This window comes from Hibiscus syriacus, unplaced genomic scaffold, assembly GCF_006381635.1.
Source record: "Hibiscus syriacus cultivar Baekdansim isolate YM2019G1 unplaced genomic scaffold, ASM638163v2 tig00110372_pilon, whole genome shotgun sequence".
NCBI classification, from domain to species: Eukaryota; Viridiplantae; Streptophyta; class Magnoliopsida; order Malvales; family Malvaceae; genus Hibiscus; species Hibiscus syriacus.
In genome coordinates, this window is record NW_024062709.1 from 1371363 (window position 1) to 1515541 (window position 144179).

At 32.1% G+C, this 144179-nt stretch overlaps 7 protein-coding genes and 2 pseudogenes across 10 annotated transcripts; 3 read left to right on the plus strand and 6 right to left on the minus strand.

Annotated features, from left to right (window-relative positions):
- Positions 1–21061: 21061 nt before the first annotated feature.
- Positions 21062–23024, minus strand: LOC120121387 (annotated as a pseudogene).
- An 11-nt stretch (positions 23025–23035) lies between these two features.
- LOC120121388 lies at positions 23036–48117 on the plus strand (annotated as a pseudogene).
- Positions 26166–27147, minus strand: LOC120121389. Its single transcript, XM_039140746.1, has 2 exons — positions 27025–27147; positions 26166–26796 (listed from the first exon to the last, which is right to left on the minus strand). Exon 2 carries the CDS (start codon positions 26715–26717, stop codon positions 26166–26168), a length of 552 nt encoding a protein of 183 aa, XP_038996677.1. The 5' UTR covers positions 26718–26796; positions 27025–27147.
- An 11486-nt stretch (positions 48118–59603) lies between the features above and the next one.
- Positions 59604–61950, plus strand: LOC120121471. Of its 2 annotated transcripts, XM_039140823.1 has the most exons (3): positions 59604–59760; positions 60479–60882; positions 60981–61043. In XM_039140823.1, exons 1-3 carry the CDS (start codon positions 59732–59734, stop codon positions 60989–60991), a joined length of 444 nt encoding a protein of 147 aa, XP_038996754.1. In that variant the 5' UTR covers positions 59604–59731; the 3' UTR covers positions 60992–61043. The 2 variants fall into 2 exon arrangements, with proteins under 2 accessions (XP_038996754.1, XP_038996753.1); XM_039140822.1 differs by having other exon boundaries at positions 60479–61950.
- A 2576-nt stretch (positions 61951–64526) lies between these two features.
- Positions 64527–65136, plus strand: LOC120121461. Its single transcript, XM_039140811.1, has 2 exons — positions 64527–64704; positions 64797–65136. Exons 1-2 carry the CDS (start codon positions 64548–64550, stop codon positions 64988–64990), a joined length of 351 nt encoding a protein of 116 aa, XP_038996742.1. The 5' UTR covers positions 64527–64547; the 3' UTR covers positions 64991–65136.
- A 142-nt stretch (positions 65137–65278) lies between these two features.
- LOC120121460 (DNA ligase 1-like) lies at positions 65279–68643 on the minus strand. Its single transcript, XM_039140810.1, has 8 exons — positions 68096–68643; positions 67080–67606; positions 66592–66642; positions 66407–66514; positions 65946–66041; positions 65713–65811; positions 65513–65572; positions 65279–65411 (listed from the first exon to the last, which is right to left on the minus strand). The coding sequence occupies exons 1-8, from the start codon at positions 68463–68465 to the stop codon at positions 65343–65345; spliced, it is 1380 nt and encodes a 459-aa protein (XP_038996741.1). The 5' UTR covers positions 68466–68643; the 3' UTR covers positions 65279–65342.
- A 1848-nt stretch (positions 68644–70491) lies between these two features.
- LOC120121437 (dual specificity protein kinase YAK1 homolog) lies at positions 70492–83852 on the minus strand. Of its 3 annotated transcripts, none has more exons than XM_039140787.1 (18): positions 83472–83852; positions 82296–82495; positions 81808–81961; positions 81610–81719; positions 81418–81487; positions 81218–81300; positions 81046–81124; positions 80926–80966; positions 79751–79873; positions 74791–74935; positions 74539–74653; positions 74362–74444; positions 74203–74277; positions 73633–73707; positions 72708–73531; positions 71695–71847; positions 71141–71427; positions 70492–70954 (listed from the first exon to the last, which is right to left on the minus strand). In XM_039140787.1, exons 1-18 carry the CDS (start codon positions 83634–83636, stop codon positions 70878–70880), a joined length of 2859 nt encoding a protein of 952 aa, XP_038996718.1. In that variant the 5' UTR covers positions 83637–83852; the 3' UTR covers positions 70492–70877. The 3 variants fall into 3 exon arrangements, with proteins under 3 accessions (XP_038996718.1, XP_038996719.1, XP_038996717.1); XM_039140788.1 differs by having other exon boundaries at positions 70492–70915; positions 81418–81526; XM_039140786.1 differs by having other exon boundaries at positions 81418–81526.
- A 28313-nt stretch (positions 83853–112165) lies between these two features.
- LOC120121390 lies at positions 112166–113557 on the minus strand. The gene is made up of 2 exons (XM_039140747.1): positions 113039–113557; positions 112166–112930 (listed from the first exon to the last, which is right to left on the minus strand). Exons 1-2 carry the CDS (start codon positions 113555–113557, stop codon positions 112166–112168), a joined length of 1284 nt encoding a protein of 427 aa, XP_038996678.1.
- A 93-nt stretch (positions 113558–113650) lies between these two features.
- On the minus strand, positions 113651–115645 carry LOC120121391. The gene is made up of 4 exons (XM_039140748.1): positions 115465–115645; positions 114836–115032; positions 114082–114402; positions 113651–114031 (listed from the first exon to the last, which is right to left on the minus strand). The coding sequence occupies exons 1-4, from the start codon at positions 115643–115645 to the stop codon at positions 113651–113653; spliced, it is 1080 nt and encodes a 359-aa protein (XP_038996679.1).
- Positions 115646–144179: the final 28534 nt, after the last annotated feature.

The following is a 144179-nucleotide window of genomic DNA, read 5'->3' on the forward strand; positions in this document are numbered from 1 at the left end:
ACGTCAATAACATCAAACGAGTTAGGTAATTAATTATTTATGTTTCTAAACATTTACATGTTCTGAAATGTATTTTATTTTGTTTTAACAGATGTGGACAACCAAGCGGTCAATGAAGATGACGATGAAGATGAAGATGATGATGATCCAAACAAGTATATCGTGTCTGCAACGCCGCCTGCAAGGAAACTAGTAATTTTTGATGTCAATGGTGTCCTTGCTTACATCCCAAGACATCCAGAAGGTTTCAATTATGTTAATTTGTATCCATTATTTTAACATATAAGCGTACAACTTTAATCTCATTTTCTTCATGTTGTAGATGTTATCCTCATAAATGGATTATGTGAATTTATACAATTTTGTACACATAATTTTGTTGTTGCCATTTGGTCATCCAAGATGAGGTTAGAACTATTGAACAATTCAAATTACTATAGCCAAAATCGTTAATATATAATTAAATGTTAACATTCAAACTTGATTATAATCTCAGGCATAACATGGATCGTGTACTTGATAAACTACGTTCATTCTCTGACCACTTTCTATTTGTTTGGGTAAGATGATTGTCATAACACTTTGGTAACTTTAATTTGTCTAAGATTCCTACATATTTTTGTTCGACTGTTTGTAAACAGGATTAATGAAAGTGCAAAACAGCAGATAAGTTTACATACTGTAAAGATCTCAATGATGTTTGGAATGAGTTTACTGATTTTAACGTCCTAAATACACTGTTGGTCGATGATTCACCGCGAAAAATGATTCATAATCCGGTAAGTTACAGTTATGCCATATTTTTCCAGTTAAACAGTTGTTCATAGAATGATTGATTAACAATTTATGTTTTTTATTAGATAAAAAATTACATATGTCCATATTCTTTCGACGCTACTTCCCATTCGGACGACAATGCTCTAAGTATGACACAAATTTATTCCTGATTATGCTCATTTAGTTTCTTGTTAGTAAAATTGCACCTGATTAGTTTGATTATTGAAATTATTTATATATGTCCTCAGAAAAAGGTGGTAACATACGCGAGTATTTGGAAAATTTGTTGAAGGCGCCTAATGTTTCGGACTTCGTTAGCTATAACCCTTTTCCATCGGATTAATTTCGTTGTAGGTACATTATTTGAACATTGTTATCCAGAAATTTGTTGTGTATGTATGTTATGGTGTGATTATATTGTGTGTATATTTTCATTCCATTCAAAAAAACTAAATCATATAACACAGTAACTGTGTCTTTTAATATGAATATTACATTATAACATGTGACTTATACAGTCTTAGCGAAACATACTTGATGTAGAAGCAAAATTGGAAATAACAGAAGAATTGATAAGCAAAACATATTTATAACTGGAGGCACATTCAAATCAACAAAAATGGATAATATTCGGAAGACATTCTTCGCCTATCCAGTCTGCCTGCTTGTTACTCAAAATTTGATGGTCGGGATTTCCTTCGTGTTTAATTTAGGTTGATTGCTCCGAATATATAACGACATTTGATCTTTAAATCGTTGTTGGTTGATTGGTTGGGCTCTTATATTCATATTTGCTTCTTTGTACACCGATACATTTAAGGATTGTTGAAATATCAACACTAATTATAATGTGCATAATGAATTTGCTTTATTCATTCGTGTCGATACATGTAGTCCAGAATGTATTTCCAAACCAAGTGCATGAACAAAGTGTCGATACATTTATAAAAAGTATCGATCCCAAAAACATCGAGACCCATAATTATAATGTAATAGGTAAAATAACAATGTAATCGGTCTAAATATACCGGTTTATGAGAAAAGAGGTATACATAAAGTATCGACACTTTATACATTTGTGTCGATACTTTTTGTCCATAATGTATTTTCCAACCAAAACAAGTTCACAAATAAGTGTTGATACATTTATATCAAGTGTCGATCCCAAAAACATCGAAACCTGTAACTATAACATAATAGGTCACTTTACAATGTAACCGATTTAAATTTACCGGTTTTATGAGAAAATAGGTCTACAATATGTATCGACACTTTATTCATTTGTGTCGATACATGTTGTCCAGAATGTATTTCCAAATCAAGTGCACGAAAAAAGTGTCGATACATTTATAACAAGCGTCGATCCCAAAAACATCGAAACACATAATTATAATGTAATAGGTAACATAACAATGTAACCGGTCTAAATATACCGGTTATTAAAAAAAAGGTATAAATAATGTATTGATACTTTATACATTTGTGTCGACACTTTATGTCCATAATAAATTTTCGAAAAAAGTTCACGAAAAAGTGTCGATACATTTAGAAAAAGTGTAGATCCTAAAAACATCGAAACCCGTAATTATAATGTAATAGGCCACTTTACAATGTAACCGGTTTAAATTTACCGGTTTTATGAGAAAATAGGTCTACATAATGTATCGACACTTTTTAAATTAGTGTCGATACTTTTTAAAATTACGCGTGTTTTTTTTTCTTTTATATACAAAACCCAAATCGAAAAACCCTAAAGGCAGAGAACTCTTCCACTCCGACGGTAATACTCTTCAAATGGAGTCCCAGTGTATCAACATTGAAGAAAATCGAAAGCGACCAGTAAGTATCAATGTATTCATGTAATTGTTCTTGAAATGGTAATTGGATTCAAGTGTTTAAGATTTTTTAATTGATTACAAATTTCAAATCTCTACAGTTGACTGAATGCAAAATGATAAAGGAAGCTCATAATCATGTTGACTGCATTGCCAATAAAACACCCTTTTAGGGTCCAAATGGTCAGCTACGAATTGGTAAGATAAGCTTTTTTTAGGGTTTAGGGATTGAATCCCTACAACGTAAGGAGTACATGATTGAACATTACATATAATAGTTGTATCCAGTTGTTGAAGAATTGTTTTTAATTTTATACTAATATAGTTGTAATGTTCAAACATGATTGAATGTTGTGGTTTATTTGCAATAACAATAGGTTGTTGTACATGTTTTGTTGAAAACATTTTGATATTTCAATATAACAAATTAAGTTAAATGAATTTTAAGATTTTCCAAATGATTTTCTAAGTATATTCGATATAACTATTCGAATATCAAAACATTACTCCAAATCTTTCATAAATCATTTTTAATCCTTAATCAAGTGTAAAATTAAGTTTTAATCTTAAAACAATTTCAAAATAATTTTACAAAGTATTTCGAACCATTTCAAAGCTAAAAATTTCAGATTGCTCAGAGGGAACCGATTCCCCCCCAAGGGGGTACCGATTCCCCCCTGAATGGTTTGGCTCCAAGAATTCCAGTATGCTCGGAGGAAACCAATTCCCCCCAAGGGGGTACCGATTTCCCCCTTGTATAACGGTCGAAATATTTGAATTTTACACTTAGGGAACCGATTCCCCATAGGGGGTACCGATTCCCCCACGCTCTAAGCTGTTTTATTAATTGTTTTCACACTAAAACGGCTATAATATCTTCTCTAATCATCCCCAATGTTCAAAAGTGATTCAAGGTGTATTTAAGCAAGCTTAGAAGCCATTGATCAATAACAAGAAATATCAAGAAACTATAATCAAAAGAGAATCAAAGAGAAAGCATCAAACCTCAAGTTTGAGCATTTCAAGCCTATTTTCATTCAATATTCATTTTGCTTTCAAGAACACTTATTGTGCTCAATTGTATTTATTCTTGAGTGTTCTTTCTTTGTTCTAGAATTGTACAAACATATTTGCCTTGTGAGGTTTTTCTTGTAAGTTTGCAAATTTGTAATCTTCTCTTTGAGAAAAGAGTGTTCTCAAGAATTGGGGTATATTCTTGAGGGAGTTGTAAGGTTATCTCTTTGGCCTCAAAAGAAAGAAAAAATTAGTGAATTTGTTGGAAAATCCTTAGTGTGGATAGCTAAGGTAGTGGATGTAAACTTTGGTTGATAAAGTCGAACCACTCTAAATCGTTGTGCAACTTCTTTCAATTTTCTGCAAAAGCTTCCACCAAAATTTTTATTGCCAATTCACCCCCTCTTGGTTGATTCTGTCAATCGATTAACTCAACAATTGGTATCAGAGCCTAACTCATTTGAAGGTTTAATCACCTCTTGAGTCGATTCGAGAAGAGTTATATCGATAATCAAAGTCATCAATGGCCTCCGCTTCAAACTTCAACTTCGGTCTCGATTCGATGCCCGTCAACAAGCCTCCTTTTTTCAATGGAGCTAACTATGCCTATTGGAAGAATAGAATGATGTACTTCTTTCAAACAAGTGACATGGGAGCATGGAATGTCATAGTAGAAGGATACATCAAGCCTCTCACTCATCCAAGATTGTGGAGTGAAGGAGAGACAAAAATGTTCCAGCTCAACTCCAAAGCCATCCATATCATTTTTTTTGCTCTTGGACCAGATGAATACGGAAGAGTTTCATCATGTACAACCGCCAAAGAAATATGGGACAAACTTCAAGTTACTCATGAAGGTACCGATGAGGTAAAGAAATCTAAAATTAGTATTCTAACGCATAGCTATGAAAATTTCAGGATGAAACCAAATGAAGATATCAAAGCTATGACAGATAGATTTTCAACAATTGTCAATGGTCTCAAATCATATGGAGAGATCATTTCAAATGAAAAGCTTGTGAGGAAGTTAGTCTACTCCCTCCCAAAATCGTGGCAATCAAAGAAGACGGCAATCATCGAGTCTAAGAGCTTAACGTCCTTAACTCTTGAAGAGCTTATTGGTTTACTCCTCACTCATTAAATGATGCTTGAAGATGAGGTGTACCTTGATAAGATTGAAGAGACACCAAAGGAGAAGGAGAAGGAGAAGAAGAAAAATATTAGAGTTGCTCTCAAATCCACAAAAGATGAGAGTGATTCGGATGAAGATGACGATGACGAAGAAATGGCATTGTTTGCCAAACGGTTCAGAAAAATGATGAGACCTTACCGAGGAAGAAAATTCAAACGAAATGAAGGCCTCAAAAATGAACCAAAAGAGAATGACCTGATCATTTGCTATAAATGCAAAAAGACGGGGCATGTCAAATATGATTGCCCACAATTGAAGAGAAAGGGTCAATCAAAGAATAAGCACAAGGCTCATGTGGCTACATGGAGCGATGAAGAAGGTTCCGATGAAGAGGAACAAGAAGTAGCAAACTTGTGCTTGATGGCATTCGGGGAAGATTCTAAGGTAACCTCTAACTCATCTGATTTTGATGATTTATCCTATGATGAGTTATTAGAAGAATATAATGGGTTGGCTTCGGATTATGAGAAATTGTTTTTAAAATATAAAAATGATATTTCAAAATTGAAAAATGAAAATAAGTTCATATCCAAAACCAATAACGATCTTGAACGTAAGATCAAAGATTTGCAAATCAAACTAGAAGAGTTTGAAAAGAAAAATTTAGATTTGCAAAATTTACTTTCAAAGGTCAATGATGATCATCAAAAGAAAATCGATGATCTTAAAGCTTCTTTTGATAAAATTGGAACAAAACGTTTTGAAAATGGAGAAAATTCAAAATACAACTTTGTTAGAAAAAGTTTTAAAAACTACACTCATAGAGGTCCCCAAAGAACCTCTAATGGAAAAATCGTTAGAAGTATATGGGTTCCTAAAGAACTCATTACTACTAAAGATAAGGATATCCTACACAAATGGATACCTAAGGGGACTAGGATTTTGGAAACTAATGATTATGGACCCAAAAAAATTTGGGTACCAAAAATTATAAATTAATCTATGATTGTAGGAAAATGAGCATTGCTACAAGGCACGGGAAACAAATTCAAACTCATGGTACCTTGATAGTGGATGCTCAAGACGCATGACCGGAGATAAAAGCTGGTTCATTAAGCGTAACGCTAAAAATGGAGGAGAAGTGACTTTTGGTGATGATTCAAAAGGTCACATTGAAGGTATTGGTACTATTGGTAATACCTCTTCCATACAAATTAAGAATGTTTTATATGTGAATGGATTAAAGCATAATCTATTAAGTATTAGTCAATTTTATGATAAGGGATTCAATTTCATGTTTGATATTAATGGTTGTAAAGTCATTGACATTGCATCTAATCAGATTATGCTTGTTGGTCATAGAATAGGAAACATATACATGGTGCATTTAGATTATATTGACATGACTAATTTGTGCCTAGTTGCTAAGGATGAACATGATAGTTGGTTATGGCATAGGAGACTAGGACATGCTAGTATGAGTGTTTTGCAACGGCTAATTCAAGGTGATTTAGTTCGAGGGTTGCCTAAGCTTAAATTTGATAATGATAAAATCTGTGATGCTTGTGCTAAAGGAAAATAAAAGCGAATTTCTTTTAAATCCATTAATGACGTATCAACTAGTAGAGTATTACAATTGATCCATATAGATCTTTTTGGGCCAACTAGGACTACTAGCTTGGGTGGAAAACAATATGCATTTGTCTTGGTAGATGACTATTCTAGATATACTTGGATTCTATTTTTAAGTACTAAAGATGAAGCATTAGAACAATTCATCACATTTTCAAAAATAATCCAAAATGAAAAAGGTTACTCTATAACTAGTGTTAGGAGTGATCATGGAACTGAATTTGAAAATCTTAGATTTACTGAATTTTGTAACTCTAACGGTATTAGCCATAATTTTTCAGCACCTAGAACCCCTCAACAAAATGGAGTTGTTGAGAGGAAAAATCGAACTTTAGAAGAAATGGCTAGAACCATGCTTTGTGAAAATAATTTGCCAAAATATTTTTTGGCGGAAGCCACAAATACCGCTTGTTATGTTATAAATCGAGTAATGATTAGGCCAATTTTAAAGAAAACTCCATATGAAATTTTCAAAAATAAAAAGCCTAACATTAGCTATTTTCATCCTTTTGGATGTAAATATTTTGTTTTAAACAACGGTAAAGAAAACCTTGGCAAATTTGACGCTAAAAGTGATGAAGGAATTTTTCTGGGTTATTCTTAAATTCTAAAGCTTATCGAGTATTTAATAAAAGAACTTTAGTTGTAGAAGAGTCTATACATGTTGTTTTCGATGATAATCCCCTTCCGAGGAAGGATTCTTGTGTGAATGATGATATATGTGTTATAAATACAAATGACGTTAGACATGACGTTGGAGAACCATCATCAAAGGAAGAAACAAAAAATGAGGAAACTCATGATCCTCTTGAGAATCCAACCATTGAAGAAAGGGAAATATCTTATCCAAGAGAGTGCAACTATGTCAAGGATGGTGAAATTATAGGTGATCCATCCAAAGGGGTGATAACTCGATCTTCTCTTAGAAATATTTGTAATTATGTTGCATTTATCTCATGCATAGAGCCTAAAAATATTAAAGAAGCATTAAATGATGAACATTAGATTATGGCTATGCAAGAAGAGTTAAATCAATTTGAGAGAAGTAAAGTATGGACATTAGTTGAAAGGCCTAGTAATAAATCTACTGTAGGTATTAGATGGGTATTTAGGAATAAGCTTGATGAAAGTGGCAATATAGTGAAAAACAAGGCTAGACTTGTTGCTCAAGGCTATACTCAAGAAGAAGGCATAGACTATGATGAAACATACGCTCCCGTAGCTAGGATGGAAGCAATTAGAATGTTGCTAGCATTTGCATGTTTTCATGAATTTAAATTATATCAAATGGATGTTAAAAGTGCACTTTTAAATGGTTTTATAAAAGAAGAAGTGTATGTGGAACAACCTCCAGGTTTTGAACATTCAAAATTTCCGGATCATGTTCTTAAATTGACAAAAGTACTTTATGGTTTAAAACAAGCTCCTAGAGCTTGGTATGAAAGATTGTCAAATTTTTTAATTGAAAAAGGTTTTTCAAAAGGGAAGGTTGACACTACATTGTTTTTAAAGCATAAAGGTAAAGATTTATTAGTAGTTTAAATTTATGTTGATGATATAATATTTGGTTCTACTAATGATGTTCTTTGCCAAGAATTTTCCAAGCTAATGCAAAGTGAATTCGAAATGAGCATAATGGGGGAGCTCTCATTTTTCTTGGGACTCCAAATCAAGCAAAGAAAAGATGGCATCTTCATCAATCAAGCTAAGTACGTCAAAGATATGCTCAAGAAGTTTGGACTGGAAAATGGGAAACCTTATGACACTCCAATGAGCTCTTCAACAAAGCTTGACTTAGATGAAGGAGGTAAATGGGTAGATGTTAAATTATATAGGTCAATGATTGGCTCTTTGCTTTATCTAACTGGAAGTAGACCGGACATTATGTTTAGTGTTTTCTTATGCGCTAGATTTCAATCATGTCCTAAGGAATCACATTTACTAGCTGTTAAGGACACTCCTAGTTTAGGACTTTGGTATCCTAGAGACTCTAGCTTTAGCTTGCATGCTTTTTCTGATGCGGATTATGGAGGATGCAAATTAGATAGAAAATCACCTCTGGTACTTGCCAATTCCTTGGAAATATGATGATTTCTTGGTTTTCAAAGAAACAAAATTGTGTTGCATTATCTACCACTGAAGCCGAATACATTTCAGCTGGTAGTTATTGTGCACAAGTTTTATGGATGAAACAACAACTTTTTGATTATGGAATTGAAGTAGGTACCATTCCTATCAAGTGTGACAATACTAGTGCTATATGTCTCACTAAATATCCCATCCAACACTCTAGAACTAAACACATTGAAATAAGACATCACTTCATTAGAGACCATGTCACTAAGGAAGATGTAGTTCTAGAATTTGTTGATACTTTGCATCAATTAGCGGATATCTTTACAAAACCTTTAGACAATGAAAGATTTTGGACACTTAGGAGAGAATTAGGTTTGACCAACCTATCTTCACTTAGTGTTTAAAAATAATTTTAACATTCTAATAAATGAAAAATGCTTATAATAGTAATTTTTGATTACATTCATTGCTATTAGTTATGGGGAGTTTATGATTCTTGATAAAAAAAATTAATTTTATGTTCAAATATAGTTCAAAGATTGATTTGATTGTTTGAACATGATTAATTTTCAATATATGAGTTGCCAATACCACTAGAGAAAATTAATTTAGCATTTTGTGTGTTTAAAATTGTATTTTAGCATTTTTGTGCAGAGGGAATCGATCCCCCCATGAGGGAACCGATTCCCCCTTTGAAGGGGAACCAATTCCCCCCACAGGGGAATCGATACCCCCTAGGGTTCTGGTTATACACGGGCAGAACCTTGATTTTGGCTAAAAAACTATCTTCTCTTCTTGCCGCCAAACTCTCTCCCTATCTCCTTTCTTGCCTCAAATCATCGTTTTTAATCGGAATTCACATCAAATATCATCTTCTAAACTTGCTATAATTATTAAAATCGTGCAAACAACATCAAAATCCACTCAATCTCATCCTTCAAGGTAAAATTTTCTAAACTCTCTATTTCATTGATTTTGATCATATGACTAGTTTTAATTAGTTCTAGGATAAACTTTAGATCGGGCATTGATTGTTTAGTGATTAGAAACTAGATATTACAACTAATTTCATCAAAAACACAAGAATTTTACAAAATATTTTAAATTTTCGAAATTAAAAAAAATTATTGATTTTCAAATTATTGTGTTTTGATTGAATTATGTTGTTATGAAAACTATATTGTTTCTCAAAACCGTATTTTTCAAAAATTTTCAAAAACTTTGCCCATTAGGATTGATTTAGAGAACCTTGAAATATTGAGGACTCAATTGAGTTTTGCGATTGATTGAATTGCATACATGTGTTTTCTAAATTGCAGGTTATACATTCTATTCCGATTTCCTAAACCATGTCCAATCCTAAACGTGCTAGGTCATCATCTAGTCACTCACACCATCAACCTAATCCACCTCCTATTCCAATTTCTAATCCTAATCCGATTGATCCTAACTTGACTATCCAAAACTCGTGCTTCAATCATCCTGGTCCTAGAAATCATCGGTTTTGATAAACTCTTTGACCTTAAACCCATCGTTTACCATCAATTTGTTCGTATTTTCTATTCTAATGCCGTTTGTGTTAAAAACCAAACAGAAACCGAAACCATAGGAATTCGTTCCTACCTCCTAGGACAATTCTTATATATTGACTCGGCTTACATAGCCAATACATTTGGATTAGATAACGATGGTATTTCAAATGAAAAACAGGTTTTAGGATCTCGTTATAAAAGAAGAGATAGTGCGAGTGTCTTAGACCTACATGAACGTTTTCTTCATCTAATGATTTCTTGGTGGTTTCGACCATCCTGAGGTCGTTATTCTACTCTTAGAGCTTTGGATCTTTGGTGGTTACATTGTTTCGAAAACCGTATTAAAATAAACCTACCTCAGATCATTTTTGTTGAAATTGTTGAAACCGTAAATCTTGTTCCTAATAAGAAACTCTGTTCATCTCTAGTTTACGGTTGCATTTTGAGTAATCTATTTTCCAAAGCTGGGCTTAGAGTCGGTCTAGATGACGTTTTTCCCCTTAAGAAACAAATTAATCTTCTTTCCTTAACGAGAGCGGGATGGATTAAGGATAAGGAAACCAGTGAATGGGTTCGATCTTCTGCACATACTCCGGGAGCTAGTTCTTCACAAGCTCCACCCGAAACTGACGAAGATCCCGAGCTTGAGCAATTAATGCGAGACATCGATGAAGCCGAAGATGAGCCTGATCAGCCCGAGGAGCAAGCACAAAAAACGCATCAAATGCCTCCATATTTTCAATCCTTTATGGAGACATTCGATTTCCGATACGCTACCATGGATTCGCGCTTTACTTCTATAGAGTCCTATTTGTCCTAAATGGGAGCTCAACAATTAGAAATTCTTCGGGAGATGCGTGCAAACAATGAAGCAACCAACGCACCTATTAATGAACTCACTCACGAAATAGCCGCTATGCGAGCTCGTTTTCCTCCTACTGATTCGGATATGTGATTTTGTGCTTAGCTTTAAAACTTTGAACTAAACAATTATAGCTTCAAACTTTTTGGATTGTTTGATTTTGTGACTTTGGATTTGTTTGAATTTATATATTTTCTTTTGTTGGTTCAATTTATTGCATCATTTACATCATTATAGCAATATGACCAATTTTTCCATATCACAATTATGAATATTGATTATGAAATTAATGGCTAACATTTCTCTTGCTTGTGATCTTAGCAGTTTAAACTATAATCAATTGTCTAATTTATTTCAAAACCTTGTTTAAGTTCTATGAAATATCTTTTTGATTTAACAAAAAGGGGGAGAAGTGTTTTATATGATAAATGGGAGAAGTGTTAAAGTAAGGGAGAGTAATTTTTCAAAAACGTCGTTTTTGATTTCAAAATCTTAAAATTACTAAAATGTTTTGTTATATCAAAAAGGGGGAGATTGTTGAAAACATTTTGATATTTCGATATAACAAATTAAGTTAAATGAATTTTAATATTTTCCAAATGATTTTCTAAGTATATTCGATATAACTATTCGAATATCAAAACATTACTCCAAATCTTTCATAAATCATTTTTAATCCTTACTCAAGTGTAAAATTAAGTTTTAATCTTAAAACAATTTCAAAATAATTTTACAAAGTATTTCGAACCATTTCAAAGCCAAAAATTTCAGATTGCTCAGAGGGAACCGATTCCCCCCCAGGGGTACCGATTCCCCCTGAATGGTTTGGCTCCGAAAATTCCAGTATGCTCGGAGAGAATCGATTCCCCCCAAGGGGGTACCGATTCCCCCTTGTATAACGGTCGAAATATTTGAATTTTACACTTAGGGAACCGATTCCCCATAGGGGATACCGATTCCCCCCACGCTCTAAGTTGTTTTATTAATTGTTTTCATACTAAAACGGCTATAATATCTTCTCTAATCATCCCCAACGTTCAGAAGTGATTCAAGGTGTATTTAAGCAAGCTTAAAAGTCATTGATCAATAACAAGAAATATCAAGAAACTAGAATCAAGAGAGAATCAAAGAGAAAGCATCAAACCTCAAGTTTGAGCATTTCAAGCCTATTTTCATTCAATATTCATTTTGCTTTCAAGAACACTTATTGTGCTCAATTATATTTATTCTTGAGTGTTCTTTCTTTGTTTTAGAATTGTGCAAACATATTTGCCTTGTGAGGTTTTTCTTGTAAGTTTGCAAATTTGTAATCTTCTCTTTGAGAAAAGAGTGTTCTCAAGAATTGGGGTATATTCTTGAGAGAGTTGTAAGGTTATCTCTTTGGCCTCAAAAGAAAGAATAAATTAGTGAATTTGTTGGAAAATCCTTAGTGTGGATAGCTAAGGTAGTGGACATAGACTTTGGTTGATAAAGTCGAACCACTCTAAATCGCTGTGCAACTTCTTTCAATTTTCTGCAAAAGCTTCCACCAAAATTTTTATTGCCAATTCACCCCCCTCTTGGCCGATTCCATCAATCGATTAACTCAACATGTTTCTTATACACAGTAGGAGTCATGTTTATACTTAGGATATATGGAGATCGTTGTCTGCATTATTCCAAATGTCTTTAACATCATGTGCGGGACTAATGACCAGTCCATTCCGTCTTCAAAAAAATCAGTTGAAGTAGGTTGCGTGCTTGTATTCAAACCCAGCTTGACTTGAAGACATGTTAGTTTGTTATGTCCCTCACCGTTGCAGAACCCACATCGCCTAATTTTCTTCGCGACCTTGTTCTTTGTTACTTCTTTTCGCTTGCGTTGTTTTCGTTGAGGGTCGCGAACGTTGTTTAATACACTATTCCGATTGACTGAATCATTCAAACCAAACGAGTTCTCAAATTCTTCTGTTAATCTTTTCATCTTATCTCTTGCGGTTTTGAAAGACGCATCTGTCTTTGATGCAGCATAGCATAACATACTTGTTGATGCACGTAGAGAAGCAAACATTGCCATTTGCATTATTTCTGGAGGCACATTCAAATCAACAAAACTGGGTGCAGAAGCCTTCGCATCCTTAGTCTACCTACTTTGAATCAAAGACCCGGGCAAATATGTGTAATCCAAGTGCTTCAAAACGTGAATTTGATGGCGACATGGAAGTCCAACTGTCTCGAATTTTCTGTATGAGCAATTTAGGGTTTTCATACGAGAATCAAAACTAATTCAAATGTCCTATTTTTTTCTTTGTACTTTTTTAAATAAAAATATTGACATTCATCTGATAAGGACTGAATCTCTTCTTGAATCCGGTACAATGTATCCCGTTGAAGTTCTTCTTGGAATGCACGAAAAGATTCGCGCGTATAAATCTCATAAGCATGACTTTCAAATTCAACCAGTTTTGTGATCTAGAAGGGCTTCGTTTGGGAACTTAAGTAATTCGCTTTCAACTCGTTCAGACGCATTCTACTAATTCCATCTTCAATTGCACAAACAATATCTAAATATGTCTTCTTGTTTCAGTGCAATTGCGAGTGAAGCTTTCATAGACTCGCACCTTTGTGTTGAGCAAATATTAGCAAAGAAATGACCGGTTAGATATGCTTGTGCCCATAAGTGCCGAGTATTTCCCTTCTCAATCACCCATGGATGCTTTTCGACGTTGAACTCTGAAACAACTGAACGCCATTGAATATTAAATTCGTCGGTTGTCCACCAAGAAACCATGCATTTTGAGAATGCTGCTGTAAATTTTGGGTCACCAATGTTAGCTTGTGCATTGCGAGAAAGATGCCAATAACATAATCTGTGCTTAGCATTAGGGATAACAGATTTGATAGCCCTATGCATTGCCCTATCCCCATCGGTGACAACTGAAATAGGCGATTTGTTCATCATGGCTTCTAAAAAATTCTGTAGCACCCACTCGAAAGATTGGGACGTCTCATCAGTGATTATGGCAATAGCAAACACAATTGTGTTATGGTGATGATTGACACCGACAATATGCATAACTAGTCGACCATACAAATTATCTTTGTACGTTGAATCGAACGCAATTACATCACCGAAGCATATGTAATTTGATCTCGATGTAGAATCCGACCAAATAATATTATGCAACGCCCCTGATTCGTCTACCGAGTATGTCACAAAAAACCCGGGATCATCATGTTTCTTATAATCAAAGTAAGCAATAAGCGCATTCACATCCCCATCGACGATTTCCTTTGCTTTGCCTCTCTGAAGTGCATTGTAGAGGTCTTTATGTGTAAATCCAACATTATGATAGCCCCCTGCCTGCTGCGTTAAATAGTTCATTACTTGTGACGTGCCAACACTGACCTCTTTCAATGCTGTTGACTCATCAATATCAGCCTTCTTACAGCTCTATTAGAACGCATAAATGGTGTCATAGCAGGTGTGCACAATGCATGATTATGTTTCTGATAAGACTTACTTATAAGCCATTGATCGTTTGTATTTGTTGTTGTAACTACGATTCTAGCCTTGCATCATGTTCTTGTGATTGGTGTATGAGCACGTTGATGATCAACGGTATTGACGTTTGATCCTCGAAACCCTTCTTTGGAACAACAAAATTCTTGTGTCTTCATATTCCCTTCCATGTCAAGCCGTGTTGTTCCCCGACGTACACTAAACTCATGTTCCCGTGCGAATTCCTTGTAAAAGTACCAAGCTTGATCACGTGAAGAGAAGAGCTTACCAACCAATATGCCAGATTCATCAACATTATGTACTTTATGACATTCCTCGGTTGGCTTAACATTGTCTGCATCAGTATGATCCATGGCAAAAATTTTGTTTTGCAATTTCAGTGGTCCAAACAGGAGTTGATGGAGATGTATGTAAGTAAAGGTTCATTGAACAACATGTTTCAGTGGTGCTTTCAATAGGATGTGGTATTGGTAGTGGTGGTAGTTGAAGGGTGGGTACAACATTAAATTTGCAGGACATATTAAGGTATGTACAATAACTACAGAATTCAATAACTTTAAAGTAATAGGTAAAATTACAATGTAGGTGGTAAAATTAGACTATTTTAATGACAAATAATTATAATTAATAGGTAAATTGACAATGTAACCAGTATACATATACCGTTTAATTATAAAACATGTTAACATAAAGTATCGACACTGTTAGATTTTGTGTTGATACATTTATAACAATTATCGATCCCAAAATCAAAGAGACCGATAATTATAATGTAATAGGTAAATTTTCAATGTAACCGATAGAAATATACCGGGTTCATGAGAGAATAGGTCAACATAAAGTATCGACACTTTTTTAATTTGTGTCGATACATTATGTATCGACACTCTTTAAATATGTGTCGATACTTTCCAAAATAAAGCACAAATGAGTTGCACGCATAAAGTGTCGATACATTTAAAATTGTATCGATACCGAAAACATCGAAACCTATATTTATAATGTAATATGTCAATTTATAATGTAACCGGTTTAAATTTACCGGTTTTATGAGAAAATAGGTCAATATAAGCGCTACCTAATTTGTTATTGTACTTGATAATATTTTTGGTTAAATGTCTATTTTATTATATAAACGCTACCTATTACATTATATAAGCGCTACCTAATATGTTATTGTGTTTGATAATATTTCTAGTTAAATGATATAACATAACCGGTCTAATTTTAACCGATCACTTATTTAACCGATCACGCCGTTTTTAGCCCCTTTTTACGCGCCGTACAGCAGAACTTCCGCAGGTTAATAGTATGCATCCAAGGTTCCGTTTACCAATCTAACCGTGTAGTGTACTATAAATATAATATTTTTTTATTAAAATTGAAGGTGTTCGATTAAAAAATATAATAATTTACATGATGTGGAATTTGATATGTTTATATTCCCCTCACTCGTACATATTCTGATTATCTTTATTTATCATTCCCAGATTTAAAACAAAATTTGTATAATAATTTTTTTAATATTTGTATTTGTTTGGATAGTTTAAGATAAATAAAAGATATTAATATCTGTCTAAAATATTTTAATTATTAATAACATGTATTTTACATACACAATTGTTCGAATTTTAACCATTTAAAAAATTATATTATTTCTCATCATTGAATTCATTCTATGATTTTAATTTCATTAAATTGTTTAAATACCAAATTAATTGTTTATTATAAAGATATAGGGTAAACTACACATTTAGTATCTAAAGTATCACTTTTTTCCGTTTTAGTATCTAAACTTTCAATTTTTTTAAAATCATATCTAACATTTACTTTTTGTTTCATTTTAGAACATAATTTTTTAACGAAAGTGTACTAAAATGAAATAAAAAGTAACGTTTAGGTATGATTTTGAAAATAATTAAAAGTTTAGGTGTTAAAATGGAATAAAAGTGATAGCTTAGGTATTTAACATGTAGTTTACCCAAAGATTAAAGGCCAGGAAGAATGGTGAGCTGTTTTGACGTGAGTGGTACAGAGTCACAGCATGAATAAGGTTTTGAGGGTGGGGGGAATGTCTGAAAAATGAAAACCCTAATGATTTGTTCCCTCACCCACTCGCTGTCACCCTTTCGCCTGACAACACGTACCTCACATCATGGGCTGGACCCTAGGCCCGTTATCACCAACCGGTTGCAGCCGGTTAATCATTCCTGAGTTCAGCAGTTGCGTGCCGGAAATTAGGTGACAAGATTCGATTCTCTCTACACGATTAAAATATTATATTATAAGATACTAAAAACAATTAAAATGCGACACAAATCATGACATAATAAAAAAATGAATTAATATTATTTTATTATTAGGGTCTCTGTTAATTAAAACGTTAAAGTTTATTTTTGTAGGTAAAAATGTTTTACGTTTATTTATGAGGTCATGTAATATATGTCGCGATCGTCTTTTGGTTGGGCACGAAATTAGGCTTCGACTTGAATAATTGGGTTAGAGTCACCACCGATCATTTTAACAAACATTTAGGCGGATCGGACACCATCTTACCTGATCTGCGTTTTACCATAAATATATCGGGTTCGAGAGTCGGTTACGATAAAGGAAGGATTAGCACCCTTGAACCGTCCTTTCGGTACCAATTAATTCATCGGTTGTCTTTAATTGTGAAAATTGAAAAATTGAAATTGAAATTTAAAAATTCAATTCGAATAATAACCTTTGATCGATTGAACGAAGTCCCTTAAAAAATAGAAATGTTAGATTTGTAATGAAGTGCGGGATCGAATTAAGATAGAATTGCATAAATATGAAAATAATAAATAAAAAAAGGAAAATAATGAAAATAAAAAACAAAATAAATAAAATGGTAAAATAAAAATAAATAATAAAAATAATAAAAATATGATAATAATAATAATAACTATAATAATAAGAAACCAAAACAGAAGAAAAAAGATAATAATAATAATAATAAACAATTATATTAATAATAAAAGGATTGAATTGAAATAAAATCAAATTTAAGGGTCAATTTAAGATGAATTCGGGACTAAATTGAATTCAATGGATCAAAATAAAATATTTAAAACGGGGGACCAAAACATAATTTCTCCCCTTTTCACTTGAAAACGCGCGGACCCTGGGGTTAGATGGGTCGCGCGCAGGTCGGGCCAGCGGGTTGTATAAAACCCAATTTTCCCCCCAAAAAATCCTTCATTTCTTCATTTTCTTCAAAACCAACTTCATTTTCCTCTCAAAATCCTCTCAAACAATCCCCATCCCTGGTTGAAACCCGGCCACCACTCGGGTAGCCAACCGCCACCCAAAAGCCACCGACCATCACCGTCGGAGGCCCAAAAAAACCCAAACTCTCCGAAAGCTTCCTATATACCCGTGACACCAAATTCGAAGCCCGATTTTCCAATGAAGCGTCGAATCGACGTAGATCTACAAAGATGTATTCGGTTTTTTACCTCTATTGACGAAACCCTTCGTTTTTTCTGATATGTTCCTGATGCATACTTTTTTTGTGTTTGTGTTTGGTATTTGGTTGTGGTGGTTTTGGTTACTTGCTGTTTTTTGTGAAGTTGTTTCGATGGTTGTTTTTTTTTGCTGGTCTTGTTGCGATGGTTCGATGATGGTATTGTTTGCTTGTGGCTCCCGGTTTACCCCCGTTCTTGTGGCTCCATTCGGTGGTATTTATATAGCCCCCCAACGGGGCTATTTTCGATGACAACGGGGTTGTTCCCGTATATTTCGGGGTCATTCAGTTGTGGATCGTTCGTGATTGACCGATCATCCCGGGATGAGTCAGTCCCGGGATTTCGGCCGACCGTTTCACCCTTTGACTGTTTGGCTCCCTGACTGTGCGACGCTGATGCTTGAGATAGTGGAAACCATAGTTTCCTTTTGAGCTGAGTCAGGCTAGGGATGGCAAACGGGCGGGTCGGGTACGGATACCCCCTCCCCCATCCCCATACCCACTCCCCCATCCCCATACCCACTTAATATTTTTCAATCCACCACCCGCCCACCACCCATGATGGGTACAAATTTTCAAATTCACACCCACCCACGCGGGTACATTTTCAAATCCATCCCCACACCCACTACCCACTAGTGACATACCCATCTAGACCCGCCTGACAGCAAACTAATGGGATGTTAGAGTTGGTTCCCAGACAGTTCGTGATGGGGTAGCAGCGCATGCTTCAATTTGTCAGAGGAGTGGCTCTACGAATGTTATGGAGACAGATTGTAGGGAGCATGTAGTCACAGAGTTGGATTGTTGAGTTGCTTTCGATGTTAATGCTCATAGTGCGCCTAATATGGGTTTTGAAGGGCTAAACATGGAAACTGCTGCTTTTGATGTTAATGCTTATAGTACGGCTAATTTGTGTTTGGCTGGGCAGCATGGGCTAAAGAACATGGAAAGTGATGTGGTTAGTGGGATTATGGGTTTAATCAAATAGCCGAATATTTCCCTAATTAAATATCAGATTAAAGACTAAATATCCTTAATATTTGGTTAAATTATATGTTATATATTATACAATATTAAAATTTATAAATTAGTCTCTAAAATTACACCTAAATTCATTATGGTCCAAAATTTAATAGATATTTAGCTGGGCGGGCGGATGCGGGGCGAGTAATGTCTCAAACCCATTACCCGCCCACCACCCACGACGGGTACCACTTTATAAATCCACACCGCCCACTACCCGCTAAAATTATACCCATCCCTGCTCCAATTGGAGCGGATGCGGTGCGGAATCCACGAAACTGTACCCGTTTGCCATCTCTAGGTCAGGCCCTGTTATGGACCCGAACCTTGGACCCATTGGACCCTGAAAATAAAATAAATAAAAAATGTTAATAAAAAAATAATAATAATAAAAAATATTTCCAAAAACTATATAATATATATATTTTTTAAAATATTTTAAAAGATATATATTATATATTTTAAAAAATGTTTTCAAAATTATATATTATATACTTTTCAAAAACATTTTAAAACTATATATTGTATGTTTTCAAAAAATATTTTTTAAGACTATATATTATATAAGTTTTTCAAAATGGTTTCAAAATTACATATTAAATAAATTTTTAAAATTGATTTCAAAACTATATATTATATAAATTTTTAAAATATTTTAAAAAACTATATATTATATATATTTTTAAAATATTTTCAAAAACTATATAATATATACATTTTCAAAAATCATTTTCTAAATAAAATTAAAAAATTATATTATATTAATTTATATAAATAAAAATAAATAATAAAAAATAAATCCGAACGAAAAATGAGTATATAAAATATATAAAGTTATAAACAATGAGGAAAAAAAACAAAAGGAATGGGGCCGAGAAAAGAAAGAGAGAGGCGTATTAACAAAAGGGTGGGGTCCGTCGCGTTTGATGCTAAATTTTGGGGTTTTGCATTGGCATCAGATTCATACGGTGTCGTGGGACTGCCACTTCATAAATTCTATGGACCATCCCCCTCTACACATTTCTTGAATTTAGCACCTATTTCATTAGGATTTAAATCTCATTTATTAAGGATACTCTCCCTTGTAGATTATTAATTTCAGCATAAATCACTTATTTTCGCTTATTTATCTGTTGAGATTTTATTTTATTTTACTCATCTATTATTAAAAAATTAATAATGATGTGGATGTATCATCATAAGGTAATATCAAATCATTATTAAAAAATGACATATTAGCATCACTTTTAATTTTTTAATAAGGACGAACAAAACAATCTCAGTAGTAAAAGAATTATTATTATTCATTGATAATAAATAAAATTAAATATTGTGTATGCATCAAATATTATTCAAATACAAATGAAGAAAGAAGAACAAATTAACTACGTTCGACTAGTCAATCAAATCTGCAGAGAGAATCTCCAAAAGAGCTTCACCACACTCCGCTGGAGGTTCCTAGAACATCATCATACCATACGGAGTAGACCACGCCAACTTCGTCAAATAGTCTAAAACTGACTTACACTCTCGTGGAACATGAGCAAAACATAAGATCCGATCTCGTTTACAAAGCTCGAAAATATGTGGCATCAAGGATGAAGCACCCCTTGTTCTTGGAGCCTTAGTAACCAAGGCAATAGCCTCCTTACAATCCGTCTCTACTTTTATCCTCCGGATCCCCAGATTCTCTGCAACTTGTAACCCCTCCAACACTCCCCATAACTCGGTAACTTATAACATTTAAATTTACAACAACTTAAATTATTGTTGGACTAAAAAAGTTGAGTCCAAAACCACTCCTAAAATCCATACAATTTCTTTTATAAATAATTTTAATCCTATTTATTGAAGGGAAAAAAATCACTAATCCGCAGTGCAAACATATTTAAGTGTGAACTTTATAGTGGTTTGGAGATTAAAACACACCCAATATTAACTACTTCAAACACCACAAACCTTTAAATACTGATTTATTTATACCACCAACGTTTTAATTTTATCAATTTTAGCATTAACATTTACATTTAAGTGTAATTATGCCACTTCGTCATTAATAATTTAACAACACGATGACATGACAACGACATGCCGTGACATCGCTGATGTAGATGTCTCATCTAAGTGATGTCGTTTTGACATTTCTATTTTAGTGCTAAAAAAAGGCCAAAATGATGTTTTGCTTAAACCCTAATTTTCCTAGGGACTAAACTCAAATTTTCCATTATTTTCCCCTTCTTCCTCATCTGCATCTCCTTTTCCATGGTTTTCTTGGCAACCAAACAGATTTCATGGAGGAAACTGTTCGTTGGTACGGTGCCATTCTTTGCCAAACGAAATTTCCTTCTTATGTCACTCTCCACAAATTTCGAACACGTCCATCTCTGTCAAATAACTAAAAGTGAAAAAAAAAACTATACAAACGATATGCCATTTGATTTGAAATTGACCAGAGGTGCAAGAACTGTGACTAAAAGACCAAGGAGAAGCTTCATCGGGCTTATGAACCATGAGCTCCGAGAAACGAGTAAGATGCATATGCGCCAATGAAAGCCCCCAGGAAGATAATTAGGGAGGTTCCAGTGTACTGTCCTGTATAAAACTGTGCATGGATTTTCCATTATATTTGTTGTAGAACACTCTATGGCGATGTCCAGTGCGGATTTCTGGAACCCAACAACGATGACTCTTTTGCCTTTGATAAATTCCACCGCCTTTGCATCTTTCATGGCTGCGTAGTCCATGGAGTGTATCACTTTGCCGTGAAATGCTTCGGGACCCTTGTTCGGAGGGAATTCCGGGATATTTGGCACACGGTTGAACCCTTGTTTGAAGTGATTTGCATAAGCCTTGACATAATCTAAGACCTTGTGTTTGTCGGGAAAATCTGTTTGGTTGCCAAGAAAACCATGGAAAAAGGAGATGCAGATGAAGATGAGGAGGAATAAGAGAAAAAATATAATGGGAAAATTTGAGTTTAGTCCTTAAGAAAATGAGGGTTCAAGCAAAACGATCTCATTTTAGGTATTTTGAGCACTAAAACAAAAACATAAAAACGTCTTTTACATGAGGCATCCACATCAACAACGTCACGATTTGTCGTTAAACCATTAACGGTGGAATGATATAATTACACTTAAAAATTAAAAATTAAAACATTGGTATTATAAACGAGTCGGCACTTAAATATTGGTAGTATTTGAAGTAGTTAACCCTAAAAAAAAATCATGAAGAAGACAATTTTTGCTGAAAGTGTGGACCCAACACATGTTATTGGCGTATTTTCAAAGGGACATTTTGGCTACATGCACTTATTTTCCCCTGCCAACCTCCATTTTAAATGATCTCAACTATATACAAAAAAATAATAAATACTTTCATTAATGAAGCCCTTTAATTTATTTGTTTCCTTGTAGGGTTTATGCACAAAATAAATTAATTTGTATCTAATCGATTAATTAACCTTCAATCTATATGCTTATTAAGTTATCAATCAATCATTGGTTACTATTTTAAGAATAATATATCTACTAATACAAAATTTATTGAATTGATGTAGTTGATTGATGGAGAGTCGAATCGGATCAAAAATTATAGGAATAATCTATAAAATATCATCATTTTGGTCGTAATTTTTAGCATGAGTTTAGATTCGTATTTATAAACCAACGGCCCAAATAAACTCGGGCCAACCCAACACTATAATCACTTTTTTGAGCCGTTGTAGGCAATGGACAGCTTGTGATATTAGAACTTGAAGTTTGTATTAATCATTACTCATTAGTAATATATAGATTTCGATGTGATGGGAGGTATTGAAGCTTATTTAGACAAGCGTGTCCGTTTGGAATTTTGAATGCTATTTCTGCTTTGTTGTAGCATTGAGCATTTTATTTTAACTTAATCTCACATATTTATTGTTTTTAGACTTTTATTTGATTATATATGTCTCATTTGATGATCTACATCCATAGATAAAATGGAATGCAACAAATGACTTTGTTGTTTCTTACTTTAGTATAGGATAATGTGAAATTAATGTTCTTCACTGCTTATGTATACTTCCATTGTGATTGGCGGATTGGTACTTTTTCCCAGTGATTTTCGTATGATTTTGATTTTCTTGGTCTTAAGCGCCTGGTTCATCTGTTTTTAAGATGTTGTCTAGGGTTTATAAGCCACTGGACTGCCTAAATCAGGTAGAATTATAAGACTTTAAACGTTATTATATGGTTTAAACATGTAATGCTTGAGATGTTGATGTTTGCATTTTTATTTTCAACATTCTAACTATGTGTGATATTTCACTTTAGAGAGACTAACCTACTCTGTTGTAAGTTGAACAGCTTAATTTTTTTTTGGTTATGTAGCTTGTTGCATAAAGCATATAGCGCGGGGAAAGTTTTGTCTTCAAAATATTTTTGATCTTGGATGTGATGTATGACTTTGACTCGATTTCCTGTGAAAAAAGCTTATCCACAATGAGCCACATATACTTTTTCCCTATGGAACGATCAACAAAAAGTAAAAAGTATACATAAATATCTCAAAAAGTTGTTCAATTGGAAAATCTTACATAAATATACTTGGTTCACATTTAAGTCTCAGGACCACTTTTGTTTATTGTGAAGAAGTCAAACTTATTGCTCTCTTGATGCTATTTCATCAAAGTATCTAACTTTTGTTTTACATCAATAGTAATTGCATGTTGTACTCTGACCGTAGGCCATACTTGGGTGATTCAGAGTTTTCCCATCTGACCCCTACTTGCCCTTAAAATGAATATAAGCAGCAGTCGGGTATCTAGGGGTCAGAAGTCAAAAAAATTCAGGGTGAGGGGAGAATTTGGATTCTCATTGCTGGTGGTGCTTTGCTGAGTACCTTATCAGTCCGACTTGGTTACAGGCTGAAGCAGGCAATTGATGCGAAGCAACAGAATAATGGTACTGCCAGCTTGAAAGGTATATTGACATCTGTTGCTCCAATAATTTGTATTGAAAACTGCTTATAAATTTAGAGTTCATTACAGGGAATGGAGCTTCTGACAGAAGTAGATCATCGGGTTTCCGCTTACATTCAAACATGTACTCGTTCACTGAAGAAGATGATGGTTGTTTCAACTGCATGTCTGGTGTGATGCAGCCATGTTACTGTTTGAGATCTCCAAAGCATTTCTGATAAACAAGCACTTTTTATTTTTCACCTTCCCGTGCTTTGGTCTTTTGAGTGGGATGATAAAAGTGAAGAAATTGAATTTTATGATCCTCTAGTTCGTTTTCTATTGCAAAACTCCTTTCTTTGTGCAAACAGTCACCTATTGGCCGGAATTGGAAGAAACAAGTCATTTCCTTTTCTACTGAGCCTTTTTTGGATTCCTTGCCTTTGAGTGATATACTTGGCAACTTCAGTTTTTCATTGTTTCCAATCATACCCACTTGGAGCCTTGAGGTGTTAATTTGTGACCGACAGTGGTAGTTTAGAAAAGATTATGGTGTAGATTAACATAAGTCCTCTTCATATCGGGAGGCAAGGTCCTTTTGGAGGTCTCTATTTCTTTCCATTCTTACTTTGGCTAGTCTTAAATTCATGTACTCTCTAATGCTTTGTCATTTTTCAGTAGTGAAAGTTGAAGTATGTGTGTGTCTCTAATATTCTGTTGATATGTTGGTTTCTCATTTAAGTTGGGTTCAAAACAGGAGCTGAAAACATTGGCGAGAAGCACCTACCCAATGGTCAGATGCTGCCCGAACCTGAAGTTGCTCTCCCACTGGTGACAGTTCCCACGTCTGATTTCAACAAGGATAATGGTGTTATGTGGGCATCATCTATGGATCGTCTTGAGTTACCTCCAAAGCCATTACATCAGTCTAACTGCTCTGACTCGCCATGTGTCTCAGAATCAGTCTCCAACATATTCAGCAAGCTGGAAGTGATACAAAAACTAAGGTAACAGCTGAAAAGAAGAGATGATATGGTTTTGGAGATGCAGAATCAAATTATGGAGCTTCAGAACTCACTGAATGCTCAGGTGGCACACTCAACTGACTTACAATCACAGCTGGATGCTGCAAATAGAAACTTGTTCGACTCGGAGAGAAAAATCCAAAGGCAGAAGAAGGCAATGCAGATCAATGCGTAGGAAATGTTGGCACAAATAAGAAAACATCAACTGATACAGCATGGCCATCTGACATAAGAAATGGTCATGCCAATGGGTATCTTGATGCGGAAAGCAACTCGGGCTCCCCAGAGAAGGGAGGGGAGATGGGGGGACAATCGAGATGCTGAAGAGAGAAGTAGGAGAGTTAAAAGAGGTAATAGAAGGAAAAGAGTTTTTGTTGCAGAGCTACAAGGAGCAGAAACTGGAGCTTTCCATGAAGATCAAGGAGTTGCAGCAGAGATTGCATTCCCAGCTCCCCAACATTTTGTAGGTATCGATGAAGGTTTTGTCCCCTGTTTTTTTCCTTCGATTCGAGGTTAAAGGAATGCCTCATTTTTCTTTCTCCTTCCTTTGGTTGGCTTTAAGTTCAATGTTGGATGATATGTTGCTTACTTGTCCATCTGTGTGCATGAGAATGAGATGTGTGGGAGAAAAAGAAAAGGGAAAAGTAGGCACCATTATATTGGTTTGTTATTTACTTTTCTCTTGCTTGGCGAGTGCCTTGTTTCTTATAGAAATTAGAAATCGAGTTTTCCCTGTCTTGGGGACCTTTTTCTTTTCTACTGTTTTTCTTTTGTACCAAGTTGATTACTTCCAGTGATAGAAAAACAATTGCAAATGTTGTGAGTTTGAGTAATCATCTGGAGTAAGTTTTGAGTTCATTTTGCCTTCTTTTCCTTTTTAGGGTTGGGCATGGGTCTGATCAATCTGATCTAACTAGAAAAATATACATACTCTACTCGAAGTCTGAGTTGATCCTGGTTTAGAATGATTTCACCCAACTCAAATCTGATCTGTCTTTTTGAGATAAAATCTCAACTCAACTCAATTCAAAACAAATATATTTATAAAAAATATTAATTTTATTTGTTAAAAATATTATCTAATTGAAAAAAATATAGAGGTATATTATTACAATTATCCCTAAATATAAGGCATAATTACATTATTTTTTGGGTAGGGTGTTTTTACCCTAAACTTAAATCTAATTCAACCCAAACATATAATTATTACAATTATCCCTAAATATAAGGTAAAATTGGATTCCGATTTTGGTCTATCCCTATTTCATTTTGGTCCTTTTAAGAAATGCAAAAATGAGCTTTATCTAAGGTATTGACATCCATTCATTTTGCATCCCCATATCTGCATTCGTTTTGCATCCCCATATCTCCATTGTCAGTCTCTTCATCGTTCAAGAAATCTTCAGATGGCTCCTTTTCGTCCCTCTGTGCATTGTTCCCCCATCCATTCATCATCTCATCAGGGTTCACACCCTGTGACTGCTCCCCAATGTCATGACTAATTGGAAGGTTGCCTCCCTCAGATCCAAGTGCATTTGCCCTTATAGGGCCTCGGTCCATTATTTCAGCTTGAGCTTGGGATTCGGCTCGAGCTTGCTCTGCCTGAACCATTGCTGCCATTCGCATCTTAGCCTCACGAGCCGCCCGACCAGCCTTCTCCCTAGATTCTATTTCTGTTTTCAACTCCACCATGGCTCTTTTCTCTTCCTGGAAAAGAGCCTGCTCAACCATCAACCTTTCCTCGGATCGAAATTCCCCTGCAGTTCGTTTGCGAGATATTATATTGAAGGCAAGTGCCTGTTTCTCGAACGTGGCTGTGAACTCTGCAACTTTGGCAGCAATGTTGTGATCCCACTGCTGGGAGCGAGATGGCATCTGGCCAGTTGCGTCAGAATCGAGAATTCTATCGTCCTCCTCTGCTTCATAATCTGCTACAACATGGTAAGGTAGTAACCTGTGCATTTTCACGAAATACACTTTAAAAAATACAAAGCAAGAAGAAACCATTACAATTTTTCGAGTACAAAGAGACAGCTCAAATAACTGCTATTTTATAAAGTCTGGCAATAAACAACACAGCATAAAACACAAAAACAACATAACCATGACACAGATACACGGATGTTTCAAAATCTATTTGATATGAATTACTAATATCACAATTTATACATATACAAAATACCTTCAACCTGATTATGACACAACAAATTACACTGCCAGGTCTACTTTCCTCCATTGAGAATTTGGCCATAAAACTCGAGAAACAAAAAAGAATACTTGAAACAGAGAATTTCAAGGCATTTGAATAGAGCCAATGGCATCCAAAGGTCAAAGTTAAATAGCAGCAGACGGATGCGGTATACACACTAGCTAGGACACTATAGATATCATATAATCATTCTGCAAGTCCAATTATTAAATCAAACGAACATGTAACATATGAATGTCAGTTGTATGAGTCGCTGTAACAGCTGAGCTCAATGCAATCAGGAAGATGCAATTTTGTGAACATAATTTCAAGTAACTTTGAGTGCTACTAATTTTCATTTCTCCCAATGAGATCGTAATAAAGTGGACCAAGACGAAACTGCGACGGATCGGATTTCTAATGAATGGAGCATAACTGATTTTATCTCCTATATGCTAGGAAACCAAGCAAAAAAAGCTAATTTACCAAGTATTTGTCACACACATGTCGATAAATCCCACAAATCTTACCAACAATGTGCCATGTGTCGCAATGCATCTGCACTTTCTTCCGTCTTATGCATATAAACTCCAATAAATTAATGCACATATACAATAATGTCTCTTCTACATATATGCCCTCAACCTCGGATGAAATAGATTAAAAAAAAAAAAAGGTTACTGCATACAACAAACCAATATTATCTCCCACAGTTTCTGGAAATCTCATTTACAATCATATCTCACCATGTGAGAAACCATCCGATATCCAACTTAACTTGTTCCTAAATATTTTTAAATCTATAATTTTAGCACTGCTAAAAAACTTATGGCAGTCACAAATATTGAAACCCTAATTCCTATAAAGACAACATTATTACGTGTGCATACACAATTTTCAGTATTACACGGTGATAAGCAAATAAAACAAGATTCACGAAGAGAACATTATTAATCTAAAAACCTTGAAAATCCTATAAAGACTCAATTTTGCAAAAGTCATGATTACAACATACGTGTGCATTGAACTTACATGTGATAATGCACAAGTTTTGATTTAGATTAAATCAATTTAGTTCACATTAATTGAAAATTAATTATTTTATAAAATATAAAATCATCAAAAGAATATTACGTGATGAAAATTAAACAAGATTCAGGAAGACAATATAACTAGGATCAGAACACTTAAAAGCGTTGAAAATCTCATCAAATACTTCAATTTTATAAAGTATAGAAGTCATGGTAGCAATATGTACATACACACTTGCCTTACATATACAACTGGTAAATTTAACTTGAACCCGATTATCCGAATCGATTTATTTGAACTGAGACTCGAAATAGATTCGAATATGATGACCTAAATTTGACTCGAAACCCGAAAACCCGAATAGAATCGAAACCGACCCGAATTTTAGTTGAACTGAAAGTAACCCGAACCGAAGCAAAACTGACCCAAATTTTAGCCAAACCAAAAGCAATCAAACCGAAAGTAACCCGAATTTAATTTACCAAAACCCGATTTAAACTGGATATTGACCCAATTTTAACCCGTTAATTGAGTTAAAGTGTATAAAAATACAAAAATAACTTATTAAATTGGTTTTCAATTTATTTAAATCAAATTATAGCTTCAAAAAAATCAAATGATGAATTATTTGTATATACTAATCATATATCTTCTTAATAAAATCATCAGGCAAGTTATATTATTATATGTTTAGAAAAAAATAAAATATAGGTTAAACTATGGTTGAAATGAGTTACATATTTAGATGAATTTGGAGATGAAATTGAAATATCTAAAAGTTCATGGACCAATTTATAATGAGATTCATAGTTTGGGGATGAAATTTGAATGTTCAAAAGTTTAAGAACTAATTTAGAATGAGAGTCATAATTTAAGGAAGAAATTGAAATATTTAAAGTTTAAGGACCAATTAAAATGAGTCATAATTTAGGCACATATAATACAATTAACTCATTATTAATTTAATATTTTACTTTAGAACTACGAAAATAATTTTCCAAAACTATTAAATTAATTTACAAATTATTTTAATTTCTTTATATATGAAAAAATGAAATTATTTAAATTTAATATAAAAGTAATTTATTTTTATACTACACAAATAACTTATTTTTACAATATAAAGATATTTATTTTTATTTATAATTTAAAATTAAAATATTATCGATGATATAATAATATAATATCATTTATAAATATATTTATAATATATTTATTCAAACATAAATAATATATTTTTAATTTAATAAAAAATATTATATTTATAATTAACGTCAAAGATCTAAATTTGACTCAAACAAAAAATATTTGGTCGGATATTAATCCAACGTGAAAATCAACGATCCAATTTGGTCTGACTCGATACCTGAACTGACCTGGCTTATTATAGATCCGAATAAAATTGAAACCCAAAATGACCTGATCCGACTCGACTTATTGTAGACCCGAATAAAATCGAAACTCAAAATGACCCGATCCAACCCGGATTAGATCTAAACCCGAAATAACCCGAACCCGCCCCGAATGACTCGTTTGCCACCTCAAATTACATATAATAATTACAAGTATTATTAAAAAATAAAGAATAATGTACAAGTACTGGTTTGGATTGAAGAGTTGTACGTTTCTCTATCTTTTTTTAGGTACAATCGAATATTAAGTCGATAATATTAATAATTCACATTGATCAAAAAAAAATAATTATGTTATAAAATATACAATCGTTTTAACGTATATGGAATATGATTTCTTACCAATTATTTGCTCTTTTGGCAATAATAAATTTTGAAATATATGGTAAATATGATTTAAATACATGATTTCTTACCGATTAATATTGTATACAGCAATTCTTTTTTTTTTTCATACAAAAAATAAAATAAAAGAAGAAAAAGATTTAGAAAAGAACAGAAAACCATGAAGAGTTTCCAAGTCTCTGCTATTCTTTTCATTGTCGTTCTTCTTTTCGTTGGGGGTAAAATTTCATTATTATTTATGTTTTCTCATTTCTTTTAAATTATTCTATTCATACATTATTTAACCTTGTATTATTTGTTAAAAAAAAAAAGCCAGGAAAAGAAGTGGTAGCAGACAGTTGCAGTGAAGGAATAAAAATGCAAAATTGCCATAACAAGGATTGCTTGAGCTTGTGTAAGCAAAAGCATGGAGCTGAAGCTAATGGAGCTTGTCTGCCGGGTGGTTGCTTTTGCATTTACCCTTGTCGTCTTCCACCCTTTTAAATTCCTTTTCTTTTTTCTATATTTTCATTTTGGTGTACTACATCTCTTTAATAATGCCAATTGAGGTGAATAAAATCCACATTTATTACTCTTTCCATACGAATAATTTTTAATATTTTAATGTGTAAAGTTGGGTTTTAAAAAACGGTCCGCGACCGCGATTTCGGCCGTAATATAGCGGTTTTGCCACCGTCCGAGTTACCCGCGACGGCCGCAATATTGTCCGCGATGGCCGTAATAGCGCCCGCGACGCTGCACTCACGTAAATCCGAAATAACCGAAAACGCGACCGCGATTTGAAACGCTGGTGTAAAGTACATACATGATCACCCAACTATGGGTTTGGTCTCTTAATGACCACCATTTTCAAATTTACGTCAATATGATCAGTGAATTATTTAAATAGTTTCAATATAGTAATATGCTCTTAACATTTAACGAAGGTATTAAAGTGGCGATTAACAAAATTGGTATAAGTAGGGCGCAAGTTCTTGTAAAGTTACGTATTTGCAGTGCTGGAATCCCGCTTTGTTTTCTTCCATTTTGGTCACTACTTGTATATGATTTGTTTCCTTGAATTTTCATTTGATGCAATTTGATCCTGATTCTATTTTTAATTTGTCTAATGCCTTAATTTGAGTACTAACTTTAAAATCTTTTATTCTAGACATGTATTAAATTTATAGATTAAATCCCCTAAATTTTAGAATCAATCAATTTGATCACCAATATTAACTTTAATTCTTAAATTTTAATTAGGTCATAATTTCAATTTAATTTAATAAATTCATTTCTCCAATCAAATTGTGACACATGTCACAGTCTGATTAGAGGGTTTTTCAATTTTAGTTTAATTAATTTAATAAATTTTCAATCTAATCAAAAGGTGACACGTGTCACCTTTTGAATTGAATTGAATTGAAAATAAATGAAGATGAGTTTTGACACCCAAGGGAATCCAACTTGAAGTTAATATTACATATATAGTTAATGATAAAAAAAATTAAAAACAAGGATAACCAAAAACTTACATCTATGCCAATTGAGAATATGACAACACTTAAATCACTAAAAATAAATATAATAGTTTATTTATAATTAATTTAAGAGTTTAATATTTCTAAACTAATTTTATTGTTTTCATATTTATTTTTTAATGATTATATATATGAAATCATTAAAAATAATTTAATATTCAAATTATAATCGTAAGAAAAAATATTTAAGATTAAAATTATAAATTTATCTTCTGCTTTTAAATTGTGCTTGTGAGTTTGGATATGTTAAATAAATTTTTAATTTAATTTTAAATATAATTTCATATATATAATATTCATTAATAAATGAATTTAATTTAAAAATATTAAATCTTAAATTAATTATAAATAATATATTAGATTTTTTAAGCAATTTAAGTTTTATCATATTCTCACTTGGCCAATATTTAAGTCCTCGCTTGTCTATTTTTATTATAATATATAAAATATTTAAGCACAAATGGTGTTCTTGAAAGTAAAAACGAATATTGAATGAAAATAGGCTCGAAAATGCTCAAACGATAAGTTCAAGACTTTCTCTTTGATTCTCTAGCTTCTCTTCTTAATTCTTGTTGATCAATGGCTCCTAAGCTTGTTTAAATACACTTTGAATCACTTTTGAACGTTGGGGATCATTGGTGAAGTCAATAGAGCCGTTATTGAGTAATTATCATTTAAAAATCCGGTGGGAGCGTGAGTGCATCGGTACACTCTCAAGGGTGCATCGATACACATGTGTAAAATTCAAATATTTTGACCGTTAGTTGACCTAGTGCATCGATACACTTGGGGTGCATCAGTACACTAATTACATTCGATGTTTCAATAAAATCAGGATTGTATCGATGCATGGTTGTGCATCGGTACACAAAAAGTATTCAAATTAGGGTGTGCATCGATACATCAATGAGTGCATCGGTACATCCCTTTATAAACTTGATTTTTGACTCGATTTTGGTTCGAAATACTTTGTAAAAAATTGTTTCAAAAATATTTTAAGTTTAAAGCACAATTTTACACTTTAGTAAGGATTGAAATTGATCTTTGAAAAACTTGAGTAATATTTTGATATTCGAATAATTTAATCGAATATGCTTTAAAAATAATTATAAAATCTTAAAATTTAATAACACTTAATTTGTTATCGAAACATTAAAATGTTTTCAACAATATCCCCCTTTTTGATATAACAAAATATTTGAGTAATTTTTAAGATTTTTTATTTTAAGATTTTCTTTGAAAATCATTTTTAAAATCAGTTTTGAAAATTATTCCCCCTTATTATATTCTCCCCTTTTTATTAAATCAAAAAAGACTCTAAAAATGTTTTTAAACAATTTTGTAAAACTATAGCCAATTGATTTAAATTTAAAGCTTAAGCAGCTAAGATCACAATCAAGAGAAAGGTTAGCCATTAGTTCCATAAATCAATATTCATAAATACTGTGAGATGGTAAATTGGTCATATATCAACTAATATGTAAATGATGCAAATAATAATAAAACCAATATAAAGATAAAAAATAAATCAAACCAAATTCAAACACTCAAAACCAAATATATATAATCATTCAAGTTCAAGTATCCAAACATCCATATCAAACAAATCCAAAAACATCAAATTGTTTTAACAATAAGTTCTATGTTCAATCAACCTAAGAAAACAACGCAAGAAAAATATCTAATCGTCCATCGGTGGAGTTGGAGGTGATAAATGTGCCCATATATTTGCCACATCACGTGTAAGTGCGTCGACCCTCTCCTCCATAGCATCGAAACGATGATTCATCGCTTTATTGTTAGCAGTTAGATGCAACTCGATGGAGGTAAACCTCATGTCAAGAGTCTCCATAAACGATTGGAAATATGGAGGCATCTGACTTTATTGCCGTGTCGGATCATCTTCGGGTACGTGTTTGTCAATATCGCACGTAAGAGCTTCAAGCTCTGGATCTTCATCCACTGCCAGAGGAGCTCACGAAGAGCTAGATCCCGATGTTTTCTCGATGGATCGAACCCATTGACCCTTGTCCTCGGACCATCCCGATTTCTGTAAGGATGCGAGATTTATTTGGTTTTGGAGAGGGATGAGAATATCAAGCAAAACCTTAAGCCCGAGTTTGATAAACAAATTACTAAGGAGATAACTGTAAACTAAAGTTTCAACATTTTTGGATGGGATAACGTTTACGGTGTCTACTAATTCACCAAAAATGATCTGTGGCAAATTTATTTTCTTGTTATGTTAGATACAATGTATCCACCATAAATCTAAGACTCTAAGAGAGGAGTACCTACCTCTATGGTCTAAACCACCAAGAGATGATCAAGTGAAGAAATCACTCGTGATGAGTTCTTAGGATACTTACACTAGCCTTAGCTTTATAAGGAGTAGCGCCATTTTTCGTTCATTATGTAGACCCACGTTATCTAACCAAAAGGTGAAAGCGATTGTGTCGGAGTCAATATAAATGAATTGACCTAAAAGATAATATCGAATCCCTATAGTTTCAGTTTAACACTCGTTTTGGACACATACAACATTAGAGTAGAAAATGCAAACTAGTTGATGATAGGCAATCAGTTTAAGGTGAAAAAGTTTATCAAATTTCCAGGATATAAGGGTAGGAAGATATTCAAAATTCATATCAATCATTGTTTGCATAGAGGGAATATGCTCTTCCCATATTTTATATGACTCAAATGAATCTTGGTACCTATGGTAGAGATCTTGTCTACGACCAGACATATTAAAAAACAGTTTATAATGGTCATATTAGGGTCGTTTGGATTTGGATTTTGAGGTGGAGGTGGAATGGGAGGTCGGTTTTGGTTTGAACGACTAGAGGATGACCTAGCACGTGTAGACATGATTGAAGGTCGGAATTGATAGAGTTACCTACAATTTTGAAACACATGTATGCAATACAATCAATCCCAAAACTCAATACGAGTCCTCAATATTCAAGGTTCTCTAAAAAATATCCTAGTGAGCAAAATTTGAAAACTATTTTGAAAAATAATATTTGAAAATTAATATATAGTTTTCAAAAACAACATAATTAAATAAAAAACATCAACTTTAGAATCAAAAAACAAAAAAAAATTATTTCGAATTTAATTTTTTTTTTGAAAAATTGATTGTTTTTTTATGAAATTAGTTGTAGATTATAGTTCTAAACTACAATCTAACAAATGTTGATATCTAATTCATCCTAGAACTAATTAAAACTACTCCTAAGTTCAAAATTAATAAAATAGAAGTTTTAGAAAAATGCCTTGAAGATTTTTAGATTTGAGAGGAGTGTGATGTTATTTGCATGATTTTAGTGAAGTTAGCAGAATTCTACGTTGAAAAACAATTGGATTCCAACTTGTAATTGTTGATTTGAGCAAGATTGGAGATTTGGGCGATTTTGAGGGTTACGGAGGGAGTGTTTGAGTTTAGGGGTTTTGAAAGAATGAAGAAATTAGGCATTTAAACCCAAAAACCCGACGAGTTTATCAGTACACTGCAGAGTGTATCGATGCACATTCAAGGAATACATCGGTGCACCTTCATAGTGTATCGATGCATATTCAAGGGATGCATCGATACACTGTCAAAGTGTATCGATGTATTGTGCATAAAAATGTTAAAATCCGTATTAAACACTTAAAATGCTAAATAATTAGCTTTAGTGGTATTGGCAACTCAAAGATCGAAAATTAACAATGTTCAATCAAATAAAACTATCCTTAAATTTTATTTGAACATACCATTAATTTTCATCAAAGATCATAAACTCCCCCTAACTATTAGCAAAGAATGCAATCAAAAATATTATTTGCATATTTTTCATTTCTAATTAAAAGTGCTAAAATTATAACACTAAGTCAAGGTAGGTTGGTTAAACCTAATTCTCTCATAAGTGTCCAAAATCTTTCTTTATCTAAAGGTTTTGTAAAAATTTCTGTTAATTGATGCAAAGTATCAACATATTCTAGAACTATATCTCCTTTAGTGACATGATCTCTATTGAAATGATGTATAATTTCAATGTGCTTAGTTATAGAGTGTTGGATGGGATTTTTAGTAAGACATATATCACTAGTATTGTCACACATGATAAGTATGATACCTACTTCAATTCCATAATCTAAAAGTTGTTGTTTCATCCATAAAACTTGTGCACAACAACTACCAGCTGAAATGTATTTCGCCTCACTGGTAGATAATGCAACACAATTTTGTTTCTTTAAAAACCATGAAATCAACATATTTCCTAGGAATTGGATAGTATCGGAGGTGTTTTTCATATCTATTTTGCATCCTCCATAATCCGCATCAGAGAAGGCATGCAAGTTAAAGCTAGAGTCTATAGGATACCAAAGTCCTAAACTAGGAGTGTCTTTAAGGTATCTAAAGATTCTCTTAACGGCTAGTAGATGTGATTCCTTAGGGCATGATTGAAATCTAGCATATAAGCAAACACCAAACATAATGTTTGGTTTATTTGCGGTTAGATAAAGTAAAGAACCAATCATTGACCTATACAATTTAACATCCACATATTTACCTCCTTCATCTTTGTCAAGCTTTTCCAATCCAAATTTCATGAGCATATTTTTGACGTATTTAGCTTGATTGATGAAGATGTCATCTTTTCTTTGCTTAGAAAATTCTTGGCAAAGAGCATCATTAGTAGAACCAAATATTATATCATCAACATAAATTTGAACTACTAATAAATCTTTACCTTTATGCTTTAAAAATAATGTAGTGTCAGCCTTCTCTTTTGAAAAACCTTTTTCAATTAAAAAATTTGACAATCTTTCATACCAATCTCTAGGAGCTTGTTTTAAACCATAAGTGTTTTTGTCAATTTAAAAATATGATTTGGAAATTTTGAATCTTCAAAACCTGGAGGGTGTTCCACATACACTTCTTTTATAAAACCATTTAAAAATGCACTTTTAACATCCATTTGATATAATTTAAATTCATTGAAACATGCAAATGCTAGTAACATTCTAATTGCTTCCATCCTAGTTACGGGAGTGTATGTCTCATCAAAATCTATTTCTTCTTCTTGAGTATACCCTTGAGCAACAAGTCTAGCTTTGTTCCTCACTATATTACCACTTTCATCGAGCTTATTCCTAAACACCCATCTGGTACCTACAGTAGATTTATTATTATGTCTTTCAACTAATGTCCATACTTTACTTCTCTCAAATTGATTTAACTGTTCTTGTATAGCCATTATCCAATTTTCATCATCTAATGCTTCTTTGATATTCTTAGGCTCTATGCATGAGATAAATGCAACATAATTACATATATTTCTAAGAGAAGATCGAGTTGTTACCCCTTTGGATGGATCACCTATAATATCACCATCCTTGACATAGTTGTACTCTCTTGGGTAAGAGACTTCCCTTTCTTCAATGGTTGGATTCTTGAGAACATCATGAGTTTCCTCATCTTTCACTTCTTCCTTAGATGATGATTCTCCAATGTCATGTCTAACATCATTTGTGTTTACAATACCTACATCATCATTCACACAAGAATCCTTCCTCGGAAGGGGATTATCATCGAAAACAACATGTATAGACTCTTCTACAACTAAAGTTATTTTATTAAATACTCGATAAGCTTTAGAATTTAAGGAATAACCTAGAAAAATTCCTTCATCACTTTTAGCATCAAATTTGCCAAGATTTTCTTTACCGTTGTTTAAAACAAAACATTTACATCCAAAAGGATGAAAATAACTAATGTTAGGCTTTTTATTTTTGAAAAGTTCATATGGAGTTTTATTTAAAATTGGCCTAATCATTACAAAGTTTATAACATAACAAGCGGTATTTGTGGGTTCCATCCAAAAATATTTTGGCAAATTGTTTTCACAAAGCATGGTTCTAACCATTTCTTCTAAATTTCGATTTTTCCTCTCAACAACTCCATTTTGTTGAGGGGTTCTTGGTGCTGAAAAATTATGGATAATACCATTAGAATTACAAAACTCAGTAAATCCAAGATTTTCAAATTCAGTACCATGATCACTCCTAACACTAGTTATGGAGTAACATTTTTCGTTTTGGATTACTTTTGAAAACGTGATGAATTTTTCTAACGCTTCATTTTTAGTACTTAAGAATAAAACCCAAGTATATCTAGAATAATCATCTACCAAGACTGTTGAAAACATTTTTGATATTTCGATATAACAAATTAAGTTAAATGAATTTTAAGATTTTACAAATGATTTTACAAATTATATTCGATTCAATTAATCGAATATCATATTATTACTCCAAGTCTTTCAAGATCAATTTTAATCCTTACTAAATGTGTAAAATTGTGATTTATACTTAAACTATTTTTGAAACAATTTTCACAAAGTATTTTGAACCAAAATCAAGCCTTAAATCAATTTTTCAATGGCATGCACCGATGCATGCATCGATGCATCGATGAATAAATTGAACATCGAATGCATTTCATGCACCGATGCACTCCCATGCATTGATGCACTTGGATTTTATGAAAAACATCGAATGCATTTGATGCATCGATGCACTCAGGCTATTTTCAAAACATCGAATGCATTTCATGCATCGATGCACACTTGGTGCACCGATGCACTAAGTGTTTCAACGGTCAAAATATTTGAATTTTACACTGATGCACCGATGCACTATGGTCATGCATCGATGCACAGACGCTCCCAACCAGTTTTCTTAATTGTTTTCACACACTAACGACTCTATTATCTCCACTAATCATTCCCAACGTTCAGAAGTGATTCAAGGTGTATTTAAACAAGTTCTGGAGCCATTGATCAATTAAGAAAATTATAGAGAAACAAGAGAGAAAGCATCAAACACAAAGTTTGTACAAATCAAGCCAATTTTCTTTTCAATATTCATTTTGCTTTCAAGAACACTATTTGTACTCATTTGCAATTATTTTTTAGTGTTCTTTTCTTGTTCTAGAATTGTGCAAACATCTTACCTTGTGAGGTTTTCTTGTAAGTTTGCAAATTTGTAATATTCTCTTTGAGAAAAGAGTGTTCTCAAGAATTGGGGTATATTCTTGAGGGAGTTGTAAGGTTATCTCTTTGGCCTCAAAAGAAAGAACAAATTAGTGAATTTGTTGGAAAATCCTTAGTGTGGATAGCTAAGGTAGTGGACGTAGACTTTGGTTGATAAAGTCGAACCACTCTAAATCGCTGTGCAATTTCTTTCAATTTTCTGCAAAAGCTTCCACCAAATTTTTAATTGCCAATTCACCCCCCTCTTGGCCGATTCCGTCAATCGATTAACTCAACAATTGGCATCAGAGCCTAACTCATTTGAAGGTTTAACCGCCTCTTGAGTAGATCCGAGAAGAGTTAAATCGATAAAGATGGCGTCCACTTCCGGTTCATTCTCCATGGAAGAATCCAGACCAATTGACGTGCCTCCACACTTCAATGGAACAAATTATCATCATTGGAAGAGGTGTATGATGATATTCATCAAAGCATTTGATATGGAAACTTGGATGATAATCAATAAAGGATATTCCTCTCCTACTAAGAAGGTAAAGAATTGGAGTGTTCAAGAACGAAAGGAAGCTCAACAAAACTCAAAGGCTATGCACATGTTGTGTTATGCAATTGATCCTAATGTGTATAAAGGAGTTTCTTCTTGTTTAAGTGCCAAGGAAATGTGGGATAAGCTTGAGGAGATCTATAGAGACAAGGAAGAAGAAGAACCAATAAAAGTGATGTCTCTATTAGCTCTTACAGAGCCAAAGGTATCTTCTAACTCAAATATATCAAATTCAAAATCTTTTAATGAGTTACAAGATGCTTATGATAAATTATTTTCGGAGTTTGAGACCATGAACTCCAAATACAATAAATTGATTTCTAAATTTATTGCTAAAAATGATCTTCTTTTGAAAGCTAAAATAGACTTGAAAATCAAAATGAAATGTTGAGAAAGGAGTTAGAGATTTCAAAAATAAAATCTAAATTTTCAAATTAAACAAACTTCTTCTAGAAATGAAAATGGATTTTGAAAATCAAAATGAAATCTTGAAGAAGGATTTAGAACTCTCAAAAATGAAATTTGAATGTATTGAAAAAGAAAATTTCATTTTAAAAGATAAGCTTGAATGTTTAACAAGAGAAAAGAGATCATTCTAAATAATTCATCTAGTTCAATAATGACAATATGTTCACATTGTCATTATCATGGTCATAAGGAACATACTTGTCCTTTAAAGAAAGGAAAACAATTTAAAATTAGACAAGTATGGGTTCCAAAAGGAACAAGAGGCATTGAAACTAATGTTCAAGGATCCAAAGCAATTTGGATACCAAAATCTACTTAAATGTCTCTTGTAGGTGTGTGGGAGCAATGGTGATGAAGATAATGATATTCAAGATGCTCTAGCCACACATGAAAAAGGAATGGGTAACCTCTAAACTTAATATTTTCATTTTATTTGGTTGCTCATTTAGTTTATGCATGCATGAGGTTTTTAATTCTAAATGATTATGTTTTATCTCATGTATGTTGAAAAATATTGTATGATGAACATAATAATTTTTGGAAATGTTTTATAAACTCTAGTTCATCATATTAATTTTTGGTCAAAATTGTTTTTAAAATGTAATTGATATCTCTTTAACAATTGATATCGATTTTTCAGGAACTTTGGTTTTGCAAAAATTTTGACCTTAAATTTTTCTTAATGATTATGCATATTTTTTTATATTATAAAGTTTTAATGCATAACATTTTCAAAAACTTTATGCATGTGCTCTGAATCTCGATTATCAACATTGCATAATGTTTTGTATGTGAATGGATTAAAGCATAATCTGATTAGATAAATTTGACAAAAGATACAATGTCTTATTTTTAAATTAAGTGTTTGCAAAATTGATTGACATTGCATCTACTTTGATTATGCTTGTTGGTCATAGAATAGGGAACATATACATGGTGCATTTAGACTCTATAGAAATGACTAATTTATGCCTAGTTGCAAAGGATGAGCATGATAGTTGGTTATGGCATAGGAGACTAGGACATGCTAGTATGAGTGTTTTTGCAACGACTAATTCAAGGTGATTTAGTTCGAGGGTTGCCTAAGCTTAAATTTGATAATGATAAAATCTGTGATGCTTGTGCTAAAGGAAAACAAAAGCGAGTTTCTTTTAAATCCATTAATGACATATCAACTAGTAGAGTATTATAATTGATCCATGTAGATCTTTTTGGGCCAACTAGGACTACTAGCTTGGGTGGAAAACAATATGCATTTGTCTTGGTAGATGACTATTCTAGATATACTTGGGTTCTATTTTTAAGTACTAAAGATGAAGCATTAGAACAGTTCATCACATTTTCAAAAATAATCCAAAATGAAAAAGGTTACTCTATAACTAGTGTTAGGAGTGATCATGGTACTGAATTTGAAAATCTTGGATTTATTGATTTTTGTAATTCTAATGGTATTAGCCACAATTTTTCAGCACCTAGAACCCCTCAACAAAATGGAGTCGTTGAGAGGAAAAATCGAACTTTAGAAGAAATGGCTAGAACCATTCTTTGTGAAAATAATTTGCCAAAATATTTTTGGGCAGAAGCCACAAATACCACTTGTTATGTTGTAAATCGAGTAATGATTAGGCCAATTTTAAAGAAAACTCCATATGAAATTCTCAAAAATAAAAAGCCTAACATTAGCTATTTTCATCCTTTTAGATGTAAATGTTTTGTTTTAAACAACGGTAAAGAAAACCTTGGCAAATTTGATGCTAAAAGTGATGAAGGAATTTTTTTTGGGTTATTCCTTAAATTCTAAAGCTTATCGAGTATTTAATAAAAGAACTTTAGTTGTAGAAGAGTCTATACATGTTGTTTTCGATGATAATCCCCTTCCGAGGAAGGATTCTTGTGTGAATGATGATGTAGGTGTTATAAATACAAATGACGTTAGACATGAAGTTGGAGAACCATCATCAAAGGAAGAAACGAAAAATGAGGAAACTCATGATCCTCTTGAGAATCCAACCATTGAAGAAAGGGAAATATCTTATCCAAGAGAGTACAACTATGTCAAGGATGGTGAGATTATAGGTGATTCATCCAAAGGGGTAACAACTCGATAATTCTCTTAGAAATATTTGTAATTATGTTGCATTTATTTCATGCATAGAGCCTAAGAATATTAAAGAAGCATTAAATGATGAACATTGGATTATGGCTATGCAAGAAGAATTAAATCAATTTGAGAGAAGTAAAGTATGGACATTAGTTGAAAGGCCTAGTAATAAATCTACTGTAGGTACTAGATGGGTATTTAGGAACAAGCTTGATGAGAGTGGTAATATAGTGAGAAACAAGGCTAGACTTGTTGCTCAAGGGTATACTCAAGAAGAGGGCATAGACTATGATGAAACATATGCTCCCATAGCTAGGATGGAAGTAATTAGAATGTTATTAGCATTTGCATGTTTTCATGAATTTAAATTATATCAAATGGATGTTAAAAGTGCATTTTTAAATGGTTTTATAAAAGAAGAAGTGTATGTGGAACAACCTCCAGGTTTTGAAGATTCAATTTTTCCGGATTATGTTTTTAAATTGACAAAAGCTCTTTATGGTTTAAAACAAGCTCCTAGAGCTTGGTATGAAAGATTGTCAAATTTTTTAATTGAAAAAGGTTTTTCAAAAGGAAAGGTTGACACTACATTATTTTTAAAGCATAAAGGTAAGGATTTATTAGTAGTTCAAATTTATGTTGATGATATAATATTTGGTTCTACTAATGATGTTCTTTGCCAAGAATTTTCTAAGCTAATGCAAAGTGAGTTTGAGATGAGCATGATGGGGGAGCTCTCATATTTCTTGGGGCTCCAAATCAAGCAAAGAAAAGATGGCATCTTCATCAATCAAGCTAAGTACGTCAAAGATATGCTCAAGAAGTTTGGACTGGAAAATGGGAAACCTCATGACACTCCAATGAGCTCTTCAACAAAGCTTGACTTGGATGAAGGAGGTAAATGTGTGGATGTTAAATTATATAGATCCATGATTGGCTCATTGCTTTATCTAACTGCAAGTAGACCGGATATTATGTTTAGTGTTTGCTTGTGTGCTAGGTTCCAATCATGTCCTAAAGAATCACATTTACTAGCCGTTAAGAGGATCTTTAGATACCTTAAGGACACTCCTAGTATAGGACTTTGGTATCCTAGAGACTCTAGCTTTAACTTGCATGCCTTCTCAGATGCGGATTATGGAGGATGTAAATTAGATAGGAAAAGCACCTTCGGTACTTGCCAATTCCTTGGAAATATGTTAATTTCTTGATTTTCAAAGAAACAAAATTGTGTTGCATTATCTACCACTGAAGCGGAATATATTTCACCGGTAGTTGTTGTGCACAAGTTTTATGGATGAAACAACAACTTTTTGATTATGGAATTGAAGTAGGTACTATTCCTATCAAGTGTGACAATACTAGTGCATTTGTCTCACTAAAAATCCCATCCAACACTCTAGAACTAAACATATTGAAATTAGACATCACTTCATTAGAGACCATGTCACTAAGGAAGATGTAGTTCTAGAATTTGTTGATACTTTGCACCAATTAGCGGATATTTTTACAAAACCCTTAGATAAGGAAAGATTTTGGACACTTAGAGAGAATTAGGTTTAACTGCCTATCTTCACTTTGTGTTTAAAATTATTTAGCACTTTTAAGAATGAATGAGAAATGCTTATAATAATAATCTTTGATTGCATTCTTGTTAATTAGTTAGGGGGAGTTTATGATTCTTGGTGAAAATTAATTTTATGTTCAAATAAAATTTAAAGATTAAATTGATTAATTGAACACAATTAATTTTTGATATATGAGTTGCCAATACCACTAGAGCTAATTAATTTAGCATTTTGAGTGTTTAAAACAGTTTTTTGTCAATTATGTGCTGCATGCATCGATACATCTGACAATACATCGATGCATTCCTTTGAATGTGCATCGATACATCTGATGCACGCCCTTGAATATGCATCGATGCATAAGAACATGCACCGATGCATCGGTCGGGTTTTAGGTTAAATTGCTTCATCTTCTTCATTATTCTAAAACCCAAAACTCTCCAAACCGACCGTTCGACCCCTCTCTCCCTCAAATATCTATTTTTGCTCAAAATCTTCGGGAAATCATCTGATTCTTCAAGATTTTCATCCTACAAACCTGCTACAATCATTAAATCGTGCAAAACAACTCTACATTCCACTCAATCGAATTTTCAAGGTAAAAACTCTATTTTACAAATTTTTGATTTTGGAACTAGTTTTAATTAGTTCTAGAACGTACATTATATCGGGCATTGATTGTTTGTTGGTTCTAAACTAGATTTTACTACCAATTTCGTCAAAAACAAACAATTTTTCAAAACTTTTCTCTGAAATTCGAATTTTTTTCCAAAAATTAGTAATATTTTTTATTTAATTGTTTTGTTTTCATGAAAACTATATTATAATTATCAAATATTATTCCAAATAGTTTTCAAAACATGCCCATTAGGATATGGTTTAGAGAACCTTGAATTATTGAGGACTCATTTGAGTTTTGGGATTGATTTTTGTGCATACATGTGTTTTTAAATTGCAGGTGATATTTCTTTTCCGATTTCCCTAACCATGTCTAATCCTAAACGCCCTAGGTCATCTTCGAGTCGGTCAAGCCAAAACGTCCTCCCGTTCCTCCTCTTCCTAATAGTTTATTAGGATCGTGTTTTAATATGCCTGAGCGTCGTAGAGACGATTTATACAATAGATATATGGAATCTTTCCAATCCTATAGAATTAGGGAAGAGCGTATTCCTTCACTTCAGACCATGATCAAAATTAATTTTGAATACCTCCCAATTCTTAGAAAATGGAAGTTTGATAAATTTTTCTCTTCAACCTATTGTCTTTCACCAATTAGTCCGCATTTTCTATTTCAATGCGGTTTGTATCCAAAACCAAACTCAATGTGGTACTATAGTAATTAGGTCCTACCTTTTAGGACAATATATCCATATTGACCCCGAGACTATAGCCACACATTTTGGTTTAGATGACGATGGTTTGTATAACGAGAAAGAAGAAGTGAAATATCCATATCTTCCTAATGCTAGTGTAAGTACCTTTAGTACTCATCACGATCGTTTTCTCCATTTGATGATCTCTTGGTGGTTTAGACCATCCAGAGGTAGGTACTCCACAATACGTATTAGGGACTTATGGTGGATGCACTGTTTAAAGCATAAAAAGAAAATAAATTTTCCACATATTGTTTTTAGCGAGCTTGTCGACACCATAAATATTATTCCTTCAAAGCATATCGAAACCTTAGTTTATGGTTGTCTTCTTAGTAACCGATTTATCAAACTTGGTTTAAACGTCTCTCTCGATAATCCAATTCCTCTCCAAAACCAAACCAATCTTACATCTTTGAAGAAAGCCGACTGGAAACTAAACGAATCAACCGGTCAATGGGTCTTTTGACCATCTAAGCAAACTCCGGGAGCTAGTTCTCACGAGTTGCTCCTAGCTCTTCTCGTGTTCCTCATCCTCTGGCACCGGCTGCTGACGATGATCCTGAGTTTGAACAGCTTATGCAAGATATAGATGATCTTGTACCAGACGATGAGCCTGCTCCGGAACAAGCACGGCAAGAAGATCAAATGCCACCTTATTTTCGATCTTTCTTGGAGTCATTTGATATGAGATTTGCGTCCATGGAGTCTCAGATTACTGAGTTTTAGAGGGAGATGCGTGATCGTATGGATGCTCTGACTCTTGAAGTCCGAGCTCATTATCCTCCTCCTCCCGACCCTCCAATGGATTAGACCGGGTTCAAGCTTTCTTGGTTTGATATGTTTGGTTTGTTTGTTTTGGATTTTGAACTTTGAAATTGAATGTTTGGATGATTGAATTTTGAACTTATATATATATATTTGGTTTAAATTTTCATTGTTATTATTTTTTTATTATTTTTTTGCATCATCATCATAGTAGCATTATGACCAATTGTCCATTTATGATTTTTTTTTTTGAATATTGATTATGAAACTAATGGCTAACTTCTCTTCTGATTGTGATCTTAGCAGCTTAAGCTTATAATTAATAAATCAATTGCTTACATTTTTCAAAATTCTTGTTTAAAGCGTTTTTTATAGAGTCTTTTTGATTTAACAAAAAGGGGGAGAAATGTTATAGTAAGGGGGAGTAATTTAGATTTCAAAAATAATTTTCTTAAACAAATCTTAAAATTATCCAAGTGTTTTGTTATATCAAAAAGGGGAGATTGTTGAAAACATTTTTGATATTTCGATATAACAAATTAAGTTAAATGAATTTTAAGATTTTACAAATAATTTTACAAATTATATTCGATTCAATTAATCGAATATCATATTATTACTCCAAGTCTTTCAAGATCAATTTTAATCCTTACTAAATGTGTAAAATTGTGATTTATACTTAAACTATTTTTGAAACAATTTTCACAAAGTATTTTGAACCAAAATCAAGCCTTAAATCAATTTTTCAAAGGCATGCACCGATGCATGCATCGATGCACCGATGAATAAATTGAACATCGAATGCATTTCATGCACCGATGCACTCCCATGCATCGATGCACTTGGATTTTATGAAAAACATCGAATGCATTTGATGCATCGATGCACTCAGGCTATTTTCAAAACATCGAATGCATTTCATGCATCGATGCACACTTGGTGCACCGATACACTAAGTGTTTCAACGGTCAAAATATTTAAATTTTACACTGATGCACCGATGCACTATGGTCATGCATCGATGCACAGACGCTCCCAACCAGTTTTCTTAATTGTTTTCACACACTAACGGCTCTATTATCTCCACTAATCATTCCCAACGTTCAGAAGTGATTCAAGGTGTATTTAAACAAGTTCTGGAGCCATTGATCAATCAAGAAAATTATAGAGAAACAAAAGAGAAAGCATCAAACACAAAGTTTGTACAAATCAAGCCAATTTTCTTTTCAATATTCATTTTGCTTTCAAGAACACTATTTGTGCTCATTTGCAATTATTTTTTAGTGTTCTTTTCTTGTTCTAGAATTGTGCAAACATCTTACCTTGTGAGGTTTTCTTGTAAGTTTGCAAATTTATAATCTTCTCTTTGAGAAAAGAGTGTTCTCAAGAATTGGGGTATATTCTTGAGGGAGTTGTAAGGTTATCTCTTTGGCCTCAAAAAAAGAACAAATTAGTGAATTTGTTGGAAAATCCTTAGTGTGGATAGCTAAGGTAGTGGACGTAGACTTTGGTTGATAAAGTCGAACCACTCTAAATCGTTGTGCAATTTCTTTTAATTTTCTGCAAAAGCTTCCACCAAATTTTTAATTGCCAATTCACCCCCTCTTGGCCGATTCCGTCAATCGATTAACTCAACAAAGACAAATGCATATTGTTTTCCACCCAAGCTAGTAGTTCTAGTTGGCCCAAAAAGATCTATATGGATCAATTGTAATACTCAACTAGTTGATACATCATTAATGAACTTAAAGGAAGCTCTTTGATGTTTTCCTTTAGCAAAAACATCACAGATTTTATCTTTATCAAATTTTAGCTTTGACAATCCTCTTACTAAATCTCCTTGAATTAGTCATTTGTAAAACACTCATGCTAGTGTGTCATAGTCTCATATGTCATAACCAACTATCATGTTCATCCTTAGCAACTAGGCACAAGTTAGTCATATTTATTGTACCTAAATACACCATGTAAATGTTTCCTATTCTATGACCAACAAGCATAATCCGATTAGATGCAATGTCAATAATTTTACAACAATTTGTTTCAAATAAGACATTGTATCCTTTATCGCATAATTGACTAATACTCAATAGATTATGCTTTAACTCATTCACATACAACACATTTTTAATTTGTATAGAAGAGATATTACATATAGTACATATACCTTTAATGTGACCTTTTGAATTATCACCAAAAGTCACATCTCCTCTATTTTTGTCGTTAAGCTTGATGAATCAGCTCTTGTCTCTGGTCATATGTCTTGAGCATCCACTATCAAGCTACTATGAATTTAAACTTGTATTTTGCGCCTTGTAGCAATGCTCATTTTCCTACAAACGTAGATTAATTTTTTATTTTTGGTACCCAAATTCTTTTGGGTCTATATTCATTAGTCTCCAATATTCTAGTCCCCTTAGGTATCCATTTGTATAGGATATCCTTATCTTTAGTAGTAATGACTTTTTTAGGAACCCATATAGTTCTAATGATTTTTCCATTAGAGGTTCTTTGGGGACCTCTATGATTGTAGTTTTTAAAACTTTTTCTAAAAACGTTAAATTTTGAATTTTTCTCATTTTTCAAAATGTTTTGTTCCAACTTTATTAAAAGAAGCTTTTAGGTCATCAATTTCTTTTTTATAATCATCGTTAACCTTTGAAAGTAAATTATGCAAATCAAAATTTTCTTTTCAAACTCATCTAGTTTGATTTGCAAATCTTTAATTTTACTTTCAAGATCATTGTTGGTCTTGGATAAGAAATTATTTTCGTTTTTCAATTTTGAAATATCCTTCTTATAATTCGAAAATAATTTCTCATAATCCGAAGCCAACCTAGTATATTATTCTACTAACTCATCAAAAGAATAATCTTCAAAATCAGATGAGTTAGAGGTTACCTGAGAGTTTTCCCCGATGGCCATCAAGCACAAGTTTACTACTTTTTGTTCCAGTTCATCATCGCTCCATGTAGCCATGTGAGCCTTGTGCTTCTTCTTTGATTGATCATTCTTATTCAATTGTGGGCAATCGTATTTGACATGACCCGACTTTTTGCATTCGTAGCAAATGATCGGGTATTTCTCATTCGGTTCATTTTTGAAGCCTTCATTTCGTTTATATTTTCTTCCTCAGTTGGGCTTCATCAATTTTCTGAACCTTTTGGTAAATAATGTCATTTCCTCATCATCATCATCTTCATCCGAATCACTCTCATCTTTTGTAGATTTGAGAGCAACTCCTATGTTCTTCTTTTTCTCCGTCTCCTTCTTTACCTCGTCTGTCTTTTCGAGGTCTACCTCATCTTGAAGCATCATTTCATGTGTGAGGAGAAACCAATTAGCTCATCGAGAGTTAAGGATTTTAAGTTTTTAGCCTCAATGATCGCCATTTCTTTGATTGCCAAGTTTTGGAAGAGAGTAAACTAACTTCCTCACAAGCTTCTTGTTTGGAATGATCTCTCCATATGATTTGAGACCATTGAGAATCGTGGAAAATCTATCCTTCATAGCTTTGATATCTTCATCCAGTTTCATCCTGAAATTTTTATAGCTATGAGTTAGAAGACTAATTTTAGATTCTTTTACCTCGTTGGTGCCTTCATGAGTGACTTCTAGTTTATCCTATATTTCTTTGGCGGTTGTACAAGATGAAACTCTCATGTATTCATTTGGTCCAAGAGCACAAAACATAATATGGATAGCCTTTGAGTTGAGTTGAACATTCTTGTCTCTTCTTCACTCCACGATCTCGAATGAGTGACAGGTATGATGTATCCGTCTTCTATGATATTCCATGCTCTCATGTCATTTGCTTGAATGAAGTACCTCATTCTATTCTTCCAATAAGCATAATTAGCTCCATTGAAGAAAGGAGGCTTGTTGACGGGCATTGAATCAATACTGAAGTCGGAGTTTGAAGTGAAGGTCATTGATGACTTGAATATCGATATAACTCTTCCCGAATCGACTCAAGAGGAGATTAAACCTTAAATGAGTGAGGCTCTGATATCAATTGTTGAGTTAATCGATCGACGAAATAGACAATAGGGGGTGAATTGGCAATAAAAATTTTGGTGGAAGCTTTTGCAGAAAATAGAAAATATTTACACAACGATTTAGAGTGGTTTTTATCAACCAAAGTCTACGTCCACTACCTTAGCTATCCACACTAAGGATTTTCCATCTAATTCACTAATTTATTATTTCTTTTGAGGACAAAGAGTAACCTTACAACTCCATCAAGAATTATACCCCCAATTCTTGAGAACACTCTCTCCCAAAGAGAAGAATACAAATTTCGCAAACTTACAAAAAAACCTCACAAGGCAATATGTTTGCACAATTCTAAAACAAAGAAAGAACACTCAATAATGAATACAATTGAACACAAAGGTGTTCTTGAAAGTAAAAATGAATTTTGAATGAAAATAGGCTTGAAAATGCTCAAACGATAAGTTTTAGGCTTTCTCTTTGATTCTCTAGCTTCTCTTCTCAATTCTTGTTGATCAATGGCTCCTAACCTTGTTTAAATACACCTTGAATCACTTCTGAACGTTGGAGTCATTGGTGAAGTCAATAGAGCCGTTATTGAGTAATTATCATTTAAAAATCTGGTGGGAGCGTGAGTGCATCGGTACATTCTCAAGGGTGCATCGGTATACTATGCGTAAATTTAAATATTTCGACTGCTAGTTGACCTAGTGCATCGGTACACTTGGGGTGCATCGGTACACTAATTACATTTGATGTTTCAATAAAATCAGGAGTGCATCGATGCATGGTTGTGCATTAGTAAAAAAAAGCATTCGAATTAAGGTGTGTATTGATACATCAATGAGTGCATCGGTACATCCCTTTAGAAACTTGATTTTTGGCTCGATTTTATTTCGAATTACTTTGTAAAAAATTGTTTCAAAAATATTTTAAGTTTAAAGCACAATTTTACACTTTAGTAAGGATTGAAATTGATCTTTGAAAAACTTGGAGTAATATTTTGATATTCGAATAATTTAATCAAATATACTTTAAAAATGATTATAAAATCTTAAAATTTAATAACACTTAATTTTTATATCGAAACATCAAAATGTTTTCAACACTAGGCAATACTTAAATTTATGAAAACATGATGCTCCAAAGGATTAGAAATACACTACATTCGTGTTAGAAAACCGAAATAAAGCCCCTTACTTAGCCACACTCCTTTCCTTGGTGATTTCGATGATTTCTCCTAACCTTTTCTCTTAACTGTAAAGACCCATGACTTGAAACATTAAAACGATGAAGTTGGACGGATTAGGAACGAAATTGAAACATGAAAAGGCTCAAACTCTTACCTTGGCTTAAGGAAATATGGAAATGAAGGGGAAAAGAATATGAAGGAAATAAATATGCTCCATATTTGCAAAATGGGAAATTTACTCTCTTGGTCCTTCTCATCTTTCTACTATTTAAAAATCTCATTTTTATGGCTAATTGGGTCCGGTTCAAACCCAAATTAAGCCCAATGACTTAAAATAAAATTTATACGGAGTCCACTTATCCCTTCGGGTAAACCCGAAACTATTTAAAAATCTCCTTCTCATCTTTCTACTATTTAAAAATCTACTTTTTATGGCTAATTGGGCCTGTTTACAATACTCTTTTTCTCCATCTAAGTTTAGGGAGATTTTTAATGAAAATTTCAAATTGATTTTCTCCTTTATTAACAAAATACCGCTTGTCGAGCAAAAATAATATGTGTACACTGAGCTCACGTGTAATATATATGAATTTTTCTATGTACAAACACATGTTAAATTGATGATATCGATTTAATTCATATTAATTAAAAAATAAAATTAATAATTTTATCAAATGCACAATCACTAATAGAGCATTTTGTAAAGGTAAACGAAACATATAAAAATGAAATTTGCGAGAATAACATAATCAGTGTAAGAAAATTTTAAAAATCTAAAAATAATAAAAAAGATCAAATTGCCAAATTTAATATATATATATATATATGAAACAATGTGTGTACGCTGGACATATATGAAGTAATGTTCAAATTTTCTTTTAAAATTTTATAATATTTTAATTAATCACTGGTACTCGATCTATTGATCGATTAATCTAGATCGGGTTTTGCAGAAATATCAATTAATTTATGATAAAAAGACATACAGAGGTTTCAAAATATATTGGATTTATTCATATTCGTAAACAAATACGAATATCCATTTAGATTTGTTTATATTTATTTTATAGTATCTCTTTAGAACCAATGCTATATTTTATATTTTTAGTAATTTTGTGTTTTTCTTTATTAAACTCTTATATATGGATAAATTAACATAAGTGTCATAAATCAGTATATTGATATATTAATTCTATATTTTTCAAAAAATATAGTACTACATAATATTTTATAATTAAATTTAAAATATTTCTTATCAATTAAATAATTTTGAGCTAATTATATTGGATTCAATCTAAATGCTTCGAATCGAACTTATAGCCTACTGAAACAAGTCTAATCTTTTATGCTACTTTTGTTTTGGGTTAAAATCGACCCACAGAACATTAAATCGTTTATTTTTATGGCAACACAAATATTCAAATATATATGAGAATATGATCTCTTGCCAATTATTTGTTTTATGGCAAATAATAACTTTTGAAATATATGGTAATATGCTTTAAATACATGATTTCTTACCAATTAATATTGTATACAACAATTCTTACCAAATTTAAAATAAACGATAAAGACATCTTCCACTATAAATTTAAGATAATTTCATCTTTTTTTCATACAAAGAAAGAGGAAAAAATAGAAAGACATGCAGAAATTCCAAATCTCTGCTATTCTTTTCATGGCCATTCTTCTTTCGTTGCGGGTAAAAATTCATTATTATTTATATTTTCTCATTCATTTTTATTTACCCAATTCAAATAAATTTTGAAGATCCGTACTACTTCTATTGTTAGATTAGTTTATATTTATATATATTTTATGAGATTAAATTAAAATTCTAGTATTGTTTTTATTTTTATTTTTTATTTAATGATTAAAAACCTCTTGCCAATTTTCATTTTTTTAAAATAATATATTAGGGTCGAACATTAACTAAGCTTGTATTATACGTGAAAAAAAAAAACAGAAAAAGAAGTGGTAGCAGCAAGAGATGTTGTAGGCGGTTGCTTTACACATATAGATGTGCCACCGCTAGAATGCGAGCATGTTTGCTTTAGCTTGTGTCAGCAACAACATGGACCTCAAGCTAAAGGAGTTTGTGTACCAGATTGCTTTTGCACTTTCCCTTGTCCTCCTCCTTCCTCTTAGGTTCCTTTTCTTTTTTTATTTTTTTCTATTTTGGTGTACTACATCTCTTTAATTACGCCAAATCTAGTTGAATAAAATTCATATCAGATGAATAATTTTCAATATTCTAATTTATTTTATTCATTTTCTTGTTTATTTTATTAATTAAGCGGGTATTTTCTATTTACTATTCAATATATTGTTAAAATATAATTTACGCGATGAAAAATTATCGGATGTAAATGTATATGAATAAACTCTAAAGTTATATACAAATCACCGGGTCGGAATGGGTCCTTCAAGCCTTTGGGCAAGATGTGGGGTGAGACAAACTTAAAAAAATACTTTAAAAGTTTAGGGGTTATGTTTAATATTAGAAAAAAAATAAATTGATTTGGAGTTTTCATCGACTTTTGTTAGCATGTCGAACACTTCCTGAAAGAAATGGTTAAGAAGGTAATAAGGACACTTCCTAAACCTATGGATTATTGAAAACGGAATGAAATCTTGAAAACTCTTAAACCCCATAAAAACCTTCTTGACTCTCATGGTGAAATGGTAAAGTTGAGGGTTCAAAAGAAAGCTCTAAAGATGTTGACTTCACTCCTTACCTTGGTATTGCTGAACTAGAGTTGCCAAGTTCCAAATTTATCACCTTTAACTTACTTAACTTTGAGGATGAGAAGAAAAAAAGATGAAGATTTAAAAAGAAGAAGGACTAGGGAAAGTTGAGAAAAAGAGCGAGTATCAGCTCACCAAGCAATCAAATATTTCAACCTTTTCAAATTTTAAAAGGTATAATTGCTACCTTGTCCCTCTAATTCTGACTGTAGATTAAAAATGCCTTTTTAACTCCTTATTGGGCTTACCTTAGGCCCAATCCACTTTAATTTGGGTCAAAACCTCTTACAAGTTAGAAAATAACCCAAGGCCCATCTCGAATTAGTCTGAAACTTCTAACCCAGGATTCGGGGCATTACAACACACGTCAATCATCCAAAAGCCAAAGATGAATAAAATAATTCACCCTTTACCATTTTATACATACAACTTTCCAAAAATTTCAATCTTGCCATTTTAATCGAACGACCCAAATTGAACATGGAAATAAATTCTCAAATCAAATGATCCATATTATTTTCCATCGTTTTAAAATGTGGAAATAATATTTTTAAGCTTAATTTATCATCCTTCAAATTTTCTCTGAATTTCTATTTGATCAAATTTATGAATTTTTATTGGACTTTAACACTTTCTAGCTTTTAACGCAAATATCGGATCAAAATCTAATTCCCACAAAAACTCCACTCTTGGAGGTGAACTATCCATTTATGGAATAAAAATCTTTTTGGAATAATTACTACTTTTGTCACAATTTTGAAAATGGTGATCATTTCGTGACCTGACCCATAGTTATGTGGTCATTTATGTAGTTTACCCTAAATAATTTTAAGCTAATTATATTGGATTCAATCTAAATGAAGCGGATCAAACTTATAGTCTGCTGAAACAAGTCTAATCTTTTATGCTACTTTTGTTTTGGGTTAAAATTTACCCCACAGACCATTAAATTGTTTATTTTTCATGGCAACAATAATTTTTAAATATATACGGGAATATGATTTAATACATGATTTCTTGCCAATTATTTGCTTTTATGGAAAATAATAATTTTTTAAATATATGGTAATATGATTTAAATACATGATTCCTTACCAAGTAATATTATATACAACAATTCTTACCAAATTTAAAATAAAAGATAAAGACATCTTCCAATATAAATTAAAGATAATTACATCTTTTTTCATACCAAAAAAAAGGGGAAAGAAAAAGAAGAGAAAACCATGAAGAAATTCGAAATCTCTGCTATTCTTTTTATGGTCATTCTTCTTTTCGATTCATATGAGGGTGTTAGAAGCAATTCATGTCAATCACACGATTCTTAAATGTTTGTGATATAATTCACATGAATTAATAGATGAGGTTAAAAGTCATTTGAGTGCTTTACATTAAGAAATTATATGGAATGTCACATAAGTGATTCATCCGATTTATAAGATCCGACAAAGAGTCATAGACCTGGTCAAGGAAAATTAAATATCTAATGATCAATGGGATTCAATAACATGTCCTTAAGCACACGAAACATTTGTAATGGATTGGCAAGTTGGTACCATTAACACCACCACGTCTCCAATATCATATGAACCACCTCATTGACTCTCAACACAAATTTTAAACTATGTGAATTACATCATTTTCTCTTATAGAAATCACTTCATTTCCTAATGTTAATTTCATCAATCCATTTTTATTTATACAACAATTCAAAAAATATATATAAATTTTATAATATTACATTATATTAATAAATCCTATCTCTCTTTTTTAATATATATACACACACACACATTAGAAAAATAAATATATTAAACCTAGCCGCTTGCCTTTTGCTATCGCTTGTCCGTTTTCTATTATTGTTGGTTGTGGTGTCATCAGTCTCGATGTTGGTCACCGACCGCTAATATTTCTTTTTTTTTCTTAATTTCTATCGTATTTTTATTTATTTTTTCTTGTTTTTTAATTTCTAATAACTATGTTTTTATGACACATTTTCTTTACTGTTTTTATATGTTTCGTATGCCTCTTGGCACGTTTCGTCTTTTTATCAACTTTTTTGGTAGAGTAAAGATTATCTGGATATATCCAAACAGTGCTCGGACACTTAAAATGCTAGTTGGACGTTGTGCTGATGCTTTGTGACCCGGACACGTCCTGAGTACTCGAGTGGAGTATACTAGCTTGGCAAGGTGTCGACGCTATGTGACTCGAACCTAGCCCAGGGTATCATAAGATGCTGATACTATGTGACCCAAATCCTACCCAAAGTACCCTTAGTAAGCAAATAAAGATATGAGTACGTCTCGAGTATTATAGTGGCATGTACTATCATAGACCCATATGTAGTGTCAAGTCGTAACTTTATTTGAATATTTTTATTTTGGAGACTATTGTTGGGAACTCCCCCATATTTTGTTAACTTACCATACTTGAAATTCTTATTTATTTTATCTTGATGAGATTTATGGATGTGTTTAAAATGTTTTTTCAAAAAAAATGGTTAGCTATTTTGGTAGTTCCGTGGGACAATCTAATCCAGCGGGTTTTCGAATCAGATTAGATTAGGGTGTTACAATAGGTGTTTACAAAGGTTTAAGCTCACAAGAATAAAAACAAAAGATATGCAATTAAGCTTTATGCACTTATGTACAAGAGAAAAAATGAAGGAAATAAGAAGGAAAACACTTTTCTCTTGATCTCTAAGCTTGGATAGGTATAGTAATCTTCTTCAAGTGTTCTTGGAGTGTTTTTATTGTATAGAATGAGTTGCTAGCTATTTATGATAATTGGGGATGAGTTATAATAGTTGGAAGCTTTAAAAAGGTGCAATGGCCACCTACACATGAAGTTTCAAATTTTTTTGGAAAGTTCTCAAACTCTTAAACGTACAGTAATTGAAAGTTTCAAAACTTTGATAAAAGTGCCGAAACTCTTACTTAAAAATAGGTAAAGTTTCAAAAATTTTATCAAAAGTTTCGAAACTCACTATTCATTAACAGTACACGTGTATGAATAGTGTCATAAACAGTGTCAAATAGTGACTGGATAGTATTTTTCATATTTTAAATGCTTTAAACACATTTTAAACACTTTAAGCTTATTTTAATTAACTCAAAAACATTTCATATATATAAAAAATTTAGAAAACATATTTTTCAAGTTATTTTGGACTTTGAATTATTTTTGAAATATTTGATTAAGTTCAATTAAGTCCAAAAATATTTTATCATTCTTTGTTATATCAAAATATAGGTTTAACAATTTTTCTCAGGATTGAATTTGACAATTTCTCGATTGATAAAGATTTCGCTTATTTATTATCTTGTCGATATACCTTTCTTTGGGCTCTTATACTAGATTTGGATATGTGATTTGCATTTGAAGATAGTTTTCTCGCAACGCTCTACTCTGATTTGTTATTGTCGTTGGTCTTTCAATAGTTTGATCTCATGTTGTGGTTCATTTTTAAATGGCATTAGATATATTCACATCTATATTTTGTTCGAGTCTTTTGGATGAGTTTTTAACATTTTTCTTGTATGATCCTTGCATGATCTTAAGCGACTAGTTTCTTGTGTCATTAGTTATAGGAAATGTCATAATTATGTGTTTAGTGAGCGCTTATAACTGTAAACATTCATTGTAATTTTAGATTTTTTATCTTTTTTTAATAAAACTAGTGGCTTCTATTTGCATAAAAATATGATATATCAAATAATTATTTGTAAATTATGTATTTGTTATTATTTACCTCTGTCTTTGTTTTTGTTTGGGTCTCTTAGATTTAAAATTTTCTAATTTTGTCATACAATTTCGATATTTCATTCATTTGTGCCACCCAATAATTAAGTGTATTTGTCTATGTTTTTATTCTGTGTCATCTAACTTATAGTCTTATGAAACAAATCTAATTTATATTAATATTTTTATTAAATAGAAAGATAAATATATTCTCAAGATAATTATCGAAGTTTGAATCCATAGGATAACATTATTCTTTAGTCACTCACAAACAATGGATCTCTTTATGTTACTTTTATTTTACTTTTTTTTTGTTAAAATTGACCCCACAAAAAATAAATTATTTGTTTTTATGGCAACAGTAACTTTTAAATATATATGTGGCAATATGATTTAGATGCATGATCTCTTGCAATTATTTGCTTTTATGAAAAATAATAAATTTTGAAATATATGGTAATATGATTTAAATACATGATTTTTTACCAATTAATATTGAAATATATTAATTTTGAAATATATGGCAAAATAATAAATTTTGAAATACATGATCTCCTGTACTTTTCATGGCCATTCTTCTTTTCTTTGCGGGTATAAATCTATTATTATTTTTATTTTTTCATTCGTTTTTAATTACTCAATCCAAATAATTTTTGGAGGAAACACATTTCATTTGTTTTACATGAAAAAAATTACATCAATTATTAAAAGAAATGATATAGTAATTTGTCACATGAAATATATTAGTTTGAAGTAAACAATAAAAAATAAGCTTAAGTTTATTATGATACCTAATAATTAATAATTATTTTTATGCAGCGTCAATGTATTACTTTAGTATGGAGATTTGTATTTCGATTTATATCAGGGTCGCGATGTTTTTAAAGTTTATAGTACTATAATTCACATGATAAAAATATTTAATAATAAGTGGGATTCAATAACATGTCCTTAAGCACGAGACATTTATAACAAGTCTCTTCATCTTTCTCATAAAAATCTCTTCATTTTTATTATTAATTTCATTTTCACTTTTACGATGATCTAGAAAATATATAAAATTTGAAATTTTATACTATATTAACGAGTCCCCTCTCTCTATATTAAAAATTTTAGAATATAATATATCAAACAATTATGTTTAAATTATGTATTTATCATTTAACTTTGTTTTGTTTTGTTCACCTAGATTTAAAATTAGAAAATTTTATTATCCAATTCTATTTTTTTTTCATTTGTGTCACCCAATAATTAACTGTATAATGTTTAAAATTTCAGATAAATTATGCACCTAAAAAAATTCATCTTAAACTTAAATTTTTAGACTCATTTGATTCATTAGTGTTATAGTATTTTCTTTTCAAATCTAAATGAAAAAAATTCAAGAAATAAACGAGAAAAAACCAATAATATATCTTAATTTCATGAAGATCATACAATGGAAATTACACATTAAACAAAGATAACATTAAATTTTAATTTATTTTTATTTTGCTCATTTAAAAAAAATCAAACTGAGAAGAAAGAGGTAGAAGAAGTGAAATAATTTGATATTACTTGCATTATAAATGATATCCTATGAAGATTAAATGATGAAAGAAGAATATCAATCATAAAAAATACGAATAAAATATGGGACAAATTTCATAAATGAAATTAGCCAAAATATAATATATTTTTTACTATCGTTACCATCAGTAACGGTTGGATAAAAAGTAAATTTTTAAAATGCGGTAAAAGGTAAGTGACTAAATATAATTTACTCGATAATCATTCTAAAGTTATTTATTTAATTTTTTGGTAAAAAGATAGCAGAGGTTATGTATTTTAAAAAATAATAATGTATTATTATTTTTCTCTCAATGTGACCATTCAATTCAGAAAACAAATTCAATGTAATCTTTTGACCAATAGTTTTCGTCATTTGACCATTCGATACTGATATTATAGCTCACAATGATGATGTGGCGGCCAACGATACTGATGTGACAGTCCATCTGCCATGTTTGAGTTACCAATTTAGTCTATCTTCCATGTTATCCGTCACATTATTAACCATCGTAGATTGCTACGTCATCATAGACCGCTATGTCAGCACCACGAACTGTCACATCAGTACCATAACGATTAGCGATGAAAAATGTTGGTCAAAGGGTCACATTAGGCTTATTGTCTGAGTTGGAGGGTCACATTAAAAGAAAAAATAATACGAGAGCCATATTAATTTTGTTAAAAGTACAAGATGCCTTTTTACCTTAATTAATTAGCCCAATAGGGCATATAGACGTTTATTTAAGAATATACGACATTTGCTACCGTGACTAAGAACTTGTCATATCGAGATGATCGGTTTCAATAAAAAATATTTTTTATTCAAACTTTTTCTCCGTTGTGATAAAATTTAATAAAAAATATATTGTATTAAAACTCATCATCTCGACGTGACGAATCTTTTGAACACTGTAACAAATGTTGTAAATCCTAAAATAAACTTATACGTGCCTTATTTTTCCCAAGTAATTTACATATTTGCCCTAATGAGCAAAAAACCTTTTTTAGTTTGTTGGGCTTTGCACAGGATGGAATGGGCTTTGAGAGTAGCCTTTAGGGTTACGTTTTTCATTATACCCAAACACTAGTATTGTTGAAGTAGACTCCAAACATGTAGCCAAACATATGGGATTTCCTCCGTTTCTAAAACCTTTCCGCCTAACAACGTAAAACCCTTTTCTTCGTTGAACTTAAGCTCAGCCCTGAAACTCTCTCTCTTCATTTCTCAAATTAAAAGTTCAATAATTAGAAAATATAATTCGATGTAAATTATTATTATTTTATTCTCACAAAATCCCAGTCTCTATGCACCGTTCTTCTCACAAGCTTTCAGGGTTAGTCCTGCTCTTTGCCCCCTCACAGGTTGTTTTTTTTTTGTGTTCTTTCGTAAGCATTGGAAGTGTTTAATCTTTTGTCTCAATGAATTTAGATGCCAATGTTACACGTTCTATTTTTGTTAACTTAAAATACCCATTTCCCCTTGTTTTCATGTTTAGTCCTGCTCTCTGCCCCCTTATTTTTGTTAGCTTAAAATACCCATTTCGTAAGCATCTAGGAGTTAATGTGGTATTTAATCATTTGAGTCTTTTGATGTCATCTTTCTCGCTTCATTTTTGTTTTGAAGAATCTGTCTTTTTGAAGTTCTGCCATGGCAAATGAGCCCAGTGCCGTTTTTATGCTTACAGAGCTTTTGATTTTTATAGGTTCTGCTTGTTTGTTTTTATTGTTTTTAAAAAATACTTCTAGCTTTTTCCTATTTGAATTCTGCTTCATGAAAAGTTGTTAAAGAACAGAATGGTAAAAAGCAAAACCACATTTTGATTAAATGACTAATGGCTTGAATGAATCCCACATTTAAGCATAATTGATATATTTTTTCTACAAATGCAGACTTTACACCTTTTTTTTTCAAATCGAGGCATATCATTGACAATATTTGTTGCTTGTGAAGTGTAATTATATTATTCATGATTGCTTACCCTAACTGATCGATCGATATTCTTGCACCGAATCATATTGAGTTAATGAATCTAATTTTTCCCTCTTTTGCAGTGAAGAGCTTGCATATTGCTTTCCCTTAATCATTCAGCAATCAATTTACAGAGGCAGGTATATCCCTAATGGTGGTTTGCTAGTAGGTAATTTGAAGGATCAGAGAACATATTCCAGCCAGAATCTATTTGAGCCAGTTAGTGAAAGGAACACCACCAGTGGTCAATTTCTCAATCAACCTTCACAAAGAAGCTCAAGTGAATCTAGTTGTTATAAGAAATTTGCACTTGCTGAAACTCATCCTATTATCCAGTCTAGTAGTCTTCAGCATTGGTTCAAAAATTGGCAAGAACAGAGAAAGCATAAATTGACGGCTAGCACATTTGCTGGGGCAGTTGGGTTTTGGCCTATTCGAAGGACCCAGCTCTGGCTAGAGAAAATTGGGGCAATTGAGCCATTTTCTGGTAACTTAGCTACGTGTTGGACCAATATCAAAGAAGAGGTAGCACTAGAAAGATATAAACTGATTACTGGGAATACAGTTGATTTTCCTGAATTTCAGGTTTACGGTAAGATGAATCCAGAATATAGTTGGTTAGCAGCTTCACCTGATGGTCTAGTGGACCAGTTTGTTTATGGTTTGTCTCTTAGAGGAGTATTGGAGATAAAATGTCCATTTTTCGGTGGAGATATGAGTAAGGCTTTCCCTTGGAGGCAGATCCCTCTCTATTGCATTCCACAAGCTCAGGGTTTAATGGAAATCATGGACCGGGATTGGATGGACTTCTATGTTTGGACTCCAAAAGGAAGCAGTCTGTTTAGGATATACCGAGATGTAGAGTATTGGGCTGCTCTCAAATTGGCACTCTCTGATTTTTGGTGGAAGCATGTTCAACCAGCCAAAGAAATATGTAGTAAACACGTGATAACAGATCCTCTTATAGAATTAAAGTCAGTAAGGCCAGCCTCCAGGCATGAATTATGTGGCTATATAGTTCATGAAAGTAAACGTATTGGTGATAACTCTAATGTGTTGATGCGTGAAATAAATGGAAAATTGACAGAATGATTTGCTTGCTGAGATATTGAATTTTGAACCAAGTCTAATTCATCAATAGCAATGCCTTCTTGAGCTTTTTAACAATTATTGAATATTTTGGTTACTATGAATTCTTTCCCCTAAAATCAAGGTTGAGGTTTTTGTTCATAATGGTTGCCAACCTGGATATACGGAGCTACTATTAGGAGCACTTCTCCCTTTAGTTGGACAAGTTTGAATGCATATAGTTGTTGAAAGAGTTCATAGGAACCTCAGTCGATAAGTGAATATTGAGAAATGAAGAAGACTATATTGCCAAATAGGGTGTTTAGAGGTTTGGAATCCATCACGCTTCTTATTGTGTGATGATGTGCTCTTTCCTTTGCAATGCTTAAAATGGTTTGGGATGGAAAAGTTTAGGTTGCTCTTTGCTGATTCTGGTTCACTTCTGCATGAAGGTTGGAGTTGGACATCAAATTCTTGTTGGCATTATTCCAATAAAGCATTGTTACATGGTTGCTGAAATTTCTTGATTAGAGATTGGCCTTGATAAATTACACTAAAACTTTAGAAAGGTTGTAATTATCCTAATCGACAAGCTTATACATGGAATTGCCTGGCTCGTATATTTGGTGATCCTCTGGCTAGACTGATTCCTTTTGTAAGAAGTTATTCTTTCTGGTTGTTGGGGACTTAATATATTTAATGTACGTCCCTTTACTTATTTCCTGTAGTATACAATTATGACACATTTAGAGAAAAAGGCTACAAATTGACCTTTAGGGAATGGTCGAAAGTTGATCCAAGCATATTCCTCCAGCCAAATGTAATACTCAAAGGGGGTTAGAGGCCTCCTTCAACGTAGATTCAAGGATATCTCAGCATAAGGTTAGCATTTCTAATCACGTATACTATATTCAGATAGGAGAAAGTGCTAAAAAACATGCTTGCTTCAGATTCAAATGAGGCTGATTTATTGTGATGTGTTTCCAAAAAGTAATTATTCAACTTTTACTAAAGTGAGTTACCTATATGGTTTCTTGTGCTATATGTTCTGCATTTATTGCATATTTAAACATGTAACTTAGAGATGCCTGCCATTAGATAATTGTTTCTTTGAGGATACCTTTGTATATGAATGCAAATTTTATCTGTTGCCAAGCTATCACCACTGTTACTTATTCGTTCAATGTCTAAACACTCCTGTCGGAATGAATGAATTTCTTACAAAAGAAGAAAGCTTAATACATATAATCATTTGAATGCGAGTTTAGTGAAGCTTGTTTGTATATGAAAAGTACAGAAAAAGGTTTGTTGAACCCTTTTATGAAATGAAATGTGATGCTTACTTTGGTTGCAGCGTAGCGACCTGGTCAGTTGCATTGCCATGGTGTTTAGTTCTTCAGTGTCTGCCTGATGTAATTCAACTGGCTTCAAGCTGTTATGGAAACTTTATAAAATCATGAATTGAGGAGCTTTATGGATTCAAGATATGAGGTATGCTTAAGACATCAAGAAGTTATACTGAAGAATTCAAGATATTATTCTACACGTTGGGGTCAATCTAACGATCTTAGTCATTTTTTAGTCCAAAAAGAGGCTCAAAACGCTAAAAAATTTCCATTTAATGGTGATTGGATTTATTACCGTCAGAGTAATATATGTGGAATTTACCATGTGGTGGCAAAAAGTTGATTGCTTTGCTGATCTTTTGAATCATTTTTAGTCATTACATGAAGGTTTGTAAGCTGATCTTTTGAATCATTTCCTCTAGTGAAGTGCCAGTCTTGACACTTTCAGATAGACTCCCATCCCACAGCATAGAGAACTTTCACATACGATTCATGATATGTTGATGACGGACTCTTTTCGAAATAGCTTGTCTATGACAGTTCATTTTCGATGTAAATTATGTAATGATACTTGATTTAGTTCATATTTCAGCAGTAGCATATAAACGAAGAAGAATTAGAATAACAAAGATACTATGCACTTCATGAATTCTTAAGAAATGAAAAAGAAAAACCACCCATCACTGTTAGAACTAAATCAAGGTGCATCATTCATCATAAATGGAACGGATAGTTAGAACCCCCAAGTTGTAGACTTTACCATACTGCCCTGGTTTGTGAGATTTAATTTCTTTTCTTTTTATAGATATTTAGTTTCAGAGATATATTATTTTTTATCTGAACATAAAATATAAATATCCTTCAAATACATAAAAGTTTTAGGAAAATAAAATACAATTTTATAAACAACCAATTGATTAGTGGATGAGACACTAGAATTCTAAGTAAGGCCAAGAGTTCAAATTATAATGTTTGTGTATGGAGCAAATCGCTCTCATAATAGATCTATGCAAATCTAGATCTGGATTCGAATATAATGATTAATTAAAAAATAGAATTTTTAGCAAAATTAGATATAGTTACGTATGTATGCTATACCAATGTTCTACACTTATTTTTAAATTCAGATAATATAGGTTCAATTTAATAATTTTAAAATTAAATTAAATTAAATAAGATTTCAATAAATTATTCAATTAAAATAAATTTATATAGGCTTAATACAAATAAAAATATACAAAATAATCATAATGAAGCTTTTTTTTTTGACATTATCATATTAAAAACCTACATTAATTATTTTTTGAAAAATAATTCTCATGTCAAATTAGTTAGAAAAATAACCTTTAAATTGTCCACATAAGATACCTCAAGTTCTGCAAAAATATGAAGTAAAACTTCACGTTTGACGAAAAATAATTTTATGTATTTATTATTATTATTTTTAATATTAAATAATTTTACTTAAAAAAATTAAAAAGTCTCGCATCTTATAAGACGTGAGGTCCATTGTTTTATAGGACACAAAATAATTTTACGTGGACTGTTTGGAGTTATTTTTCTAATTTAAAAAAATATTTAATAGGAGTTTTTAAAATAATATCGCTTTTTTTTCAAGAGAAAATGAATTTTGCCCTTTATTCCGGCTGAGTTGGCCAGCTGACTGCATATATAAATTCCAAAACCCAATAAATAATACTGAAAAAGGAAGTCTTGAATTTCAAGGGAAGCATCTGGAATGGCGACACCAGCGAAGAATATCGAGGGTTTCTACAAGCAAAAGAAGAGCAACACTTCCAAATCAAAATCAACCAAACATGCCGCCGCTACCTCCAGTTCCAGTATAGCCCAACCGCCGGCCCTCGTTTCCCAGGGCGGTTCTCTCGATCTCAAAGGTCACTCTCCTTTTCCTTTCTCCACCTTAGAAATGGGTATCCATTTATAAAACTTATTTTTTTTGGGGGGGGGGGGGGAGTGTTAAAAGCAGATGATTTCGACGAGGAGGAGCAAGTGCTGAGGCAATTTGATATGAACATGGCGTTCGGACCATGCATTGGGATACCGAGGCTTGATCGCTGGGAAAGAGCTCAAGCAATGGGTCTGAACCCTCCCAAGGAGATTGAAAGCATTCTCAAACGTTGTAAAGTGAAGCCACAATCTTTATTTGATGGTCGCATTTAGTGGGTATTTTAGTTCAGATGATGAAATCATTGTACATGTTCTGGATTTTCTCCTTGAACGTTGTCATGAAACTGTGGAGATTAGCTGCTCTTAAATGGACAGATTACAACTCTCCAAACTCTTCTTTAGTTTCCTTCTAAAGAACATAGGGAAGTAATCAAGAGGGGGAAATTGCAAAACAAGATTCTAAAGTAATTGGGCTCAATATCAAAGCCCCATATTATTTGACATATCTGGAATTCGGTGACTAAACCAAACACATGACAAAGCATCATCAATCAATGACAAAATTTAAGCTCAAAAGTGTTGTAAATTGAGAGGAAAAAAAATACAAGGTGGTATGATGCTATGGTCACTGAAGCAAGTGTTTCTCAACAACCGCTCTCCCAAACTTCTCCTGCATGTCTTTTGGTGTTTCAACCTACACAAACAATAATGCAATTACTTGTGTTATTCAGGCTGTCCCAAAAGCAACTTGTTTCGAAACCCTATTCCAGTTATATGGGTGGCCGAGTTACTTACTGCATTGAGGGCTTTAAAAACAGACTTGACGGTGTTGTGAGGATTCCTTGAGCCAATAACCTGAGAAGATAGTTCAGATGAGAGCCTATAAAAAGTTGAATTCTAAAAACCGTTGTAAGGAACCCCAAGAATCTTCAAATGAATGAAGAATCCAATATACATCCGAGTCCGAGTACATGGAAGCGATATCGCTTGATTACCTTTGATTTGATATTGTTAAAGCCAGCTAAAAGTAAAATGTTTTCAACAGTTCTTCCAGATCTCATACCCGATGCAGTTGGTGCAGGCCAGAGATAGACCTACCAAAAGCATAAATAGTTTAAAGTAGAATGAATGCAGAGAAACTGGAGCATCAACAAACGTGAACAATAAACTCAACTGTAAAAACCAAGATTGAGATTAAAATGGTTATAAAAATGGGAGTTATGTGCACCTTAGTCTTCTTATATGATGCTTGAATTGCATGGGCTATCGTGTGCTCCTCGTGTCGTTCAATATAGTGGAGATTCTGAAAGCATTTCTCATGTGCCTGTTGTAGGTTACATGAGTCGGTACATATCACGTAAATTCATCAAGCAATTGACAATAATAAATGATAAGTGATATAGAAGAACATGGTCATGGTAGACAACATTGATGATATTATACACCTTTCAAATTAAATTGATTTCAATACTGCATCCCAGAAATCATAGCATCATGGTAAGAAAGAAATCATATAAAAACCAATCATAACTAAAGCTGAAACTTATTACGATTACCGGGACGTAAAACAAGTCTGTCTGAATAGACCAGATTTACCAGTCTACTAATAGAAGATAAAGAATTGATTCACCTATTGATCATATGGTGCAGAATTAAATAACAGTAAAAATAAAAGCAGTGGAAAGTTACCCTTTGGACTGCAATAGGGACTGCGTCAGCTTTGGCTTTTGCATATCCAACAACACCATGATAGTTTCCACACACCATCAAAACGGTGTACTTGACCACTTGACCTCCCTGAACAACATCAACTTCAAATGAGTTGCATAGAAATCAATCTAACAACAAAACTCAATCAAATTGCATTATATTACCTTTGTTACTTTACAAGTTCGATTTATATCTATCAACCTCAAATCAAAACCCTGTCGTCATTCAACAAAAACAGAGTTAGTTACATGCAACATGAAATTGCTTGAGAAACACAAAGTTGATACTTGAAATGAAACAATGCAAATCATCACATGATTCGGTTAAGGTCGAACAGAGAATCAATATACATAACTGTAAATAGCTCACTAACAACCCTTACAAAATTGAATTGATGCAAATCAACCTAAAATAATTTGTACTTCTGCCAGAACCCATAAAAGTTTATTTTGCCAATCCAAATAAATGAAAATTATATTTCTACAAGTGAGGGCCAGATAATCTGCTCATGAAAAGCATTAATATAAATAAAAAATATTTAAGAAAATGTAAGAATAATATTAGCTTAGAATTCCGCCCCTTAACCATTTCAAAAATAACTTAACTGTTTGAACTTTGAATAAAAAAAAATGAAGGCCTTGTATACACTTACCTTTCTGTAAAGAGGTCTTCTTTTCTTCTCTGTCAAAGAATTTCTTTCCTCCGCAAGGTTTCTGATTTCCTCCTCCAGAAGCTTACCCTTCCTGCCAAATGTATAATCCAACTCTGCCAGCTTCTCTTCCAGTTTCTTGTCAATAGCATTGAGCTTCTCCAATAGTATATTATCTTTCTCTTTCATGTCATCAAACTCTTCTTCATCCTCATCCTCATCATCTTTTCTTACTATTTTCTTCTGAATCTCCTCTTCAGCTTCTTCCTCATGATCAACAGGAGAACCAACTTGTTGATTGGTCGTAACTTTATAATTGGCAGGATTATTGGGATCATAGCGTTCCCTCCATTGAAGGAGCCTCACCGCCCTATTCAATTTTTGCTGAAGGATAAATTTCTCCTTGCCTTCTGCAACCTTGAGTAGATTCATCAAGTCGCCAATGACCCTATATTCAGGGCTAAGTTTAAAATGCCTTTCCTCAAACTTGTCAATTTTATCCATCCATTTAAAAGCATCATCAAGTGTCACTGTCAAGTGCAACAATGTAATTTGTCAACAATCAATGAATTTTATAAATATCACTTATAAACAAAAAAAATATGCAGTAAATGGTGTTATTATATTCATATCACTAAGCAACAATAAGGCATCGTCATTTTAGAATTTACAAAATCCACTGAGTTTATTTCATCCGCTGAATTTATGTACTTGAATTTATTAGATTTGTTTGACCATGGTTGTAACCTCCTTTCTTACTAAGGTAAATCATTCGTCATGTTCTTTTCAAAGAAATCAAACTACAAATCTCAACTCTAACAAGCCATAACTGTAACGGTTAATAGTTTTTTTTTTAACATGGGAACATTTGTAACTGCATTAAACCTAGCGATTCATGTATAAACCTAGTGTGTATGTAATAAGCATTCTACAAGAAGTGCACCCACATACATTCTATAATATCATTAGTACTCAGTATATAAGCAACGAAACAACTAAAACAAGGCTTGTTCATTTACCTGCCTCACAGAAGTTCTTTAGCAACTGCTCGTGCATCTTTTTTTTCCTCTCAAACTGCTTTTCCTGCTTCACGTAGTCCTCCTCATCCTCACTTTCGGAATCTGAATCCGAGGACCATTCAAATTTTTTGCGAATTTTTTTAGTCGTCTCCTTTTCCTTTAAATGCTTCTTTTCAAGCTTCTCTATCAACGGCGTTACACCCATATAATCTTCTTTATCCTCTTCATCAATATCCTTTGTGTCCAAACCTTTTCTCTTCCTATCCTCTCTTTCTTGCTGCTTCTCCCGCTCCATTTCATCATATACATCAGCCAAAAAATCATCATCCTCGCCAGGCTCGTCGGACCTGAAGCCTCTACAGAAATGCATCTCGTGAAAGAAAGTGGAGATTTCGGAGTTTGGTCGTTGTGGAAATAGGAAAAAGCGGATATATTTCGACAAAACGAGAAATGGGGTTTAATGGGGGTTTTAGGAATATGAGTCGAGAATGGGTGTTTGGCAAAATATTGGTACAGATTTTCCGAGAAAATGAAGGCGGAGCTCTAGGTGGATTTTGAAAGGAGCGGCTGAGAAGCCTAAGCCATGAAGAAGGCTGCGATTTAGTTGACATTTCTCTTTTCTAATAGCTTAAAAAATGAGAAACATAGAACAAACCTGGAAAAATATTTTAAAAAAATGTAGACACACAATATGAGCTAAAATGTTAACAGATAGTTTTCAAAAAGAAATCGACGAGACAGAGAAGCAAGCAGAAAAATGAAATAAAACAGAGTGAAGCAGAGAAGGGAAACCCAGCCACGATTCAAAATCTCATCACTGAATCAAGTAAAGATTAGGGTTTCGAACCTCAAATTAATTTACTTGGTATGGGATAGAATAGGAAGTAGACCAGAGTGGTGGTGCAAGGCCTTTGTGGCGGCGCTGTATGTATCAGAATAGCTTCGGAACTTCTAAAGGAAAATTTAGGGGAAAATAATATTATTTTATTTGGAATATATTTTGCGTAAATTACCTCCATAATCACTAAATTTGGTATATATTTTTTAGAATATATTTTTTAATAAACAACCTCCATAGTCACTAAACTTGATATATAATTTTATTTTTTTTATTTTTTTTAGAAAACCGTTAGTTTTATTAAAAATAGAAAATATTTAAAATTACATGAAGATTTACGAGCATAACCGTAAACATAAACTAAATTATAATTAGAACATTTTCCTATAATCATTAACACAAAAACTAACCACCTAAATCATACAAGGACTATAAAAGGAAAATGTTAAAAAACCTAACCAATGCTCGAATAAAATAAAGATACAAAAAAATTGACTTCATCGGTAAATAAACCACAAAAGAGGATGAAAGTACTAAAAGATCACCGACAAATCATAAATCAAAGTCAAGCGATGTGAGAAAACTATCCACGAGCGCAAAATGTGTATCCAAATCAATCAGAGAGTCCAAAACAGGGAGGATCACCAGGATAACAAATAAACGTCATCTTAATCAGTCGTGACGATATCAAATCCAATCCTGTGAAAAAAGATAAACAAAAAAAAGATAAAAAAAATCATAAGCTACCAAAAGGCATTTGAAAACGTGCAACAAATACAGAGATAAATGTGTCATAAAGACATAAAATATGTCACAAAGACATAATTATTCTTATTAAAAAACTAAAAAAACAAATAAAAAAGATAACCGACGGGCGGTAATCATAATAAAACCAGTGTCATCGCTGGTTAAACAAAATTAAAAAAAAAGTTGGATTGATTAATAAAATTAACCCAAGTTGTATAGAAAGAAAAAGAAAAAAGAGGATAGAAAGGAGGAAGAATCTGATTTGGACATAGATGATTTACGATTTTAAAATTCTTTCCCCATAAACATCATTATGAAGAAACTCGATAATATATAATTTTATTTTAAATGTATTTTAAGATAAACTACCTTTATAATCACTAAATTTGATATATAAACTTTATTTTAATTACTTTTTTTGAGTTTCAATAAAATCATAATCATTAATTGTTAATAGAATTTCTGACATGACAATTCAATAATTTATATAGTAGCGCATTTAATCTTTATTATTCATGTATTCTATTAATTTAATTTTAATTGAAAATAATTTAGTCGTCTATCAAAATAGAATGAGGAGTTAGTCCTAGATTTGACCCTCCAATGAGATCCAGAGGAATCAAACCTGGTGGACACAACACTTAACCAAATTAAATATTCATTTTATGTTTGAAAACAAATGTATTTATCTCGTGCATGTCACGAAGAATTCTATAATGATCAGAGGATCTAAAATTCAACTAATTTTTACATATTTTCATATTTGTTTAATTCAACCATCACAGTCCATGTCCAACATACACGAATCATGTATATAAATAAGTACACTTTCAATCATTAAATATATGTTAATAACGAATCATAAAATATATAATAAATACGGAACATGCATGCATGCATGTACGTTTCATATACCAGTCATAACATAAACATCGTGTTGAGGCAGCTTCATTGGACATCTCAGTAACCCTGTAGATTGGCAAAATGGGAATAGCACGCAATTTGATTGGAGGCAAGCAGAAACAGCCGCTATAAATTCCCATATTTATGAGAAGCACAACTAATGAGCATGGTCTGCATGAACATTTGCTTATACTTGGCTCACTAATTAAGTGAACTATCTGAGTACATATTTCTTGCCAAACACCCACCCAATACATAATCCCACGGCGTAAAAACTCGAGTTCGGTTCCAACATTATGCAATCCTTCCGTAGTCCTTTCTTCCACGAGAACCTGGTGGAATATTTGAGACGGGATGGCTGGCCCTATGACCTACATTAACAATGCCGGGGTTGAGTAAAACGGAAACACTTCATTCTGTCCCCCAAGTTATCCAACAATAATTATATAGTTCCGTGATCTCAGAAAAAAAATTATATAGATATAGTTCCGACACGGGTAGGTCTATGAAGTACGAGGTAACTAAAACTAATTTGATGTTGTAAAGCTAGGAAGTACCCCATGGCATGCCATTACTGAATGTAGGAGATTGTTGGCCCCCAGAATTAAAGCTAAGAGGGACCTGGACTTTCATGTGATTCCATTTGCTACCCCGAGCACCAGTGGATCTGCCGTTATTGAACTGCTGAATAGTTTGCTTCCCCAAACGGCTAGGCAAATTTTGTGTCATATGTGGGATGAAGTGAGAATGCTTCGACAAATAACGACAATATCCAGCATGAAAATCATTAACTGAAGGAGAGCTACCCACTTCTACATGCGAAAATCCTACAGGTCCATTTTGTCTGTGTACTCGAACAAAATAGAAATAAGTTGAGAACGGTGTTGAACACTTCAACAAAAGACAATAACTCTCGTCTTGTTAGTCTGAGATATCTGACATTATAGTGCATATTCATCTCTATAATGCACAACTCATCTTGGGCAGAGTCAATCACGTGGACCATAAATGCAAACTATAAACTTCACTAAGGAAAATAAAAGGCATGCATATAAGCAAATACCAAAGTCATTTGAAAGGCAAATGAAAAATAAGAAGGTTATGCAATTACCTTTGAATTGATAAATTTAAGCTTGAGGTTGAGGGACGGTTGAATCTTCCAACTCCAACGGAGGAATCAGCTGAACCAATATGCATTCCTCTGTTAAAGTCAGCTGATAAGTAGCTCTCTTCTGATCCATCCTCTTGTAGAAGTAGTTTATCACTAGGGTGAAAACAAATAGAAGAAATATTGTAAGTCACAAGTTCATAGAATAAAAATCACTGCAAAAAGTTAATGGAGAAACACCTAAACAACATAGTTTAGAAGCACCTAAACAACATAGTTTCTTTCTAAGTTGAACTTGACCTAAACAACATAGTTTCTTTCTAAGTTGAGCTTGACCTAGGTATAGGCACTTTCTAATGAGACAACTCTTTTTCGGAAGCAGCAAGATGCCAAATGTTGCAACTTGAGCTGATTTTAGGAATATCATGAATTCCTGATACAGAGCACAATAATTGTGGGATAACAACCAATATAGCATAACTGATAAAAAAATCCATGGATGTGTTCTAGGCTAACCAAACAATCAAATATTGAGCCAATAGCCCATTCTTTTGTGAAAATAGAGTCCTTGATGAGTAGTTTGAACATAAAACAAAGAATCCAAAAGTATGACATCCTATGATAAGCTGTGAAACTATTTGGAAGAACCGCTTATGCAGCACAATAAAATAAGGGGGGAAATTGGTATGCTACGAAGAACACAAAAGGATAAAAAAAGACTGCAATAATTCACAGAAAAAATCAGTATACTAAAGAATATTTCCATCCTTCAGGCAGTGTGCATCAGAGGCCTGAGAAGGCACCTGCAAGCTGCAGGGCCCACATGCTGGACACCCAACTAACATTCGAGAGGGTAAAGAAGAGTAAATACCATATTAACATGGTTGACTGCATGTCCGACTGAAATTTTTATATATTAACAGAAATGAATAACACATATAACACAGCTAAGACAAAAGTATATATCAATATTTGATAAACGTGAGTTTAGACCCCTTTTCAAGTTCCCTACTTGCCTATAATTTGGATCCCAATCTCCAGGATCAAGCAATGGCATGCTAGCCTCTGACATGTCTTGAGTTGCTCCTGTGCTATGCTGCAGTCGCACATTAAAACCAAGTCCTCTGGAGTTGGGTATATTCTGAACAGTTGGGTAGCCTGTAACCATTCCAATGCCAACTAGCTGTTGGTTCCAATTTGATGAGTTAGAATTTGACTGTATGTGAGAGGGGAGACCAACCACATTAGACTGCCCCTCAGCTTGGCTAGAAATGGTGCCATCAGTTACTTGTCCTTGGCAATTTGAAGATGATGAACTCTCTTGTGATTGGGAACTTCCGGAATATCCCCAACTTTTTCTTCGATTAAACTGGCCAGCTGTAGCCATCTTACTTAAAGGTGATCCCTGAAAACTGTTTCTAGCAAGAGAAGTAGGACCATAACGCCCAGGAGAACCACTGAAAACTTGATTGTAAGAGCTTGGAGGAGTAAATTGCGAGGGACTAGTGCCAAGAGGAAGTGGTGCGAAGTTTCCAGCTAATGGACTCACACCAAGTCCTGCCCCCTGAGAGTACTGCATATATCTCCATCTAGCATCAGGACTACTTCCAAGCATTGATGTCGCGCTCTGCGGATGCATGTTCATTGCAGACGGACCAACAGGTGAATAATATGCAATCATATTATTACTATCTCCATAACTACCGTAGCTGCTTCCAAGCCCTGTATTATCACTATAGCTGCCATGACTTCCAATACTGCCATAGCTATTTGCATGACCATACGGAACCATTTGGAAATGTGGGCTGTTATGAAAGGGAACCATGTTCCTGTTTTCAATCTATAAGATTGAAAATAAACACCAGCATAAGACTACAATTAAAATAATGCAGAAAGTCAACTACCATAGAAATAAAAATGCTGGACTATTAGGAAACTCACATTAGGGGAAAGACCAGCTGCAAACCAATGCCCTCCACCAGGGTGATGATCCACCTTGATGTTTTGAGCAACAGGCTACCAAGAAAAAGGCAGACATTAGGCAATTATTGCTTCCTCTTCTCGTTTCTCCCCTTAAATAACAGATATGTATATATTTTTGAAAAGCTTGTTATTCACAAGAACAGATTGCTACGATTATATAAAAGCTTAACCATGAGAAGACTAATAAAGCCCAATCTTTCACACTGGCCAAAGAATTTTTATGCTCACGTACACAAAAAGGACATTGAAATGATTGCTAAGATTTGTTCAAACAAGTACAAAATTCTATCTCAAATTATTTTCGACAATCTTAAACTTTTTATAAAGGAAAAAAAACTCCATGAATATAAAATAAGATTATACCAATACCACTGTTCAGAAAAATACATACGGTAACCAAGAGAGGGATATGCAATTCCTCTGTATGCTTGGTACCAAGAATTGAAATAAAAGCTACATGGTTAATTTAATTTATGAAATAAGGTTCAGTATTCTTTAATTGCAGAGTTACACACATAGGTCCCATACCAAGCGAGGGGTCTCAGGGGGAGGTCTGTATGGGCATGTGAAAGGTTCCCCAGTAACAAAAGGGTGTTTTGAAGCCTGCAAGATGAACTAGAAACACTTACTATTGCTTCATATTTAGTTGGAATTGCTAAAGGAGTATTAAAGTGAAACTTCAGTTACCTGGAAAGGTGACCACCGTTTTGCTGGATCAAACTCAACTAGTCCCCTCAGGAAATCAATCAAAGCTAATCGTATTTGACCCTCTGTTATAGATTCATTACACAACAGCCGTGTTAAGTTCTTAACAGATAGAACATAAGTCGGACATTCAATGTAGAAGTCAGACGCATACCATACCTTTAATGATATCTTCTTCAGGCAAGTTTTTCCGGTAAGGATAATTTGTAACGATTGCTTCAAGGTTCTTATGACTGAAATATTCTTTCCCCACCAACGGTTTTTTTAACTTCCTCTGAACAGAAACAAGCAAAAATGATAATTGACAATAGATATTAGAACATAAAAATTAACAAAAAACCTGTCAGAAATTTCTATTATTTCACTACTTGTCATACAGTTGTCTTCAGAATGGAATATATGAACACTTACAGCTTCATATTCTTCTTCTGTTAATGCTTGGTAAGCACTTCTGCCACCAACTTCACCGTTCTCTATATTGTGTATGCTCCCAACGCACTTAAAAAACTTACTCGTGTTCTTTGCCTCCTTTAGAACATAATCAGGGGGTTGCAATCTACAACAAGAAATCATACACATGAAAGGTTGTTCACAACAATTCAAAACACAATCAAATGTGTATAAGTGCTAAAAAAAATTATTTTCGTTTATAGATATCCAATAAAAACCAAGTTTATTTGGGAAAAAGAGAAATAAGTTCGAAACAAGGGTTTATATGAAAACATTAAGAAAATGATATGTGGCATATACTTATATTTAATGCATGAAATTAGCTGACTGACTAAGAAACAACAACTAATCAAACATAACACAATGAAAAATCAAGTAGGAAGGATTCTAAAATTCTAAAGATGCAAAACACGTTATCATGAAAAATTCTAGACTTCCATGACCCACGATAGATGGCTCCAATCATTGCAAAACTTATAGTGTAACTTTAGTACACAGAGTATACCAGGTTACTTCTATTTACTTGTTTTAATGCATGTGTGTATAACTGGTTTCAATTTTCATATATACATAAATAAGGCATTATAATACGTTAAATGAGCTGAAATTTCAATGTGAACCAAAGGATATAATGAACAAATTTAGGAAGAAGAAAAGTCTCTTATTTCTTCGAATGGGAGTACACCCTTTTTAACATAGCAGAAAAAAAAAAAAGGAAATAATCTCTAATATTTACAAGGAAATAATCTCTAATAATAAGCCTATCCCTAAAAATCAGTAATTAGATTATGACTAATATTTACAAGGAAATTCCTAGAACTAAGGTAGAGAATCTCCTTAATTTAAGGATTTCCAACACTCCCCCTCAAGCTGGAGTGTAGATGTCAATCGAACCTAGCTTGCCCATAATTTCTTCGAACCTTTTTCTACTCAAGCTCTTGGTTAACACATCTACTACTTGTTGTCGAGTAGGTAGATATGAAACACAAACTTCCCCTTTGTTAATTTTCTCTGTAATGAAGTGGCGATCGATTTCCACATGCTTGGTGCGGTCATAGTGTACATGGTTGTGAGCTATATTAACTGCTGCCTGGTTGTCACAGTTCAGTATTATAGGTGTTGTATGATAATTTTAGTTCTTCTATTAGTCGTTGTAGCCACATTCCTTCACATATACCTTGGGACAGAGCTCGATACCCAGCTTCAGCACTGCTGCGTGCCACAACCGACTGCTTTTTACTCCTCCATGTCACGAGATTACCCCAAACATAGCTACAATAACCACTTGTGGAGCGCCTGTCATTAATAGCACCTGCCCAGTCTGCATCAGTATAGACTTCTATGCTTCGATTTACATTTTTCTTGAAATGCAACCCCTTACCCGGAGTCCCTTTTAAATATCTCAATATCCTGTAGGCAGCTTCCAAATGTTTCTCCCTAGGAGCATGCATAAATTGACTAATAACACTTACTCCAAACGCTATGTCTGGAGTATGAGAAAGATAGATAAGTTTTCCCACTAACCTTTGATATCTCCCCCTGTCTACCTCTTCTCCATCCTTATCAGTTCCTAATTTAAAGTTGGGTTCCATGAGAGCCTCGGTGAAGGATATAGTTTCGCTTTTGATTGGAAAGGATATTATATTTAGGCATATTTCAAGGGCGGCAAACTAGGAAGCTGACAAACTTGCTAAAGTTGGGATAGGGTGATTTTTGGTTATTGTTGTGTTGTTTAACAGGAATTGTACCTCCCTGTTTGTTGGTTGTTTTGTGTTAAGTTTTATGTTCTTCTGTTGGAAGTGTAGGAGTTTGTTCAATCTTGTAATCTGGTTCTTGTGAATAAAAGTTTTCTTGGCTCTCTTTTCCTCCTTCCTTGTTCCTTCATGTTACTCTCATAACATGGAGGGATTGAAGGAGGATTTTAATGAGGCCTCTTCCTATCAAAAAAAAAAAGATGGAAGGCGAAGGAGGTGAGACTTCTTCATCAGGACAGTCCTCGGGTAAAGATGGCATTGGCACTGCTGTTTCAGTTTCTGGCAGCTGATGTTTCCGAGAATATACACGAAGCTGCTGAGTTTTTCTTGTTGTTTTTCAGAAGGAGGGATTGTTTTTCTTCATTTGTATGATTAATTGCCCTTGTTTCTTGTTGCTGCACAGTGGAGTCGAATAAAACGGGATCCAAATCAGGAATTACAATGGTTGTAGGAATTTCAGCAGTGGCTGTAGGATTTTCAGTAGTGGCTGTAGGATTTTTAGCAGGTTTTGTAGTGGTGGTAGGATTGATAGAGTCTTGAGGTATAATGAGAAGGTTGTTCAATGTCTCATCTTCACTAAATATCTCCCCCTGAAGATGAGAGGCTGAAAAATATGGCTCGTTTTTGAAGAATGTAACATCAAGGGACACAAACATCCGGTGTAGGGTTGGAGAATAACACTTGTACCCCTTTTATGTAGGTGATTATCCAAGAAAGACAGAAGTGTGAGCTCTAGGATCAAGTTTAGATCAGTTAGGTTGATGATTGTGGACAAATGTTTTGCAACCGAAAGTTTTGGTTAGGAGATTAGGAACACGAAACAAGGGAAATATTTTTTTGAAGAGTATGTAAAGGTGTAATACCTTTGATGGGAGTCGGTTTATAAGATAACAAGCAGTGAGAACAGCTTCTCCCCATAAATACTTCGGTACACCCATAGTAAACATAAGAGCGCGAGCCACGGCTAAAAGATGTCTGTTTTTCCTCTCGAAAACCCCGTTTTGTTGAGGGGTGTCAGGACAAGAACTCTGATGTATGATTCCTTGCTCAGAAAGATAAGGGCTTAGGATAGAATTGAAGTACTCTCTCCCATTATCAGTTCTAAGGGTATGAATTTTGGAATTGAACTGAGTTTGAATCATTGAATGAAAACTTTGGAAGACTCTAGAGACTTCGGTTTTTTCTTTGAGAAGATAGATCCTACAAACTCTAGTGTGGTCATCAATGAATGTTATGAACCACCTAACCCCTGTGACAATTTTTACTCGACTGGCTCCCCATAGATCACTGTGGATTAAAGAGAAAGGTTGAGATTGAACATAAGGTTTCGAAGGATAAGGGACGCGAGTATGTTTAGACAGTTGGCAAACTTCACAATTCAAGGAACTTATTTTCTTATTTAGAAATAGTAGATGAAACAGTTTTTTCAAGTACGTAAAATTAGGGTGTCCTAGTCTACGGTGCCATAACATGATAGATTCTTCTTTCGATGTAGATAAGACCATCCCTTCTTGTGAATTGTTTTTATTCCAAATATATAAGCCATTATCAACTTTAGAAGTGCCAATCATCTTCCCTGATTCATGTTTTCCTGAACCACACAACCGAAAGCAGAAAATTCAACAAGTACTTTCTCATCCTTGGTAACTTGCTAATTGAGAGTAAATTACAAGAAAGATTTGGAACATATAAAACTTTATCAATGGAAAAATTTTCAGTAAGTCTGATCGTTCCAATTCCAGCCACCGGGGAGTAAGATCCATCAACTATGCGAATCCGGGCAGTACCTTGAATAGCTAGTGATCCAATGGTTGTAGGAGTCCCGAGGAGTTTATGAAGAGCCTCAAGTTGAGTTTTGGTGAGCCGAACATTCTAGGCATCTTCTTCAGTAGTAGATATCATTGTTGCCTTGTTTTCTTTCTGATTTTTTTCAGGATAACCATGGAGTTTAAAGCATTTCTCCTTGGTATGTCCAACCCGGTTACAGTGGCTACACCATGGCCTATTTGAACCGGAATTAGAGAGGGTTTCATTGATATCACCATGAGAGAAGAAAAAAAGGAAAAAAATATTTAGGAAGAGAGATGAGAGACAAATGAGTAGGATCGAATAAATCCTATGGCTCTCGATACCATGAACAAATTTAGGAAGAAGAAAAGTCTCTTATTTCTTCGAATAGGAGTACACCCTTTTTAACATAGCAGAAAAAAATAAAAAAGGAAATAATCTCTAATATTTACAAGGAAATAATCTCTAATAATAAGCATATCCCTAAAAATCAGTAATTAGATTATGACTAATATTTACAAGGAAATTCCTAGAACTAAGGTAGAGAATCTCCTTAATTTAAGGATTTCCAACATATAATGTGTTCACAGTGGTCCTAATATTTACAAGGAAATTCCTAGAACTAAGGTAGAGAATCTCCTTAATTTAAGGATTTCCAACATATAATGTGGTGTTCACAGGTGGTCAATCTTGGGCCAAGGAAAGGGGCACACGAAGAAGACAATCCAAAAGCTCAAAGGCAGACACATAATTCTAGAACATCCTTCAGAGGTTCTCAGGACAAGACACTGAATTCAATTATTCACATTAATCAAGAGTTAAATACCCTATACCATAACATTAACGCATACCATGTAAGGCACATATATCTCCCTAATAACTATTCATGCCTATCAAGCAAATTTAGGAGAGGATTGATCTTAGAGGATCTGACTTGTCATAATGATACCTTTAGGTGGAATAGCAGAAACCAAAGAGATGGATAGAGAAGCTTAAGCTCTCAATATGTGATGTTAAAAAATATATGTTACTTAGAAAAAAAAAATTGTTTCTCTTTTCTTGAACATTCTAGTTTATCATAAGAGCCGTTTGACTTTGGAAATCCATAAACTCGTGAAAGTATTAGACATACATTGCATTGAATGATGGAATTTCTAAGATTAACAAAAAAGCTAAGAGATAGAGGGAACGAAATTTGGTAATCACACATGCTTATTGATGATAAGTGACTACTTAAACAACTTTTTCACATTTGGACCATTATTCAGTCATCTCTTGTACGAAATCAACCAAAGAAAAGCTACTCCAAAATAATCTCAAGAAAATGATGCCTAGAAATACACAGAAAATGTTTGTCCTGTCAAAAGCAAGAGCCTTACCCAAGTATTTTAATCATTCGCCTTAGAAGATCAAATTCTGAAGCACCTGGGAATAAAGGCAGCCCTAAAAACAGTTCGGCGACTATGCAGCCAAAGGACCACATGTCAATGGCTGTTGTATATCTGAAAAATGATCAAGGTTCAAACTTAAACGAACAACATGGCCATATACACAATAATCAGAATTGACTTCTCTAATCATAAAAGATAATAATGAACCACAAACCAGTGAACATAATTTTGAAAACTTCTTTTTTAATTACTACCAAATAACAGAACATGTCAAACATACAAATCCACATGACAGAGCATTACCCCAAAAGAGATCATATAGAAATATGATGATCTTAGTTATATTGCAGATAAACAAATAATTTAGCATACCAATTTAGATAGACTTTCAAATGTTTTACCATATTAATTGTTACTTTCCAGGCATTAGACTTAACTACCTCTGCTCTGTTATATAACCATTATATACCCTACCCTTATTTCTTTCCTTTCCTGTTCATCTATGGTTGCACGTAGTAAATAAAATATCTGAATGAGTAAAATAAGGATGAAAGCATGTCAAGCCAAAAGCAATATTTGAACAATCTAGTCAAGGTTAAACAAAACATTAAATGCTTAACTCAAGCATCAAACAAGTCAAATCTAATGGAGTAGGAAGAGTTCAATAGGGTTTCTGAAACCGGTATAAGAAAACTTTAATGTTATACCGTATCAAACAGCAATTATACATACTTTGAATTATGTTAGAAGACAAATAAAAAGGGATCAAAGAAGGTCGGCAATAATAAAATATTATTCAAAATGGAGTACAAAACACGATAAATTAAAGCGATAGCGGTGATATCAACCAGGAACCATCGTGACAAATCCACACCATATAGAGGTCAGGTTTCAGGATTATGGACTTCAGGTGATGGTTCATAGGTTGGATTCAGTATTTATACATGATAACAACTTATGAGGTTCAATCTAGACCCGAGGATTGGTTAGGTCAAATAAAATTCGGTTGAAGTTTATTCATCAAAGTTCCATTTAGAAAGACATTGAACATGAGAAGAGATTCTACAAGGAAGGAAAAACACCATGATACAGCAAAAGACAAAAGCAGTAAGCAAAATCAATAGATAGAAAATAATAAGGCCAAATTCATGCTAAAAGGATACTGGTATCCAAGAAGAACTTCAGGAGATCTATAATATCGGCTCTGCAGGGGGAAAAAAAGGAAGTACAGCTGTAACAGGTTAAGAATGAACAGCATGAAAGTAGTAGCTACAGGTGGAAACCTGAACGTAGGAATAAACAGTCCGTTCTTCCATGCAAGCTGATCCGAAATCAATTATTTTAATTTCAGTTGGCTCGACACTGTTATTTCCAGGGCAGAAATATCAAACATCATTGAAAAATAAAATATATTACAAGTTCCTAGTCTGGAATAATCTTGAAAAAGAAACTCACCTTGTGCATAAAAGAATATTTTCTGGCTTAAGATCACAATGAATTATTCCAGCATCTTTTAATAAAGCCAGTCCACGTAGAATCTAAATAAAATCAAAAGGTTAGGAAAAGCTCAAAAGACAACTGGAAGCAGATGTTTACAGCTAGTCCGATCGTTATTCAACTCGAGCCAAATTCAGCTATAAGCAAACTGCAAACACCTGTTTTGAAAACAGCCGAACAATGCTCAATGGCAAACCCCTGAAATGTTTTATCTTGATGAGTTCATACCTAGATAAGGGAGGAAATGTCAATAAAATGCTGCAAAACCTATAAGAAAAATATAGCTAATGATTAAAGGAAATTCACAAAAGACGAATCTTCTTTCATTGAAATACAACTAAATTACTCACAGATTTGCATCAAGAAGTTCAAAACAAATGCACAAATGACGTTGATACACGAAGTAATCATAAACGCGGACAATGTGATGCTTGTCTTCTGGATCATACTTTTTGTTTAGCTGCAAAAAGTAAACAACTAAGCAAACAAAATGGTGTTTCACAACCCGTATTTTTAAAGAAGGATATATACAGCGGTAAGAAAATCACCGTTGTCAAAATAGAAACTTCAACCAATGCCTGCTGATGGTAAGCAGGTTTGTTTTTAATTATCTTCACAGCAATAAAACTGCTTGTTTCAGGAACCCAGCATTTAGCAACCTGCCCGAAAGTCCCATGACCAAGAACATCTTTGACAATATATCTACATAAAATCATTAAAAACATTAGTAAAAGCTTCCTTCAACAAGCTTAGCTTAAGTGAGAATAGACAACCAGAAATGGTTTTTAAGCTACATTGAAGTATCCATGAAGCTGCCAAAAGCCAGATCCATGAAGTTGGTCCATTTTAGTTTGGGATCCACTAACTACCACCAACAGAACAATGGAAGATTTAACAAAAGAAATAGAACAACTATCTTTATTCACCAAGGAAATCTAAAATGCACATGTCAGGTCAATTCACAGAGAAATTACAAGAAATGCTTAAAAAATATAGTTCATATTGTCCAGAAAAATCATAAAAAGTAGTAACAAACCTTCTCTGTGTTTCTAAATTGATCAAGACAAAGTTCACTGTTAGAATAAGATCTGAGTTCACATTGTCATAGCCATCATTGAGGGCACCAACAGATGGGCTAGTCAAAAACCGCTTTGGATTCAGTTCTTCTGAATATTTAAATTGTGAGTTGCATATTTGGTACGTTTCAATTATGTCCTTTGTCAGTCTTGCCACCAACTGCACAGTTAAAGCTGCATGTCAGCACAAAGATTTGCCTTATATGAGCCCATGCACCCTGAAAAAGTTCTCCTTTCCCTTCTCTTTTACTTCTTCTTGGGTGTAAAAGATATATAAAATCAAATTGATAAATAACAAAAGCAATATCTATTTAGTATCAAGCAATATGCCAATGCATCTTTAGAGTGCAAAATTCAGTTATAATTATTTAGTGTTTAATCTTATTGTTTCTCAAGCATATTCAGACATTATAACATAAATGTTGACAATAAGGCAAGAATGGAGAACATTATGCACAAGGCAAACTAGAGGTATTTCACAATAGATCATTCATTGACTAGGAGAAGATCTTTATCGGTAGGGGTGGTGTCAAGACAGAAGTTAACAGCCAGCCCAACATGCAAGTGACAAACAAGCAAGTATCCATGCCCCATTAAGACTAGTATTGTTCATGGAGTCTCTGCTCCGTGGTTTAGCTTTCTCATCAACGTCATAGATCGGTTATCGATATGAGTTGTATTAGCTGAAGGCTAGTCAAGGTAGATAGAATGTGGGATCCAAAAACCAATTTGGTAGTCTCATTATGCTAATATCAGTATCGATACATTGAGTTCTATCAGGATCCAAGTTGACCACCTTCTCTGCTTAAGCATACAGGCCTCGCACATTATACTAACCAAAACAAGAGTAGCATTCCCCAGTCATGTCCAAAGCTTTCTATAATGTATTTGAAACTAGTGAAACATTTAAGATTTTAACCCTGCACATGGAGAAAATAAGGAACAGTCTCATTTGAACTAAACAGCCGAATATCACTAATTAAACCACAACTAAAACCAGCTCAATATCACTTAATCCATAACCATTCAAACTCAAACCCAATTCAAAAGCCCCTAAGTTTTCAACGCATCGCAACGTGCCAAAAAACTACCAGTCAAACTTTTGAACTAAACAGAAATTAGGAAAGAAAACTTACAGGCCTCCTGACAAAAACACGCAGCTTTCTATCAGCTTCTTTCCTAGTAGAAAACGGCCTAAATACCAGCTGCCTCGGCCTCCACCGCATCGCAGAGCCTTCATCGGAGCACAATTCCGAGTTCATCCGCGGCTCTCCTTGATTACTAGGACCAACTTCGTCCATGACAGAAAGAATCAACGCTTTCTAACCCCAAAATTTACTATAATCCCCAATAGCTCCATTAAAAAGGAAACCACGCAAAAACACCGTAAAGTCAATAAAACCCCCAAATTTTATCAACAATCGAATTGCAGTTTCCAATCAAAGATTGAAACTTTAGTTATTTGGCAAAGAATCCAACAGCTAACCCAAATCCCAATCTTCGTTTTTTAAAATACTTTTTTTTTATTAATTCTATCATTCAAAGTCTAAAAACAAAAGAATCAAAAAATTGGAATACCAGGCGGATCCAAAGATGGTATAAAAACAACCCAAATTTATATTAAAATAAAAAAAAACGATTGAAGTTTTTCACAGAATATAAATAAAGCCCAAACACATGCAAGAAAAAGAAAACCAAACACTTGGATTAGAGAGAAGTATTGCGATAAAAGAAAGATCAAAAGATGAAGAAAAATATAGAAACAGAGAGTTTTTGGTCTGAGGACAGAGGCACCCCGCTTCTTGCTACCCCCCGATGTGAGTTTTTTTTTCCCCCAGGTGACTGGCGTTGAAACGCTATACAGAGGCTTTTCCTTTATTTGTTTATTTATTTATTTCAGATAAATTACGTATTTAGTACTTAAACTATAAGTTTTAATCCGTTTTAATACCTAAACTTTTTTTTCAAAATCATATTTAATTTTTAGTTTTTTTCCATTTAATACCTCACTGTTAAAAATTTAATACGCTTAATACTTAAACTATCAGTTTTGGTCCGTTTTATTACCTAAACTTTTGATTTTTTTCAAATTTAACGTTAAATTTTGAACATAGATACTAAAATGAAACAAAAACTAAATTTTATATATGATTGTAAAAAAGATGAAAGCTTAGGTACTAAAATATATCAAAACTAATAGTTTAGGTGCTAATTACCTAATTTAACCATTTATTTTATAGATGTTTGGCAGTAAATACAATGTATCTGTATCGATTTGTGTACCTGATTCATTTACGTTGAGGAATATATTGTTGGTTACAAGGGCCAGTTACGAGCTCTACTTAGTATCGTAAAAACACTATAAAATATAGGGTAAACTACATGGATGATAATCAAATTATTGCTCGAGTTTACTCTGACCATCAATGTTTATATTTAATTAATCAGATCACTTAACTATTTAAAATACTTCAATAAAATCATTGGCAGTTAATTTTTAAAGGGTGAGGTGACAGTTAAAAAATTTGGTATAATTGCATATTTGATCCTTGATATTTATAGATTATATCATTTTAGTCATCATTTTATTCAATTAAAATAAGTTTGATATCCAATTAAATTGTGCCACGTGTCACTACTTGATTAGGAAATATTTTTTATTTTTATTTATTTACTCTAATATTTTTTCTATACAATAAGGTGGTGACACGTGTCACCACCAAATTAAAGAGAGAAAATACCAAAGGAAAAAAAGGGCTTCCCAAATACCCATGGAGAATCAAACCTGGGACAACCTTAAAGGAAACCAGCACCTAAACCACTAGGCTACACCTTCATGTTGGTTTCATCTTACAATATTTTTTATATAACGTGTACCATTTAATGAGAAAAAATAAAATAAAAATGCTAACTAAGGGATTTGAACCAAAGATTGCAAACATAGATGAAACTACAATAACCACTAAGACAAATCAAAAACTTAAACAAAGTTTTTATATGTTTTATATATTTGTATTTTTTTGTTAATTTAATACTATATATAATTATAATTTAATATTTCTTAAGAATTATTTTTCTATTAAACATTAAGAATTGTCATTTCTATCAAATTATATTATTTCATTAAATTATTATAATTTAATATTAAATATTTTTAATTATAATTTAATATTTATTAGTAATTATTTTTATTAAATTATATTGATGATTTATATATTATTATTTGATATTATTATATTAAATATAATTTATATATGTTAAATTAACAAAAACTAAAAATGTATAAAACAAACTAAAAGGGTTCTTTTATTCTTTTGATTTGCCTTGGTGGTTATGGTTGTGTCATCCATAATTGTTATTCTAGGTTCAAATCCCTCAATTAGCATTTTTATTTTTTTTTTTCTGGCATTAACATGAAGGATTAGCCTATTGGTTTAGGTGTTAGCTGATTCAAAAGTTGTCCCAGGTTCAATTCTCCATATGGGCGTTGGAGGTTTTTTCCTTTGTATTTTCTCTCTTTAATATGGTGCTGACACGTGTTCTACTTTATTGGATAGAAAAGTTATTAGAGTATATAGGGATTGTCTCAGAAAAGACGGGTTAATATACGGCTAATATACGGCATTACCGGATACATTAAAATGTATTTAATAAATTCGGTTTAGCGGTACCTATTATGTTGACAACTAATAATGTTTTAGGTAGAAAATATGAAAAACTATTAAAAAATTTAGTAACCGGTAAACTTTGGTTATCGGTAAGTATCTATTCTTTTTATAAAAGTGTCCATACTTTTAACATATCAAGTAAATTTTACCGGTTTTGTCATAATGAAACTGGTTTTGTCATATTTTTATCTGTTATATTGTAAAGTATCTATCCTTTTTATAAAAGTGTCCATACTTATTTCACTGTGAAAATATATTTATTATTATCTTTGGTTAATATTGTTAAATTTAAATTCTAAATAATATTTTATAAAATATCAAAACAATTAAATAATTTTTTGTGTAAATAAAATTATTAAATTAATATTGTAGGTGGAAAACATGAAACACTATTAAAAAAAATTGAAACATAAATTACATAACTTTAAAAAAAGTATATATCATTTTTATAAAAGTGTCCATACTTATTTCACTGTGGAAAATATATTTATTATTATATTTGGTTAATATTATTAAATTTAAATTCTAAATAATATTTTATAAAATATCAAAACAATCAAATAATTCTTTATGTAAATTAAATTATTAAATTAATATTGTAGGTGGAAAACATGAAACACTATTAAAGAAAATTGAAACATAAATTACATAACTTTAAAAAAAGTATATATCATTTTTATAAAAGTGTCCATACTTATAAAAATAGGTCTAAGTCATGAAGAAATATTAAAAAATTGTGCTACCGGTTCGTGTCGATCCAAATTAAAAATGTGTCGATCCAAAATGATATAACAGGTAAAACTATGACAAAACCGGTATAGAAATGATAAAATCGGTAAAGCGCTACTGGATACATTTCAAGTGTCGGTACTTTAATATAAGGATCGACACTTCGTGAATTTAAAAGAGAAGCAGTTTTAAATCCTATAAAGTGTCGATACTTTTAAAAAATGTATCGATCCAAAACGATATACCAGGTAAAAATATGATAAAACCGGTAACAAAATGATAAAACCGGTAAAACGTTACAGGATATATTAAAAGTGTCGATACTTTATATAAGGATCGACACTTTGTGAATTTAAAAGAGAAGCAGTTTTAGCGCCTATAATGTGTCGATACTTTAAAAAAATATATCGATCCACAACGATATAACAGGTAAAAATATGATAAAACCGGTATCAAAATGATAAAACCGGTAAAATGATACCGGATATATTGAAAGTGTCGATACTTTCGAAAGTACGTGTAATAAATTATCGACACTTTCAAAGAAATAGGTAATTATCCTTTCGAAAGTATCGACACCTGACATAAAAGTATCGACACTTTTGTATTTGTATCGATTAAATATAAATAACATATCCGATGAAAATATAAGCTAAATATCCTCTGAAAATAGATAGAACGGACGAGTTTTTGAAATCGAAGCGTAATTGTTGCTGCATTTCAGAAGGTGTTTCTAAAGCGAAGTTTGTTTGTTGCTGTAGTCGAATCGAAAAGTATGTTGTCGAAACCCTAATTTTTTATTATTACAGTAATCGCGATAGGGTTTTTATGTGTTGTTTGGGGTTTTGGAGTAAAGAAGCATTTGGGACCGATTGCAAGTAGAAAGTGATATTCAAGGAAAAATATAAATGTTGATATTTTTATTAAATATTATAGGTAGAAAATGATATTATAGGTTGTATAAATGTGCCGACACATTTTGGTGTGGCCATTCAAATTCTTTTGAAGAAAATCGTTTTACCACAAGAGTAATTATCTATATTTGTATATTGAATAAAGTGTATGTAACAAAATAATTTGATTTGCGTAAACTGATATATGAAGGAAAAATGGAGTCAATGGGTTGGAAAATTGTTGGTGGAGCAAATGACTTTGAAATTGAGACCGAGACTCGAAAGCAACCAAAGGGTGGATATATGTACTTCTAGTAAGTATCAATGTCTTTTTGTTATTATTGTTGAAATGGTAATTGGATTAAAGTATCGATAAACTTTAAATTGATTACAAATTTTAAATGTTGACAGTATGGCCGAATGCAAAAGGATGAAGGAAGATGGCACACAGAGCGGTTCGGTATGTAAAATGAAATTGACATTGAGTAGTATTTAGTGTTAATGTATTGATTAAGAAACGTTTATGTTTTATATTAGGTGACAAAAGATGTGAGGTCCAAATGGAATTCAATGAGTGATGCTGAAAAGGAACCTTACATCACACAGTCAAGGAATGATAGTAAAGAATACAAAGAACGGAGGAAAGCACATGAAAATAAGGTATTCATTAAACTTGTAAATACGTTGATACAAAATATATAAGAACTATAACATTATATATTGTTAAAAAATGTAGGAAGTGTCGACAAGATGCAACATTAAAAGGGTGAATTTATTAATTAAACACCTTAAGGAGAAGGGTCAGTTGAATGTGTTGGGAGAAATAGGTTTTGGATCGTTGGTAGGAGTAAGGGATCGACCTATTCGGAGGGAATTGTGTCGATCCTTGATGGCGCAATTTGATGTCAGACAATGTATTGCTAAATATGGTGATTTTTCATTTCCTCTCGGGATCCCATGTGCTGCAGCAGTATTGGGGCTAGAAAATGAAGGCAAAAGTGTTGTAGAAGTCTGTAAGAGTAAGGATTGGAAAGCACTTGCCTCCAAATGGTTTGAAGCATAAGGTGACATATGCTGAAATTGAAGAGGAAATAAAAAGTGGATCTTACGTTGGGGATGAGCTGAAGGCCAGAGTTCTATTATACCTTGTCGGTATCTTTCTTTGTCCAACGGGTAATACGTCAACGAACAAAGAACATATGAAGCTCATTTGTGATGAAGGCTTGAAGGGTGAATTCAATTGGGCTGAATATATCCATTCGAGATTGATTGAATCAATAATCACCTTTAAAAAGGGCAGCCAGAGATACCTCAAAGGGTGCATAGCAATCTTAGAGGTAAATGAGTTGAAGATTGAAGAACTTTTTTTGTGTTTTTATATAAAAATATATAAATTTTATTATAAATGCAGGTTGCACTGTTCGATTTTTGGTCGGGCTGTGAGGCAGTGCCGGCTTATGAAAGAACCGGAGTGGCACGCATCCGTGCATGGGGGAAGGAAGAGGTGGTTAGAGTGATGGTGAAGTTGAAGTTGGATAGAGGGAAGAAGCAAGAAAGGGTAATAAATGTAATTAAATAATATTAAGAATATAATCAATGTCTTAATATTGTAATTTAATTTTGAAGGTTATTGGCAAGGATGTAGAGGAGGCAGTGGAGGCAGAGGAGAAGAAAGGAGGGATGGTTGTATTGGGGGATGACGGTGAGTGGGACGACGGTGAGGGAAAACATAGTAACTTCGACATTTTGATGTCTGAATTGGCTGATATAAAAAAAATCCAATTTGAAATCATGCAAAGACAAACAAGAGTCGAAAAGAAACTTGATAGAGTCGAAGAGAAACTGGAGAGAGTCGAAGATACACTTGAGAGGCATAAGGGGGTAGTGGAAGGAAAAATAGATGGAGTGGTGAAAGATGGAGTGGTGAAAGAAGTAGAGGTGTTGAGGGGTGAAGTGGTGAAAGAAGTTGGGGTGTTAAGGGGTGATATTAAGATGGTGACGGGTGAAAATTTTGAGGGAGTGGTGAAGGAGGTTGTGGAATTGAGGAGTGAACTTACGGGGGTGAAGGGGGTGGTTGATAAATACTTGGATGAAGGAGATCAATTGAAGGGTGAAATAAAAGAGATGAAGAGCTATGTAGAAAAAAATACGATGAACTGAAAAAATATGAAGAAGAAAAGAGGGAGGAGGAAGAAGAAGAGATGGAAGAAATGAGGAGGAAGGAAGTCGATGTCATTTATACACCGGAGAGTGTTATAGCAGCAGATTTGGATTCGGAATGTCCTGCACCCCAGAAGAAGAAGCAGAAGGTAAGTTGAAGAAAAGAAAACTTAATTTGATTTTTATTATGTTGTTGTGACAAAAATTTGTATGCAAAATTGTAGGTTGAAAAAGCGGATATTCCAAGCGGAATTGATGACATCGAAGCTGCAATTTGTGATTATTTATGGAATAGTGAGTTAGAATCGGAGTAAGTGAAATATATTGCTTTGTGAGTTATATTTAAATATTTCATGACAACATATTAATCCTAATGATTCATACAGATATTCTGTAATCTCAATGGGAAATCAATTCGCTAGTGTATACGACGTTGCAACGTTGAAGCCTACGGAATGGGTTGGCGGTGTGGTAAGTAGAAAGTAGAAAATGTTAAAACTTATTGAATATGTTCTGATTGTGTAATTAATTTTGTTAGGTTATTGATTTGTTCGCCTGGATAGTATGCTACTATTCTCAGAAGTCACTCCAGAGGATTGGCTACCTTCCATACCACTTAGCGGTGAGTTAAATTAATAAATGGAGATAAGTAGTGTTATAGACGGTAAATTAATAATGTTTGTTGCGTAATTGCAGCAGCAGGCGTTGGATGCCAACAACAAAGAAAGTGTTGAGGGTATTGCTACCTTCTGGGGTCCCATACTGAATAACTATGTGAAATTCACCGACTGTGAGAAGGTAATACACCATACCAATTGCAAATGATGTTTTCGGATATAGAATGTTGAATTTTGTCAAATTGGGTGTGAAATTTGTTGCAGATCATGATCACAATAAACTACCATAATTCACATTGGTATTTGTTGGTGTTGGATATGGTAGATCGTGTTGCAACAATATATGATAGTATGTTTACAACTGAAGCAGCTAAACAGAGAGTGAATGATGCTAAGAGATTAGTATGTATGTATGTATGAAAGGACATTATGTAAATTATAATGCATAATTTTTTGGATCATAACTTCTTCTATTTTAATGCAGATTAAAATATTAGATTCTTATAATAAGAAACGCATTTGGGTTGAATCATGTGGATCTCTAGGAAAGTATCCCTTGAAAAATTTCAAATTTGTGGAGCATAAGAAGAATAAGCAATTGAATGGGTATGAGATGTTATCACAAATAGAAAGCTTAATTTATGCAGTATTCATCATAATTGACATGTGTGGTTTTCAAATTTTGTACAGACATGATTGCGGCATGTATGTGATGATGTGGATGGAATCGATCGGTTCTACAGGGGCAGCTGGTGATTTTGTAAGTGGAAAGAAAAATTCGTTTGTGGTAAAATTGTTAAAAGTCGTAGATTGAATGTTGTAGTTGACAATACTTAACGTTCTGACAATTTGAATATAGGTTGTTGGAGACTGGGATCGATCGCGAATATTAAACGATCTCGTAAGCCACAATCAAAATGAACGAAGACAGGAGATAACAAAAGCTGCCATGATACATAAGAATAACAAAAGGATGCAATGATGTAAATGTAGGGTTAATTTTGTATAAGATTTATAATTTTGTATACGATTTATAATTTTGTATGTGAATATAATTATGAATGAGATGAGAAAAGTTAGCAATATGTTGTTGTACATGTTTCTTATACACATTAAGGGTCATGTTGATACTTTAAAGTAAAAGGCAAATTTACAATATGGGCAACAGGGTGCAACTATAAAGTGTCGAACCATATATAAAAAGTGTCGATCCCAAAAACATCGAAAACCAAAAGTATAATGTAATATGTAATTTTTCAATCTAACCGGTACAAGTATACCGGTTTTATGAAAGAATATGTCTAAATAATGTGTCGACACTTTTTTAGTTTGTGTCGATATTTTTTGTCCAGAATGAATGGAAAACAGGGTGCAACCATAAAGTGTCGATCCGTATATAAAAAGTGTCGATCCCAAAAACATCGAAACCCAAAAGTATAATGTAATATGTAATTTTTCAATCTAACCGGTACAAGTATACCGGTTTTATGAGAGAATATGTATAAGTAATTTGTCGACACTTTTTTAGTTTGTGTCGATATTTTTGGTCAAGAATGAATGGAAAACAGGGTGCAACCATAAAGTGTCGATCCATATATAAAAAGTGTCGATCCCAAAAACATCGAAACCCAAAAGTGTAATGTAATATGTAATTTTTCAATCTAACCGGTACAAGTATACCGGTTTTATGAGAGAATATGTCTAAATAATGTGTCGACACTTTTTTAGTTTGTGTCGATATTTATGGTCCAGAATGAATGGAAAACAGGGTGCAACCATAAAGTGTCGATCCATATATAAAAAGTGTCGATCCCAAAAATATCGAAACGCAAAAGTGTAATGTAATATGTAATTTTTCAATCTAACCGGCACAAGTATACCGGTTTTATGAGAGAATATGTCTAAGTAATGTGTCGACACTTTTTTAGTTTGTGTCGATATTTATGGTCCAGAATGAATGGAAAACAGGGTGCAACCATAAAGTGTCGATCCATATATAAACAGTGTCGATCCCAAAAACATCGAAACGCAAAAGTGTAATATAATATGTAATTTTTCAATCTAACCGGTACAAGTATACCGGTTTTATGAGAGAATATGTCTAAGTAATGTATCCCCTGCCTGCTGCGTTAAATAGTTCATTACTTGTGACGTGCCAACACCGACCTCTTTCAATGTTGTTGCCTCATCGATATCAGCCTTACTTACAGCTCTATTAGAACGCATAAATGGTGTCATAGCAGGTGTGCACAATGCATGATTATGTTTCTGATCAGACTTACTTATAACCCACTGATCGTTTGTATTTGTTGTTGTAACTACGACTCTAGCCTTACATCCTGTTCTTGTGACTAGCGTATGAGCACGTTGACGATCAACAATATTGACTTTTGATACTCGAAACCCTTCTTTGGAACAACAAAATTCTTGTGTCTTCACATTCCCTTCCACGTCAAGCCGTGTTGTTCCCTTACGTGCATTAAACCCATGTTCCCGTGCGAATCCATTGTAAAAGTACCAAGCTTGATCATGTGAACAGAAGAGCTGACCAACCAATCTGTCAGATTCATCAACATTATGTACTTCATGGCATTCCTCGGTTGGCTTAACATTGTCTACATCAGTATTATCCATGGCAAAAATTTTGTTGTGCAAGTTCAGTGCTCCAGGAGTTGATGGAGATGTAAGCAAAGGTTCATTTTGAACATGTTTCAGTCGTGCTGCTTTCAATAGGATGTGTCATTGGTAGTGGTAGTTAAAGGGTGGGTACAACATTAAATTCGCAGTACATATTTAGGTATGTACAATAACTACAAGTATATATTATCATTAATAGGTATGTACAATAACTACATATTTAGGTATGTACAATAACTACATATTTAGGTATATACATCTTTTGAGTGAGTTTTAAGATATTAATTTAGTAATTATAGGCGTCTAATGATTTATTTTTTACGTTACGGTATATATTATTATTAAATTAAAAACAATAAACATATATATTACATATTTATTATTATCTTTGGTTAATATTGTTAAATTTAAATTCTAAATATTATTTTATCAAATATCAAAACAATCAAATAATTTTTTTGTGCAAATGAAATTATTAAATTAATATTGTAGGTGGAAAACATGAAACGCTATTAAAAAAATTGAAACATAAATTACATAACTTTAAACAAAGTATCGATCATTTTTATAAAAAGTATGGACACTTTCAATATAATAGGTAAAAATATGATGTAATAGGTAGCGCTTATATAATGTAATAGGTATCGTTTATATAATGTAATAGGTAGTGGTTATATTGTAAAGTACCTATCCTTTTTATAAAAGTGTCTATACTTTTTTCACTGTGGAAAACATTAATTTAAGGTTATCTTTTGAGTGAGTTTTAAGATATTAATTTAGTAATTATAGGCGTCCAATGATTTATTTTTCACGTTACGATATATATTATTATTAAATTAAAAATTCTAAATATTATTTTATAAAATATCAAAACAATCAAATAATTTTTTATGCAAATGAAATTATTAAATTAAGGGTAAAGTATAGTAATGGTCACTGAACATTTCAGAAGCTTGCATTTAGGTCCCCCAACATTTAAAACTTGCAATACAGTCCCCCAACATTTATTCCGTTTGCAATATGGTCCCCCAACTTAAACCACAGTTAGAAAATTAGGATAAATTATATAAATGGTCATTGAACTTTTCAGTCACTTGAATTTAGGTCCCCCAACTTTTAAAACTTACAAAACAATCATCAATTTCATTCTAAACCCCAATTTCCAAAGTAATTCAATTTTATTCTAAACCCTAAATTCCAAAATACTTAAATTAAATTCAATTATGTCAAAGTTATTATTATTTAATTTCATCTTATTTCATGTGATACGTATTTTTTATATAAATATAATAGTATAATTCTTATCTGTTGAAGAAATTTTTTAATTAAAAAAAGTAGTTAGGATATAAAAGAGGTTGAAAATAATTCGAATTTTAAATTTATAAAATGTTATTTTGACGTATAAATAAAAGTGTAAACTACTCGGTTGACAACTTAACTATCTAGCCCTTTTTACTTTTGTCATCGATCTTTTAAATTTATCAATCATACCACATAATTATTTAACTGTTTCAACTAAGCCACTAGTCGTTACCAATTGATAAAAATGATGATGTGGCAGTTAAAGGAATTGACATTATTATACATTCAGTCTTTATTATTTATATAATCAATTTGGTCCTAAATTAAATAAAATTTAATAAATTAATCATTTAATTAGGATCTGACATGTGTTAGCACATGATCATGACACGTGTCATTGGTGACACGTGTTACCACCTAATTATTTATATATGCTATCAATTTGATCCTAAATTAAATAAATTTAATAAATTAATCATTTAATCAGGATCTGACATGTGTTAACACATGATCATGATATGTGTTATTGGTGACACATGTCACCTCCTAATTAAAAGAAAATTAAGTTACAAAGAAGTAAAATTTGGGTCTTGGGCAAACTCAAACCTGAGTCACGCAAATGAAAGATATAGGGTGGAGCCACTAAGCTAACACCATCGTTTGTGTTAAGAGATATACAATAATACATATACTAATAGTATGACCAATGCCAGAAAAAAAGAATATAATGTAAAATGGAAATAATGAGATTTGAACTTCGGCAAAAAATTTGAAAGCAATAAATGATGGGAAAATATTATATTTTTTACAATAAAAAAATATTATATTTGATAAATTGTTTGATAGATTTAATATATTTTTTAAATATTAGTTGATACAATATTTTAAAAGAATAAATTTAAGATTTATATATTTTAAACTAAATTTAATAATTATATTTTTCATATTTATAATTCATGATTATATATAAATCTTAAGTTGAGTATTTCTAATATAATTAATAATTTTAATTTCTTATTAAAAATAAAATATTCAAAAAATATAAATGATTCATACATTAATATATGAATATATTTTTTATTTATACATCTAAATATAAATATACATTTATATAAATATATTTTTATTCGTTGTGTCTGTGCCTTGAACTCTTTCTTCAAGCCTATATTACCTTAAATTGAAGTATTTTAGAATTTAATTGAAGTATTTTAGAATTTAGGGTTTAGAATAAAATTGAATTACTTTGGAAATTGGGGTTTAGAATGAAATTGATGACTGTTTTGCAAGTTTTAAAAGTTGGGGGACCGAAATTCAAGTGACTGAAAAGTTCAATGACCGTTTATATAATTTATCCTAATTTTCTAACTGTGGTTTAAGTTGGGGGACCATATTGCAAACGGAATAAATGTTAGGGGACTGTATTGCAAGTTTTAAATGTTGGGGGACCTAAATGCAAGTTTCAGAAATGTTCAGTGACCATTACTATACTTTACCCTTAAATTAATATTGTAGGTGGAAAACATGAAACATTATTAAAAAAATTGAAACATAAATTACATAACTTTAAACAAAGTATCAATCCTTTTTATAAAAAGTATGGACACTTTCAATATAATAGGTAAAAATATGATGTAATAGGTAGCGCTTATATAATGTAATATGTATCGTTTATATAATGTAATAGGTAGTGCTTATATTGTAAAGTATCTATCCTTTTTATAAAAGTGTCCATACTTTTTTCACTGTGGAAAACATTAATTTAAGGTTATCTTTTGAGTGAGTTTTAAGATATTAATTTAGTAATTATAGGCGTCTAATGATTTATTTTTTACGTTACGGTATATATTATTATTAAATTAAAAACAATAAACATATATATTACATATTTATTATTATCTTTCGTTAATATTGTTAAATTTAAATTCTAAATATTATTTTATCAAATATCAAAACAATCAAATAATTTTTTGTGCAAATGAAATTATTAAATTAATATTGTAGGTGGAAAACATGAGACACTATTAAAAAAAATTGAAACATAAATTACATAACTTTAAACAAAGTATCGATCCTTTTTATAAAAAGTATAGACACTTTCAATATAATAGGTAAAAATATGATGTAATAGGTAGCGCTTATATAATGTAATAGGTATCGTTTATATAATGTAATAGGTAGTGGTTATATTGTAAAGTATCTATCCTTTTTATAAAAGTGTCTATACTTTTTTCACTGTGGAAAACATTAATTTAAGGTTATCTTTTGAGTGAGTTTTAAGATATTAATTTAGTAATTATAGGCGTCTAATGATTTATTTTTCACGTTACGATATATATTATTATTAAATTAAAAATTCTAAATATTATTTTATAAAATATCAAAACAATCAAATAATTTTTTGTGCAAATGAAATTATTAAATTAATATTGTAGGTGAAAAATATGAAACACTATTAAAAAAATTGAAACATAAATTACATAACTTTAAACAAAGTATCGATCCTTTTTATAAAAAGTATGAACACTTTCAATATAATAGGTAAAAATATGATGTAATAGGTAGCGCTTATATAATGTAATAGATATCGTTTATATAATGTAATAGGTAGTGCTTATATTGTAAAGTATCTATCCTTTTTATAAAAGTGTCTATACTTTTTTCACTGTGGAAAACATTAATTTAAGGTTATCTTTTGAGTGAGTTTTAAGATATTAATTTAGTAATTATAGGCATCTAATGATTTATTTTTTACGTTACGGTATATATTATTATTAAATTAAAAACAATAAACATATATATTACATATTTATTATTATCTTTGGTTAATATTGTTAAATTTAAATTCTAAATAATATTTTATAGAATATCAAAACAATCAAATATTTTTTTGTGTAAATGAAATTATTAAATTAATATTGTAGGTGGAAAACATGAAACACTATTAAAAAAAATTGAAACATAAATTACATAACTTTAAACAAAGTATCGATCATTTTTATAAAAAGTATGGACACTTTCAATATAATAGGTAAAAATATGATGTAATAGGTAGCGCTTATATAATGTAATAGGTAGAGTTTATATAATGTAATAGGTAGCGTTTATATAATGTAATAGGTAGTGCTTATATTGTAAAGTATCTATCCTTTTTATAAAAGTGTCTATACTTTTTTCACTGTGGAAAACATTAATTTAAGGTTATCTTTTGAGTGAGTTTTAAGATATTAATTTAGTAATTATAGGCGTCTAATGATTTATTTTTCACGTTATGATATATATTATTATTAAATTAAAAATTCTAAATATTATTTTATAAAATATCAAAACAATCAAATAATTTTTGTGCAAATGAAATTATTAAATTAATATTGTAGGTGGAAAACATGAAACATTATTAAAAAAAATTGAAACATAAATTACATAACTTTAAACAAAGTATCGATCATTTTTATAAAAAGTATGGACACTTTCAATATAATAGGTAAAAATATGATGTAATAGGTAGCGCTTATATAATGTAATAGGTATCGTTTATATAATGTAATAGGTAGTGCTTATATTGTAAAGTATCTATCCTTTTTATAAAAGTGTCTATACTTTTTTCACTGTGGAAAACATTAATTTAAGGTTATCTTTTGAGTGAGTTTTAAGATATTAATTTAGTAATTATAGGCGTCTAATGATTTATTTTTTACGTTACGGTATATATTATTATTAAATTAAAAACAATAAACATATATATTACGTATTTATTATTATCTTTGGTTAATATTGTTAAATTTAAATTCTAAATAATATTTTATAAAATATCAAAACAATCAAATAATTTTTTGTGTAAATTAAATTATTAAATTAATATTGTAGGTGGAAAACATGAAACACTATTAAAAAAATTAAAACATAAATTACATAACTTTAAACAAAGTATCGATCATTTTTATAAAAAGTATAGACACTTTCAATATAATAGGTAAAAATATGATGTAATAGGTAGCGCTTATATAATGTAATATGTATCGTTTATATAATGTAATAGGTAGTGGTTATATTGTAAAGTACCTATCCTTTTTATAAAAGTGTCTATACTTTTTTCACTGTGGAAAACATTAATTTAAGGTTATCTTTTGAGTGAATTTTAAGATATTAATTTAGTAATTATAGGCGTCTAATGATTTATTTTTCACGTTACGATATATATTATTATTAAATTAAAAATTCTAAATATTATTTTATAAAATATCAAAACAATCAAATAATTTTTTGTGCAAATGAAATTATTAAATTAATATTGTAGGTGAAAAACATGAAACACTATTAAAAAAATTGAAACATAAATTACACAACTTTAAACAAAGTATCGATCATTTTTATAAAAAGTATGGACACTTTCAATATAATAGGTAAAAATATGATGTAATAGGTAGCGCTTATATAATGTAATAGGTATCGTTTATATAATGTAATAGGTATCAAAACAATCAAATAATTTTTTGTGCAAATGAAATTATTAAATTAATATTGTAGGTGGAAAACATAAAACATTATTAAAAAATTGAAACATAAATTACATAACTTTAAACAAAGTATCGATCCTTTTTATAAAAAGTATGGACACTTTCAATATAATAGGTAAAAATATGATGTAATAGGTAGCGCTTATATAATGTAATAGGTATCGTTTATATAATGTAATAGGTATCAAAACAATCAAATAATTTTTTGTGCAAATGAAATTATTAAATTAATATTGTAGGTGGAAAACATGAAACATTATTAAAAAAAATTGAAACATAAATTACATAACTTTAAACAAAGTATCGATCCTTTTTATAAAAAGTATGGACACTTTCAATATAATAGGTAAAAATATGATGTAATAGGTAGCACTTATATAATGTAATAGGTATCGTTTATATAATGTAATAGGTAGTGCTTATATTGTAAAGTATCTATCCTTTTTATAAAAGTGTCTATACTTTTTTCACTGTGGAAAACATTAATTTAAAGTTATCTTTTGAGTGAGTTTTAAGATATTAATTTAGTAATTATAGGCGTCTAATGATTTATTTTTTACGTTACGGTATATATTATTATTAAATTAAAAACAATAAACATATATATTACGTATTTATTATTATCTTTGGTTAATATTGTTAAATTTAAATTCTAAATAATATTTTATAAAATATCAAAACAATCAAATAATTTTTTGTGTAAATGAAATTATTAAATTAATATTGTAGGTGGAAAACATGAAACACTATTAAAAAAAATTGAAACATAAATTACATAACTTTAAACAAAGTATCGATCATTTTTATAAAAAGTATGGACACTTTCAATATAATAGGTAAAAATATGATGTAATAGGTAGCGCTTATATAATGTAATAGGTATCGTTTATATAATGTAATAGGTAGTGGTTATATTGTAAAGTACCTATCCTTTTTATAAAAGTGTCTATACTTTTTTCACTGTGGAAAACATTAATTTAAGGTTATCTTTTGAGTGAGTTTTAAGATATTAATTTAGTAATTATAGGCGTCTAATGATTTATTTTTCACGTTACGATATATATTATTATTAAATTAAAAATTCTAAATAATATTTTATAAAATATCAAAACAATCAAATAAATTTTTGTGCAAATGAAATTATTAAATTAATATTGTAGGTGAAAAACATGAAACACTATTTAAAAAATTGAAACATAAATTACATAACTTTAAACAAAGTATCGATCCTTTTTATAAAAAGTATGGACACTTTCAATATAATAGGTAAAAATATGATGTAATAGGTAGCGCTTATATAATGTAATAGGTATCGTTTATATAATGTAATAGGTATCGTTTATATAATGTAATAGGTATAAAAACAATCAAATAATTTTTTGTGCAAATGAAATTATTAAATTAATATTGTAGGTGGAAAACAAGAAACATTATTAAAAAAAATTGAAACATAAATTACATAACTTTAAACAAAGTATCGATCCTTTTTATAAAAAGTATGGACACTTTCAATATAATAGGTAAAAATATGATGTAATAGGTAGCGCTTATATAATGTAATAGGTATCGTTTATATAATGTAATAGGTAGTGGTTATATTGTAAAGTATCTTTCCTTTTTATAAAAGTGTCTATACTTTTTTCTCTGTGGAAAACATTAATTTAAGGTTATCTTTTGAGTGAGTTTTAAGATATTAATTTAGTAATTATAGGCGTCTAATGATTTATTTTTCACGTTACGATATATATTATTATTAAATTAAAAATTCTAAATATTATTTTATAAAATATCAAAACAATTAAATAATTTTTTGTGCAAATGAAATTATTAAATTAATATTGTAGGTGGAAAATATGAAACATTATTAAAAAAAATTGAAACATAAATTACATAACTTTAAACAAAGTATCGATCCTTTTTATAAAAAGTATGGACACTTTCAATATAATAGGTAAAAATATGATGTAATAGGTAGCGCTTATATAATGTAATAGGTAGAGTTTATATAATGTAATAGGTAGCGTTTATATAATGTAATAGGTAGTGCTTATATTGTAAAGTATCTATCCTTTTTATAAAAGTGTCCATACTTTTTTCACTGTGGAAAACATTAATTTAAGGTTATCTTTTGAGTGAGTTTTAAGATATTAATTTAGTAATTATAGGCGTCTAATGATTTATTTTTTACGTTACGATATATATTATTATTAAATTAAAAACAATAAACATATATATTACATATTTATTATTATCTTTGGTTAATATTGTTAAATTTAAATTCTAAATATTATTTTATCAAATATCAAAACAATCAAATAATTTTTTGTGCAAATGAAATTATTAAATTAATATTGTAGGTGGAAAACATGAAATACTATTAAAAAAATTGAAACATAAATTACATAACTTTAAAAAAAATATCGATACTTTTTATAAAAAGTATGAACACTTTCAACATATTATAATGTAATAGGTAAATTTGCAATGCCATCGGTATAAATATACCGGTTTACTTATAAAATAGGTAAATATAAGCGCTACCTATTACATTATATAAGCGATACCTAGTATGTTATTGTACTTTATAATATTTCCGGTTAAATAATATAACATAATCGGTCTAAATTTTAACCGGTCACTTGTTTAACCGGTCACGCCGTATATTAGCCGTTTTCTAGGCGCCGCACCGCAGAACTGCCCTAGTATATAAAGAGAACTTAAAAAATTATTATCTAAGCTGACACGCATCACGATTTAATTAGAGATCAAATTTATTTTAATTAAATAAAATAATGACTAAAATGATATAATCTATAGATATCGAGGATCAAATATGTAATTATATCAAAATTTTTAACTGTCAAGTCACCTCATCCGTTAAAAGTTAACGGTAAGTGATTTGATTGAAGCATTTTAAATAGTTGAGTAGTATGATTGATCGAATCCAAACGTCGATAGTCAAAGTGAACTCGAGCAATAGTTTGATAGTCACCAGTGTAGTTTACCCTAAAATATATCCAACTATTTTTTAAATGAACTTGAAGAAATATATTTATAATTTGATTTTGATAAAATTATTTATCAAGATAATAAATACTTTAAATTAATTGAAATATGATCACATTGTGCATGAATCAAATGATCTCAGTGGTTAAGAGATTTATTATTTTGTCTAGAAATTCTGGGTTCGAGCATTGATAAAGCTATAAACGTTCATTGTTAATTATTAAAGTTATTGGGTTTGAATAATTATTTGTAGGAGTGAAGAATACACATTGATTTGTCAACCTTGAAATTTATTGGAATTTGATTTTTTTCTTTAAAACTTGAAATTTTATTCATTAATATATGTGTGGTCACTCTGAATTCTATGGTGTCCACCCTAAAAATTTTATTGTATCAAAAAAATTTATATTATTAATATATGTGTGTCCATTCTAAAAATAATTCTAGATATGCAACTATATGTAGGGTGTATATCATTATCAATAACTAAAAAAATATTATGAACATATTTTGTAATCATCTCAAACTATTTAAAAAAATTATTATTTCTATTAAAAATATATTCAAATATAGTAGTTAAAAGTTGATGAAAATATCATATTATACATTAAAAAAAAATATTGACATTTTTTAAATAGAGAAAATAATTTCAGTGACCGAAAATATCTTATAATATATGATTTTAAACAATTTTTTTTATTTGCGAAAATGACCAACTAATTCGCAACGCGAACTCCAATTTCGCAACACAGTTTCCAAATTCGCAACGCGAATTTGTAATTTGCAACGCGAATTTGTAATTTGCAACACAGAAGTCAAATTCGCAAAGCGCGTTTATTTTCGCAACGCGAATTTTATTTTCGAATTTGAAACACGATATTAATTTCGTAACACAAATGTAATTAGTGTTGTGAAATTAGCGTTGCGAATTTGAAAACTGAGTTGCGAATAGTTGTGTTTACCTATATCGGTAATTAGCGTTGCAAAATTCGAGTTGTGAATAGGTGTGTTTACCTATATCGGTAATTAGTGTTGGGAATTTGAGAATCGCGTTGCGAATTTGTTGGTTATTTTCACAAATCCAAAATAAGTTGATTAAAATCGTATATTATAAGGCATTTTCGATCACTAAAATTATTTTCTCTTTTAAATATAGTCCACATAACACATAATTTATTTATTACTTTAACAACAATTGAGCTTTTTTAGCTCTTAAAAATGAAAATCGAACTTCGAGTTTAGTTGCACTAAATGTTACATGTTGTACACTACTAAATAACAACTGCATAACATTAGCAGTGTCACGAATAAATATCTTTGACTTTTAATTATTATTATTTATTTAATGTTTTAATGGTAATAAATATGAGAATTTAATTTGTGATATGAAACTATATTAAAAATATTTTGTTATATGTGATAATAGATCTTAATCATTTATGAATAAAGATATAGTTGACTTATAAATGAGATTACATAATTAAGCGATTATTTGTCCGTTTTTGCTAAAGATCTAAAAGATTATCTTAACCAATAGGGTTAGTTCAAATGGTAAGCAACTTGATATCACTTAAGCAATGTGTCGAGTTTGAGTCATTGTATATGCAGAAAATCACTGCTAAAAGACTCATCCACAAAAGTCAAGTATGCAACGCGAGTAGATTATTTTTATAACAAAGGATCATGACAATTATACAAAACGGTAATAGCATTCTTGGTATAATTACTTTTTTTGTTAATTGTATTATATGATTTTAGGATAATATATATTAAAAAAATTAATCATCGATAACATATACATACTTTACAGATGTAATTGTTCAAACTCAATACCTCTAGAAATAGTAACATTTTCTTTAATCACTTTAAATCATTTGAGGGGTTTGTATAAATACTTCTTAAGTATCATATTATATTTAAGTGTAAATATAATAACTTTTGTATCATAATATGTTACAAGTAAATAAAATTGTTCGAATTTAAGTTATTTAGGGAAAAATATTTCTTTTACTTAGTATCATTCTTTGAGTTAAAAAAACATTTTCTAAATTTTAATGTCCTCAAATTTTAATGAAATCTTGAGTAAAAGTTGATTGGTATAAAAATAATTTTGTTCTACCAGAGTTTAAATTATTTTTTGGAATTTTGGGTCAAGTTAAATTGATATTTCGATCATTAAATAAATATTTAGCTAGAGGATATAAGTGCAATTAAAATTAAATTAGACAAAATTATATTGAGAAATAATTAAAATGAATTAGACTTTTTTATTTCATTTAATTCATAAAAAATGTTAACACAAGCTTTCTAAAAAATAAGTCCTCAAACTTAGTAAAAAAAAGCTTGATTAAACATAATTATCTCATTAGCATCCATCGTGTATTGCACAACAATATCATAATCTTTCACATCAACATTGTAGACTATCATGTAACATTTGTGAATTATGGTGTAAGCGTTGTGACGGTTTGATTCTGTTAGTCAAAGAATTAAATAGATTTTTTTTTCTTATTTTAAATGTTACATTTAGTGTAAATTTTTTTAAGGAACACACTAATTTTTTCCAAAAGTTGATGACCTTAAATATATATAAATATATGATTCGTTTGGTCAAAGAATTAAATATACTTTTTCTCATTTTAACGATTACATTTAGTGTAAAATTTTTCAAGGGATACACTAATTTTTTTTTCAAAAGTTGATGACCTTAAATATATACATATATTAATGACAATTTGTACGCTCTTTTTTACAACAATATTTTTTTAGCCAACTGAAACGTCTGCTTTATTGAAACGTGGAAAAGACAACAATCCGCAAGAAATATGAAATGGCGAAGTGGGAAACAGATAAGAAAACCCACTTAAATAACAACTAAATAAAGAAAAAAGAAAACGAAAAACACTGAACTGAAAGCAAAAACAAACGCAGACCCTTCAACTTCTCTGAGAAAAACAAAATTTTCATTGATGGAGATCTAGTAGAGAAGTGGAGAAAAAAAGATTGAAACCTTTGAACCACAACCAATCACGTGAACGAGGCAGATCTAAGGAGGGTTGAGGCACCTCCTGTCTCCATCAACTTGTTCCTCTACATGGCTCGGAGCTTCCTCGATCCAAAAGGAGTCCGCAGAATCCCAACCATCACCGGCAGCCTGAATGTGCACCGCCTTATTTCCCGACCTTGGAGTAAAGATGAAGTGACATGCAAGCAACACTTCAGCCCTTTTCTGAGCCTCCCAAATAAGATCACTCACCTCTGAGAAATCAATATTCGGTGAAGCAAGGTTTGAAATTATCGACTTTGAGTCTCCTTCAACAATGACTTACTGAAAACCCAACTCCACCGCAAAAGAGAGCACATGGACAGTCGCGGTAGCTTCTGCAATAAACAGTGAGATGACCCGATTTTGAAATCTACTACATGCACCCATTATTTATCCCGTTTCTAATTATGAACCTGTGTTGGGGAAACTGAGTTATTTTCCACATGAACGTAGTTTTAAAATTAATCTAAAATATCAAGATCAAAACCATCAAAGTTTGCACAGCGGACTAACTCGACAAACTATTAAATATTGAAATACAATGGCAAAACCAAATAAAAAACAATAAAATAGAGAACACACCAAATTTACGAGGTTAGACGAGAATATCGTCTACTCCTCAGAGACCACACCGGATGATAAATTCACTATCAACAAATATTACAACAAATGAAATTTTTTAAAATTCCCAAAGTGAGAAAATGAAGAAAACAAGAAGAAGAGAGAACTTGTTTTGGGATGATTTTTAATGAATTACTTATGTCTATTTATAATTGAGTTTTAAGGACTAAACTTATAAATAACCTAATATTTTAAGGACTAAAGATGAAAAATAAGTTGACCACCTACCGAAGAATTTTTCAATGTGTACAAGTTAACCACTAACCAAATATGCCAACTTTGCCAACATTCAACTTTGCTAATTTTTCAAACCAACCATAACACCCTGAACGTGTTGTTTTATGTGCATGTGAGTAACTCGCATCGAAGTTAACCTTCACCGTATCAACGGGTGGAGGATGCCAGCTCTCAGACGGAGCAGAGGATGAACCGTGCAGAAGAGAATTTGCTGCCGAAAATTCATGACAATACGCGCGAACGAAGGAGATGGCTTCAACTCCCCTTGTCCTCTTACCCTCGTGATACTGCAAATTACGGCAATACCACAAATCCCAAATTGTAACTAGAAGTAAAAATGATTACTGGTAGAAACATGCGATAACATTCACTGAATTCATACTCGCAGTCCACTGTATATTTAAGCCCTCCCATACTTCGGTCGCCAATCGACAATCACGTATAACATGGACTGCTGATTCAACTACATTATTACAAGTAGACAAAACGGATCGTTAACCAGCCTTTTAGTGAACATACTTTGTTTAGTAGGAATATAGTTTAAGGCAAACCTTTTTTTGTTTATTTTTTAAATTTAATTGTTATACAATATGCACTAACATTATATTCTTTTTTATAAACTAAAATAATTTTTTATTATGAGCTTATCAACTTTATTATTTTATATTTGCATAACTCACATGTTAAATGTATGTAATTTAATTGTTTAATAATTATTTATTCATCTCTATTTTAAAAAAAATTGATACCAAATATATTTTCACTATTGTATTTTTGAATTCAAAATTTCATTTATATTCACCAAACATGTTTTCTAATTTTCAAAAAATTGAAAATAAAAACTATTTTTTAAAAATAAAAATAGAAAACAAAAACAAAAAATATATTCGAGAATCAAACATACTCTACTATTCACCCTACATTTTAATAATTATTATATGATATATAATTGTATAGAATTCAAATATATCAAATATTTTTTAAAAGATTTTTAACAATTCTATGCGATTGAATCATAAAAACAGTTATATGATATTGATTTATCAAATTTAAATAACTTGATTTACTTTTAAAATATTATTTTATATTAAATTTAAATAATTAGTTTTGTCAATTAAATAATGCTTACAACTAAACAAAATTAACTCTAATTGAAATATCAGCACCAACCCCATCAAAGATATTGGATGTGTAAGCGTCAATGCATTGACATTAATGATTCATTTATCCCATCAAGAGCTTTGAGTTCAGGTAACTAGTAGATACATCCATTGCAATATCGGTATGGTCCAATTAGGGCTCTAAGTGAGACGAGTGACATTCGAATATTATTAAATTTGATTCGACTTAAAAAAATTTGGAGTTCAACTTGAATTCAAAATATTCTCAAATTCAATTCGGTTTAAATTTGAACTTAATCTCAAATCAAACTTGAACTCGAACCTAAACTTAAAATTCGTAAAACATTATATAAAGGCCATGGAGCAAATGGAGCGCAGCAGCAAATCTGTATATATAAAGGCCAAGCGTTGATAAAGAGCCCACAGGTCGAGACTGGACCAACCCAAACCCAATTACAAAAATATTCACAGAGAAAGGCATTTACTCGTTACTCTATGCAAACAGAAAAGACAAATGCTAGGAAAAAGGCATTTTGACCGAGTCAAAATAAAAAAGAAAGAAGAGAACGAAAGGAGAAGAGAACTTCGTTTGGCCCTCCCCTTGTTCCAGGTCCCAGTGAAGCTGATCTGCCCCTGTGCTGTGTCTTGTTGTCGATGCCACGGGATTCGAGATAGTAAAGTGTCGTCGTCTGACCAATTGGCTCGGACACCAGACCGCTCGTTGCTATGTCACTTATGGTTATGTTTTTATTATTCAAATTTGTTGTTTTGGGACATAGATATTCTAGATACCCATTATGGAATCGATAGTCTTCCTACTTCTCCATTGTTCCAATCAGATTCCAAAAAATGAGAAAGAAAGAAAAAGTAAGTGGACCTAAAAAAATTCATAACTATATAAGCTATTCTAATATTAAGATTCGATATAGATGAAATCGTAAAAGTGGACCTTTGATTTCCTTGGACCTCACCCCCATCCCCTAAAGTGGTAAAGAAGGGATAGGGTCTTATTATATTTCTATCTGACAGGATAAACAAATAGGGAAGGGATGGTTCTTTCATTGCATTGATTCTAACTAGAAAAGGATCCCTCTATTGCTTACTTTGAGACCCGTAAGGAATTGAAAATGAAACAAGAATTTGTGTTCACTATCTATGAGGCGGAGTGCTTGTTTTTAGTGAGCGAAGCGAACGTGTACTGTCGAGTAAAGGCAGCTGATGTGTAAAGATTCCTTGACTATTGGTGGGCCTTAGTGTTTTGTGGATATCATTATTATTACATACCAAAAGAAATATATATATATATATAATTTATGAACAGTGGAATAAATCCATTTTCTCTTGGGATTGTGAACATTATTGGGGGGATATTGTAGCCAAAAAAAATTATCGTTAACTGCATTGTTGATGCGAATTTTATTTCTTTGTTCTTTGTATTTCCGCCTTCAGAGAACCATATTCTTTTTGCAATAATAAAATATTATTTAAAGCAATGGCCCTTTCTGATATTTTTTTTAAAAATTATATATTTTTCTTATTTGGTTTAATAAAGAATACTTCGAAAAACGTTTTAGTGCCTAAAGAATTTTTCGTTAAAAATAGATGTTTAAAGTTTTCTTCATTATATTTTTTAGATGCATAAAATTAAAAGAAATCATTAATTGACATATGACACGTTAATAATTTTTTAAAATATTATTTAAAAATATTTTTTTTAAATATGGAAGTGACACGTGTCACTTAACAATTTTTTTTAACGGTAGGCATTTAAAAGTGCAATAGAGAAAAATTTAAACACCTATTTTTAGCATTAGATACCAAAAATTAATTTTGAGTATAATTTAGTCACTTATTTTTATATTAAGCCTTCTTAGTTTCCTGACATTTTTCATGCCGTGGATCAAAATGATGATGAAAGAAATTCAAGTATATTCCAAGCATATTGAACGTATTCCAGTTGGTATATAAAAGGTATATTAATAAAAAAATAACATTCAATAAAATAGTCACTTTTATTTCTATAATATTTTTTGAAGTATTTTAACACCCAATGTTTTGTCTTGCAATAAGGTCATTGTATTAATGAAAATTATTAGTTAACAAATGACCAATGTTCCAAAATATGAACTTTTATTTCCTAAAATAAAATATTATGAGTAAAAATATCCAAATAAAACGAATAAAACCTAAAGTGACTATTTAATCAAACGATAAAGACCTTTTTATCCTAAAATAAAACATCAAAGAGTCAAAATACTCTCTCTCTCTCTATAGGAGTAAAAATAACTATTTACTTAAATATTAAAAATATTTTTAGAATTATGCGTATATAACAACTAGTTTCTTTCCCTAACTTTTTATTGGTTGGAGATAGAATACAAAAACTAGTTTGGTGGCAAATGACAAAATCAATTTGGCCTTATTATTCCCACCATACTTTGTCATCCCACTTTGTGATCAACCCCTATTTTGTTCTTAAATCATTTTGAGCGCCCACTATTGGAATTCATCACATTTGCGTTAAGTAAGCCTAGATTTGCAAATTGAGGAAATATTAGGTGTCCATGTAATAGACCTAAATGCATAAATAAAAATTTTCGAAATCTAAAAACGATTAAAATTTATGTGATCACTGAAGGGTTTATTTTGTATTATTACAATTGGGTTTATCATAGAGAGCCACATTTTTCTCTTACTGGTTACTATAACCATATAACATGTTTTAATACTCCAGTTCCAGAGTATTCATATGATTTGTTTGGTAACAATCATGAATCCAATGAGGCCAATGTTGTTGGTCCTGAACTAAATGCATATATGACAGAAGATGATCAACTACCAATTGCTTTGATGCAGATGTTCTACAATAGACTTGGTGCTTCTTTTGAACCGATATGTCCCAGTAGTAATGAGTCTAAGCTATCAATGGTTTCCGAATTAATACAATTGAAAGTACAATATCGGATTCCTAATGCATGCTACGATGACCTTTGTCGGATAATGTAGAGGTTAATGTCCAAAAATAATAACATGCCCAAGAACATTTATGAGATGAAGAAGTTGGTTCGTGATATGGGTTTGTCGGTTAAAAAAATCCATTGTTGTAGAAATGGTTGCATGATTTCCTGAGGTTGTCCGCCTTCATGTTGTAACACCCCGAATCATGGGTTAGGATTTTCAGGTATATTTGATTTGGACTTTAGACTATCCTCTTAGCCCATGAAAAGTTAACCCAAATAGCGTTTGATTTTGGCTTGTGATGAGCCCAACAAATTATAAAAAGAGCGTTTTTAATATGAACCAAAATGTGGCAGGAATAAGAGAGTAATTATCCCATTTTTTTTTAAAAAAAAGCTTAATTCCCAATTAATTGGATGATATCACATCTGGTTACCATCTCTTTTTCCTTACCTTTGTTTGTCTCATATTCCTCACTTCACTCTCATCTCCTTCATCTTTAAGGAAAACTAAAGATTCAAACTTTCTAGTTTTTCAAGCCTGAATCAGAATTCTAAGGTAAGATTCATGAACTTCACCTCTCAAGCTTCAAATTAAACTCTCTTTTATAAGTTTTGGCCAAGTTTCACAAAAACGGATTTTAGTGGGAGTTTATGAAATCCTAAGTTCTGATTCATTTTATGAGGTTTGAGTGATAAGGAAACGTATTTAGCTTCTTCCTAAGGTTTAAGATGAGCTAACAACTTATTAAACTTGTTTTGATTAGTGCAAGAGTAAGGGGAGAGCTAAAAGGCTAGAGACAAGGAAAAGTTGGTCCTTGGGTGATTTGAGAACGTTTTTCAGTCACCTAGCTTCAAGGTAACACGATTATAACTTGTCCATACCATATTTAGTTCATTAAATGTGCATAAATGGTATGTTTTGGTCATGTAAGCATGTTAGAGGGATTTCATGGTAAGATTCATATTTATGTGTTTTATGCATGAAAGATGACACATTTTGACTTTTTAAACACCAAAGAAGGCTTTAAAAACGTTTACTAGTCCTAAGGGGAGTGAATGGGCGTGTTTTGGGCATGATTTTGTGCCCAAAACATAGCACCCAGGGCCGTCAATATCGGTACTGGAAGAACAATACCGATACTATTTTTAGAAAGAGTATTTTTTATTTGTGGCAGGATTTATGGATCTGTCATAAATTTTTGATAGATCCACTTATTCCGTCACAAATTTGTGATAGATCTACATGTTATGTCACAATTTTTTGGAGTTTTTTTTACCCGCTTCCACTTTCTTCAATTTCCCTCCATTACACCATAAAATTTTAAATTTATCCATTTTTACCTAATTTTTTCTTATTTAAACCTTCCTACACTCATTTTTCTCTCATTTCTTTCTACTCATTCAATCTCTTCTTATTAACTCATTTTCTCCCCAAAAGTTCTTCTTTTAATTTCATCATATTTTATTATCATTATTATCAATATTGATATAAGTTTTAGTTTTTGTTCAATGTATTTTATTTTAATATATACTTTTGTTTTTTTTTATAAAAACAACTAATTTTATTCAAAATAGGAAAGATCTCAAATTACAATAAAAATTTACAATCGCAATCGTAAATTAAGCACAATTAGGAAAATTTTCTATAATCATTGAAACAAAACTAGTAACTTAAGATCACATAAGGACCATACAAGGAAATATTAAATCTTATCAAGAAACTCGAACAAAGATAGATACAAACATATCTGATCGCATCGACAAATAAACCACAAAAGGGGATCAAGCTATTAAAAGACCACTAACAAATCGTAAATCAGACTCAAGCAACGTGAAAAGCTATCCTTGAATGCAAATCATGTATCCAAATCCAATTCGATGGTCCAAAACAGGGAAGATCACAATTCTTTAGTATGCAAACTTTATATTTTACTCTTTTTTTATTATTGAATATTGTATTTTTTATGTATAGTTTACAACCATATATTTATATTTATTAGAAATATTGAATTATGAAATATATGTTGTAAATCCATATTTTTTTGGATAATCCAATTTCATTACCCAAGAAAGCAAAAATATGCTATAAGAGAACCAGGTTCTTACATAAACATCAATACCCGTTAAGCTATAAGCCCTCAGTTATCACACAAACAGAAAATCCAAAAAATACAATAAGAGTACAAGGAACCATAAGCAAGGATTTGGTCCATAGTTTTCAAGCGATGCTCTAGCTTGCGCAGAGGGCAGCATTCATCAGGTCCATTCTGTTGATAGGGCAGCCATTCAACCTAATTCAAATAGCGTCTTTAATGTCCTCTAGGATTTCGTTCCACAGCTTGGCTTTTCCCCCAAACAGCCTACCATTCCTCTCTCTCTCCAAATGCCATACACATAACTCGACAAAGCGAGCTTTAAAACTCTCGTGATGAGAGACTTACCCTTAAAACAATGCGTGACCCAAGCTAACTCGTCATCCCAGTGGCATGCACTGCGATTGACACCACAAAGTTGGAGAATGGCCGTCCATAGACTTTTCGCATAACCACACTCGAAGAATATGTGACTCCTAGTCTCAGGCTCCAAATTGCAAAACAAGCATCTGTCATTATCAACAACTAATCCCATCCGCAGAAGCCTCACCTGGGTAGGGAGCGTATCCAAGATGGTCATCCATAGGATTATATTGTGCTTAGGGATACGCCCAGAGAACCAAACCAGGTGGTGCCATACAACCTTCTGTGCCATGGTACGAATGTCCTCCCAAATCTGCCTTGTGCTAAGTTCTTTGTCTCGTCCAGTAAATAAATGATGAATAGAAGGCCTTAACTTCAACAACTTCCTGAAGTTCCAGTTGGCATTTGAAGGTGAATTCATCTTCCAGATATTAGAGCTTTTAATTACATAGGAATGAATCCACGCCACCCATAAGGAGCCCTCATCCGCTAGCAAGATCCTGATCAGTTTCACAGCACAAGCTTTCTTCCAGCCAAGGATATCAATAACCCTAAGACCCCCTTCATACTTCAGAAGGCAAATCTGTTTCCAACTCACCCGAGCTCCCTTCGCAGGTAAATCATATCCCTTTCAAAAGAAGCGAGAGCACAGTTGTTCAACCTTCTTGATCATTGTGACAGGAAGTACAATCTGCCTACACCAATAATTTGTTAAGCTAAATAGGACATCACACACCAGTTGAAGTTTGCTAGCAAAGCTCAAATGCTTGTTAACCCAAAGGTTCAGTCGCGCCCTTATTTTATCAATAAGAGGCTGATAGTCCATCTCATTAAGTTTTTTTGTCACCAAAGGGATACCCAAGTATCTAACATGGAGCTTCCCTATTTTAAATCCTGGAAACTCACTTATATCCCTGCAATGCACAACAGATAACCCAGCAAAAAACATCTCACATTTGCTAACATTTAGTTTTAGCCCGGAAATAGAGTAGAAATCATCCAGCACAGTTTGCACACCAATAATAGAGTCAATGGAGGCTTTGCAGAAAATGAGAAGGTCATCCGCAAAACAGAGGTGGGTTAAGCCTATCATTTTACATTTGGGATGGAATTTGAAAATTCCCTTAAGAGCAGACACATTCAAAAAATTTGATAAAACATTCATGGCGAGTACAAAGAGGTAAGGTGAAAGTGGGTCACCCTGCCTGACACCCCGAGCACCCCTAAAATAGCCAACGAGACTGCCATTGAACATGATCGAATAGCTCGGTTTGGTGAAATATGCCCATATCCAGCCAATAAATTTCTCTGGCAGGACTAAAACATTCAATATAACAGTAATGAAGCCTCAATCTAGAGAATCAAAAGCCTTTTGAAGGTCTATCTTCAAAGCACATCTAGAGGAAATATTCTTCCTATTATAGCCCCTAACAAGCTCCTGGGCAAGGAGAGTATTATCTACAATACTTCTCCCTTTAACAAAAGCAGTTTGATTCTTAGATATCATGCTAGGAAACACAGTAGATAAGAGCCTAACTAAGATTCTGGTGATGGTTTTGTAGATCACAGTGCAGCAGGATATATGTATAAAATCTTTGACTATGCTAGGGTTAGGCACTTTAGGGACAAGAACAACAGTTGTGGAGTTGAAAACAGAAAGTATAAAAGAAATCTCAAAGCAATACCTAATAGCAGCTATGAAATCCTCACCAATAATGGACCAACCTCTCTTGTAGAAAAAAAGATTGTAGCCATTAGGCCTAGGGGACTTGTCATTACCTTGTCCCCAAATGTCATATTTGATCTCCACATCGGATACATCCCTGATGAAACAACATCGACTCCCAGGGGAAGAGAATAATTGAGAAGTTCTTTAATTGTTGCAATATTGCTACACTTGACATTCACATCAGTCGTCCCCAGCTGGTTCTGGAAAAACTTGATCACCTCGTTGTACATATCATCAAAAGTGTCCAGCTTGACACCAGATTGATCATAAATGACCCTTATTGTGCTACTTTTCCTTCTTCTTGCCACCATCGAATGGAAGAAGCGAGTCTCTTGATCTCCTTCATTAATCCAGTTTGCCTTGGCCTTTTGCTTATAAAAAAAAGAACTCAGCTTCTTCAAGGTTTTTCAGCTCCCTTTCAACTTGTAATTCGTCGTTAACATTTCTGCCAGCGGATAAATTTGAAAGCTGGATACACAACAGTTCATCGCTTTTAAGCTTCACTTGGTTGGAAATGTCATTAAAATGAGCTCTGTTTAAATTCCTAAGAGGACATTTCAACATCTTGAGTTTTTGGAACAAAACTTGAGCTGGATTACCCACAACCAGAACCTGTCAAGACTCCTTGATTATGGCAAAAAAATATGGATGCAAAGCCCAGAAATTAAAGAACTTGAATGGTTTAGGTCTGGTCATAGGGGCTGCATTGTGGAGCCACACCACGGCTGGGCAGTGGTCCGAGTCCCTAGGGGCATGAAACTCTATACCAGAGTCTAGAAAATCTTCAATCCATGCCGAATTTACCAGCACACGGTCAAGCTTGCGAGCTAAATAATAATCGTGTTGCTTGTTCGACCAGGTGAATAGAGATCTAGTGAAAGGATGGTCGAAAATTCCCATATTTTCCACACAGCTCCGAAAATCCAAAATATCAGCATGAGTTGAAGCATTAACACTACCCGTTCTTTCCTCAGTATTCAAGATGATATTGAAATCACCCTCTATCAACCATGAAAGATTTCCCTAACACAATCTAGTGAGCTTAATTGGTTCCATAGCTACCTCCAATCATTACCATCGTTCGAGCCATAAACTGTAGTTACACATAAGTTTTTCCCCCATAAGAGCCTTTAATAGAAATACTTTGATCAAACACAGAGACGACATAACAAGCCAAATATCTATGCCAAAGCACCCAAATACGACCATTGGTTGTGTGACTATAATTACAACAAGAATCCCACTCACTAAATCTTTGGGTTAAAATGTTTGCAGAATTCACCTCCTTGACTCTAGTTTCCATCAAACAAAGAATGCCTATTTGATAACTAGCAGCCCATCTTAATACTTGTCTCTACTTATGAGGATTATTAAATCCTTGAATGTTCTAAAAACAAACTAACATAAGGTAATGGAAGAGGAAGAAGCACCACCTCTATCCTCCATTTTCTTTACTTTGTCAACCTGCTCTTTTTTCTTTAACTTTAAATCTTGTACAAGCTTTGCCACTCCCAAAGAAGCTGCTCTCTGCTTCTTACCAGAATCATCAGCAGACAACAATCTTTCAGGATCGATTGAGTTAAGTACCTTGAACTTGTTCTTGGAAGCTCCCATAGCAGCCTTAGCTTCTTTTGTTGGCCTACCCCGTCCTCGCTTAATAGGAGGATTGCTCCTAGAAGCCCCCACATGAGTAGCTAGTTTTGCTCCATTAACAACATCTCACCCAGAACCAGTTCAGATCTTGTCAGCATAATTCTCTTCAACTAGCTCAACATTGCTAGGAATAGTCTGTTCAGTAAGGTTATTTTCCTCAATATTCACACCAACACTCTTCCCCTCATTCCTAGCCAGAATTTTATTAACATCATCCTGTTTTATCTCCTGTGCTGGAACTTTTGTCCTCCATACTTGTTTCTTCTTCTTCCCCAGAGGATAGAATTTCACAGAATTACCAAATCTACTACACTCAACACAAGAGACATGTTTACAAGGTACAACGACCTTGATTCTAGCTACAAACTCATCACACAATAACACATCAACAAAGTCTGGGATCCTCGAATCAACATAATTTCTAAACAGACTCTAGTATACTCAAGTCTCTCCCTAGAAGCTTAATGAAATCCATATGTAAGGGCTTACCGATACACTTGTGATGTAGCTGAGTCCCTTCTTTGAAAATAATTCCAAAGGAACATTGAATAATTGGATCCATATTGGCATGCGATCCAAATCGAAGTGTAGCTCCTTCAGTTCGGCTCCCATTTCCTGAGGAAGATAGGTTTGTGCTGTACATGCCAGGGACCATTTTCTAAAACCCAGTCCCTGGCCGAGGAGCTAGCAAAAGAGAAAACAAAAAGATTTGATCCGGCCAAACTCACCTTCACCGGAGCGACTTTGCCCCACATCAGCTCAATTGTCTTCTGTAGTAAACTAAAATTTGGGGTTGAGCAATGAATTGCCCAACTAGAGCATGTCTCCACTCCAAAATTCCCTCCTCGAACACATATCTTGGAGGCTTCACAACGAGCGAACCCTCAGTCTCCCTCGGGGGAAAATAATCCAATTCCTGCTCGTTCCCCACCGCAAATAGCTTTCTCCAATCCGTAGTTGCACCAGTAGACATAGCCCAACAGAAACCCCAAAGAATCAACCAGCAAAATTGAGAAAGAATCAAACAATTGAGAGATCGAAGAGAAGAATGGCTTGTCTTCAATCACTGTTAGTCCTGCTAACATGCACCGAGAGAGAAGGCAAAACGTGCGCCATTGTAAATCCATATTTAATCTTAGTTAATATGGTGAAATTAATTTTTTTATCTTATATTATTATTTTCTTATTAAGGACTTGTTACTATTATTATTATTATATTTTTTTAAATTAATATAATTATTTCAATTATATTATTATTAATTTTAGGTACATTAATTAATTAAATAAAAATTTGGATTCATAGTATTTTGGAGAGAATAAAAAAAATTTCGGGTATAATCCCGATAAATTTTCCCTCTTTTTAAAAAAATTAAGATTTAAATTTCCGACGGAAAACATGTAATCCATCATAAATTAAAAAATTCAGATTTTTTTTATATTTTTAACATTCTGAAAGAAAAGATATGTTCATCGAAAACATAAAATATAATATTTTATTTATATATAACATTCAGACGAAAAAGATATGTTCATCAGAAACATAAAATATAATATTTTATTTATATATAACATTTTGACGAATTTTAATTGTTCCGTCAGTAATATACTGACGTAAAATATTGTCTGCGACCAACATTTTACTAATCACTCTATTTCCTCATAAATTCAGTCATAAATTCAGTCATAAATTCTATCAACAATTACATTTTTTTTTGTAGTGCAAATTAAAAAAAATGAATGTTTACCATCATCGTAACTCGTTTGGGGATACACTTCACTCTCCATTTCCTTACTTCGATGAACTCCTTTACGATGTTCCCCATTTTTTATGGGATACTAAATTATCCATTAATGTTAACACTTGTAACATTTAATTATGCTACATGCCAACATATATTTTATTTTAACTTTGAAGCTTAAACCTAAAATGACAATTATAATCCTTAAATTTTCATTTTTTTATATAATATCTAAATTAGATATAACTTCCAAAATGCATAATTAGGATGAGTTATATAATTAAACACTATTAAACTTACACCTTTCAAATTAGAATAAATTATCAACTTTTTCAATTTTATTTTAGTCTTTAAAATTGATTTTTTAATTCAATCGTTAAACTTTTGGTTTATTCTTATTTTAGTTACTATGCTGTTAAATACAACATTTTTCTTTTAAAATTATGAATTGACACAAAACCCTCTCCATCTTTTTATGAAAATCTTGATGTCATAATCCCTTTAATTTCTTGACGATGAGTATCTTCTTTCAAATCTCAACAATGAGGAGGTGGAGAACGAGGATAAAAATTGTATATATCTTGATTCTAGGTTGATCGAGTAGTGAATATTATAGACGAAAGTGATTTGGGGTTGTAAGTTTTGATTTGAGTTTTCAAAAAGACGTCATAGCATGGCGATTTCACACTAACGGGATACATGGTTAAAATTATAAAATTTTCATCCTAGAGGAATAAGATAAAATAAAATAAGAAACATGATGAACATGAAAAACATGTCAACAAAAAGTGGTTCATTTCAGCACACGTGATCAAAGTAGGAGTAATTAAAAAATGTAATGATTATTTAAAAAAAATAGTGATCAAAACATGAAAAAGACTAAAGTTGAGTGATATAATTGTAATTTACCTTTACATTGATGTATTAGGACGAATGCATGCAACTATTCATGAATAGTTATCATTAAAGGTTAATAGTCATTTACAATTTCTATATAAAGGACCGTAAATGATGAAGCAATGCACTCAATTCCAAGTGGATTTTCTTATATTTTCCTCTTCATCTCTACACGTTTGTATTTTATATTTCCATATCCAACAATCTCTCTCTTTTTATTTTTAAAATAACTTTAATATATTAAGGTAAAAGATAAAAAAAAATCCAAGGAAATTAGGATGTGCTAGTTCAACTAAGGAGTTAACTTGAACACCAACAGCACAACATAATGGAGGGTTGTACAAGTTTGTTGGTTAATTACCGGAGGGAAGAATGCCGGATTTTCAGAAGTAACGGCGGGGTAGCGGATGTTTTCATCCAAGGAAGAGAAGTAAATTAGTTTGTGTTGATTGATAGAGGGTTTCGACACATGGACCTCACGGTCGGAGGGGACCCGAGAGCTTGGATTTTGGGGAGGAGGTAGGTGGGCTGATCAGAGTGAAGGATAAAAATATAAAATTAAGTAAAATGGGCTTACCAAGATTTTAACCTCATTGTATTGGACAAGTCTTTAAGCCTAGGCCTGCTATATATATATATATTACTTTAACTCAAACTCATGTTTTAATCTGTTTAAGTCTGAAAGAAATATATATCAAACAACCCAACAAGTAAATAGATTTCAAGTTGGGAACAAACAAAATATCTGTACGACAATTCAATTTTTTGAATCTTGGAAATTTTTAGTTTTACAAGTAAAATCATAATTAATAAATAATTAGTTATAAAATAATTTGAAAATCTATTAATTTTAAAAATAATTTTTTTCATATATATATTTTTTAAAAATTAAAATTTCTACTCTTTTTTTTTTGAAATTATTGCTTAAAAATATTGAAAAAGATCAAAAATTAAAATTTAGTTATAATTGAGGGGTTAAATAAGATATTTCCTATTAATTTAGTATGTCATATCACCTCTTAACAATACTTCACAGATGTTAGGGGCAAAATTCAACTGGATTTGAAAAATCGATTTTTTCGACTCCACTTGACTTGAGAAAACTCGGCTTGAATCGATCTTGGGTTGTAAATTCATAAACTCAGCTCGACTTGAAAAATTTCAAGTTCAAGTCGAGTTGTAAAATACAACTAGAATAACTCAAAATTTTTAGTAATTAGTAGATTTTTTTTAAGTTTGAGTCGAGTCACTCGAATTTGTATAATATATGCATATCATATATAAAAACTATGAAGATATATATATATATATATATGGTTGCAAAAAACAATTTAAATAAAAATAATAATATAATAATATTATAAATATTTACATTTAAATTTAAACAGAACTTAAAAACTCGACTTGTATTTTATAAACTCTACCTAACTAAAAAAATTTCAAGTTAACTTCGAGTTGTAAAATAAGACTCGACATTTCAAATAAATCAAAATTTTTTATTCGACTTAATCGAATACTCACTACTTACAACGTAATCTATTTTTTTAATAAAATCCAAAATTTAATATCTATGTCATAACTTTTAAAAATCCGACTGACAAATGAAATCACCAATCTATCCATCTTCACACATTTTGTATGGTCCATGTTCTTCAAATAACCCCATCACTTATCACCAAATCACTGTGTTCTGCTTTGTGACAACCCACCGTTGAGTTTTTCTTTTAGTTTGTTTTTTTATAAAATTTTATATGAGAAAATAAAGAAATAAATTAGTTATAGAAAAATGTATGTCTTTCTTTTATTAATATTGTTGTATTGTAAATAATTAAATATGTACTATCTTTTAAAATTTACATGATAACGTCATACAACGGATTTAATCTTACGTAAATATGCATTATCTTTTAATTTATAAATGAAATTAATTTAATTCGATTGAATTTATTTAATTTATGAACAATCTTATAATTATATTCATGTTGTTCGATTCTCATTTTTATGTTAATTTTCTGTTTTATCTTTGACCAAATTTTGATAAAATAAATGCTGTTTCATGTTTTGTACATTTATTTGATGTTTTTTGAAGTGTTATACGCAGATGTTTTAAAATGGTATTTTTAAAATAAATAAAATTTTTATATTATTTGAAGTACAAGATACTTATTTTTCAATCATATAAAAAATAATTATAAATTAAATAAAAATAAATTTTAATTTCTATTTTTAAATTTGTCTTTTGTATACCTTATTCAATTCATTTTTCAGTTCAATTAATTTTTTTGCCCATTTGGTGTTCGTGTTTACATTTTTTAATATTATTTTCCTTTCTCATTTAAGATGTTGAATATATATATATGATTAAAAATGTTGAAGTTTTATGTAAATCTTCATGTAAGAATACAGTATGATTTACTTTATATCATTTAAGGTGTTTAATTTTATGCCATTTTCGTATTTAAGGTGTTCACATCAATTTTCACTGTTATTTTTATATTATTATGATTTATTTTTATTTTTCATACTTTTATATAATATTCTAAAATAATTAAGATTCAATTGCATTAGGATCAAACTCAAATTTAATATAATTTATTAATAAATTATTTGCCATTCGACAAATCGTTCATATATTTTCACCTATAAATCTGAAGTCAGCAAAACTGTTTTACAATGTTGTTTTGAGGATAAACGTCACTAACTTTAAATATATAGTGGCGTTTACAATCCAAACGCCACAAACTGATAACTGTAGCGGCGTTTTTTACAAATACTGTAATAGAGTTTATCTATAGTGACGTTTTTTTAATAAACGTCGTAACAGAGTAGTACTTTAGCGGCGTTCTTATACAAACACCGCGTACTGTAGAGGTATTTTTTATACAAACAGCGGAATAGGTTTATCTATAGTGACATTTTTCAACAAACATCGTAACAGAATAGTACTTTAGAGGCATTTTTATACAAACGTCGCTATAGACACTACATCAAAATATATTTGTAGCGTCGATTTTAGCGGTTTTTTTTAGAGAAAACGCCGTTGTTTTTTTACATTTAGCAAGAGCATTTGCATGTTTGGTTCCAAGTTGATTGGACATAAATTATACAGTATTTCATGATGTTTGCAGATTATCCAGAATTGATCAAATTCTGTACTCTGCTGAAAACTTTTTGGAGCATGACTCAGGTTTTTGGCCTGCACAGATTTTAATACAGTTGTTAGTATTATTTGTTGTTTTTATTTTTCTCCTTAATTTTCGGTTTTAATGATAGGTTATGCCTGTAACATGTTGAAGGAAACTAATTTAGTCTTGTATTCTTTTTATTTGTTGTGGCGGGGAAAGAGAGCACTTATAATAACATCATTATAAGGCTTTCTTTGAAATGAATTGAGTTTGATTTTGCTAGTGTTTCTCAAGGGAATGGACTAATGGGACTGATTCAATCATGTTATCGATTCGTGTATCAGTGTCATGTTTGTGTATCGATTTGGGTATAGTCATGTTTTTGATTTTTTATATTTATATAAATTTTGATATGATGATTTTTATCAATTCATCTCTTCTTCTTCCTCCCGTTTGGGTCTTGTGTAGTATTTGTGTTCTAGCTGTGGTACAAAATACATCACACAATTTACAAAGGAATTTACCATGAGCTGCATTCAATTAAAGCATTGCATTTGAAACATAAAAACAGGGCCGGTCTAATGAGTTTTAATGCCATGGGCGAGATAATAATTTTATGCCCCTATACTTGTACCGTATAATAGACAAAACATAAATAATTTTTTTAAAACAAAAATGTAATAGAAATTATAGTCAAACAATATCATTACTAATACAAACAAAACCTACAAGGCTACAAAATATCACCTAAAACGATGCCTTCGTGCATTTTTTGAAGCAAAAACCTCTATTATTTTACGATAATCAAGACTTTGTAAAAATTGCCTTTCGATGCTTAGAATTCCTGATCTGTTCAATCTATCTTGAGTCATCATGCTTCGAAGATAGGATTTCAAGAGCTTCAATTTTGAAAAACTTATTTCCGCGGAAGCAACCGTAACCGGTACCGTCAATAAAATTTTATATGCTATCAACACATTAGGGAACATATCCATTCTTCTTGCAAACTCCATTATTTAAATAGATGTCCATAGACTTTCACCTTTGTGTGCTTCATCTGGCAACATTTTCTGCAAAATTTATAACTCCATAAATAAATCTTTTCCATTAATATCAAATTCTTCACCATTTGTCAAATTGAACTCAAGATTTAAAAAACATTTTTTTAGTTCATCATCAAGTAATGAAATTAACTTTGAACCATCAAACAAAAAACCAAATATAGACTCGAAATGTTGTATTTGTTCAAATATACTTTTCAATTGAACAAGAGCCATATCTACAAGAATAATAAAGTAATCCTTTCGAAATGCTTATTGAGAAGATTGTTGTTCTCTTTCGGTATTTGGAATTTCATCAAATTATTTTTTCTATAAGAAATACGTTTTTTTTAGGAAATTGAGGTTCAACACTAATATTATATGCTATTTTTTTAGCTTTATTAATAGCATTGTCAAACCCAATTTCCCTATATTTTTTAAAGTAATTAATTAACCCGTCTAAGTTTTTAACTGTAACACCAAGAAGCATATCTTTGGATTGTAATTTCTTACTAACCAAATTAATTCTAAACAAAATTTCATGTCATATAAACTTAAAAATAAATTCAAACCCAATTTCACTATTTTTCCATTAATTTTTTTTGGATTTTCGAAGGGAGAATTGATTAAGTACCGTCTAGCGTCTGCACTTCCAAGGGAGAATTAATTTTTTTGGATCTTCGTCGTCTACTTAAGCCTTCTATCGACCGATAATGTATTTTGGCCTATTTTTTGGGCCATATATATATATATATACACACTATAAGCACTAGAAAACTGATGCCCCCTCAAACATGCTGCTCTGGATTAAGGCCCATCTGACATATGTATTGAGTCGGGCCTGCAAAAAAAGCAGTGGCTTCAGAATGGTATGGATTTGTCTACCCCACCTAATATTTTGTTTTTAACATTAAATAAACAGTAGTTATTAAATTAACATTATATAAACAGTAGTTATTAAATATCAATTTGGATCGTGTTAGATTGTTTCGAATTTGTATGGCCAGTCGACTGTCCTGGATGAGCCTGTTGTATTAATTGGATCAAGCCAACCCTTTCCCCAACCTCCAATTGTAGTGCCAAGAAGGAAAAGTTCTCAAAGGTTTTTTTAATTAATTTAGGGTGCTTACATGATAGTATATATTCTAAAGATTTTTAATCATTTGACAATAAAAATTTATTATTCTTACAATCTTTGGTGCTTGAACCTAGGACTTCCAATAATAACAATCTTCCCTTTAACTATTCAGGTAACTTGGCTCCAAGGTTATTTTTCTTAAGTTTAAAGAATAATTACAATAGCAAGTGCAAGTAATACCAATGTTTTTAAAACCGGACTGGACATTGAACCAGTGAAGGTACTGGTTCACTGGTTTAACCGGGTTCAACCGCGGTTGAACCGGATTTTATATAAAATATTTTTTTTAATTTTACATAATATTCAAAGCAATATTAATATATATGTAACATTTTTTTAAGTTTACAATATTAAAAGGTATAAAAATATACAAGTCATAACATATATAAATTAAAAACCATAAAACAAGTGAAACAAAATAATTCAAATCAACTACAACATAATATTTAAGGTAAAACATATTAAATAATAAATATAATTATATAACTATAATCAAAAAAATAAAATTGAGGTTTAAAAAAATCATAACAAATGATATCATTTGGTTTAATTTTTTTTAAAAAAAAATCCCACATGGCTAAGAAACATAGAAGAGTATCCCAAAAGTTTAAAGAGTAAAATTATGAGAACAAAACAATCTTACGTGGCTAAGAAACATAGAAGAACATCCAAACTTACTTCTATAAATAATAGATGTAATTTGACATTCAAAATCGTGGAGCCTTTTGGTGAGCACAAAGCGAACTATTCTTTCGCTTCAATTGAGCTCAAATTTTAGGCTTCAATCGAACTTCTAATTTTTTTTGAGTTCGAGCCTTTTTGAGTTCAAGTTTTAATATTATATTTCGAGTTCGAGTTGAACTTGATAATTTTTAGCTCGTGAGTTTTTGAGTCGAGTTGAGTTTACTTTTAAAGTTTTCGAGTTCAAGTCGAGCTCAGCAATACTCGAATTTGACTCGACTCGTTGACCAAACGACGTCGTTTGGTTTAATTTTTTTTAAAAGAAAAAAAGTGAACCGGTGGTTCAAACCGATTTTCAATTGGTTCACCTCGATTTTACCGGTTTTTAGCCGGTTCTACCGATTTTCAGCCGGTTCATTGTCAGTCCGATTTTGTGAGGTAACCAGACCGGATAGGCCACCGATTCACGGTTCAACCGGTTGAACCAGTCGGTCCGGTCCGATTTTGATAACCATGAGTAATACACACCTGAATAGTTACCATCGGACTTAAAATTAGACAACTCACACACGGTGAGAGTTACATATGAATAAAATATGAAAGAACAAACAAAAATAGCCAGAATAGTTGGGATGTGTATCAATTTCGTTTCTGTTTTTAGCTTTTTTGCAGAATTTGATTTGGAAAAGGAGAACAGTTTGGTTGATGAATAAGGGCTCAAAATAACTGAAAATCAGGAAAACAACCAGAAAAACATACGGCATCTTGTTGAGAGTAAAAGATGTATTTTTTTCTCTCATACGTGTACTAAGTGCAACTTTCTTTACAAGTATGTACGGTAGTCTCATGAAGCTATATTTTGTAATATAAAATACCAGATGAGTTCACAGTTGACATTCTATTTTCTAGGTATATATAGTCAAAACTAGACATGAGTGCTAGAACCTCAAGTGTTTAATTAAGTGTTCGAATAAATCCCCATTAAAGGCAAAACGGCTAATATTTTCTCATAGTTGACTATGACAATTAGACTAGTTGAAAAGTATGCGCTCTTATATTTACTAAAAAAAAAAGCCGACCAAAACAGTGGTCAACAATTGATGGATGATCATATGTATTTTCTTCTCAAGTCAAACAGGTTTTTTACTATCACGATCCAATGGATGAGGGTTGATATGTTGTGCTCCGTAATGCCCCTAGAGACTTGATAGACATCGGGGATAGAAGTAGAGATAATATTTAAACAAGATATTTATGAGAAGATATTTATGAAGATATTTATGAGAATTGATATGACATAACAATATAATAAGATTTTATATCTTAATTTAGTAATTTATAATATTATAACTTATAACATGTTGTCCTTCAAAATATTCATTAATAATAATATTTTCACTAAAATTGTTATTTGTTTATTACATATATCATGCCCAGGAGAAAATTAAGTAACTTGCGAATTATTCAAGCTTCTCAAGAGGAGGAAGAAACAAATAATGTGGAATCGACTGGTGTTGGCTCTTCAGAAGTTCTGATTACTGTTGAAGAAGCTGTAGAAATTGAAGGTAATGTTCAACACTTTCTTTAATTGCTGGTTCATTTTGAAAACTTACATTGAATTATTTATTATATAGATGGTCGAACACGCAAATTAGAGGACTACAACGTTGAATGAATTATACCAACTTCCTCCTGGGAACCGTGTGAAAGTTTCAAGAAATAATGTTGGTCAACGTATTGGCCCAGAAACACGTCTTCTATTCGGCTACTTAGGCATGTTTGCATGTAATGCTAATATTTTACCGATCAATTATGAGTCATGGCGTGAAATGCCAAATAGTAACAAAAATCAAGCTTTGGATTTTTGTTAAGGTAATAATGTCATTATAATAGATAATCCATAACAATTTAATAGTAATTTATATTTACTTGAACACTTATGTTATTTGTATGACAAATTTTCTTTAGGGATCTCAGACGATTATTTGAAGCAAGCGTTAGGGAAGAGATGAAGAGACCACAATAATTCTTTAAAAAATAAATACTTCAAGAATGATCTCAACCTTGAAGAGAAGTTACAAACCGTCCCACCTGGAATGCTCAGGTATCAATGAGAAGATGTAGTCATGTCTTGGAGATCAAAGAAAGGACATGTATGATGTATTTTTCAAAAATAATATAATGTCATTATAATATTGAATTTATAAGTACAAATTTAAAATTTTAGGACCGAGAGCATGTTCGTGTTGCTAGCAGACAACAACAAAAGTATACTCACACAGCTGGATCGAAGAGCTTTCCTTGTATAGCTAATGATGATGTATTATTGATTATTCACATAGTGATTTATAGTTGGTAGCACATAGTAAAGAAAATTATTTATATTATTAGATAATTTTTTTGCAAGACTTAATTTTTATTCTATATTGTAGGAAAATATGCCTGGTTGTAAAGTTGGACGAATAAAGCTCTTCAACATGACACATATAAAAAGGATGACACTCCTATGACTGATGAAGCTGTAGAAATTATGGTACATTTATTGGACACAAGAATTGAATTATGTTATATGTAACATCCTAAAAGTTGGGTTAGTGACCAAAATAGAATTTTTGGAACTTTGAGTCATAATTTTGAAAGATTAAAAAGTTCAGGGATTTAATTAGAGAATTTTTATGTTGGATTTAATAGTAAAGTTTGAAAGTAATAAGGGTAAAATGGTCATTTAACAAGAAATATTTTTATCTTCTTTTGTAGGCTATATATATATATATATATCACGTGGGGCTTAAGAGGAGAAGAAAAGAGTTCTCCAGAAACTCTCTTCTTCTTCAGCCGTGGAACTTTAAGCAAAGGTAAGATTTATTGTTAGTTGAATTTTAGCTGAATTTAAGATTGGGTTATGATCATTAGATGATAATTAAGCTTAAGGAAAGCTTAAGTTATCTTAAAATCAAAGGATGAAGGAGTTAGGAGAGATTAAAGATTTGGAGTTTTTGAATGAAAATTTGGAATAGAGTTGATAAGTAGAATTATAAGTTAAATTTGACTTGTCAATGGTTGAATTAAGAGATATGAAGTGTTAGAATTGGATTTAGAACATGTTGAAAATTTAGTTTAATTCTTGAATTCCATGAGGTGGATAGGATTTTGAGGTTTAAGATATGATAAATGGGTATTAATGAGTTTAAGCATGTGTATGTGAGTTAAGAATATGATAAGGGATGAAACATGAAGTGTTTAAGTAGATTTAGAGTGATTTTTGGCCTTAAAAGTGAATTCTGGGTAAGGGGGTATCAGTTCCCATTCAACAGGTACCGATATCTCAAGAACAAAATTCAGGAAGATATTCAAAGGGTACCGATACCTTAAGGAGTGTATCGATGCCCCTTGAAACGGAAAAATTTCGAATGTAATTTGTGTATCGATACATAGGCAGTGTATCGATACACAGTGAAAGGATGTACCGATACCCTGTAACATCCCAAATCAGGGTCAGTGACTAAATTGCAAATTTTGTAAACTAGGTGCTCGATTTCGAAATAAGTTAAAAGTTCATGGATTTAATTGAAGAAAGTTGATGTTGGATTTAATGATTAAGTTTGGAAATATTAAGGGTACTATGGTAATTTTTCAGGGAATATTTTTATTTCCCTTTATAAAGGGTAATAAGCATGTAGGAAGAAAAGTCCAGAGCATTCTTCAGTCTTCTTCTTCCTCCTCTCAACCGTGAAGCATGGTATAAGGTAAGTGGGTCTTTAGTTGGTTAATTCTTTCGTTTTAAAGCTTGTTTTGATTCTTGGGATATTAAGAAAGATTAAGGAAAGCTTTAGGTGGCTTAAACCTCAAAGATTAACAAGTTATGAGAAATTAAGAAAAATGAGTTTTTAAGTGAATTTTTGATATGGAAGGAGATAATAGATTGTGAAGTTGAATTTGACTTGTCAAGGGTTAAATTAAGAAGTATGAAGTGTTAGAATTGGAATTAGAACACATTGAAAATTTGGTATGATTTTTGAATCTCATATGGAAGATAGGATTTTGAGGTTTAAGATGAAATAAATGAATATAGATTGGTTTAAGTATGTGTACTAGAGTTAAGAATGAAAAGGGGATGATATATGAAGTGTTTAAGTGGAAATGAAGTAATTTTCGGGTTGAAAATATGATTTCTGGGCAAGGGGAATCGGTACCCATTCAAGGGGAACCGATACCCCTTCAAACGACAAAATTTCCAGAATGTCATGAGGGAATCGATACCCCCTCAGTAGGGAACCGATTCCCCCTAAAGGAAAATGGGAATATTGGTTTAATAAGTTCGTTTAAGTTGCTAGTATCTAATTAAAAAGTGTAGGTATCTAATGATTACCTCGAAATGTACATTTATGTAGATTCTACGCATAAAGAAATTCCGAAACGTTTGGCAAGTAAGATCGATCAAGGGAAAGATAAGAGATTGGAATTGACTAGTGAGGCCAGGTGAGTGCATATTCAATAGTATACGATGTGCGATGGGAATAAGACTTGCGATGAGTCTATTTCCTAAAGTGTTACACATGAATTCATGATTAAAGGCATGAGTGGAATATGCATGTATGTATGCTTGATTATATGGATTGATCTGTTCTTTTATGTGTTAGATGATAAAGTATAAGTAATTACATAAGAAAGGTTATGAATTATATGAGATATAAACTATGTGATCATAGTAAAATATAATTATTACTATATGATAAGTGAAATAAGCTGGATAATATCGATCTATAGGATGAAGTGAGAATAGTACACTAACTAGGAGATTTGAACATAAATGATAAGATGAACATATAAGATAAGCTAGATGGGAAAGATTCATATGTTTAAATAAAACTATAACACATGGGTTGTATGATAGAAAATTATGAAGTTATATGAGAAGATTATAGGAGTTATATGAAATTGAATTAAGTAAACAGATTAGATCATATATAGAGAAATAATAGAAGTGAGATATGTTTATAAGTCTGCCCTAGATGAATATGAATACGAAACATAAGAGTGCTATATGATTTATATTAGGATAATCTTGAGGATATATATATATAGATAGATATGAAATGAAATGAAATGAGTTATATGAATACACAATTATGTGATGAAATGGTGGATTACCTGAACATGTGAATATATATATGTCTAAGAGAAGGCATAAGATTAAGATATAAGCAATGTGACTATAAGTGTATGTGCTCTAAGTGATATGACTTATAGATATTTCTATTATAATGTTACATGATATGTTATGTATGTTAAAGGAATTATGTGATGGTATAAGAATTGATATGAAATATATGTGAAAACCAGTATATGTTATGAGACAAAACCTATGATTATAAGCTATGTGAAAGTGTTCCTATCTGTTATATGAAGTATATGATCATATGTGAACAAGATATGATGAGTATGTGTACATGAATAAATGTGGTTGGGTGAGAAATGATAGAAATTATATGAAAACATGTATAGGTGAATTAGCTTTATAATTAGGTAACTATAGGAAATCATAACTATGAATTATGTGATGTGAAAGTAATCTATGTGATTATATGTTATATGAATATAAGAACATGAGATATGTGACATGTGAATTATATGGAAATGATCTACGTGTAAGTGAACTACGTGACTATGTGATAATATGAAAAGAAGCTATGTGATAAGTGATATGTGAAAGTGAATTACAAGTTATGTGAATATTTGAAATGAAATAAATGATAACGCCCATGTTATGTGTCATGAGAGCTAGGGTATAGTTGGCATGCCAAGAGTCGAGGGTCTACGCGGTTCTTCGAGACATATGTATATTCTTTGGAACATGTGTGAAGTCTAGAAAGACACATACTTGATCCCTAGCATATGTATATGATTCTTAAAGAATTCTACGTGTCCTTATGGACATTATTATATGGCACTACGGTGCAATTCTACGGGGCACTTCGGTGCATTTATACGAGCTGTGGTGACAGCATAGTGCACAACCTCTATAGACTCACATATCGATAGTTCTCACATATGTACATGGGCTAATCCAGAGATATGAACAAATATAAGTTAGTGGTATGATAAATGCTATAGAAATGATATGATGTTGTGTGTGTATAGTGTTTGATTGAAAAAGTATGTGATTATATGATAAACTGTTAATGATGAATTATGTGTATGTATGTATTTACTGCAATTAATCTGATATGATTTTATACGATATGAAAAATGCATGGAATTGCTATAACATGATAGAACAGAACATGCATGTATCAATATATGTTTTAAAGTGCATTATAAGTTGTTATGCCTCACTAAGTCTTCGACTTAGCGTGTGATTGTTTCACACGTAGGTTTCGAGAAGAGTAAGGAGTGATGCGGAGCAAGACAGGTCAGTTTTCCTTACCAAAAGATCAGATCAGAAATATTTGACAAAGTATGTATTTGGTTATGTATAAAGTGTTGGCATGTAATAAGTCATTATGTACGGGCACTCTGATAAAGTCTTTATTTTGATTTAAATAAAGTTTTAAATTTCCCGGGATTTTTTTTCTTAAGAGTCAAGGTTTGAAAAGTCAAGGTTTGAAAATTCAATGTGACACTTCGGACTCGTATCCGGGTCGGATACGGGTTGGGGGTGTTACATACCCTATAGTGAGTACCGATACACTTAAAAGGGAAAATGGAAGCATATCTTTCTTTTAGTTTAAGAAATGAAAGTTAGAGTATGCTATTTGGAATATTGATATGTAAATTATATGTATGATTGTGTAGATATTAATCGAGTGCAAAGTCTGGACAAGTTGACACGTAATAGTCATCGAGAAGAGAGAAGAGATTTGTATTGACTAGTGAGGCCAGGTGAGTGCATATTCAATAATATATGATGTTTAATGGAAATAAGACTTGTGACAAGTCTATTACCTATAGTGTTACACATGAATTTATGAACAGGAACATGTGTCTAATATGAGTGTATGTATGCTTGATTATATGAATTGATCTGTTCTTGTATGTGCTATGTGATTAATGTAAAAATACTATTAAGTGATAATAGGAGAATATAAAATAAGTTAATAAATTATATGAGTATAAAAGATAGGTTATGTGATAAGATCTATGGGATATATGGAAATGAAATATAAGGCTGCGCGAATACATGATATGAGATAAATTAGGTAATAATACAAAAATATGATAAAAGTGAGTTTATGAGAAATGATATGAGCTAAGTAAGCAAATGTAAAGGTTATATAAACAATAGGAATGTGAGTTAGGCAAGTACATAGCGGTATGATCATTTATGTGGAATAGTAAAATAGAATTATATTATTAAATGAGAAGTGAAATAAGCTAAATAATATTGGCCTATAGGATGATATGAGAATAGTATATCAACTAGGAGACTTGAACATAAGTGATAATATGAACATATAAGATAAGCTAGATGGGGAAGATTCATATACTTAAATAAAATTATGATACATGGGTTGTATGATAGAGATCTATGGAGCCATATGAGAATATTATAGGAGTTATATGAAATTGAATTAAGTAAATAGATTAATTTGTATATAAAAGAAATAATAGAAGTGATATATATATATATATATTTATAAGTATGAAATATGTTACATGATTTAGGTGAATATAAGAGAATGAAGCATAAGCTATATGATATGCTATGAGTTATTATCTACATATATGAAATATGTTATTAAGCAATGGGACTATTAATATGAAATGACTTGGAAAGTTAATATAAGTTCTGTGAAAATGATCTATGTGTTTATATGTGATATGTGATTTATGTGATCATGAGTTATATGAAAATAAGTGATGTGATTGCATTATCACAAGAGATAAGTTATATGATGTGAATTATATGATAAGAAGCTATGTGATAAGAAGATATGAGTTTATGTGATATGAAAGTGTATATGTGCAATGACAGAAGTAATAATGCCCAAGTTATGTAAAATGAGAGCTAGGGGTATAGTTGGCATGCCAAAAGTTGAGGGTTCTACGTGGTCCTTCGAGACATATATGTAATTCTGTGGAACATATATATGGTACTTTGGTACACTTATTTGGTCCATTGTATTATGTATATGGTTCTTAAGGAGTGGTCCTTCGGAACATAGTGGTCATTCGGTACAAATTCAGTGCCCCTAGTGGGAATTATACGAGCTATAGTGACAATATATGTGCACAACCTCTATGTACTCACATACCTTAAGTTCTCAGAAGTATACATGGGCCTTAATGAAAATAAATAAATCAATTGATATTATGTGTGTCTAGTTGTGAAATGATATATGTGATTGATGATGTGTATAGAAATGTTAGAAATATGTTCATACGATAAAAATGAATTAATGATCATGATAATATAATAAGGATAAAAACAAAGATAATTATATATGTGAATGTTGGATTTGATATATGAAAGAATATATGTTGTGTATGATATGATGACAGTAATTGTTCATGCATGATTATAAGTTAGAGTTTCCATTATATGTTTATACGCCTCACTAAGTCATCGACTTAGTGTGTGAATGTTTCACACGTAGGTTGGAAAGCGAGAAGATAGCTAAGGGGAGCAAGACAGTCAACATCTTCCTTACTAAGTTCATATCAGAAAAATAATAATTAATATGTATTTTGGTTCCTTTGAATATAGCTGACATGTATTATTAGATCTGAATCGAATATGCTCTGATATGTTTTGTAAAACCAAACGTTTTTAATTATGTAAAATAAAGAATTTTATTTAATGAAAGTTTAGATTTCATGATTTTTATAAGAGACAAGTTTTGAAAAGTCAATGTGACACCTCGGAATCAGATCCGGGTCGGATACAGGTTGGGGGTGTTACATTTAATGGTATTAGACCTAAGGTTTAGCCGATTCTAGGCTTACACTGTAACACCCCTAACTCATATTCGACCCGAATACAAGTCCGAGATGTCACATTAACTTTTCAAACTTTGATTCTTAAAGAAAAATCCCGGGAATTTAAAACTTTCATTAAAACAAAATAATTTAATGTACATAAAAAAGACCACTTAATACAAAATTGATCAGAGCACTCGTAATTAACTACTTATTACATACCAACACTTATTACACAAAAAAATACATACTTTGTCAATTACTTCTGATATGATTTCTTAGTAATGTTGATGTCCGTGCCACTGCTATTCTGAATCTTCTTATTTCTTGGTACCTACGTGTAAATCACTTACACGCTAAGTCATAGACTTAGTGAGGCAATAAATGAATATGCATTCTTACAATTTCCATCATGATATTTCAATATGCATGTATCTATTACACAATAACATATATAATCATATCATGCATGTACAAGACTTACCTTCTTGTACCACTTTCACTTTACTTTGTATTTCAATTGCCCATGTATATTATTGAGAATAGATGTATGTGAGTACATAGAGATTGTGCACTAATGCTGTCACCACAGCTCGTATCAATTCCCTCATGGGGCACCGAACCTTAGTTCAGTATTCGTCCCGAAGGACTGTCATATATATCCCGTAGGACCACTACATCCTGAAGGACTACGTCCCAAAAGACTATTATACCCTCGACTCTTGGCATGCCAATTACACCTATAGCTCTCATATCGTATACTATGGGCATTATTCTTATATTTCATATATTCATGTACTCATGTCATTTCTCTTGTGATCATGTAGTTCATGTCATTTCTCTTGTGATCATGTAGCTCATGTCATTTCTCTTGTGATCATGTAGCTCATGTCATGTTCTCATATCACATATCATATCACATGTGTATTTGAATCTATTCATATATATACGTCATTTATCCAATCACATGAACATATATATGCCTTATGCATGTATTACAATAATTATCATGTATTCATGTTCACAACTATTGTACTATGAAAATCAATATAGGAATTAGACTTATCACAAGTCTTATTCCATTATACTATACATATAGTATGCACTCACCTTAGCTTTGCTCTGATTCGATTCTAATCCTTTGATCGTTCCGAAATAAGCTTACTTTTAGTATCTACATAATCACACATGGATCTATATCAGTATTATAGCTAATATACTCTAATGGTTCACTCTTTAGATTAAGATAAATGCTAATTTTCTCTTTTAATGAAGGTATGCATCGATGTTTTATTATTAATGGGATGCATCGATGCATGCCTTATGCATCGATGCACTAATTGCATTCGATCTTTTTAATTTAAAAGAGTGCATCGATGCACTACCAGTGCATCGATACCCCTTCAAACACTTTCTGGGTTTTAACCTTGATGCATCAATGCACTATGAATATGCATCGATGCACTCTGCCCAGAATCCTCTTTTTGAACCCGAAAATTCATTCATTTTGGATTAAATCATTCATGTTTAATCCTCTTTTTCATTCTTAACTATAATACACATCCTTAGACCAATTTATACTCATTTATTTCATCTTAAACCTCCAATTCTATCCTTCATATGAAATTCAAGAATTACATCAATAATTCAACATGTTTGAATTCCGCTTTTAACACTTCGTATATCTTAACAAGATTGATGACAAGTCAAATTTAACTTTCAATTCTAGTTATGAACTCTATTCCAAGATTTCATTTAAGAACTTCCAATCTTAAATCTCTCCTAACTCCATCATCCTTTGATGTTAAGATAACTTAAGCTTTCTTTAAGCTTAGTTATCATCTAATAATCAAAACCCAATATTAAATTTAACAAGAAACTCAATAATCAGAAATCTTACCTTTGCTTTGGTTCACACGCACAAGGAAGAAAGAAGAAGAAGAGAACTCTGGAAGCCTTGAGTGTTTTCTCCCCTTCCACCCACGTGTATCCTTATATACATACTTATCGCTTCTTTAATTATTTTTCCTTGCAATTACTCTATTATCCTTCCATTCCTTCTTCCTTTCAATTCCATCCTACACAATAATTTACATATAAATCTTTATACTATTCATTCATTTTATTCTAACCACCAAATTCTGAGACTTTACAATTTAGTCACTAACCCGGTATTGAGGATGTTACAACTCTCCCCCATTAAGAAAATTCGTCCCGAATTTTCATTATGCAAAGAGGTAGGGGTACTTAATCCTCATGTCCTCTTCACGTTCCCATGTTGCTTCCTCTATTTTGTGATTCCTCCGCAAGACTTTAACAAATGGAATAGTCTTGTTCCTTAGTTGCTTGACTTCGTGAGCTAATATTTCCTAAGCATTGAGACATGAAAGACATTGTGTATCTTTTCCATTTCAGGTGGCAAAATTAGCTGATATGCTACTGGTCCTACTCTCTTAGTAATCTCGTAAGGTCCAATGAATCGTGAACTCAACTTTCCTTTCCGTCCAAACCTCAACACTTTCTTCCACGGAGACACTTTCAAGAACACTTTATCTCCGACTTGAAATTCAATCTCTTTCATTTTTAAATCAGCATACAATTTCTGTCTATCAGATGCATCTTTCAGATTATTCTGAATTACTTGAACTTTTTCTTCCGTATTTTGAATCAACTCAGGACCAATAACTTCTCGATCCTTAAGTTCATACCAGTTCAAGGGCATACGACATCTTCTTCCGTATAGAGCTTCATAGGGAGCCATTTTGATGCTTGACTGATAACTATTGTTGTATGCAAATTCAGCAAGTGGTAAATACCTTTCCCACGATCCTTTGAATTCAATGACACAAGCTCTTAGTATATCCTCCAGAATTTGAATAGTTCGCTCGGATTGACCATCGGTTTGAGAATGAAACGCTGTACTGAAATTCAACCGAGTTCCCAGTGCTCCATGTAATGACTTCCAAAACTGTGATGTGAATCTAGGATCTCGATCAGAAACTATGGAAATAGGTACACCACGCAAACATATAATCTCTCTAACATACAGTTCCGCATACTTATCCATGGAGAAATCAGTTCGTATCGAAATAAAATGGGCTAACTTAGTCAATCTATCTACAATCACCCAGATTGAATCCTTTTTGTTCGGAGTTAAAGGCAACCCCATTAAAAAATCCATCGTTATGTTTTCTCATTTCCATTGAGGAATTGAAATTGGTTGTAACAATCCTGACGGAACCTGATGCTCAGCTTTGAATTGTTGACAAGTTAAACACTTTGATACAAATTTCGTAATGTCTTTCTTCATTCCCGACCACCAATATCGACTCTTGATATCCATATACATTTTATTCCCTCCCGAATGCATTGTCATGGACTACAATGAGCTTCTATTAACAATCATTCTTTAATTCATCATCATCCGGAATTACCAATCTTTCTCGATAACACAAATTCTCATCAGACTTAATCTCATAATCCGTACCTTCTCCATTTCTTATCTGTTGGATCTTCTTTAAACACTTTTCATCTTTAGCTTGCAATTCTTTAATTCGATCTAGCCATGCTGGCTTGACAATCAATTCTGCACAAATTGCACCATCTTCTCTTAATGATAATCTAGCATCAAGAGTTCGCAACGCTGTAAACGTCTTTCTACTCAAGGCATCAGCTACCGCATTTGCCTTTCCGGGATGGAAATCAATCACAACATCATAATCCTTGAGAAGTTCCACCCATCTTCTTTGTCTTAAATTAAACTCTTTCTGTGTCATTAAATATTTTAAGCTCTTCTGATCCGTATACAAGTAGTACTTTTCACCATACAAGTAGTGACGCCAAATCTTTAAAGCAAACACTACTGCCGCCATCTCTAGGTCGTGTGTTGGATAATTCTTCTCGTACGGTTTTAGTTGTCTCGAAGCATAGGCCACCACTTTGCCTTCTTGCATTAATACGCATCCCAAACCACTATGAGACGTATCACTATACACTATAAAGTTCTTGCCAGACTCAGGTTGAACTAACACTGGAGCTTCTGTAAGAATCTTCTTTAACTTTTCAAAACTCTCTTGACATTCTTGAGTCCAAACAAATTTTACTTCCTTTTTCAATAGTTTAGTTAGGGATAATGCTATGATCAAAAAGTTTGTAACGAACCTTCGATAATAACCAGCTAACCCCAGAAAACTTTTAACTTCTGATACATTCTTTGGAACTTGCCACTCCAGAATAGCTTTAATCTTTTGGGGATCCACTCGAACTCCTTCTGCAGAAATTACATGTCCAAGGAATGTCACTTCATTTAACCAAAATTCACAGTTAGAAAATTTAGCATAAAACTTCTTGTCTCGTAAAATCTGTAAAACAATCTGTAAGTGTGAACTATGCTCTTCTTCTGACTTTGAATATATTAAAATATCATCAATAAACACCACAACAAACTGATCCAAATAAGGTTGGAATATCCTGTTCATTAGATCCATAAAAGCAGCCAGTGCATTCGTAACTCCCAACGGCATCACAATAAACTCATAGTGACCATATCTTGTTCTAAACGCCGTTTTTGAAATATCTTTTTCTTGAATCTTTAATTGATGATAACCCAAACGTAGATCAACTTTAGAGAACACTGAAGCTTCCTTTAATTGATCAAATAAATCGTCAATTTGGGGAAGTGGATATTTGTTCTTGATGGTCACTTTATTTAGCTGTCTGTAATCGATACAAAGACGCATTGATCCATCTTTTTTTTAATAAATAAAACATGAGCTCCCCAAGGTGATACACTTGGTCTAATAAACCCTTTGTCTAGTAACTCCTGTAATTAAATCTTTAATTCTTGCAACTCTTTTGGAGCCATCATGTATGATGCCATTGCAGTGGGCTTTGTTCCCGGTATTATCTCAATCTGGAATTCTACGTCTCTATTTGAAGGTAAACCTGGCAACTCTGCAGGAAATACATCGGAAAATTCTCTAACTATAGGAATTCCTTCAATCCCTTTCTCCTTGGTTCTAATATCCAGCACATTAGCAATGAACCCTTGACATCCTTGTAGCAATAACTTCTTCGCCGACATTACTGAAATTACATTTGCCAATGGATTCCATCCTTCACTAAATACCACCATATCTACCCCTTCTGGACTTCTCAGCGTTACTCTTTTCAATCTACAATCGACATTAGCGTTATAATGATATAACCAATCTATTCCCAGTATCACTTCAAATTCGTCGAAAGGTAATTTCATCAAATTAGCAGGAAATTCAATTCCCTGAATTTGTATGGGACACCCTCGGCTCACCAAATTTATCCGAGCACTGTACCCTAATGGGTTCGTCACTATCACCTCATTGCTAGTAGTTTCTAATGGAATGTTCAATTCTTTCACTAACTTACTAGTAATGTATGAATATGTAGATCCCGTATCAATCAATACAACTACAACTTTGTCAAACAATAGAAATATACCTGTTATAATATATTGATCATCACAATCCTCATTGGTCTTGAGGTTGTACAATCGAGCAGTGGAGTGTATCTCCTGTTGAGTAGAGGATTCCGATTGGCTTCTTCCTCTGCCTCTACTTCTTCCTCTCTGGCCTGCAGAAATAGATCTCTCTGGCTGTGTAACTTCACTGGTTAACATTGGACAATCCCGAGCAAAATGCCCAACATCCCCACATCTAAAGCAAACTCCAGAAATCATCCGACATATCCCTGAATGATTCTTTCCACAATGTGAGCATGGTCTGGCTTGACTCTGATTATATCTCCCAGCTCCAGATCCCACTGATTGAGTTTGTCTACCTCTTATCTGATTTGATCCTCTAGCGGAGGATACCACTGACTCTGATCTAACTTGGGGTCGAAAACCAGCATCTTTTCCCCTTTTTGATGGTGCGGAACTCGAAGAAGCACCCATTCTTTTGACTATATGAGCTCTCAAATTTTCAAACCTCTCGTTCTGAGCTCTTTCCAGAGCCATGGCACGGTTGACTACCTCTTGAAACGAGGATAAATTCAAGACAATTAACATTTCCTTCAACCGAGGACGTAACCCCTCTACAAACCACTCACAAGTATCCTTCTCCGTAGGAATTAAATCGGCAGCAAAGCGGCTCAACTTATTGAATTCACACCCGTACTCATATACAATGTGATTCCATTGCTTTAAATTCATGAACTCTTGCTTCATTTGACGAACACATTGATCTCCGATGTACTTATGCTTGAATTATTCTAAAAATAATGACCAAGTTACTTGGGCATTAGATATCCTCAATGTAACATTGGTCCACCAGATCCTTGCTTGTTTTCTCAACAAGGAAATTACTCCATCCAGCTTCTCAGCATCGGGACAATGAAGTCCCGTAAGCATGACCTTCACGTCATTAAGCCAAAGGTCCGCAGTAACAGGACCTTCATCGACTTCCCCTCTAAACTCTGGAGCTCCTAATCCCTTCAACTCTTTTGCAATATTCATTTTTGGAGTTGAAATAACAGGAGGTTGGAAACGCGTCAATACCGCGTCTAACGTTCTAAAGAATACATCTTGATCATTTACAGGCATTCAAGAGGATGTCTGTTCTTCACTCTGCCTGGCCAGGGCAGGTGAATTACTACTTTCAGCGGGTTATCATCTCCCGCTTTATTCCTAGAACTACCTCGTCCGGACATCTATAAAAATACAACCATATAGTTCTATTCGCAAAACAACATACTTACTATTCCATCAGATCATAAGTTTCTACTATTTGGTTGGTATGTATACATTATCAGACACTCTAGACTCCGGTTTATGCCGATAATCGACTAAACCGTATCTCTGATACTATTAAATATAACACCCCTAACTCATATTCGACCCGAATACAAGTCCGAGATGTCACATTGGCTTTTCAAACTTTGATTCTTAAAGAAAAATCTCGGGAATTTAAAACTTTCATTAAAACAAAATACTTTAATACATAAAAAAGACTACTTAATACAAAATTGATCAGAGCACTCGTAATTAACCACTTATTACATACCAACACTTATTACACAACAAAATACATACTTTTTCAATTACTTCTAATCTGATTTCTTAGTAATGTTGTTGTCCGTGCCACTGCTATTCTGAATCTTCTTATTTCTTGGTACCTACGTGTAAATCACTTACACGCTAAGTCATAGACTTAAAGAGGAAATAAATGAATATGCAACAATATCTTCATGAATATGCATTCTTACCATTTCCTTCATGACATTTCAATATGCATGTATCTATTACACAATAACATATATAATCATATCATGCATGTACAAGACTTACCTTCTTGTACCACTTTCACTTTACTTTGTATTTCAATTGCCCATGTATATTATTGAGAATAGAGGTATGTGAGTACATAGAGGTTATGCACTAATGCTGTCACCACAGCTCGCATCAATTCCCTCATGGGGCACCGAACCTTAGTTCAGTATTCGTCCCGAAGTACTGTCATATATGTCTCGTAGGACCACTACATCCCGAAGGACTACGTCCCGAAAGACTATTATACCCTCGACTCTTGGCATGCCAATTACACCTATAGCTCTCATATCGTATACTATGGGCATTAATCTTATATTTCATATGTTCATGTACTCATGTCATTTATCTTGTGATTATGTAGTTCATGTCATTTCTCTTGTGATCATGTAGCTCATGTCATTTCTCTTGTGATCATGTAGCTCATGTCATGTTCTCATATCACATATCATATCACATGTGTATTTGAATCTATTCATATATATACATCATTTATCCAATCACATGAACATATATATGCCTTATGCATGTATTACAATAATTATCATGTATGCATGTTCACAACTATTGTACTATGAAAATCAATATAGGAATTAGACTTATCACAAGTCTTATTCCATTATACTATACATATAGTATGCACTCACCTTAACTTTGCTTTGATTCGATTCTAATCCTTTGATCGTTCCGAAATAAGCTTACTTTTAGTATCTACATAATCACACATGGATCTATATCAGTATTATAACTAATATACTCTAATGGTTCACTCTTTAGATTAAGATAAATGCCAATTTCCTCTTTTAATGAAGGTATGCATTGATGCACTACTTGTGCATCGGTGCATAAAATGCATTCGATGTTTTATTATTAATGAGATGCATAGATGCATGCATGCATCGATGCACTAATTGCATTCGATCTTTTTATTTTAAAAGAGTGCATCGATGCACTACCAGTGCATCGATACACCTTCAAACACTTTCTGGGTTTTAACCTTGATGCATCGATGCACTATGAATATGCATCGATGCACTCTGCCCAGAATCCTCTTTTTGAACCCGAAAATTCATTAATTTTGGATTAAATCCTTCATGTTTAATCCTCTTTTTCATTCTTAACTATAGTACACATCCTTAGACCAATTTATACTCATTTATTTCATCTTAAACCTCCAATTCTATCATTCATATGAAATTCAAGAATTACATCAATAATTCAACATATTTGAATTCCGCTTTTAACACATCGTATATCTTAACTAGATTGATGACAAGTTAAATTTAACTTTCAATTCTAGTTATGAACTCTATTCTAAGATTTCATTTAAGAACTTACAATCTTAAATCTCTCCTAACTCCATCATCCTTTGATGTTAAGATAACTTAAGCTTTCTTTAAGCTTAGTTATCATCTAATAATCAAAACCCAATATTAAATTTAACAAGAAACTCAATAATTAGAAATCTTACCTTTGCTTTGGTTCACACGCACAAGGAAGAAAGAAGAAGAAGAAGAGAACTCTGGAAGCCTTGGGTGTTTTCTCCCCTTCTACCCACGTGTATCCTTATATACATACTTATCCATTCTTTAATTATTTTTCCTTGCAATTACTCTATTATCCTTCTATTCCTTCTTCCTTTCAATTCCATCCTACACAATAATTTACATTTAAATCTTTGTACTATTCATTCATTTTATTTAACCACCAAATTCTGAGACTTTACAATTTAGTCACTAACCCGATATTGAGGATGTTACAACTCTCCCCCTTAAGAAAATTCATCCTCGAATTTTCATTATACAAAGAGGTAGGGGTGCTTAATCATCATGTCCTCTTCACGTTCCCATATTGCTTCCTCTATTTTGTGATTCCTTCACAAGACTTTAACAAATGGAATAGTCTTGTTCCTTAGTTGCTTGACTTCGTGAGCTAATATTTGAACATGTTCTTCCTCATAAGTTAAATCTGGTCGAACTTCAATTTCTTCAGTAGTCACAATGTGGGATGGATCAGATCGATATTTCCTAAGCATTGAGACATGAAAGACATTGTGTATCTTTTCCATTTCAGGTGGCAAAATTAGCTGCTATGTTACTGGTCCTACTCTCTTAGTAATCTCGTAAGGTCCAATGAATCGAGAACTCAACTTTCCTTTCCGTCTAAACCTCAACACTTTTTTCCACGGAGACACTTTCAAGAACACTTTATCTCCGACTTGAAATTCAATCTCTTTCCTTTTTAAATCAGCATACAATTTCTGTCTATCAGATGCATCTTTCAGATTATTCTGAATTACTTGAACTTTTTCTTCCGTATTTTGAATCAACTCAGGACCAATAACTTCTCGATCCTTAAGTTCATACCAGTTCAAGGGCGTACTACATCTTCTTCCGTATAGAGCTTCATAGGGAGCCATTTTGATGCTTGACTGATAACTATTGTTGTATGCAAATTCAGCAAGTGGTAAATACCTTTCCCACGATCCTTTGAATTCAATGACACAAGCTCTTAGCATATCCTCCAGAATTTGAATAGTTCGCTCGGATTGACCATCGGTTTGAGGATGAATCGCTGTACTGAAATTCAACCGAGTTCCCAGTGCTCCATGTAATGACTTCCAAAACCGTGATGTGAATCTAGGATCTGGATCAGAAACTATGGAAATAGGTACTCCATGCAAACGTATAATCTCTCTAATATACAGTTCCACATACTTATCCATGGAGAAATCAGTTCATACCGAAATAAAATGGGCTGACTTAGTCAATCTATCTACAATCACCCAGATTGAATCCTTTTTGTTCGGAGTTAAAGGCAACCCCGTGAAAAATCCATCGTTATGTTTTCCCATTTCCATTGAGGAATTGAAATTGGTTGTAACAATCCTGACGGAACCTGATGCTCAGCTTTGACTTGTTGACAAGTTAAACACTTTGATACAAATTTCGTAATGTATTTCTTTATTCCCGACCACCAATATCGACTCTTGATATCCATATACATTTTATTCCCTCCCGGATGCATTGTCAATGGACTACAATGAGTTTCCGTTAACAAATCATTCTTTAATTCATCATCATCCGGAATTACCTATATTTCTCGATAGCACAAATTCTCATCAGACTTAATCTCATAATCGTACCCTCTCCATTTCTTATCTGTTGGATCTTCTTTAAACACTTTTCATCTTTAGCTTGTAATTCTTTAATTCGATCTAGCCATACTGGCTTGACATTCAATTCTGCACAAATTGCACCATCTTCTCTTAACGATAATCTAGCATCAAGAGTTCGCAACGCTGCAAATGTATTTCTACTCAAGGCATCAGCTACCACATATGCTTTTCTGGGATGGAAATCAATCACGACATCATAATCCTTGAGAAGTTCCGCTCATCTTCTTTTTCTTAAATTAAACTCTTTCTGTGTTATTAAGTATTTTAAGCTCTTGTGATACGTATAGAAGTAGTACTTTTCACTATACAAGTAGTGACGCCAAATATTTAAAGCAAACACTACTGCCGCCATCTCTAGGTCGTGTGTTGGATAATTCTTCTCATGCAGTTTTAGTTGTCTCGAAGCATAGGCCACCACTTTGCCTTCTTGCATTAATACGCATCCCAAACCACTTTGAGACGCATCACTATACACTAT

Coding starts and splice junctions, on each gene's coding strand:
- LOC120121391 (XM_039140748.1), bottom strand. CDS start 115,645: ATGGGAGCTTCCAAGAACAAGTTCAAGGTACTTAACTCAATCGATCCT. Junction 115,033..115,464: donor AAAGAAAATGGAGGATAGAG/GTGGTGCTTCTT, acceptor CATGGTTGATAG/AGGGTGATTTCAATATCATC. Junction 114,032..114,081: donor ATATGACATTTGGGGACAAG/GTAATGACAAGT, acceptor TTTTTCTACAAG/AGAGGTTGGTCCATTATTGG.
- LOC120121437 (XM_039140786.1), bottom strand. CDS start 83,636: ATGGACGAAGTTGGTCCTAGTAATCAAGGAGAGCCGCGGATGAACTCG. Junction 81,720..81,807: donor AAGTTTCTATTTTGACAACG/GTGATTTTCTTA, acceptor TACTTTTTGCAG/CTAAACAAAAAGTATGATCC. Junction 74,445..74,538: donor TGAAGAAGATATCATTAAAG/GTATGGTATGCG, acceptor AATCTATAACAG/AGGGTCAAATACGATTAGCT.
- LOC120121461 (XM_039140811.1), top strand. CDS start 64,548: ATGGCGACACCAGCGAAGAATATCGAGGGTTTCTACAAGCAAAAGAAG. Junction 64,705..64,796: donor CGGTTCTCTCGATCTCAAAG/GTCACTCTCCTT, acceptor TGTTAAAAGCAG/ATGATTTCGACGAGGAGGAG.
- LOC120121390 (XM_039140747.1), bottom strand. CDS start 113,557: ATGTTCAATGGCAGTCTCGTTGGCTATTTTAGGGGTGCTCGGGGTGTC. Junction 112,931..113,038: donor TTGCTAGCAAACTTCAACTG/GTGTGTGATGTC, acceptor TTCTTTTGAAAG/GGATATGATTTACCTGCGAA.
- LOC120121389 (XM_039140746.1), bottom strand. CDS start 26,717: ATGCCATCTCGCTCCCAGCAGTGGGATCACAACATTGCTGCCAAAGTT.
- LOC120121460 (XM_039140810.1), bottom strand. CDS start 68,465: ATGCATTTCTGTAGAGGCTTCAGGTCCGACGAGCCTGGCGAGGATGAT. Junction 66,515..66,591: donor GAACTTGTAAAGTAACAAAG/GTAATATAATGC, acceptor GATGTTGTTCAG/GGAGGTCAAGTGGTCAAGTA. Junction 65,812..65,945: donor CATCATATAAGAAGACTAAG/GTGCACATAACT, acceptor TGCTTTTGGTAG/GTCTATCTCTGGCCTGCACC.
- LOC120121471 (XM_039140822.1), top strand. CDS start 59,732: ATGCACCGTTCTTCTCACAAGCTTTCAGG. Junction 59,761..60,478: donor TCTTCTCACAAGCTTTCAGG/GTTAGTCCTGCT, acceptor CCTCTTTTGCAG/TGAAGAGCTTGCATATTGCT.